The 132,084-nt window shown below is 44.1% G+C and overlaps 1 protein-coding gene and 1 pseudogene across 5 annotated transcripts; one reads left to right on the top strand and one right to left on the bottom strand.

Annotated features, from left to right (window-relative positions):
* Positions 1-43,798: 43,798 nt before the first annotated feature.
* Positions 43,799-130,301, top strand: CNOT6 (CCR4-NOT transcription complex subunit 6). Of its 4 annotated transcripts, none has more exons than XM_017850245.1 (12): positions 43,799-43,898; positions 78,275-78,388; positions 101,011-101,197; positions 104,759-104,844; positions 115,987-116,076; positions 116,173-116,241; positions 117,313-117,470; positions 118,584-118,738; positions 119,338-119,492; positions 120,562-120,792; positions 122,920-123,122; positions 125,946-126,461. In XM_017850245.1, the coding sequence occupies exons 2-12, from the start codon at positions 78,277-78,279 to the stop codon at positions 126,156-126,158; spliced, it is 1,659 nt and encodes a 552-aa protein (XP_017705734.1). In that variant the 5' UTR covers positions 43,799-43,898; positions 78,275-78,276; the 3' UTR covers positions 126,159-126,461. The 4 variants fall into 4 exon arrangements, with proteins under 4 accessions (XP_017705734.1, XP_017705732.1, XP_017705731.1 ...); XM_017850243.1 differs by having other exon boundaries at positions 115,987-116,091; XM_017850242.1 differs by lacking the exon at positions 43,799-43,898 and adding an exon at positions 69,807-69,843 and having other exon boundaries at positions 115,987-116,091; positions 125,946-130,301.
* Positions 53,636-56,514, bottom strand: LOC108514172 (unconventional myosin-Ib pseudogene; annotated as a pseudogene). The gene has a single exon (XR_001881149.1). The product of XR_001881149.1 is annotated as an unconventional myosin-Ib pseudogene (transcript).
* Positions 130,302-132,084: the final 1,783 nt, after the last annotated feature.

The following is a 132,084-nucleotide window of genomic DNA, read 5'->3' as shown; positions in this document are numbered from 1 at the left end:
TTCACCGTGTTAGCCAGGATGGTCTTGATCTCCTGATCTCGTGATCCGCCCGTCTCGGCCTCCCAAAGTGCTGGGATTACAGGCTTGAGCCACCGCGCCCGGCCGTGATTTGCAATTTCTTTCTCCCATTTTGTGGGTTGTCTTTTCACTTTCTCTCTCTCTCTCTTTTTTTTTTTTTGATGGAGTCTCGCTCTGTCACCCAGGCTGGAGTGCAGTGGCGCGATCTGGGCTCACTGCAACCTCTGCCTCCCAGGTTCAAACGTTTCTCCTCCCTCAGCCTCCCGAGTAGCTGGGATTACAGGCACACGCTGCCATGCCCGGCTAATTTTTGTATTTTTAGTAGAGACGGGGTTTCAATGTGTTGGCCAGGCTGGTCTTGAACTTCTAGCCTCAGGTGATCCACCTGCCTCAGCCTCCCAAAGTGCTGGGATTACAGGCTTGAGCCACCGCGCCCGGCCAGTATATTGTAATCTTAAAAATGCTAACATAATGGACGTATTCTCACCACAGAAAATCACTGTGAGATTATGCATATGTTAATTATCTAGGTTCAGTCACTCCACAATGTATATATACTTTAGAACATATCTGGTGGAATCTCCAGAAAAGCTACAGAAACTAGTAAATGAATTTAGCAAGACTGCAGGATACAACAAGATCAAGGTACTAAAGTCAATTTTATTCCTATATATTAACAATGAATTGCAAATTAACATATTAATTCTCCCCAAATTGATCCATAGATTTAATGCAGTTCCAATTAAAATCCAGTAGGTTTTCTTAAATATAGAAGTTGAAAAGTTGTTTCTAAAATTCACAACATGGCACATGTATACATATGTAACAAACCTGCACATTGTGCACATGTACCCTAGAGCTTAAAGTATAATAAAAATAAATAAATACAAATTAAAAATTAAAAAATTTTAAAAGAAAATTAAAAGCACCTATGAGAGATTAGAGGCTTCTCAGGAAAAATGAAAGAAAGAAAAAAAATGAAAATTAAAAGCAACTAGAAGAGCCAAAGCCATTCTGAAAAACACGAACAAAGTTAGAAGGGTAACACTACCTAAATTCAATACTTATCACAAAGCGATATAATCAGACTTGTGTGGGATTGGCATAATAGAGAATTGATTAATGGAAAACGGAGTGCAGAAATAGACCCACATATACTTGGAGAGCTAATTTTTGACAAATATTTGAAGGCAACTCATTAAACAACGGACAATCTGGCATTGTTTCTCTTCATACTGAAAAATTATTTAATATTTCTTGTAATGTAGATCTTCTGTTAGTAAATTATTTCAGCTTTTGTTCATTTAAAATATCTTTATTTCACCTTCATTTCTGATGGCATTTTCAATAGATGTGTAATTCTGATTAATAGATTTTTTTTTTTTCTTTCAGAACTTCAAAGGAGCTGTTTCATTTTCTATGAGCTCTCTTATTTCTGGTGAGAATAACACGGTCATTCCTATTGTTGTTTTCCTATATGTACTGCATCCTTTTCTTCTGACTTCTTCCAAGATATTCTATTTATTTTTTTTACTCAGTAATTCTACTTTAATGTGGCTGGGGTGTCTGTTCATACTGCTTGAAGTTTATTGAGCTTCTCAGATATATGGATTCCAATTTTCATCAAAATTAGAAAAAATCTGGAACCATTTTTTCAAATATTTTTCTGCCCTGATACAACATATCTCCTTCTAAGGCTCTGATTACATTTGTCTTAGAGTGCTTGATATGTCCCTGCAGACCACCAAGGCTCTATTTTTTTTGTATTTCTCTGTGTGCTTTAAATTGGATAGGTTTTATTGACCTGCCTTCAGATTTGCTAATCCTTTCTTTGCACTATTCATTTTCCTAAGTCCATCCTGTGAAGTTTTAATTTCCGATATTGTATCTGTTAGTTCTAAAATTTCTAATTTTTCTTTTTCACACTTTCATTTCTGTGCTGAGTCCCCATCTGTTTACTATTTCTATGCTTTTCTTTAAATCCTTGAATTTCTTGTGACAGCTGGTCAAAAAACCTTAGCTGCCAATTCTATAATCTTTGTCATCTTTGGATTTATTTCTATTAACCCTTTCTTTTTTTCCTTTTTTTTTTTTTTTTTTGCGATGGAGTCTCGCTCTGTCACCCAGGCTGGAGTACAGTGGCGCAATCTCGGCTCACTGCAAGCTCTGCCTCCCAGGTTCAAGCGATTCTCCTGCCTCAGCCTCCTGAGTAGCTGGGATTACAGGTGCATGCCACCACTCCTGGCTAAATTTTGGTTTACTGTTTGGAAAGTTCTCCCAGGCAAAAAGCTGGGATTAATATGGAACTTAGCACATGTGTTTCTCTTCTTTCAAAGTCACGTTTCTGTAGTTTTACTCCATATATTTTCTACGATATTATTGCTGTCTAAAACACAAAGCTGAATCCAATTCTTGTTTCTCTGTCATGGCTAGAGCTGCAAATCCTCCATCCTATTTTTCCCCATTGTTGAATGTGAATGGATTGTTAAAGATTACCACATATTTGAGGAAAGTTTCTTATATCAAGTCTAGAGAACAAAACTAACAGGCAAACAAACAAACAAGAGCTTGAATGAGGCAGAAACCACACATGGAAAGAAAGGCTTTAAAAATAAGCCTCTTACGGCCGGGCGCGGTGGCTCACGCCTGTAATCCCAGCACTTTGGGAGGCAACGCAGGCAGATCATGAGGTCAGGAGATCGAGACCATCCTGGTTAACACAGTGAAATCCCATCTCTACTAAAAATACAAAAATTAGCCGGGCGTAGTGGCAGGTGCCTGTAGTCCCAGCTACTCGGGAGGCTGAGGCAGGAGAATGGCATGAACCCGGGAGGCAGAGCTTGCAGTGAGCGGAGATGGCACCACTGCACTCCAGCCTGGGCGACAGAGCGAGACTCCGTTAAAAAAAAAAAATCCTCTTATTTATGTACCCAGGGAGGTAGTGCATCCATGATTCAAGAACAGAATTTTATATTTTAATAAAAGAGTGAGACCATGTGCGGTGGCTCACACCTGTAATCCCAGCACTTTGGCAGGCAACGCAGGCAGATCACAAGGTCCGAAGTTTGAGACTAGTCTGGCCAACATGGTGAAATCCCATCTCTACTAAAAATACAAAAATTAGCCGGGCGTGGTGGTCCATGCCTGTAATCCCAGCTGCTCAGGAGACTGAGGCACGAGAATCATTTGAAGCTGAGGTGGAGGATGCAGTGAGCTGAGACTGCACCACTGTACTCCAGTGTGACAGAGTAAGACTCGGTCTCTAAATAAGTAAATAAGTAAATAAAAATAAAAGAGTGAGAAACTACAGAGAAAAAAAAAACTGTTTTTAGAAAATAAATACGTGGGCCAGGTGTGGTGACTCACACCTGTAACCCCAGCACTTTGGGAAGCCAAGTTGGGTGATCATCTGAGGTCAGGAGTGCGAGACCAGCCTGGCCAACATGATGAAACCCCCTCTCTACTAAAAATACAAAAATTAGCTGGGCGTGGTGGCGCACGCCTGTAATCCCAGCTGCTCAGGAGGCTGAAGCAAGAGAATCACTTGAACCTGGGAGGTGGAGTTGCAGTGAGCCGAGATCACACCACTGCACTCCAACTCCATCTCAAAAATAAATAAATAAATAAATAAATACAAAATCAGCCAGGTGTGGTGGCACACATCTGTAGTCTCAGCTACTAGGGAGGCTGAGACAGGAGAACTGCTTGAACCTGGTAAGAGGTGAAGCCAGCTGGACTTCCTGGGTGGAGTGGGGACTTCAAGAACTTTTCTATCTTACAAGAGTATTGTAAAATGCACCAATCAGCATTCTGTAGCTAGGACTGTAAAACACACCAATCAGCACTCTGTAGCTAGCAAGAGGACTGTAAAATGCACCAATCAGCACTCTGTAAAAACGTACCAATCAGCACTCTGTAGCCAGCAAGAGGATTGTAAGCAAGAGGACTGTAAAATGCACCAATCAGTGCTCTGTAAAACGCACCAATCAGCAGGATCCTAAAAGTAGCCAATTGCGGCTGGGCCCGGTGGCTCACGCCTGTATTCCCAGCACTTTGGGTGGCTGAGGAGGGCAGATCAGGGGGTCAGGAGATTGAGACCATCCTGGCTAACACGGTGAAACACTGTCTCTACTGAAAATACAAAAAATTAGCCAGGCATGGTGGTGAGCGCCTGTAGTCCCAACTACTCAGGAGGCTGAGGCAGGAGAATGGCGTGAACCTGGGAGGCGGAGCTTGCAGTGAGCTGAGATCGTGCCACTGCACTCCAGCCTGGGCTACAGAGTGACACTTCGTGTCAAAAAAAAAGAAAAGAAAAGAAAAGAAAAAAGTAGCCAATTGCAGGGAGGACTGAAAAAAGGGCACTCTGATAGGACAAAAATGGAACATGGGAGGGGACAAATAACGGAATAAAAGCTGGCCATCCCCCAGCCAGCCCTGGCAACCCTTCAGGTCTCCTTCCACCTCTGGAAGCTTTGTTCTTTCACTCTTCACAGTAAACCTTGCTACCACTCACTCTTTGGGTCCATGCCATCTTTAAGAGTTGTAACAGGCCGGGCGCAGTGGCTCAAGCCTGTAATCCCAGCACTTTGGGAGGCCGAGACGGGCGGATCACGAGATCAGGAGATCGAGACCATCCTGGCTAACACGGTGAAACCCCGTCTCTACTAAAAAATACAAAAAACGAGCCGGGCGAGGTGGTGGGCGCCTGTAGTCCCAGCTACTCGGGAGCCTGAGGCAGGAGAATGGCGTGAACCAGGGAGGCGGAGCTTGCAGTGAGCTGAGATCCGGCCACTGCACTCCAGCCTGGGTGACAGAGCAAGACTCCGTCTCAAAAAAAAAAAAAAAAAAAAAAAAAAAAAAAGAGCTGTAACACTCACTGCGAAGGTCCACCACTTCATTCTTGAACTCAGCCACACCAGGAACCCACCGGAAGGAACCAACGCCGGACACACCAGGTGGCAGAGGCTGTAATGAGCTGAGACTGTGCCACTGCACTCCAGCCTAGGTGAAACAGAGCGAGACTCCATCTCAAAAAAAGAAAAGAAAAACATCACAAAAATATAAAGTTCAACAGACAGATGGAAAATATGAGGGGCAGAAAAGATTCTAAAATTGCTAATCCAGCCCAAGAAGTCTAATATCTGAATAACAGGAGTTTCAGAGAAAACAGAGGAGACAGAGATACCAAATAGTCAAGAAACTACCAGAAGCATACGTCTCCAGAATGAAAAAAAGCGCTGCCCAGAACAAGTGCTCTGCACAACTGATGAAAATACACCAACATTAAAGTATATCACTATGAAATGTTAGCACATTGAATGAAAAGCACATATTTTATATGCTCCCAGATAGAAAGGGGGGGAAAAACAGTTTCCATAAAAGAAAGATCAATCAGAATGCTTCAGATGTCTTCACAGCAGCTCTGGAAGGAAGCAGGCATCTTCAGAATTATGGGGAAAAATAACACTTGCAACTTAGATATGTATATCCTAGAAAGCCACCAATCATGTATAAGGGTAGATTAAAGACATTTGCAGACATACAGGTTCTCAGAATAATTATCTCCTATGCTTCTGGTTTCTAGAAGCTACTATGGAATGTGTTAATAATACAGGGGGAAAAAAAACAGAAAAGAGGAGTCACAGAGTCCAAGAAAGAGACTCGAGCTCAGGAGTGAGGCAAAGGAGAGGCCCTGAGGGAGGGTGACAGGGGGTGCCTAGGTGAAAGCTAGTACCGGGCACGAAGGTCACCTATCCAGACACAAGCAGAGCAGGAGGCCTCACCAGAGAGTTCTTCAAGAACTTAAATCTGCAAAGGCAGCTAATGTATTTTTATGCGACTGAAAGTAGATTTATCTAACCAGGGAAACGTTCGGGGATAAAATTAGTGATAAGTGGCCTGGTGCGGTGGCTCACACCTGCAATCCCAGCACTTTGTGATGCTGAGGCAGGTGGATCTCCTGAGGTCAGGAGTTTGAGACCAGCCTGGCCAATGGGGTGAAACCCTGTCTCTATTAAAAATACAAAAATTAGCCAGGCGTCGTGGCGAGTACCGGTAATCCCAGCTTCTCAGAAGGCTGAGGCAGGAGAATCAATTGAACCTGGGAGGTGGAGGCTGCAGTGAGCCCAGATGGCACCACTGCATTCCAGCCTGGGCAAGAGAGTGAGACTCCATCTCAAAAAAAAAAAAAAAAAAAAAATTAGTGATAAGTACACAGAGAAATAGATGACAGTCATTGCCTCTAGTACAAACAAAAGCTGTTCTAGGACATGGAAAATAATTACAGTACCACATGGTTCAGCTGTGAATAGCATTTACATATTCACAATGCCATTACAATCTAGCCAAAATGCCATTAAAACTGCATATTCTTGGGAAGATGAGGGATTAAAAGTGGGTGTGGGGGTTAGGGACAGAGAGGGAAGGAAAGAGCCTAATTTTCGTCTTGGATTGTGGAAACACAATAAATGCAGCTTAAAATGAAACAATCAAGAACGAGAATAGAAGCTGCTATTTAGAGATATGGAAGTTAATGCCTAAACAATCAAACAGAAGAACAGGAAATGAAGAGACTGCTGTTCTTGGTATAATTCTTCAACATTTTAATTTTTAAGGACTACTTCCAAAAGGTAGGTTCTAAAAAGTGGAAGTATTGGACCAGTTATGTACCCTTTTTGTTGTTGCTGTTGTTGTTGTTTTATGAGACGAAGTCTCGCTCTGTCGCCCAGGCTGGAGTGCAGTGGCGCAATCTCGGCTCACTACAAGCTCTGCCTCCCAGGTTCACGTCATTCTCCTGCCTCAGCCTCCCGAGTAGCTGGGACTACAGGCGCCCGCCACTATGCCCAGCTAATTTTTTGTATTTTTAGTAGAGATGGGGCTTCACCGTGTTAGCCAGGATGGTCTCGATCTTCTGACCTCGTGATCCGCCCGCCTCTGCCTCCCAAAGTACTGGGATTACAGGCGTGAGACCCCGCTCTCGGCATTTTTGTTTGTTTTTAGAGACAGGGTATCACTCTGTCACCTAGATCGGAGTCCAGTGGTGGAATCACAGCTCACTGCACTCTCAAACTCCTGGGCTCAAGCAATCCTCCTGCCTCAGCCTCCCAAATAGCTGGGGCTACAGGCGTGCATCACCATACCTGGCTAACTTTTTGTATTTTTTTGTAGAGACAGGGTCTCACTGAAGCAGGGAACCTAAGGCCAATTTGTGTTGACTTCCTAGAATTGAATCAAAATGAAAACCCCAACTTTCCACACCCAAGTAACAACAGGATCAGAGGCTACTCCCTTTGCAACTGCCTCCACCTTTCTGTGAGGCAGATGAAAAATGGAAAGTACCTCTGATTGATCCCTTTCTGCGACCAATCAGACTGGTCATGGGCCCAGTCTTCAATTACATAGGGTAAAACTGTAACTTAACTTCAGCCTCTGATTGGTCCCCTCCTGCAACCAATCAGACGTTTGCACAGGGAGTAACTCTGTAACTTTACTTCAGCCTGGGTTGCCTTCTGCAACCAGTCAGACTGGTCAGGGGCCACTCCTTCATTTACATAAGGTATAACCAAGTAACCAATGGGAAACCTCTAGAGGGTATTTAAACCCCAGAAAATTCTGTCACCAGGACTCTTGAGCCGCTTACTGAAACCCACTCCTACTCTGTGGAGTGTACTTTCGTTTCAATAAATCTGTGCTTTCATTCAATAAATCTGTGCTTAATTCTTCCATTGCTTTGTGCATTTTGTCCAATTTCACGCTGAAAACACCAAGAACCTGGACAACTCGTAGTCAAGACCTTCCACCGGTAACATCACTATATTGCCTAGGCTGGTCTTCAGCTCCTGGCCTGAAGCAATCCTCCAGCATTGGCCTCCCAAAGTGTTGGGCTTACAGATGTGAGTCACTGCACCCGGCTGGTGTACTGTTTAAATGTTTTTGCCACATTTCAACCTATCCTCCTTTACAGAGTTGTATCAGGTCTGTTCCATGGGTAATCTGCTCTAATTTGGACTTCATCCTACTTCCTGACTGTTAAATTAGGCTCTAGCCAGGCACTGAACATCTCTGATACAAAGGCCTGATATTTGACTGTGGGTTGCAGGACCCCAGGGAAGAGGGGGGGCCCTTTCAGAGGCTACCAGGGTAGGTTTCTGGGGAAGGTGACATTAAAGCTAGAGCTTAAAGAAGGAAGAGTTTTACATGTGCGGAGGGAAGGGAAGGGCTTTCTGGCAGGAAATGAGAGAAAACTGTTCTGTGGTTTTGTTTGTTTTTGTTTTGAAATACAAAGTCTCACCTGTTGCCCAGGCCAGAGTGCAGTGGCATTGATAGGTGACAAAGTGCTAGCAGCCCTCACTCTCAGTGCCTCCTCAGCCTCAGCGTCCACTCTGGCGGCACTTGAGGGGCCCTTCAGCCCGCCACGGCACCATAGGAGCCCCTCTCTGGGATGGCTGGGACCGGAGCCTCCTCCCTCTGCTTGTGGGGAGGTGTGGAGGGAGAGGCGCGGGTGGGAACCGGGGCTGCACTTGCTGGCCACTGTGAGTTTTGGCGGACCCTGCACACGCAGCAGCCAGTTGGCACCACCAGCCCAGGGCAGTGAGGGGCTTGGCACCTGGGCCAGCAGCTGCGGCGGTTGTGCCGGGTCCCCCAGCAGTGCTGCCCTGCTGGGGCTGCACTCAAATTCTCGCGCAGTTTGGCTGCCTCCAGGCGGTGCAGGGGTCAGAACCTGCAGCCCGCCATGTCTGAGCTCCTACCCCTGCAGTGAGCTCCCGCGTGGCCTGAGCCTCCCTGATGGGCGCCGGCCCCTGCTCCGTGCCCCTGTCCCATCCCAGCCCAAGGGCTGAGGAGTGCAGGTCAGCTCGGGATGCGAGGGATAGCTCCACCTGCAGCCCTGGTGCAGGTCACTGGTGAAGCCAGCTTGGTGCTCACTGAACTGGGAATGGGGACTTGCGAGAACTTTTATATCTAGACTTGGAGAACTTTTATATCTAGCCAGAGGATCTTATGTGCACCAGTCAGCACTCTGTATCTAGCTAACCTAGTGGAGACTTGGACTAGCACTCTGTGACTCTGTGTCTAGCTCAAGGATTGTAAATGGTCCAATCAGCACTCTGTGTCTAGCTCAGGGTTTGTAAATGCACCAATCAGCACTCTGTGTCTAGTTCAAGGTTTGTAAATGCACCAATTGGTACTCTGTATCTAGCTAACTCTGTGTCTAGCTAACTAGCACTCTGTGACTCTGTGTCTAGCTCAAGGATTGTAAACGTACCAATCAGCACTCTGCCAAATCAAACCAATCAGCTCTCTGTAAAGTGGATCAATCAGCTCTCTGTAAAATGGACCAATCAGCAGGATGTGGGTGGGGCCAGATAAGGGAATAAAAGCAGGCTGCCCTAGCAAGGAGTGGCAACCTGCTGGGGTCTGCTTATTGCATGTGGTCTTTGCTGTTTGCAATAAATCTTCCTGCTGTTCACTCTGGGTCCGTGTCATATTTATGAGCTGTAACACTCACCGTGAAGGTCTGCAGCTTCACTCCTGAAGTTAGTGAGACCATGAAGCCACCAGAAGGAAGAAACTCCAGACACATCTGAGCATCAGAAGAAACAAACTCCGGACACACCATCTTTAAGAACTGTAACACCGCGAGGGTGCGCGGCTTCATTATTGAAGCCAGCAAGACCACGAACCCACCAATTCTGGACACAATGGGACTTCAAGTCCCAACCCCCCACTGGGACGCTCTTTCCCCTTTCTCCACCATTCCCAGGAGAGAAGTTAGTGGGGCCCTGGGGAAGACATGTGGTCAGTAAACAGAAGCATGGTGGCTTTGCCTATGGGAGGCGATGGACGGCCACCAAGCTGGCCCCCAGCAGGAGTCCGTGGTGAAGCACAAGGACTTTCAGCCCCATGCTGTGTCTCAGGTCTGCCTCTCTCATAGGCAGGGAACCGCTGCTTGTGACCTGACTGGGTAAGAGATCATAGCAGGAAGACATTCCCTTAGGACTTGGAGTGGCCAAGATGGAGAATCCTGAGGTGAGGCGGGCGAGCCCTGAGCACCTGGGGGAGCAGAGGCCACCTGGGTCTGCAGAGCGTGGGTGGCACCCACAGCAGATCAATGACATTGTTCTCTGTTCTCTGCCCCTCTTGCTCCTGGAAGTGAGCTGGGCTTTCACCTCTGCTCTTCTGATGAGGGTGCGGAGGGGATCAGTCATCCCCGATCCATCCTCAGGTGCTCAGCTCCTTGGTGACGTGGTTTTTGTCCCTTATTCACAGTGGTGTCCCGCACACGCACTGCTGCCCACTCAGGCTGGAGAGAGGCTGTGGGCCTCACCCGTCTGTTCCCCGGACTCACAGGGCCTCAGGGCCAGACCTTCAGAGGAAGGAATTGCTCCGCATGTAAACAGCTCCCAGGAGAGTCATTCTCAGAGGGACCCTAAGCTTGCCAGCAGAGAATGGCCCCCCCAGTGGTGCCCAGGCCTCAATAGCACCCAAGTGCCAAGGGACCTTCTGGAAGTCCCAGGTTCCTGGGCCTGGGAATGTGCATCCCCAGCCATCCCCTCCTGCTTTGGGAGAGTGGGATCATGATTTTCCAGGCCCAGCATCATGGGGAGCCACAGACACTCTCTGGGAGCCACACAGCCCCTGCTGCCCCAGCGGTGGTTCACCAAGCACCTGGGCTCCGCAGGCCACGTGTAGGGTGGGGGCCTGCTCAGCCCTGGAGGCTGCATATTCTGAGAGCAGTCTTTTCCCAGGAGCCCAACCATGAGTGTCGAAATAAAGGACGCTCCAGGTGAGGCTGGGTCCCCCCAGGGAGGGAGAGTGGTCAGCTGAACAACGGTCCCACAGACATCCAGTTCGAATCCCTGCAGCGTGCAAACCTTGCCTTACATGGCATAAAGGAGCTCTGCAGGTGTGATTAAGGTAAGGATTTTTTTTTTTTTTTTGAGACGGAGTCTCGCTCTGTCGCCCAGGTTGGAGTGCAGTGGTGCGATCTCGGCTCACTGCAAGCTCTGCCTCCCGGGTTCAAGCGATTGTCCTGCCTCAGCCTCCCAAGTAGTTGGGATTACAGGCACCCGCCACCACGCCCTGCTAAATTTTTTTTGTATTTTTAGTAGAGATGGGGTTTCACTGTGTTAGCCAGGATGGTCACGATCTCCTGACCTCATGTTCCGCCTGCCTCAGCCTCCCAAAGTGCTGGGATTATAGGCCCCGGCCAGGATTTTTTCTGAGATGGAGTCTTACTCCCTTGCCCAGGTTGGAGTGCAGTAGCACGATCTCAGCTCACTGCAAACTCCACCTCCTGGATTCAAGGGATTCTCCAGCTTCACCTCCCCGAGAAGCTGGGATTACAGGCACCACCACGACTGGCTAATTTTTGTATTTTTAGTAGAGATGAGATTTCACCATGTTGGCCAGTCTGATCTCAAACTCCTGGCCTCAGTGATCCACCCACCTCGGCCTCCCAAAGTGCTGGGATTACAGGTGTGAGCCACCGCACCTGGCCAAGGGATGGAAAAGTTGTCCTGGGTTAGCCAGGTGGGCCCTAAATGTAATCACAAGTGTCCTTATGAGAGGGAGGAAGAGAGACTACACACAGAAGAGAAGGTGGAAGAGAGATTACGCAGAAGAGAACTCGATGTGACCAGGGAGGCAGAGACTGGAGGATGTGGCCATAAGCCAAGGAATGCCAGCAGCCCTCAGGAGCTGGCAGAGGCCAGGAGCAGATTCTCCTCTGGAGCCTCCAGAGGGAACCAGCCCTGCTGACACCTTGACTTTACCCCGTACAACTGACTTTAGACTTGTGGCCTCCAGAACTGTAGAGAATAACCTTGTGTTAGCCACCAAGTTGTGGTAACTTGTCGCATCAGCCATGGGGCATCTCCTCCTCGTGGAAGCTACAGCCTGGTGGAGAGGCCCAGCAGGGTCTGTTGGAGTCATCTGCAGTTTGAGCGCAAAGTCAGTAGCCTTGGAAGCTGCTCTTCTCTCTCTACATGGGTTGCAGCCATGTCTGCTCAGTGTGGTTTCAGTTCTCTGACAAGCCAGGGCTTCCCAGCCTGCCCCAGAGCAGGCCTTGCCTGCTGATGCAGCAGGGGGCCCGTCTGCAGCCCAGTCCAGCCCAGTCTGAGGGATTACTGAGAAGTCCGGGTGAGCTGGAGATGTGAGGTGGGACTCACAGCTGGTGCCCAGCTTCCTCCAGCTGCTCCCACCCAGGCCCATCCTGCTGCTGCACCTTTCAGGGTCTCCACATCTGTCCCTAGACAGACTCTGTCCTTTCTGCAGCAGAGGGTGGAAACAGACCCTCATTGCGGGGTGCTCAGTCCCAGCACAGCCTGGGCAGAGCAGGCTTCGAAGCCTTTGGCAGGATGCTGGGCGCCTGGTGTGAGGACCAGGCCTGCCTCCCCTTATCCTCGTGGGGTCTGGAGGGCAAGATCAGACCTGGGTCTAACCCAGGTCCCACGCCCCCCACCTCACAGGGGTGGGCACGGGTCTGAGGTTTGTTGAAGGAACGACTCGTGCAGCCCCCGACAAAGCTGGCTTCCTCAGAAAAGTATCAGAGCCATCTTCCCAGCCCCCTCCTGTCTCCAGCCCCCTCCCAGCTGCAAATCTCAGCATCAGGTGTGAGGTGGAGGCTCTGGGATCTTGACTCTGGAAGACTCCCTGGCCTTTCCCAGCACCTGTCTTCTGTGCCTCAGGTCCCATCAACAACGTGGTCTTGGCTCAGGCCACCGACTCTCCCTGCCCCTGCCCCACACACCTCCGAGGCCACCCTCTGCCCACCCTGCCTCCACCTGGAGCCCCCCCCATGGCCTCCTGCTGCTGCACTCCATCAGGACATCATGCTCCGGCCTCAGACTGCTGGGCTCTGAGCCTTGCTGGACTCTTCTTGGTGGGGATGGAAACCCAGTGAAAATGGGATCTGAGACAAAGGACCCCATGTGTAGACGCTGGGCATCCCTGGCCAGGGCCCCATCCCCGACTCCAGGCCTGTGCCTCCCCCGCTCTGCCACCTCCCCCAGCTCAGCTGCAGTTCATGTTGGCTTCACCCTCACAGGCCCCAGCACTGCTGACTTCCATGCACCCAGCTCAATAAACCCGAAGAAAACAGTCCCTCCAAAAGTCCCTGAATGGTGTCTGTCATCCTGGGTTGAACTCGTGCTCACCTCAGCAGTAGGAATTTTGTCAGGGAATGGAATGCTATGGGTCAGCCTTCAGGCCTCGGCCCCAGGCCTGGTGTGGGGCATAGAAAAGGCCATCTCGCTGGAACCCCATCTACTGAGAGTGGGACAGGAGAGAGCCCTAAGGGAGCCACCATAAGAGGGAGTGGCTACTCACCAAAGATGCCCACATCTGCTGTGTCTCCTGCAGGTGCCCCTAGTGAGAGGTGAAGCCAGCCGGACTTCCTGGGTCGAGTGGGGACTTGGAGAACTTTTCGGTCTTACAAGAGGATTATAAAATGCACCAATCAGCACTCTGTAGCTAGGACTGTAAAACACACCAATCAGTGCTCTCTGGCTAGCTAGAGGTTTATAAAATGTGCCCATCAGTGCTCTGTAAAAATGCACCAATCAGCGCTTTGTGGCTGGCTAGAGGTTTGTAAAATGGACCAATCAGTGCTCTGTGAAATGGACCAATCAGCAGGACTTGGGCAGGGACAAATAAGGGAATAAAAATGCTGGCCACCCACCCCACCCCTGGCCAGTAGCAGCAATTCCCTAGGAGCCCGTTCCACGCTGTGGAAGTTTTGTTTCACTCTTCACAATAAATCTTGCTGTTGCTCAGTCTTTGGGTCTGTGCCACCTTTGAGAGCTGTAACACTTACTGTGAAGGGCCGCGGCTTCATTCTTGAAGTCAATGAGACTAGGAACCGACCGGAAGGAAAAAAACTCCGGACACACCACCTTTAAGAGCTTCAACCCTCAATGCGAATGTCCACAGCTTCATTCTTGAAGTCAGCGAGACTACGAAGCCACCGGAAGGGACAAACTCCGGACACACTATGTGCACCCACCTCCCTGCTGCGGACAGGCTGCTCACCCTGGCGCTGGTGCTTCTGGCCACTGAGCGTGCTGCGTGGTCCTCTCTGCCCTACGTAGCCTGCTGGCCGGCATCTGCCTCAGCCCCAGCATCATGGCCTCGGCCCTTTGTAGGGACCAGACTGATTCCTGCCAGGAAACCCCCCTCACCTTCCCCACCTAGAAATGACAGGGACAGGCAGCAAGGAAGTGAAGACACGTCTGCCACGTAACACCCTGGAGAATCATGTGTCACCCTCTGTAACCTTGGTTTCCTCATCTGCAAACTGACCTGCCTGGGCTAGGGGGAGGCTAAAAGGCCCTGTCCAAACGTGAGCTGGCCCACAGTCCTTCAGGCAGTTGCTGTACGCGGCTCAGTTAAGAGAAGGTGCCTTGGACTGGAGTGTGTCCCTGGTTCAGTAGCTCCAGGCTGGACCTGTCCATGCTAACCAGATGGCCACCTGGTAACTTGCAGCGAGGTTCACTCCTCCAGGAAAGCTATCAGTACAGGACACTCTGGGGACTGTGGCTTGGGGCTCCGGGGCGGGGGAGACCTGTCCAAAAGTGGCTCAGGCTAGGAGCTGCAGGTCTGGCAGGCACAGCACCTCCCCCCACAGCTACTGGCTCCCTCTCCCCAGACAACACCCGTCCAGAGCCCTGTGGCTGCGGACAGGCCTGCACAAAGACACCATTATGCAGAGTCCTCTCTGCCTTGCCTCGTTCCCCAGGCAGAGTAGCAGTGCAGCATTTTCCATGGCTGCCCAGTACTCAGCTCAAGCTTCTGTATTCTGAGCTTCAGGCCTAATGCACTTCCACGGTTCCCAAACCTGTCCCTCAGCCACGCCACAGGCCCGGTGTGGTTGTTCCCAGGTATGCCTGCCTGACCCTGTCCAGAAACTGAGCAGTCTAGCGCTCAGCCAGGCTTCCATTCTGTGTACAGGGAGCAGAGGAGGGGCCCATGGCAGTCCCCAAGCACTGGGCACTTGGCCAGAAACAAAGGGGAGACCCTACACTCAGCAAAGCATGAATCTATAAAAGAAGTTTGAGGCTGGGTGCGGTGGCTCATGTCTGTAATCTCAACACTTTGGGAGGCCAGGAGTCCAAGACCAGCCTGGCCAATATGGCAAACCCCGTCTCTACTAAAAATACAAAAATTAGCTGGGTATAGTGGCGTGCATCTGTAATCCCAGCTACTTGGGAGGCTGAGGTGGGAGGATAGTTTGAGCCTGTGAGGCAGAGGTTGCAGTGAGCTGAGATTGTGCCACTGCACTCCAGCCTGGGTGACAAGAGCAAGATTCTGTCTCAAAAATAAAATTTTACAAGTTCTGCAATTCTGCATAAAGATCAATGCTACTCATTCCTGGGGGTTGGGGTCACCAGGGAAGCTTCCTGGAGGAGGAAGCAGGGCTGAGGAATGGATGGCAGCAAAGAGTATTTGTGGGTGAGGCTATGGTGCTGTTGGGGAGGCAGGGTGTGGCAGCCTGGGCTGGGGCCAACGATGAGCTTGGAATTCCCCAGGGTTTTCCAGAAGCCAGAAGGCTGGGGCGGAGTGGGTTGTTCCTCTTGTCTTGTCCTCCTACCCTGGCCACAGCCGGGAAGCCCTGGGCAGGTGCCCGTGGACAGCTGGCACGCTCAGCCTTTGGTGAACTGAGGTGAGCTGGGAGGACTAACGGGAGGGAGGAGAGGTGTCCTGGGGCCCCAGGGCGAGGCCCTGTTTTGCACTCAAGATAAGAAGCCAGGGCTCTAAGGGGAGGTGGTGAGGAAGGGAGCCGCCCGTCCCGCTGTATTCAAGGAGAGACACATCTGGGGTCAAATTAGAGAGCTGGTGGGGACTGTTTTGGTCCTGAGTCAGCCCCGGGAGGTCCCCTCTTCCCCCCGGTCCAGAAGGTCTGAAGCAGGAAGGTGGAAAAACATTTCACATGCTCAAGGAGGAAATGTCTTCACCCCAGTTTACAGATGAGGAAACGGGCTCAGAGCGTGGCTGAAGCATCCCAAAGGCCAGGCAGGCAGGTCGGGGTGCCCAGAGTTGCTGGCCGCTGACTCTGGCCTGGGTGGAGGAGGGGCTGACGGCTTGTGATGGGACAGGGATAGTTGTGATTATTGGCCTGGAGAATGGGGGGCTCGGAAGTCAAGAAGGCCGCAGGAGTCGGGACAGAAAAGCCATGGCTTAAAAGTGTCCCCTAAAGTTCCTGTACTGGCAGCTTCATCCCCAGTGCAATAGCACTGAGAGGCGGGACTATTAAGAGGTGATGAGTTGACAGGGCTGGGTCCTCCCGGGTCCATCAATGCCATCATCATGGGAGTAGGTTTGTTATCAAAGTGAGTTCAGTCCCTTCTTGCTGTCTGTCTCTGGAGCACACACACCCTGTCCTTCCACTTACTGCCATAGGATGACACGTCAGCAGGGCCCTCACCAGATGCTGGCCCCTTGATCTCAGACTTCCCGGCCTCCTGCACTGTTAGCCTAATACATTTCCTTGTAAATTACTCAGTCTGTGATATTCTGTGATAGCAACAGAAAACCGACGAAGATGCAAGCCAAGGTGAGCTCAGATGGGAATGGGGCCGTGTGAGTCAGGATATGGGCTGGCCCAGGGCGCAGAGGTCAGGAGCAGGACATCAGGGCCAGAGCTCAGGGTTACCTGGACTCTCTCAGAGGCCTCTGGGGTCTGCTGGATCTAGCCTCGCCACGCTGGTGTCCAAGGCCCTCTGCACTCCCATCCTGACCCCTGCTGTCATCCCACAGCCCCCTGCAGCCAGGTTGGTCTCTTTCATCTCCTGAGAACATGCTTCAGTCTCATCTCTCACCCTTGACTCTGCCCAAAATGGTCTGTACTTACAAAGAGCCTGCCCCTCTTTCCAGCTTTATCTCAGGAAGGACCTTCAGGAAGCTTTTCCCAACCACTTCAGCCCCAGGGACCTGAGATTTCTCTGGATTCTGGAATGCGCTGGCCGGCCACTCAACACCAGAGTGAACACGCGTGTCTGGTCCCGCTGTCCTCACTGCAGGAAGCTGATAGTTGTGGGGAAAGACGGACAGTAACCAGGGCGAAGAGCAGATGCATCGCTGCAGCGCAGGTCCCTTGTGGGGGAATGGTGCTGAGAATGGAAATGATGCCCAAGGCCTCCCTGAGGTGGGGAGGAAGGGAAGGAGCCCACTACGGAGATCTGGGGGCACACAGGAAGTCCCAGGGCTGAAAAGAGCCGGTCTGGCTGGAGGCAGGTCACGGGGGAGGCTGGTGCCAGAGCCACAGGGAGAGACCCAGGCAGAGCTGGAGAGGTTGTGGCAGCAACACTGTCCTGGTGACAAGTTTGGGCTTTGTTCTGAGAGCAATGGGAAGCCATCAGAGATGCCCACACGGAAGCATGTGGGAATGGATTAGCATTTTGGGACAGTCCCTCTGACTGCGGTGGTTAGAGGAGATTGTAGAGGTCAGTGCTGGATCCTGGGACAGCCCTTTGTGTCATCTGATTCAAGATGATGTACTTGGACCAGGGTGGTGGCAGTGGAATGAAGAGAAGTGGATGGATTTGGGGCACAGAATCAATGAGGCTTGGGGAGAAGGGGGACCGCCCAGGATTCTGGCAGAAGCGAGTAGGTGTGGTGTGCAGTTCCCTGGCGGGGACACCTCAGACAGCAGTGATGTAGGCTGCGGGAAGAAGGCCATGAGTGCCGCTGGGGACTGCAAGCCAGTGAAGCACTGCGTGGAGGTGTCCGGTGGACAAGTTGTCACAAAGGCCAGGCAACTCTGAGGAGGGCCCTGGGCAGACCACACACACCATGGAGTCAAGCAGCTGAGCTCAGATCCACTCCATCCATATCACTGGCCATCGGGGCACTGTCACTGCTACCCCACTTCCCAGAGATTTCATCTGCACTCAGGACTCCAGCCGTCACAGGTGTGCCCCCAGCTCCCACTCCTGCACCTCCTGCAAGACCCTGCCCTCCCCTAGCTTCAGGCACATGCCCAGCTCCTCCCAAACACTGCACCTGGTCACCTCAGGCTCCCTCCAACTCTGGAGACTCCAGTGGAACTCAGATACCTCCCCTCCCCACCACCCCTGGCCTTCTCCTGCTGCTCCTCCTCCTCCATCCTCTGCCATGGGGGATGTCACTGTTGCCCACTCGTAACAGCCAGCATCTTAGTTGGTGCTCTAGACCAGGGCTTTGCACGCTCTAGACCAGGGCTTTTGCACACTGCAAGCCACGTGCAAATCACTTGGAGGTCTTATTAAAATGCAGGTACTCATTCAGCAAACCTGGGAGGCCCAAGATTCTGGATTTCTTTCTCCTGTCTTCTCTATTTTTTTCCCCTTCTTTCCTTCCTTTCTTCTTTCTTCCTTCCCTCACTTCCTTCCTTCCCTCCTCCCTCCCTTCTTCCTTCCTTTTTCCTTCTTCCTCCCTCCCTCCCTCTTTCTTTTTCTTTCTCCTCCCTCTTTCCCTCCCTTCCTTTCTTTTCTTTTCGAGACAGGGTCTCACTATGTTACCCAGGCTGAACACAAACTCCTGGGATCAAGTGATCCTCCTGCTTCAGCCTCCTATGTAGTTGGGGCTACAGACTGGATTTTGCATTTGTAAGAAGCCCAGCTGCTGCTGCTGCTGGCCCTTAACCACAGTTGGGGGGGTGAGGCTTTTCCAGACCCATCCCTCTCTTCCCTGCCCCACACATCCTGAAAGTTTCTTGAGTCTTCCTCTCCTCCCTTCCTTTAGGTCCCTTCATCTCTGACCTGGACTATGGCACCTCCTGGCACGCCTTCCTTTGCTTTCTGCTGCTGAGGGGTATTCCGCAGTAGGAGTCACTTATCCAGTGGCGTTTACCCGCAGGCTGCAGGGTCCAAGCCTCTCCTCACTGCAGATGCTGTGCATGGATGGGGCTGGAGGATGTGCACAGAAGCGTCATGGACAGCCAAGATTAAAGCCAGGACGTGGGCTCCATCAGGGGCCATCCTATCAATCCCAGGGGCTCATTCACTCATGGAGGTCCTGTGCCAAAGCCAGGGAGAGCCAAGGGCAAGAACCCATGACTCCAGAGAGCACCCTTGCCTGGCGCTCTAGATCAGCCTGTCTCGAGAGGCCGGGCACGGTGGTTCATGCTGGTAATCCCAGCACTTGGGAGGCCAAGGTGGGAGGATCATTTGAGGCCAGGCGTTCAAGACCAGCCTCAGCAACATAGCAAGACCCCCATCTCTATAAAAAACAGTGGATCATAGATTTTCATAGTGTGGACTAAAACCACTTGCTAAAATACACGTTTTAGTCCCAACCCCGGAAATTCTGATTCTGTGTTCCTGGGGGAGCCATCATTTTAAAAGAAAAAACAAAACAAGCAAAAGCTAAGTAGGAGATGCAGACGCTCACCCAAGTCTGAGCCTGGGTGCGCTTCCTCACCGATGCCGATGGCACCACCTGGTGGCCATCATGTATGTGACACCACCTTCCTGGAGGGGCGCTCTTGCACTTGGGATAGGGTCGCTGCACACAGCATCTCTTCTAATCTTCCCAACTCTGCAAGAGAGATCCTCATCCCCATTTCACTGATGGAGAAGCTGAGACTCAAAGAGTAGAGGTGACGTCTCTAAAATCCCACTTGTGGGAAGTGGAAGCGTCTGAACCCTAGCCCTGCTGTCTGTCCTATGGCTTGCAAATCTGGCTGGTAGTCAAAATCATCCAGGGAGCCTTTTTAAACCGGAGGTGAAGCCTTCAGGATCACCCATATGCATGCGGGTGCTTGCCTTCCCACGTGAGGAAGAGCTCGAAATCGCCAAAGGCAGGAAGACACTCGCCACCCAGGACAAAGTGTAGGCAGCTAGGGTCTCAGGGAAAAGGCTGGGGCTATGGGGCACCTGAAGCTCAGGGAAGCTTCTGTTTACTAGCCAGATATTTCAGCATTTTAACAACCAGTATGTGTGTGTGTGTATGATTGTGTGTATACACATACACACACACACAAAATCTTACAAGTGTGGGAATAGAATAGGGAATAACAGCAACACAACCTTGGAAAATCTTGGAAGCTGAAAAGCAGATACCTTTTTTTTTTTCGAGACGGAGTATTTTTGCTCTTGTTGCCCAGGCTGGAGTGCAATGGTGCGATTTCGGCTCACTGCAACCTCCATCTCCCAGGTTCAAGTGATTCTCCTGCCTCAGCCTTCCCAACTAGCTGGGATTACAGGCATGCGCCACCAAGCCTGGCTAATTTTGTATTTTTAGTAGAGATGGGGTTTCTCTGTGTGGGCCAGGCTGGTCTCGAACTTCTGACCTCAGGCGATCCACCCACCTCGGCCTCCCCAAGTGCTGGGATGGCAGGCGTGAGCCGCCGCGCCCGGCCGAAAAGCAGAAACTTGAGCGGCAACTGACTTAGCAGTGTGCCTTGGGTGAGCGCCTATGGTTTTCTCAAAATACTGTTCAAATGAGAGCAAAGGAACACAGGCCCTATGGGCCCCTAACACAAAGGAGGGGACACTGATGGTTCACTGATAAAGGTTTCTGCAAAGAAGCAGAAAGTGGGTGAATCGCAGCTGGCAGCACCCCCTGGGGTCCTTAAGGCCACCCAGCCAGGGGCAGTTCAGGCGCCCTCCCAGCTGCCTGGCGGGGCCCAGCAGTGCCAGGCTGGCTAAGGCCAGGAGAAGTGTGTCTGCCCAGTACACTCCTGGTCTTGAGGGACAGAGTCAGCACTGTGGTGATGGCTGTCAGTCAACAAGTCCTGCCCCCAATATCCCAGGAGCTTCTTTCACATAAACGTGACCGGAAGCAAGAGAACCACTCGACACTCGAGGAAATGGTTTCCTGAAAGGAAAAGACCAAGAAAAAGAGACCCAAACCATGGCTCCCGCAAATGCAAGGAAAATTCTGGGAATGGAAAGGAAATTGCAAAGGGAAACTGAAATTAGAATTACCAGATATTTCAGGTGAGATTGCATATTTTCTCCTCATCTGGAAGATAGCTACAACTTGCTTTTTTCTCTCTCAATGTTGCTTCTGAGATTTCTTCATTAAACGTAAATCAAATCAACCAGGGAATGTGCCCTACATTCCTTTGTATGTATGTACTGCAATTCATCGAATGGCATGTAAGGTGATTCTGGGGTCTGAGTTTTCTGGTTTTGTCTGCAATTACAAATGTGCTTAATAGCACTGTGACCTTGGAAAATTACTTTTTTTTTTTTTTTTTTGAGACAGAGTCTCGCTCTGTCGCCCAGGCTGGAGTGCAGTGGCCGGATCTCAGCTCGCTGCAAGCTCCGCCTCCCGGGTTCACACCATTCTCCTGCCTCAGCCTCCCAAGTAGCTGGGACTACAGGCGCCCGCTACCGCGCCCGGCTAATTTTTTGTATTTTTAGTAGAGACGGGGTTTCACCGTGTTAGCCAGGATAGTCTTGATCTCCTGACCTCATGATCTGCCCGCCTCGGCCTCCCAAAGTGCTGGGATTACAGGCATGAGCCACCACAACCGGCCCGGAAAATTACTTTTAACTTCACCCGGCTTCTGTTTACAGATGATTATTTGGAAAATGAGGATAACAGTAGGAGAACCTACCACACAGGTTTGTGATGATTAAATGGATTCATAAATGTAAGCCTTTAGAATAGTGCAGTGGTAATCAGTTGGGCCTGATTTTACACCCAGAGGACAGCTGGCAATGTCTGGAGACATTGTTGTTGAAATGACTGGTGGAGATGCTACCGGTGTCCAGTGGGGTAGAAGCCAGGGACGCTGCTAAGCCTCCTGCAATGCACAGGACATCCCCCCAGAGAACTGCCCAGCCCAAATATCAATAGGCCATGGTTGAGAAACCCCAGAACAGAGCATGGCACAAAATAGGAACTCAACCCATATTCGTTCTTTTTTAAGAGCTGCAATGAAAACTATTTTCCTTATCTTTGACGTACAAGTGTGAGAGTCTCTCACAGAAACTATCACTCCCTTCAAATACTCATGGAACATTTATCAAAATTGTTTTATTCAGCCATAAAGAACATGAGTAAATTCTAAAATATAGAAATCATACAGAATATTTTCTCACCATGAAGCAAAAACTGAGAAATTAACTACCAAGGGGAGCTTCTTCCTGCTCCACCCCACCTCCCTTCACCTGTGCAGAATTCCAAAGCCATCTGGAAGGTTGACAATTTCATAAGTAACTGTTTGTTAGAGAAGAAACACAAAGTGAAGTATTAATTTATAAAGTAATATAAATAAGAATGTTATATGTTAAGAGCTACTGAGTACAAGCGAAAACTCAGGAAATTAGTCCTATGAAATTTTATAAAATAAAGAAAATTGGAAACAAATCAGCTAAGCACTTACTTCTAGAAAGTAAATGAATCATAAAATAAATACCAAGAGAGTGGGAGGAAATTCATAAAAATAAAAAAGAAATGAATGAAATAGAAAAGTAGGCTGGGCGGGTGGCTCACGCCTGTAATCCTAGCACTTTGGGAGGCCGAAGCAGGCAGATCACCTGAAGTCAGAGGTTCAAGACCAGCCTGGCCAACATGGCGAAACCCTGTCTCTACTAAAAACACAAAAATTAGCCAGGCATGGTAGGGGGTGCCTGTAGTCCAGCTACTTGGGAAGCTGAGGCAGAGAACTGCTTGGACCCGGGAGGCAGAGTTTGCAGTGAGTCGAGATTGTGCCACTGCATTCCAGCTTGGGTGACAGAGTGAGACTCTGTCTCAAAATAATAAATAAATAAAATTAAAACTTAGCTGGGTGTGGTGGTGCACACCTATAGTCCCAGTGATTCAGGAGGCTGAGGTGGGAGGGCCACTTGAGCCTGGGAGGTCAAGGTTACAGTGAGCCATGACTGTAGCCACTGTACTCCAGCCTGGGTGCCATGACTGCAGCCACTGTACTCCAGCCTGGGTGTGAGACCCTGAAAAAAAAAAGGAAAGAAAGAAAGAAATACAAAAGTAGCACCCATAAATGAGTGCTTTCTAAAATGCCAATCAAATACACCAGCAAAATACTTATGTTAAAGAAAGCTCTGGCTGGGCACGGTGGCGCACACCTGTAATCCTGGCACTTTGGGAGGCTGAGGAGGGAGGATTACTTGAGGCCAGGAGTTCAGGACCAACCTAGCCAACATAGCGAGACCTCGTCTCCATTAAAAAAAAAAATTTAAGAGGTAAGAATTTTTTAAAGCTAATTAAAAGGATATAGTAACAGACAAAACTCTGCCAAGTCTAACTTTAAGAGGGAAAAATAAGCAACAGATATGGGCAATGTTAGGAATGAAGAAAGAGATATAACCACAGATATACAAGAAATTAAAAACTGTAAGAAAGAACTGTTTAATATGACACATTATCTACAGCCTCTCATCCCCAAAACTCCACGAAAACTATAGTAAAGGAGTGGGGATGCGCAAAGAAACCCACAAAACAAACTAGGGAGAACAGAGAGGGGGAATGACAATAGTTTCGGAAGACGAAAAGTGGGTATTTGAGTCATAACTGACTTAGAGTTCAGACAACGTAAACTAATTCAGAAGAGAGGAAAGCTGAGAAACAGGATGAAAATCTCAAAACGGCTCCAGCCCCTGCACCACAACGTGGGCCCTACGATCCACTGGGATCAGCAAAGCAGCAGTCCTGGCCACCCAGCCCTCACTCCACACACAGGCCCTGGCCACCCCAGCCCTCATTCCACACACGGTCCTGGCCACCCAGCCCTCACTCTACACACAGGCCCTGGCCACCCAGCTCTCACTCCACACACAGGCCCTGGCCACCCAGCTCTCACACCACACACCCTGGCACGGTGCCACCTGCCCTCAGCGGCAGCAAAGCCTGGGAGTGTCCCACACCCTGCTTTACCACCAAAGCTCTGGTGGGCTCTGCAGTGGCAGCATCTGCAAAGCCTCATGTCTCCCTGCCCCCTACCCAGTGGCGTCTGCCCCTTTTTCCCACGCAAGTCATCTAGCAACACCAGGCCAACCAGGGACGTGCTCCTGCCCCCACCAGCAGGGACCGAAAGGGTACCCCAGTGGCACCAGAACAAAGCATAGGAGACTAACATTGCGAGGGCTCAGAAAACTAAACTGCCGTCAGAACTGAAGCCCACAAGTAGACAGAACCTACATGCTAACCTGGGCAACTGCCTGCTGAAACAGAGGACTGAAATAGGATTGAGGATCCCAGATCCGGCACAGGGGCTCAGGCCTATAGTCCCAGCGCTTTAGAAGGCCAAGGTGGGCAGATCATGTGAGCCCAGGAATTTGAGACCAGCTTGGGTCACATAGCAAAAACCCCATCTCTACAAAAAAATACAAAAACGAGCTGGGCATTGTGGCGTGTGCCTGTAGTCCCAGCTACTTGGGAGGCTGAGGTGGGAGAATCCCTTGAGCCTGGGAGGCAAAGGTTGCAGTGAGCCAAGATCGTGCTACTGCACTCCAGTCTGGGCAACAGAGCCAGACCCTGTCTCAAAACAAAACAAAACAAACAAACAAGAAAACGAACAAACAAAAAAACCGGCCATGCACGGTGGCTCACTCCTGTAATCCCAGCACTTTGGGAGGCCAAGGCGGGTGGATTACAAAGTCAGAAATTTGAGACCAGCCTGGCCAACATGGTGAAACCCTGTCTCCGCTCAAGATACAAAAATTAGCTGGGCATGGTGGGGTGCACCTGTAATTCCAGCTACTCAGGAGTCTGAGGCAGGAGAATCGCTTGAACCCAGAGGTGGAGGCTGCAGTGAACCAAGATCGCACCACTGCACTCCAACCTGGCGACAGAGCGAGACTCCGTCTCAAAAAAAGAAAAAAAAAAAGTATTCAAAGAAATCGTGGCTGAAAATTTTTCATACCTGGCAAAAGACATAAACCTACAGATTCCAGAATTGGGGAGACCACAAAGATATTATTATTATTACTATATTATTATAGTTTTCAGAAGTTTAATTATGATGTGTCTTGGTGTGGATTTCTTTGGAGAAAGGATCCCAGAGTGCCGGGATTACAGATGTGAGCCACCATGCCCAGCTGGTTTTTTTTGTTGTTGTCTGTTTTTGAGATGGATTCTCACCTTGTTGCCCAGGCTGGAGTGCAGTGGTGCGATTCAGCTCACTGCAATCTCCACCTCCTGCGATTCTCCTTCCTCAGCCTCCTGAGTAACTGAGATTACAGGCGTGTGCCACTATGCCTGGCTAATTTTTTGTATCTTTAGTAGAGACAGGGTTTCAACATGTTGGCCAGGCTGGTCTCGAACTCCTGACCTCGCGATCCACCTGCTTTGGCCTCCCAGAGTGCTGGGATTACAGGCGTGAGCCACCGCCCCGGCCGCTTGTGTCTTTTTGAGAGTAGCTCAGCATGAAGTTCTTGCAGTTCATCCCCGTTGCTGTGCATCTTGACAGCTCCTTTTTCTTTACTTGCTGAGTGTGCTTCACGGTTTGGATGCATCACAGTCTGTTTAAGCATTTGTCTGTTGAAAGACATCTGAATAGTTTCTAGTTTAGGGATATTATGAATGAAACTGCTACAAACATTCATGTACAATTTTCTCCACAAAAATAAGTTTTCATTTCTCTGTGACAAAGGCCAAAGAATATAATTACTGAGTTTTATGGTAACTCCATTTTTAAGTTTTGAAAGCAATTGCCAACCTGTTTTCCAGATTGGCTGTATCATTTTACATTCTCACTGGCAATGTACGAGTTAAACTGTTTCTTTGCATCCTTGCCAGCATTTGGTGTCATCACTATTGTTTGTTTTGGTCATTCTAATAGGTGTATAGTGATACCTCATTGTGGTTTTAATTGGTATTTTTCTACTGACTAATGATGCTGAACTTTTTTTTTTTTTTTGAGACGGAGTCTCACTCTGTCGCCCAGGCTGGAGTGCAGTGGCACAATCTCGGCTCACTGTAAGCTCCACCTCCCGGGTTCACGCCATTCTTCTGCCTCAGCCTCCCAAGTAGCTGGGACTACAGGTGCCTGCCACCACGCCCGGCTAATTTTTTGTATTTTTAGTAGAGACGGGGTTTCACCATGTTAGCCAGGATGGGTCTCGATCTCCTGACCTTGTGATCCGCCTGCCTCGGGCTCCCAGAGTGCTGGGATTACAGACGTGAATCACTGTGCCCGGCTGATGCTGAACTTTTTTATTCTTGTTTTTTTTTTGAGAGTCACCAACCTCTGCCTCCCAGGTTCAAGCGATTCTCCTGCCTCAGCCTCCCAAGTAGCTGGGACTACAGGCGTGTGTCAAAAAAAAAAATTTTTTGTGTGTGTGTGTGTTTTTAGTAGAGATGGGGTTTCACCATGTTGGCCAGGATGGTCTCCATCTCTTGACCTCATGATCCGCCTGCCTCGGCCTCCCAAAGTGCTGGGATTACAGGCGTGAGCCACTGTGCCCAGCCAACATCGAACTTTTTTTAGGTGTTTATTTGGCATCTGTATACCCTCTTTGATGAAATTCCTGTACATCTTTTGCATATTTTCTGATTAGATTGTTGTTTTTAATGCTGAGGTCTGAGAGTTCTTTATTTTATTTATTTATTTGAAATGGAGTCTTGCTCTGTTGCCCAGGCTGGAATGCAGTTGCACGATCTTGGTTCTCTGCAACCTCCGCCTCCCAGGTTCAAGCAATTCTCCCTCCTCAGCCTCCTGAGTAGCTGGGATGATAGGCACGCACCACTATACCTGGCTAATTTTTGTATTTTTAGTAGAGATGGGGTTTCGCCATGTTGGCCAGGCTGGTGTTAAACTCCTGACCTCAGGTGATCTGCCCGCCACAGCTTCACAAAGTGTTGGGATTACAGAGTCCTTTATATATTTTAGATACAATTCCTTTGTCAGATATGTGACTTGCAAACATCAACTCCCAGTCTATAATTTGTCTTTTCAGACTCCTAACAGTCTTTCATTGAGCAAAAGTTAATTTTGATGAAGTCCAATTAATTGACGTTTCCTTTTATGGATAGTGCTTCTGGTGTCAAGTCTAAGAACTCTGCCTAGAGTGGGTCCTCAAGATTTTCTCCTATTATTTTTTTTTTTCTAGATGTCCTGTAATTTTACATTTAAGTCCAAGGTCCATTTTAAGTTAAAAACTGTAGAGGATAGGAAGATTAGTTCAGGATTTTTTTTTGTGGGATTTTTGCAAGATGAATGTATAATTGCTCCAGCACCATTTATCGAAAAGGTGACCCCTTTCTCCATTGAATTACTTTCTCATCAAAAATTAATTGAGTAGGCCGGGTGAGGTGGGTTATGCCTGTAATCCAAGCACTTTGGGAGGTTGAGGCAAGACAATTGCTTGAGGCCAGGAGTTTGAGACCAGCCTGGCCCACATGGCAAAACTCCATCCCTACTAAAAATACAAATTAGCTGGGCATGGTGGCACGCACTGGTAGTCCCAGCTACTGCGGCTGGGGAAGGGAGGCTGAGGTGGGAGGATCGCTTGAGCTTCCCCGGAAGGTGGAGGTTGTAGTAAGCCAAGACTGCGCTCCAACCTGGGCGACAGAGCGAGATCCTGTCTCAACAACAACAAAAAATGAATTGGGTATATTTGTATAAATCTGTTTCTGGGTTCTCTGTCTCACTGATCAACGTGACTCGTCTCTCCTCCAGTACCACAGTTTTAATTACTGCCGCTAATAGTAAAGACTTGGCATCTGCAAGAGTGATTACTCCCACTTTATTCTGTTTAAATATTGTTTGGCTATTCTAGAGCCTTTCCTTTCCCATAGAAATTTTGGAACAAGTTTTTATTTATTTAGAAAATCTTGCTGAGATTTTAATAGAAATTTTGGTACACCTATAGATCAATTTTGGGGAGAATTTACGTCTTTACTACGCTAAGTGTTTAGTCTTTCAAATTTTGTTGCTGTTGTTGTTGAGACGAGGTCTCCCTATGTTGCTCAGGCTGGCCTCGAACTCCTGGGCTCAGGCAATCATCCTGCCTTAGCCTCCTGAGTAGCAGGGTTACAGGTGCGCGCCACCTTGTCCCAAATCTTTGCTTAAGCCCAATAGTTTGGGAGCAGCCTGGGCAACATAGCAAGACTTCATCTCTACAAAAAAATAAAAATTGGCTGGGTGCAGTGGCTCATGCCTATAATCCCAGCACTTTGGGAAGCTGAGGCAGATGGATCACGAGGTCAGGAGTTCGAGACCAGCCTGACCAATATGGTGAAACCCTGTCTTTACTAAAATACAAATATTAGCTGGGAGTGGTGGCATGTGCCTGTAGACCCAGCTACTCGGGAAGCTGAGGTGGGAGAATCGCTTGAACCCGGGAGGCAGAGGTTGCAGTGAGCCAAGATCGCACCACTGCACTCCAGACTGGGCGACAGAGGGAGACTCTGTCTAAAAATAAATAAATAAAAATATAAAAATAAATTAGGTGGATATGGTGGTGCACACCTTTAGTCCCAGCTACTTAGGAGGCTGAGGTGGGAAGATCGCTTGAGCCTGGAAGGTGGAGGCTGCAGTAAGCCGTAATTGCACCACTGCATTCCAGCCAAGGCAACAGAGCGAGACCCTGTCTCAAACACACAAACAAAAAAAAACTGTTGTTATGTTAAATAAAGTTTAATGAAAAAAATAAATGAAAGACGTTTAAAGAGCAATTGACCAGAGCCAGAGATGGGCGGGGGAGGGGGGGGTGTGGCTATAAACCTTGGGGTGACGGCACAGGTATCTTTTCTTTCTTTTGGAGGCAGTGTCTCGCTCTGTCACCCAGGCTGGAGTGCAGTGGTGTGATCACTGCAGCCTCAACTTCAAGGGCTCAAGTGATTCTCCCACCTCAGCCTCCCAAGTAACTGGGACTATAGGTGCCACCACGCTCAGCTAGTATTTTTTATAGTGATAGGGTCTCACTGTGATGCACAGGTTGGTCTTCAACTCCTAGGCTCAAGTGATCCTCCTGTCTCAGCCTCCAAAGTGTTGGAATTACAGGTGTGAGTCACTGTGTCCGGCCCAGGGAAGTATCTTTTTTTTTTTTTTGAAATGGAGTCTCGCTCTGTCACCCAGGCTGGAGTGCAGTGGCACGATCTCGACTCACTGCAAGCTCCGCCTCCTGAGTTCACGGCATTCCCCTGCCTCAGCCTCCTGAGTAGCTGGGATTACAGGCACCTGCCACCACGCCCGGCTAATATTTTTTTGTATTTTTACAAATACAAACAATTTGGCCTCCGCCAAATTTGTATTTTTAGTAGAGACGGGGTTTCACCACGTTAGCCAGGATGGTCTCGATCTCCTAACCTTGTGATCCACCCGCCTCGGCCTCCCAAAATGCGGGGATTACAGGCGTGAGCCACCGCGCCCACCCCAGGGAAGTATCTTGATTGTGGTGGTGGACACCTAAAGCTACATGTAACAAAGTTGCACAGAGAACCCCTCTCCCCCACACACATGAATGAGTGCATGTGTAACTGGTAAAATCTGAATAAACTCTATGACTTGAACCAATGTCAACTTTCTGGGTTCGAGATTGTATTATAGTGGCTAAGTGCAGTAGTTCATGCCTATAATCCCAGCACCTTTGGGGGCTGAGGCTGGTGGATCACTTGAGCTCGGGAGTTCAAGACTAGCCTGGGCAACACAGTGAAACCCCACCTATACAAAAAAAAGAAAAACGAAAAGAGGCCGGGCGTGGTGGCTCACACCTGTAATCCCAACACTTTGAGAGGCCAAGGCCAGTGGATCACCTAAGGTCAGGAGTTTGAGACCACTTTGGCCAACATGGTGAAACTCCGTCTCTACTAAAAATACAAAAATTAGCTGGGTGTAGTGGTGTGCGCCTGTAGACCCAGCAACTCGGGAGGTTGAGGCAGGAGAATAGCTTGAACCTGGGAGGCAAAAGTTGCAGTGAGCCCAGATCGCGCTACTACACTCCAGTCCGGGTGGCAGAGCAAGACTTTGTCTCAAAAAGAAAAAAAAAAAGAGAGAGAGATTGTATTATAGTTATATATGATGTTAATTTTGAGTGAGGCACACCCTTTTTTCATATATTATCCCATTCTCACACTTTCTCCAAGGGGGTGACCCGAAGGCCTACATCCCAGTATGGCTTCTGTGGTCTAGAGCCTACGAACTAAAAGACTATGATTCGTGTGAGGAATAGAACAGTTGCAGCAAACAAATAAGCAGCGTAACTCAGAAGGCGGGAGGATGGCGGAGTCACAGCGGGCCTGCTCCCTGCCCATCTGCTTTTCCTCTCCTCGGCAGTCCCTCTGCTCTGGAGGTACAGTGAGCTACTGCTCAGCCCATCTGGGAACCCTCTGCCCACTGACTGAAAAGGATCTTGTCCCTGCTTTCTAGGTTTATTTTCTTTCATGGTCACACTGGACTTGGGAATTTCAGCACCTGCTTCCTGCTGGTGTAGGCTTGGGGGGCTGGGCGTTGCCTTTGAGGTTAATTATGTAATTGCAGGCCATATTTGTGGTTTCTTTGGCAATACCTTTCCCTCCCAAACCTAGTAGGCATCTGGTCTGTTCTCAACCTATTAGTTCCATGTGAAAGTACTCATTGCTGGCTGGGCGCGGTGGCTCACGCCTGTAATCCCAGCACTTTGGGAGGCTGAGGTGGGTGAATCACCTGAGGTCGGGAGTTCGAGACCAGCCTAACCAACATGGAGAAACTCTGTCTCTACTAAAAATACAAAATTAGCCGGGTGTGGTGCCACGCGCCTGTAAAACCAGCTACTCCGAAGGCTGAGACAGGACAATCGCTTGAACCCGGAAGGTGGAGGTTGTGGTGAGCCAAGATCGCACCATTGCACTCCAGCCTGGGTAACAAGAGCAAAACTCCTATGTAACAAAAAAAAAAACAAGCACTCACTGCCAAAGATCTTGTCTGGACACAGCTTTTAAACGTTAAGACTCAAGTCCTTTACCTATTTGCTTTTGTGTTCTGCTTGTTATCCAGTTTCACAATTTCACGAATCCGAGGCCATTTTTGAAATCATCCACTTGGTTTAGAAGCCAACACCCTCAGTCCACTTTTGGCCAGCAAGCTCTGTCTCTGCACGGCAGAGCATCAACCTTGTCTTCCGTCACACATCCACCACTGGATTCTGGTGGCATCAGCCTACAGCTACTGTGCCGTCCCTGCTTCACAGGACGCTCGGGACCCCACCAGCCTTCCTGCAGCTCCCGTTCTTACTCTGACCTCGTGGCCCTCATTCTCATGGTCCCAGATGCCGGCTCCCCGCTCCAGACAGGCTCAGGAGGAGGCGGCAATAGGCGCGGCCTCCCTTGGGTATGGGAAGAGTAGGTTCCACTCATCGGAAGAGGTGTGAACGTGGATATCTGGCGATCAGGTATTTGGACCGTGTCAGAAATGTTTGTTCAACAAAATTCTTGCCCTGTCTTCTACTGTACAGATTTATTGCCGGAAGCAGGTGCTCAGACAGAATTGAGCACGTGATTTCCAGGCTTGTGGAGATCTTCCCAAATCTTCTTTGCTTTTGGTGGGGAGGTATGACTGGTTCTTGTGAATGGGCCAGGAGACGAAGTGATGTGGGTGGCTTTGGGCTGAGCTGGTTAGGAAGCACTTCGGCTTTCTCTTTTTTTTTTTTGAGATGGAGTCTCCCTGTCACCCAGGCTGGAGTGCAGTGGCGGGATCTTGGCTTACTCCCAGCGCTGCCTCCTGGGTTTATGCCACTCTCCCGCCTCAGCCTCTCCAGTAGCTGGGACTACAGGTGCCCGCCACCACGTCTGGCTAATTTTTTTGTATATTTAGTAGAGATGGGGTTTCACTGTGTTAGCGAGGATGGTCTCGATCTCCTGACCTTGTGATCCACCTGCCTCGGCCTCCCAAAGTGCTGGGATATCAGGCATGAGCCACTGCACCTGGCCCATATTTCAGGATACCCCAACATTTTTTTTTTTTGATACGGAGTCTCGCTCTGTTGCCCAGACTGGAGTGCAGTGGCGCAATCTCGGCTCACTGCAAGCTCGGCCTCCCGGGTTCATGTCATTCTCCTGCCTCAGCCTCCCAAGTAGCTGGGGCTACAGGCGCCCGCCACCACGCCCGGCTAATGTTTTACGTTTTTAGTAGAGACGGGGTTTCACCATGTTAACCAGGATGGTCTCGATCTGACCTCGTGATCCACCCGCTTCCCAAAGTGCTGGGATTACAGGCGTGAGCCACTGCGCCCGGCCCCCAACATTTTTTTAGGGTGATGAAAATGTTTTAGAGCGAGAGAGAGGTGGTGGTTGCATGCCATTGTGAGTGCACTAAATAGTACTGAATAGTATACAATGGTTCATTTTATATCATGTGAATTTCATCTCAAAAAAAGGAACTGGGGGTGGGGAGATCTTCCCACAACTGTGATAGAGTACGGAAGTATCTGGCTGGGGCTTCCACTGGTGATAGACAAGGGGACTGCTCATCCCACTGGGATCTGTTACCTATACTCAAAATGACAGTGCTAAATTTCTTCTCAATTGAGTTCACAAGTCCCTTTGCCTGAATTCTATCCAGATTCCTTGGTGGTACACGGACCCCAGAGTAAGAATCCCTGCCTTAGGGGATGACAGGACCATAAGAGGAAGGGATCTAGGTCCCTGAATCACACAGGGGAAGTCACCTGCGGAATCGGAACGCCTCAATGGATAGCTAGCCCAGAAATAAACTGAAAGTGTAGCAACCCACAGATTTTGTTTTTATTTATTAGAGCAGCTAGCATTACCCTGAGACAATAAATTCTCATTTCTGCTTAAATGACTTTAAATCAGTTTCTACGGTAGAAACTGAATGAGTCCTAATAAATTCAGACAGCGGCCTATGAATCAAGTTCTGCATGAAGAAAGCTGGGACTCCTGTCCCGGGGCTCCTAGATAAAACCCTGTGGCCCCCTCCATCTCTGGGAGGACCCACATCCTTTGCATCTCTTCAGATTTTTGCCTTCGGCTCCGCTGATGTTCCTCTTGGAGACCCCGCACAGGGGTTCTAGACTAACCCACTGCCTGCAGAGGCAGGGGAGCAGATATGGGGCCACCGTTCAGTGCACAATACCCCTTTGGGTATCCTTGAGACAAAGGCCATTCCTCAGCTGGCATGTTGTGGCGTCCTGGGGACAGTCAGGTCAGTTTTTGGAAACTTTGTGTTAACTTTTGGAAGCCTCCTGTTAACCTGCCAGGAACAAAAGTCACCATGCTCTCAACTTTCCAAGGGCAATATCCATAATAAATGCCTGTCCAGGCCAGGTGTGGTGGTGCACATCTGTAATAACAGCACTTTGGGAGGCCAAGGCGGGCAAATCATCCGAGGTCCGGAGTTCAAGAGCAGCCTGGCCAACATGGCGAAACCAAAAAACACAAAAAATTTATCTGGTTATGGTAGCGCGTGCCTGTAATCCCAGCTACTTGGGAGGCTGAGGCGGGAGAATCGCTTGAACCCAGGCAGCAGAGGTTGCAGTGAGCTGAGATTGCACCACTGCACTCCAGCCTGGGGGACAGAGCAAAACTCCATCTAAAATAAATAAATAATAAAAAACAAACAAAAAAGGCCAGGCATGGTGGCTCACGCCTGTAATCCCAGCACTTTGGGAGGCTGAGGCTGGTGGATCACGAGGTCAGGAGATCGAGACCATCCTGGCTAACATGGTGAAACGGTCTCTACTAAAAATACAAAAAATTAGCCGGGCGTGGTGGCAGGTGCTTGTAGTCCCAGCTACTCGGTAGGCTGAGGCAGGTGCATGGCGTCAATCTGGGAGGTGGAGCTTGCAGTGAGCCAAGATCGTGCCACTGCACTCCAGCCTGGGTGACAGAGCGAGACTCTGTCTCAAAAAAAAAAAAAAAAAAAAAAAAAAAAAAAGCCTGTCCTACGTCAGCCTCCTGCTCTCAGGCCAATACGTCATATCCCATAATAAGTAGCAGGGCAACTCAAAATGTTTTTCTCCCAGGGGAGTATCAGTGATTAATCTGCCGGCAGGCGTTGGCATCTTGGGACATCTCCCTGGAACTCCACCCTGGCCAGGCGCTGCAGCCAAACAGACCCACCCTCCAGCCCCTCAGGCCCAAGCCCGGTGGTGCCCCAACGCTCCCTGCCTCTCACACCACACACCCGACCATCAGAAACTCCTATGGGGAGTACAATCAATACAATACAGACTGTCTAAACAGCCTAGAGTTCTGTTTGGTTCTTTTTTTTCCCCCGATTGACAATCAAACCCACTGGTTTAAATTTAGAGGTTAATTCATCTGGAACAGTATCCAACAGTTGAAGAAAAACATACAGAGCATATTATTTGAAATGTGCTCAACATGCTGTTTAAAAACAAATTTGTCCTGTTGCTAGGCCTTTTAGACACCCGTATTAAGCCTCAAGTCAAACAGCCCTAAAGGCTGCCTGTATCTGGAGTTCTCGTCACAGGAGTCAGTAAGTGCAATGGGTTTGTTTTTCAAGAGGCCAGCGCATGGTAATCAATTCAAAGGCTTGTCTCTGGGGAGTGTGGCTGGACTAGGGATAGGGATGAGATATCCACTTCCTTTTTCATGCCTTTCTGCTTTTTAAGTTATACTATTTTTTATTTTATTTTTTGAGACAGAGTCTCACTCTGTCGCCCAGGCTAGGGTGCAGTGGCCACACGTGGTGGGTCACGCTTGTAATCCCAGCACTTTGGGAGGCCGAGGCAAGCGGATTCCACTGCATTCCAGCCTGGGTGGCAGAGTAAGACCCCATCTCTTCAAAACACAAAAAGCATCAGTATAGTTATGATGCTGTGTTAAAGAATAAGGAAAAAGAAGTTAAGAGAGAGAAAACAAAAAGCAAAACCAGAAACAAAACCAGATGGGCCGCCTCTTCCCCCTCCCATCAGTTCTCTAAGGTAAGTTTGGGGAGCGCATCTGAGCTCTGCATGGGAAGCCCATCTCCCACATTCTGAGGCCCCAAGGCATCTTCTCAGCTCCACATACTGAGTGTGAGGCCAGGAAGAGACAGGTGCCCAAGGAAGCAGCTGGCAGGAGGCCTGTGCCATGAAGGTGGATGCTTGGCAGAACGTGGACCGCAGGCCTCCCCTCTCTCTTCCTTGCTGCTTCTGTTCCTCTTTCTTCCAGCAACAGCATCCCTGATTTTCCTGACGACCCCACATCAATCTTTTTTTTTGAGAGAGAGTTTTGCTCTTGTCGCCCAGGCTGGAGTGCAACGGCGTGATCTTGGCTCACTGCAACCTCTGCCTCCCAGGTTCAACAATTCTCCTGCTTCAGCCTCCCAAGTAGCTGAGATTACAAGCATGCGCTACCACGCCTGGTGGATTTTTTGTATTTTTAGTAGAGACAGGGTTTTACCACGTGGGCCAGGGTGATCTCGAACTCCTGGCATCAAGTGATCTGCTGCCACAGCCTCCCAAAGTGCTGGGATTACAGGCATGAGCCACTGCACCCGGCCCCCATCAACTCTTTCCACATATGCTTGAGTGCAGCTGAAGATGATCTGCCTCCACTTCGATCTGCCTGTGACTTCTTCCTGACTGGTGTATGACACACCTCAGAACCTGGTGCTTGATTCAGACATGGAAATGAGTCAGGCCTAGGACCTCTGTTCGACCATTCTGGGGACGTTCTCTTTCCTGCCAGGCTTGAACCTTGAAGGAGCTGGTATCCCCTTTTCTTGAATATGGCACCTGATGATAAAGTCACCATGGAGGTGAACAGAACTGAGTGGCGTTAGCTCCGAGATCAAGCCACACCTGCAGCCAGTGGACTCTTCCTGGTCTTTTAATGCGGTCTGAGGCAACTAATTCCTTTGTCCCCCTCTTAAAGCTGTTTGAGTTAGGTTTTCAACCAATTGCGGGCTAATACAATGGGCTCAGGGACAAAGGATAATATGGGTAAGATATGATTGGGCCCTGAAACTTCATCTACGATACCAGGTCCTATCTAAGGAGAACTGTGGCCTGCAAGCCTCAAGTCCACAGAAGGGGAGACAGGTGTCCAGGGTGTGTCCATGTCTCTGGCACTGCATGGCAGTGGGAAATTTTTGTCACCAGTGCTGATCTTTGGCCACCAAGCCTGCAACCCTAGAGAGGAGGTGTCAGACTGTTAAGAGCTGAATGGCTCCACAGGTCTGTATTTCAGACTCACCAAACAACCTCTGAATGGCTTTGCTTCCCTCTAGAATGTGCTTTCCTACTAGAAGAGGGTTTGTCACACGGCTGTTCAAGTTTTTGTTGCAAATAAACCTGCTTCATTCATCAGTCTCCTGTGAATTTTGGTTCTTGTGGTCAGTCTGTAATCAACACTGTGTATCTCTGGGGGCCCTGGAAAATCCAATTGCTGGACTCATATAGTTATGGTGCACACTTGTCTTCATTTGTTTTCTTTTGCCTATAACAGAATATCTTAAATTGGGTAATTTACATAGAAAAGGAATTTATGTCTTACAGTTCTGGAGGCTGAGAAGTCCAAGGTCAAGGGGCCACATCTGGTGGGGACTTCCTGCTGGTGGGGACTTCCTGCTGGTGGGGACTCCCTACAGTCCCAAAGCAGCACAGGGCATCACACGGCAAGAGGGCTGGGTGTGCGAAGGCACTAGCTCAGGTCTGTCTCCTCTTCCTACAAAGCCACCAGTTCCTCTCCCATGATAACCCATTAATTAATCCATGAATGAATTCATTCATTCATGTGGGTTGAACTTAACTTCAGTTAAAGAAAATAGGGTAACCTACCATTGAGAACATCGTCAAAGAAGCTTTGAGGAATTTAGCTTCACATATACCTACCGTGAAATTCAAATACTTATTTCCCTTAGACTCTTATTCATGTGTGTAAGAGACAGAGAGAAACAAAGTCAGAGACAGAGTTTTAGTTGACTTGAAAAACAGACCTTTATACACTGTTCGTGAATATATAAACTGGTACAGCCTTTTCAATGAGCCATTTGGCAATATCTGCCAAAACCTGGCCCACTTTTTTGTATTTTTTGTAGAGATGGGGTTTTGCTATGTTGCTCAGGCTGGCCTCAACCTCTTGAGCTCAAGCGATCTGCCAGCCTGGGAGAGTCCTCACGGCCCAATTACCTCTTAAAGACCCCACCTCCCAATACTGGGCCATCCCCTGAAATCGTTCTGCCCTCCAGGCCCTCTAGGCCTCAGAGCCTGTGACAGCAAGGGCGGCCTCAAAGACCTCCAAAATGCCCTAGAGGTCTTTCTTCCGTTTTCTTTTTTTTTGAGACGAAGTTTCACTCTTGTTGCCCAGGCTGGAGTACAATGGCACGATCTTGGCTCACTGCAACCTCTGCCTTCCGGGTTCAAGCAATTCGCCTGCCTCAGCCTCCCAAGCAGCTGGGATTACAGGTGACTGCCAGCATGCCCGGCTACTTTTTTGTATTTTTAGTAGAGACGGTGTTTCACCGTGTTGGCCAGGCTGGTTGTGAACTCCTGACCTCAGGGGATCCACCCACCTCGGCTTCCCAAAATGTTGGGATTACAGGCGTGAGCCACCACACCCGGCTCCATTCTCTTTGATGATCCTTTTTCTCTGTACTCATCTTAGTGAAAGACCACTGGGCCACTCTTGGTTTCTGCTTTTGAACACGCTTTTTCACTCTACATGGCCAGGCTGAGTTTTCCAAATTTGTCTGCTTTGCTTCTCTTTTGATTGTTAATTCTGTCTTCATGAGTGCTGGAGGAGACAAATATTCAAACTATAGAACGTTCTCCATCAGTCCCAGGTTGGAATTCCAATGCCCCAGTCATGTCTGAGTGACAGACACCACAGCAACATCAACCACCATGGCCATCACCTAGGTGTCCGTTTTCATTATTCAACCACCCACCTGAGGCCCCCCTCTCAGAGTTAACAGGAATCCTGGACAGAAATATAGTTATAATTAAGCATTAATCAGGTGGCACTTAGACCCACTTCCTTGTAACAGAAAGTCATGTAGCTCCCAGACACTGACCATTGTGCACCCCCGCCGTTACTACAGACGGGATTTCTGACATTAGAGTCCTAAGACTTTTGTTTAAAAATTACTTAAGCAGCTTGGCACAGTGGCGCACGCCTGTAATCCGAGCACTTTGGGAAGCCGAGGCGGATAGATTGTTTGAGGGAAGGAGCTGGAGACCAGCCTGGGCAACATGGTGAAATCCCATCTCAACAACAACAATTAACTGGGTGTGGTGTGTGCCTGCAGTCCCAGCCACTCCAGAGGCTGAGGTGGGAGGATCACCTGAGCCCAAGAAGGTTGAGACTGCAGTGAGCTGTGATCATGCCACTGCACTGCAGCCTGGCTGACAGAGTGAGCCCCTGTTGCAAAAATACAGTAAAATAAATAAATACAGGCTGGGTGCAGTGGCTCACACCTGTAATCCCAGCACTTTGGGAAGCCGAGGCGGGTGAATCACAAAGTCCAGAGTTTGAGGCCAGCCTGGCCAACATAGTGAAACTCCGTCTCTACTAAAAATACAAAAATTAGCCGGGTGTGGTGGTGTGCCTCTGTAATCCCAGCTACTCGGGAAACTGAGGCAGGAGAATTGCTTGAACCTGGGAGGCGGAGCTTGCAGCAAGCAGAGATTGTGCCACTGCGCTCCAGCCTGGGCGACAGAGCAAGACTCTGTCTCAGAGACAAAAATAAAAGAAAATATAAGTAAATAAATATAAAAGAAGTGCTCAAGCAGATCCTGAATTGCAGTCGAACAGCTGATGCCAACCAGTCTGAAGACCCCCCTAACCCTCACCCAAAGGAACCAAATCAGCATGAGAACACAGCTTCATCCTGCTCTCCTTGACAAACCGACAAGCTCCACTCTGTAGCCCACTCCAAAACCCTGGAAAATCCTGCCCCAAACTCATCAGGGAGGCAGATTTGGTTTCTTCCTGTCTCCACATCCCGTGGCCCTAGGATTAAAACTGTTCCTCTGATGTAGCCTGGTGTCTTGGCGCACTGACTTGCTGTGTACATCGGATGAGGACCCTATTCTGGTGATGCATCCATCTGTGCAACGCATTTACTGGTCAAATCAGAGTTATTTTGGTTGTAAGCTACAGAAGCCAAACTCAAACTAACTTAAGCAAAAAAAAAAAAAAGTATTGTATACCTGAAATAGGTTCTGGTATAGGTCACAGGCTAAAGGAAAAAACTACTGAAATCAAACTTGTCAGGCCCCTGCTCTGAGACTCCACATCTTCATCATCACTGTCTTATCTCTCCACGTGGTGGGAAGATGGTGCTGGTTGCCACCAATTCATGCTGTCCTAGCTTAGTACGTATCAATCCCAGATTGGTCCTGCTTTGGTACTGCTTGGCTGCAGCAGAAACAAGGCCCAGGCCAGGCCAGTGAGAGCCTGCCCTGGGTCTTTGGCCATTAGGAAAGAAGCACCTTCTCTAAGCGGAGAAGCTGGTAGAATCTAAGCCTGCAGGTGTTGGTGGCATCTTTCCCACCTGTGTGAGGCCAGCAGAGGGGAGAGTAGGGTGGAAGGTGGGAGGTGAGACTGATTCTTGATGCCACCTTACAATGTTTGAATGGGTCCGCATTCCCTCTTGCAATTCAATTCCCTCTTTCTTGCAAAGAAATATTGAGTTGCGAGTTTTATAACTTACAACGGGAGGTCTGGCCTAATGTGAGCAGCACTTTGATCTGGATCTGAAAGGTGAGTAGGTGTTTTGCGGGGTTCTCTTCAGATATGCAGAAAGAACAGGGCACGCAAAGCAGAGCCACTATTGTACCCTCCCAGTGGTAGCAAGTCTCCCCAGAGGGCTCCAGTAAGTCCACCCCGCCCTGTATGTGTGCGCAGCTCCACTACAGCTTATGTCCTCTCCTCTTGAATCTGGCTTGGGCTTGTGCCTGCTTTAATTAATAGAATATTGAGGAAGTGGCCTTCTTCAGAAGGCCGGGCAGCTTTGCTTTCCTCTTAGAGCCCCTGGTTGTCATATAAGAAGTGCAGGATCACCTCCTGCTGGAGAGAGGGGCCACACACAAAGGCTGAAGGATGAGACACTGCAGAAGGAGGCTTCGTTAGGGGGCACCGAGGTGCCAGATATTCAACACCCAGTTGCCACCTTTGGCAGAGGCATGAGGCCCCAAGGGCGAGCATCAGAATCATGAGATACAGTAAAACTGTTGCTTTATGCTACCAACTTTTGTACAACAAGACCTCCCCACCTCCACACAATCCTGCCAGTCACAAGGGGATTGCTCCCTCTGGTTTTTTTTTTTGTTGTTTGTTTTTTGAGACAGTCTCACTCTGTGGCCCAGGCTGGAGTGCCATGGCGCAACCTTAGCTCACTGCAACCTCTGCCTCCTGGATTCAAGCGATTCTCACGCCTCAGCCTCCCAAGTAGCTGGGATTATAGGCGCCTGCCACCATACCCAGCTGATTTTTTTGGGGTATTTTTAGTAGAGACGGGGTTTTGCCATGTTGGCCAGGCTGGTCTCGAACTCCTGGCCTCAAGTGATCTGCCCGCCTCGGCCTCCCAAAGTGCTGGGATTACAGGCGTGAGTCCTTGCACCAGGCTGAGAGTAGCTGCCTCTGGTCATACAAATTACAAAAAGGCACCCAGGCTGGAGCACAGATGGTCAGGGCACTCACACAGGGAGGAGAAGCCCTGCAGGGTGTCTGTCCCATTGGCCTCTCAGCCCGGGATGCTCTGTACAACACAGGGCTGCACGGTTCCCTGCCTGGGGCGGGAGGAGGTTGTGGAGGGATGGCCACAGGCAGCTTGCTGGTATGCATGTGTTCTTCCTGACTCCTGGGCTTTGGCACTGCCATCGTTGCCCAGTGTCCTATGGCCCTAGAGGCCTGGGCTGTCACTACTGATGTCATGGCAGTGCTAAGCAATGAGCATCCCAAGGCCATGCTGGGGAGAGGGAGACCATCTTGATCTCTGAACAGCTTTTCCCTCATCCTTTCCTCGCCCTTCCAGCCACGTCTCCTCCACCCCAGGCAACAGCAACCCATTTCCCACATCCCCAGCTCTCAACAGCCTTCAGTGACGCAGAAGCCTTGGTTTGTTGCTACTGTTAGTTCCTGGAACCTGTCTCACTCCCATTTCTTCAGGGTTGATTTTCCAGGAAGCAGTTAGCAGCCTATCCTACTTTGCCACATAGGTGGGCAGGCAGCTATCCCTTTTCCTTCACGCCATACCCTTCAGCATATACCTCGAATTTTTTTTTTTTTTTTTGAGACAGAGTGTCGCTCTTGTTGCCCAGGCCTGAGTGCCATGGTGCGATCTTGGCTCACCACAACCTCAGCCTCCCAGGTTCAAGTGATTCTCCTGCCTCAGCCTCCCAAGTAGCTGGGATTACAGGCGCCCGCCACCACACCTGGCTAATCTTTTGTATTTTCAGTAGGGACGGGGTTTCACCATGTTGGTCATGCTGTTTTCAAACTCCCGACCTCAGGTGATCTGCCCGCCTCGGCCTCCCAAAGTGCTGGGATTACAGGCGTGAACCACCGCGCCAGACCAATATACCTCCAATATTAAGTCTGTTGAGTGTTATTCTTGCCCCTAGACTGTGAGCTTACTCATGGCTGGGTGGGGTCTGATTCATCCCTGTGCCCTGACCATCAGTCAACTAATATTTCCTGACGTAAGCATCATGAATCAGCCCAATCATTTCTCTGCTCACCTTCAACCACCAGAGTTTGCCCAGAACACCTTTCGATCTTTGAGCACAGCAGCTGTTGTCCGTTACTCAGGCTAGGACCCCAGCACCATACCGTCCATTAATGTACTGGAATGAATTACCATTAGTGGACTGAAACGGTATGTTAACTTACTCTTTTTCTGCGTCATTGAGGAAGGAATAACATTCGCGTGTTCACAACTGACTGTTTTGTCTTTAGGCAGATCCAGATACTGGCTCCAGGCAAATACCTGTGTTTGGACGTGAATGACAGGCGAAGGCTTAAGGAAAAGGAAAAGGAGAGAAAAAGGGGAGGAGGATCAAGGAAAAGAGGGAAAAGAGGAGATAAAAGCGGACAACCCGGCCGGGCGCGGTGGCTCACGCCTGTAATCCCAGCATCCGGGAGGCCGAGGCGGGCGGATCACGAGGTCAGGAGATCGAGACCATCTTGACTAACATGGGGAAACCCCGCCTCTACTAAAAATACAAAAAAAAATTAGCCGGGCGTGGTGGCGGGCACCTGTAGTCCCAGCTACTCGGGAGGCTGAAGCAGGAGAATGGCAGGAACCCGGGAGGCGGAGCTTGCAGTGAGCCAGGATCGCGTCACTGCACTCCAGCCTGGGCGATAGAGCGAGACTCCGTCTCAAAAAAAAAAAAAAAAAAAAAGTGGACCACCCGAGGCGGAAAAAGAAGTAGATGAGAAACGGAGGAGCGCTAAAGAGAGGTGAAAACAGAAGTGCCAAGGCAGGAAAAGAGCGAGGAGAGCGGAAACAGAAGGAGACGAAGGATGGACGGAAAGAGGATGAGGACAGACCGGGAGGAGAGCCCGCAGCGCGCCGGACCGCGCCACCGTTCCTCAGCGCGGGGGTGAGGGGCGGGGCCTAGAGCCGCGGCCAGCCGGAGCGACCCCCGCGCCGAAGGCCGGATGGTTGCGCCCAGCGACGACGGCCAATGAGCGGCCGGGATGTTGGCGTGCCGGCGGCGGTCCGGGCGCTCGCTGGCTGAGGGAAGGCGGCCGCCGCCATGATGCTTGTTTGCTTTCAATGAAAACGAGGGGGGCGCGGTCCGGCGTCCGGTGCCGGCGGCGCCGGCGGCGCGGGAGGCACGAAGGCAGCGGCGGGCGCAGCGGGGGGCGAGGCGGGGCCGAGCGGGGGAGGGGCGTAGTGGCGCCGCCGGGGCGGGTTGAAGGCGGGCGGCTGAAAGCAGTGGCCTCTCGGAGGGGGAACAAAGAGCACGACTAAGGCGGCCAGCGGAGCTGGCGGCGGTGGCGGCGCTCGCCAAGCAGCGGGCGGGACTGGTATGGTGGTTCCACAGGTCAGACCCCGCTGCACTCCACAGGAGGAGGAAGGCGGCTAGCCGGCGGAGGAAGCGGCGCACCCCGAAGGTGAGCGAGGCCCCCCCAGGGCCCCGAGGCCCGGCGGGGCGCGTTCTTCTGCGTGCCGGGCCGCGCACGGACCGCCCCGTCGGCCGGCCTCGGTCGCGGGCAACTTTAGTTTCATGGGCAGCGGGCTCGCCGCTCCCCAGGCTGGCGGCTGTTGGGGCCCCCTGGACGCGCGGCGATCCCGCCCCGGGCCGCGCCCCGAGCCGAGTCCCTGCCGGGGTTGTTGATTGACGGCGGCGGCGGCGGGCAGAGGGGAGGGGGCCGGCGCTGGGCTCTCGGGTCCCGGCTGCTGTCGCCGGAGGAGGCGAGTCCTTGTCCCGGGACTCGGGGCCAAGACGGGTGGCAACTTTGGAGAAGCGGCTGTCTGGGTGGCTCGCCGTGTGGGGTGTGGAACTTCGCACTCTGTGGCCGCAGTTACTGTCAAGCGGAAAACCCACTGCTTACCCCTTCCCTTAAAATGTTCTTAAAATTCAGTTTAACGCAGATTTTGGGGGGAGAGGACGGGGTGGGTTACAGGTTAAAGAAGCACTTAGCATGCAATGAAGAGATTTATTTTATAGTATTGCTAAGGACTCGGAGATCGTACTGGTTTCTAGAAGCAGTTTTCTCTGGTAACCCAAATTGCACCCCTCCTTTTTGTTTTTCAACACTGATCTTTATATTCTTTGGAAACTTTCTTTGACTCTTTACCTCCTTCACCTTCCGCGAAGAGCCTGCTAACCAACACCTGTAGCCTTCTGTTTTTAACTGTTATTGCCACTGACAACATTGTGAATGGTCATCTCGCTTGACCTTCTTGGATTTGTTGTTACTGTGTTAAGCTGATGTGTTTTAGATAATCTGCTTGAATTTGAGTTCCCATACTTACCTGTTTTCCAGGTGGATTGTCTCATTGTTAGTGCTGAATCTTCTTGCCTACTTGTATCTGGGAATTTAACTTTGAAGAGGAAGAGAGTGAATATGAATAACTGAAAAATAAAATGGTGTGTAGTAGCACTTTGTATTTTTTACAATGTACTAGAATTTACCACTCCAGAACAGATTTGTAGGCTGTAGGAGTAGACGTGGGCCATTGATCAAAAGGGTGGCTTTTTTGGAGAATTGCTGTTAAGACATTTATCACAGTCTTTATTTAATTTATTTATTGTTTTCGAGACAGGATCTCACTCTGTCACCCAGGCTAGAGTGCAGTGGCACAGTTCTTGGCTCACTGCAGCCTTTGCCTCCTGGGTTCAAGCGATCCTTCTGCCTCACCCTCCTGACTAGCTGGGACTACCAGCAGACACCACCACGGGTGATTTCTAAATTTTTTGTAGAGTCTTGCTTTGTTGCCCAGGCAGGTCTCCAACTCCAGAACTCAAGCGATCTTCCTTCCTTGGCCTCCCAAAGTGCTGCAGTTACAGGCATGAGCCAACATGCCTGGCCATCACAGTCTTTAGAATGTCATGACTTTTAGAGTAAAATTTAGAATAAAAATTGCTTTATATCTTTAGATCTGTGATCTACTCCAGGTGTTTTGTTTTAAACAAAATATTTGAACAGCTGCTAATGAGAAAACAGACCTAGAAAGGTGGAGGTGACTTGCCCATGATACTGTAATTACTAGGGGAAGGACTGGGTTTGTGTGCATGTGAGAGCACGTGAGTGTATGACCTCATTGCTAGAGATTTATTCTTTTGGGTGGGTAGAGGGTATTTTAATGGTTAGAAGTTATTTCAGGTCACTTCTCAGTAGGTAAACGAGATGCTTAATGAAATGGTCAAAAAAGATTATGTAATTGCCAAGCATGATGGCTCACCATGTAATCCCAGCACTTTGGGAGGCTGAGGAAGGAGGATGGCTTGAGCCCAGGTGTTTGAGACCAGCAAGACCCTGTCTCAGAAAAATATGAAATATTTAAAGCCTGTGATAACTGTCACAACGTAGTGAGACCCTGTCTTGATCAGTTTTTAAAAATGGTGACAAAAGACATAGATATTCTTGTGAGACTGAAGATTTTCTCTGAAAGCCAATCATTAGGTAATTTACATAGTGTCTTGATAGTGGTGATGCAGCCCAGGCAGCTCCTTTTGAATATGCCTGTTCAATTTGTAGGTATTGCCGGGCGCGGTGGCTCATGCCTTTAATCCCAGCACTTTGGGGAGGCCAAGACAGGCGGATCACCTGAGGTTAGGAGTTTGAGACTAGCCTGACCAACATGGAGAAACCCTATCTCTACTAAAAATACAAAATTGGCTGGGCGTGGTGGCACATGCCTGTGATCCCAGCTACTTGGGAGGCTGAGGCAGAAGAATTGCTTGAACATGAGAGGTGGAGCCGAGAGCACACCATTGTACTCCAACCTGGGCAAAAAGAGTGAAATTCCGTCTCAAAAAAAAAAAAAAAAAAATGCAGAATAAACTGTAAACATATACTGTATGCATAGCTGGGGTGCATTAGAGTATAATGGAATGTACTGTATTTTGGTACTTGAATAAGTAGCGAGGTTGGGGGTTATTTGATCCAAGATGGGGACTCATTTAGGCCGTCTTCACTTTACCCTTCTCTGGTCTTTACCTCTTCTTCTTCCATTTATATTTTCTTGGAAACTTAAGTTACATGTTAAGGTATGTACTGGTCACAGTGTTTTAACGCTGAGAATTCAAGGACAAATAATACTCTGATTTTGCCCTCTCATAGCGTATAGGCTTACTAGGTGCACAGAGTGCTGTGGGAGAACACAACAGAGAATAATTAAACTTGCCGAGGGTGTGGGGGCAGTTAACGGAAAATAACACTGAATAGGAATTTGCCAAACTGGGGAGAGGGAGTCATGTTAAACAGAAGGAACTGTGGGTACATTGAGGTGTCAAGTGTTAGGGTAAGACTAGTGATAAGGTGTTATTGGAACAGTGGGCATGACTCGAGATGAGCCTGCAAAGGTGTGTCTGGTCTAGGTTTTGAAGGACCATGCTTGCTAAGCTAAAAGTGAAGTTTATACCTGTATCTTACAGCAGAAGAGAGAGCCAAAATATTTTTAGCAGGGGAGCAAGGTAATTTAGAGACCACTTGGGCATCCCTGTGGAGAATGGAGTGGAGGCCGTACAAGTGTATATTTGAGATAGTATGGAGTTAGTGACTTTGGATCTATTTTTTTTCTTTTTGTTTGTTTTTTTTTTTTTTTGAGATGAAGGCTCTCTCTGTCACCCAGGCTGGAGTGCAGTGGCATGATCTCGGCTCACTGCAACCTCCACCTCTTGGGTTCAAGCCATTCTCCTGCCTCAGCCTCCCGAGTAGCTGGGATTACAGGCTCCTGCCACCACGCTGACTAATTTTTTTGTATTTTTAGTAAAGACAGGGTTTCACCATGTTGGCCAGGCTGGTTTCAAACTCCTGACCTCAAGTGATCTGCCCACCTTGGCCTCCCAAAGTGCTAGGATTACAGGCGTGAGCCACCGTGCCCGGCTTGGATCTATTTTTAACTTGGATATGGTGTCTCCTGGGTCTGTGGTCCCTTAAGGGACTTTAGGGCTATGCCCAGTTGCTCTGTAATACAGGGTCATTTAAAATCAAAATGTCAGTATGTTTTGGAAGAAGTTAAAAACAGTCAAAACAATGAAAATCATAAAATGGTACTCATGAAAGTTCAGGTGTCGAGAACACTTGTCTTCTGAGTTAGGCTTAGGCAGGCTATAAACCTTAAGCTGGAAGATTCAACCCTATGCCCAATTGAAATCAAAGCCACCAAGCTTAAAAAATTATCAGTATCCTGATGGTTTGCTAGGATATGCGTTGTAAACATTTTGTGAAATTTTGGGATGGCAGTTTCCTCTCTAGTAAATTATTGGAATTGGAATAGTGAGACTAACTTAAAGTCTAAGAAGTTCTCATACAACTGTTATTTATACAGTCAGTTTGCTGTAAAGCAACATATAGGTTCCTAAAAAATCACTCCTTTGCAGAATTGTGCAGTAGAAAGACTGACAAATGGGGTTGTCAGTGACACATTTAAAAAAGGAAGCTCTTTATCAGTGACACGTTTAAAAAAGAACCTGGTAAAAATGATAGAACAGTTTTACACGTGTTGAATGGTTAAGAAATATATAGATGCTGTAATAAATGTGGCATTTTGCCTTGAAAAGGCCTGGTTTGCTTGTGGAAAGGGATGTCAGAAAGGTTGCTGCTTGTGAGTTACTGTGAAGTGGTAGAAGAATTACCTATAATCAGATGGAAGGTTGTGACACCAGAAGCGAATAGGTGTGGCCCTTAACACATAGTGAACTGACTTAGCTGGTAGGTGTTTGAAGTGTGTTTCATGTATTTTATACACTGTTCAGTTCGACTGGGTGCAGACTTTCTCCCTTCATCTAGTGTTTACGTGACAAAATAGCGCATAAATAAACAGAAGGTATGGATTGTGCTCAAATTGTTCTCTAATTTGTGTATCAGTTACACTGGAACAAGTTCACCTTTTCCTTTCTATTTTTTCCTTTTTCTTTCTTTTCCTTTTCCTTTTCTTTATTGACAGGGTCTTACTCTGTCACCCAAGCTGGAGTGATGATGACTTGCTGCAGCCTTGACCTCCCAGGTTCATGCGAGCCTCCTGAGTACCTGGTATCACAGGTGTGTGCCACCATACCTGGCTGATTTTTCTTATTTTTAGTAGAGATGAGGTCTCTCTACGTTGCCCAGTTTGGTCTCACACTCCTGGGCTCAAGCAGTCCTCCCGCCTTGGCCTCCCAAAGTGCTAGGATTATAGGTGTAAGCCCCTGTACCTGGCCAAATTCACGTTTTGTTTTTCTCTTTTCTTTTTTTTTTTTTTGAGACGGAGTCTCGCACTGTGGCCCAGGCTGGAGTGCAGTGGCACCATCTAGGCTCACTGCAAGCCCTGCCTCCTGGGTTGACACCATTCTCCTGCCTCGGTCTCCCGAGTAACTGGGACTACAGAGACCCGCCATCACGCCCAGCTAATTCAAGTTCACATTTTCAAAGCAAGTTTTATAGTTGATTATACTTGTTTAATACCATTTTTAAGTAGTACTAAAACTCAGTTTCAAAAATCCTTGTTGAACAACCTATGTCTCAGGTCCCATGCTACCTTTGTGGGGCTTACAGTCTTTTGTCCCAAGGAAGTTTATAGTGTTGTGGAGAAAGACAAACAAACCAATAGAATACTCATCAGATTATACAGTAATTAAGAAAGCACAAAACATTTTGGGCATGCTAAGGAAAGAGAAACTCATTCTGCTTGGAAAACCCAGGGAGTCATCAGAGGTCTTTAAGCTGGGTTTTAAAGGATGAATAGGGATTTGTTAGGTTGAGTAGGACAGGGAGAAGGAACAGCATGTTGGGAACAACTTGGGTGGTGGAGCATAGGACACAGGGATGAGAGGGGCAAGAAGAGTGGTCAGAAACAGCTCGTGAATAGTTGTAGGCTTTTTCATAAAGTGTTGGGATTTCCTGTGTAGATAGAAATCCAGTGAGAGTTTAGGTGGATATGGGTGAGCAAATGGTTCATGTAACATACTTTTTCAGGAGGCACATAATGAAAATGTAGAAGCTGGATTAAAGGAGTTAGAGTTCATTTACATCCTGTGAGAGCTCAAGTACATTGGCATAGGGGATAGAAAAGCACAGGATACCAGAATTAGGGACAGAGAAGCCATAAGCTATAAAAAAATAGGGAAGAGTTGAGTATGATTCAGAACTTGTTTAGCTTGGAGAACTGTTGGTATGATTTAACTTGGGAAATAGAAGAACAGATGTGGGGCCGGGTGCAGTGGCTCAAGCCTGTAATTCCAGCACTTTGGGAGGCTGAGACGGGCGGATCACGAGGTCAGGAGATCAAGACCATCCTGGCTAACACAGTGAAACCCTGTCTCTACTAAAAAATACAAAAAACTAGCCGGGCGAGGTGGCGGTGTCTGTAGTCCCAGCTACTCGGGAGGCTGAGGCAGGAGAACGGCGTAAACCCGGGAGGCAGAGCTTGCAGTGAGCTGAGATCCGGCCACTGCACTCCAGCTTGGGCGACAGAGCAAGACTCCGTCTCAAAAAAAAAAAAAAAGGAAGAACAGATTTGGACAAGGAAAGTAGAATAGTTTGATTTTTGATGCTGTTAAGTTTGACATACCTTCTGGATACTTAGGGGATATGTCTAACAGGTATCTGGACCAGACAGCGGTTGGGGGTTTGATAGATTTGGTCATTGTATAGTTGGTGTTGGAAGTTAGGGGATTACTCAGAAGAGTGTGTGAACAAATGTTTTTCACCTTTTTGGCAGAGGTAAGATCCCCATTTGAGAATCAGTTAATTATGGACTTTGCTGAAGAGAATGAAAGTATGCACATATGCAAGTGTGAAACTTAACTCTTGGACCACAAGAGGAGAGGACTAAGGGAACCCTAAGGAACAGCTGATATTTTGTTTTGGACAGGATTGAAGTAGTTCAAGAGATCAGGGCAGACCAGGAGAGAGTCACGTTGCAGATGCCAAGAGAGGTCATAGTGCCAAGAAAGAGGGAGTTTTCAGTAGTGATCATTGTGCCTAGGTTTAGGGTGGGATGAGGAGATCTGGAAATGGGTTGATAGGATTTGGCAGGTGGGAGAATGAACGCAGGAAAAATTTTTGGGGGACCAGGGAATATATAAGTCAGATAGTAGATTGGGCGGAGGAGCAAATGGCAGGTTCAGATGAAGAAGGTTATAGGCTACTATTTGGAAAAATTTAAACTAGAGGAGAAGGAAAGAAGGGTAATAGTTTAAAGAGGAGACAGGGTCGAGAGAAGGTAGGCACCTGTGTTCGTCACCAGCTTTGTTTCCTTAAGTCCAAAACTTAGGAATTAACTTTATAATACATATTGCATGTATGTTTTTCAAACGTTCCCCTGATTTTTTGGTTGAAATGATTGCATTTTTATTTGGTCACACAAAATTGTTTTGCCTGTGGAATTTTGTGTGATTTCAAAAACAATAAATTTTTTTCCTCATTAGAGGTAGAGATTATCTGATGTAAAATCATAATACTACAACTTTCAGCCTTCAGTTACTAGAAGAATAAGATTTGCTTTCCTATGCCCTGTGCTAGGTTTGCACTTATGTTGTACTCCATTGCCTAAACTTGGGTTAAATATTTGATGCAGTTTTAAGCGTAAAATAGTAGCAAAGAGGAAATCATTAGACATGGTCATTTTCTTTCCAAGTTATTGCTACAAACACATAGAGACTTAATAAAACAAGTTAGCCAGTGGCTCTGTATGTCCAAATACAGAGCATTACTGGTGATTCTCTAGGTGCATTGAGTGATTGTATATAGTTTTATTAGGCAGATTTTGATTATAGGGAGAAAGATGTATTAGTAATCTCTCCTAATTAAAGACCAAACAGATGAAAATATGACTTGACTACTTTAAATCAAAAATTGTATTGCACTCAGCCTTTTGGGAGGCAAATATTTTTCTTCTGTAAGATTATGTATTGTTGCTAAGTAAACACTTCAGCATCATAAAACAATGTTTGATGAAGCTAACTGCCATGTTTTAGACCAGTAGTTTCCTTTGTTAATCTAAAATTATGACAATGATAACTATCGTTTATTTGAGACTAAAAAATTGTCATTTGGTTTTTAGTTTTGTGGAAACTATAGAAACTCAAAAGATTCAGGGATTCATAACCACTGAAGAAAAAAGTAGTGTTGAATGCCAGTGGTGCAGTGAGCTCTGCTGCTTTACATGTATCTCATTTAATCCTCACACCAAAATTGTGACATAGATATCACCAGTTTATAAGTGAGGAAATTTAGGCAATAAGATGATTGTAAGCCCATCATTTCAAACCAGTACTTGATACAGGTCTGACTCCAGTTTGGTTTTTTTTTTTTTGTTTTTTTTCTTTTGAGATGGAGTTTTCACTCTTGTCACCCAGGCTGGAATGCAGTGGAACAATCTCGGCTCACTGCAACCTCTGCCTCCTGGGTTCAAGTGATTCTCCAGCCTCAGGTTCCCGAGTAGCTGGGATTAGAGGTGCGTGCCACCACGCCTGGCTAATTTTTTTTAGTTTTAGTAGAGATGGGGGTTTGCCATATTGGCCAGGCTGGTCTCGAACTCCTGACCTGAAGTGATCTGCCCAACTTGGCACCCCAAAGTGCTGGGATTACAGGTGTGAACTACTGCGCCCAGTCCCAGTTTGTATTCTTACTGATACTGTGCCCTCCTTCCTTTTCTTTTTTTTTTTTTTTTTTTTTGAGACAGAGTCTCACTCTGTCACCCAGGCTGGAGTACAGTGGTGTGATCTTGGCTCACTGTAACCTCTGCATCCTGGGTTCAAGCGATTCCCCTGCGTCTGCCTCCTGAGTAGCTGGGACTACAGGTGTGCGCCACCACACCCGGCTAATTTTTTGTGTTTTAGTAGAGACAGAGTTTCACCATGTTGGTCAGGATGGTTTTGATCTCTTGGACCTTGTGGTCTGCCTGCCTCAGCCTCCCAAAGTGCTGGGATTACAGGCATGAGCCACCGCGCCTGGCCCCTTTTTCCTCTTAACACACTCTCATGGTTTTATGACTGGATTGGTCCTTTGAGGTTAATTTGATAATATAGGAAGACCCAATTGTTGACCCAAATTTATAACCCTTTACACTTGTGGTTGATCATGTTGCCATAATAGAGCTAAGTGGCAGAATCTGTGTTAATATTTATGCTTCTCTTGGTTATGGATCAAAAACCTCCCGAGAGTCCACGTAAGAGTACTTTTCATGCTAGTCAAAAATTCAGTTATAAAACATTTCATTATTTTGGAAAAGGCAGTCTGTAGTCAAAAAGCAGTGTGTAGCTTTCACGTTTTCTGAAACATTATCAGTGGCCTTAGAGTAAGATTCTAGTGTTAAAGGCTTCTTGATGCTTTGTAAGGTCAACATTTTATGAATAATTTTCTTTCTTAGTTTTAAGGGGAAAAAACTAGTGGATCAAAACTGATTGCTTATACACTACAACCTCCCAAGTCATTGTGTATCTGAATTAGCAGCTAGAATAAATATTGAATGGCTCAAAAGACCAAAATTCCCACTAGATAGTAGTACTTAGAATATTATGGTTCATTGTAAGAGCGGGGGCAGTAAGTAGATTTTGGAAAGTCTGGCAAAAGGTAAGAAAAATGCAAAGATTCACGTTGGCATAAATATTACGGTGCTGAAGCAATAAACTAAATGGTGGTTGCTTGTCTCATGGTAAGAGAACAGATTTAGGATTGGTGACTTCCCCACTGCTTACCTTTTTAATCTTGGTGAGATTTTACTACACAAATCATGGTTTTGACTTCATACCTTACATTAGTGGGCAGACTTTAAAGGGATTTGCAAAACTGTGAGACAGTGTCAGTGTCACTCTTCTCACTAAATTTTACTTTGTTTTTTAAAATAGTTTTTATTAAAATGTCATTAACATGTGATAGGTTTAATACTGTTATAGAGTTCGTAAATATTTTAAAGTTCTCAGTTTTAATTTGATTTTTACTGATTATTGATAACTGTAACCCACATCAACGCAAGTTCTGAGGTACTAGTTAATTTTTAAGAGTGCACAAGGGCCCTGAGAAGGGTCCTGAGATCTGCTCAAAACACTTTGAGTGTCTTAGTGTGTTGTGGAGGGTTTGGGACTATAAAGTATAGATGAGGAGGTAAAGATGATGCATCTGAGACATAAACGAGGGGCTCATGGTCCCAGCAGCATAATATTTGGATAATGAATAGAAGATTTTGGTCTTGCAAATGATAAAATTCTTGAGAATGAGGCTGTGGTAGAATAGAAAGACTAGCTTTGGAGTTAGATTGTCCCTGGTTCAAATCCCAGCTCTACAACTCAGTTACTTTGAGTGTGCAATCTGGGACAAATTACATAAACTCTGGGTCTCAGTTTCCCCTCCTATAAGATGAAGGTAGAATCTACCTTGTGGGGTGCTGTGAGAATTAAATTGAGGTCATATAGGTAAATTATTGCGTAGTAGTTGAAAGCACAAACTTGAATCAGACTTGGGTTAAAATAACAGTTGTGCCATTTAGTATCCTCGTGACCTCAGGAAAGTTATTTATTCTCCGGACCCTCTCTCTTTATATAAAGATTATAATAGTGTCTGCTTATAAGAATACTGACGGTTAAATGAGACAATGCATGTAAAGTGCTGGATAGACCTGGCAGGTAATGAGTGCTCACAGAATAGTGGCTACTCTATGCCTAGTGCAGTACATGGCAGACAGGTACCCAACACCCTTTTGCCATTACACCTATCTGTTTGATGTTTGCTCTTACTGTGCCATTGTGTCCCTAAGATAGATTTTATGTAGTTTAACCTTTAAGTTTGCCCCCTTGCTTCTTACCTCAGGCTATCCCAGAACCAGTATTCTTAGTTCCCTTGGATATTGAAGTCCTTTCTGTTTTCTCTAGATTTTGCGTTTCAGATAATAGTTTTTCTTATTCCTAGTAAGTTAGGCACTGCTTTTAAGGCTTCTTTTGCACTCTTGACAAAATGTTTGCTTTTATACTATCATGGTTTCTCCCTTTGAATTCATATAAGCATTACCTGAATATTTGACAAGTTCTGGAGTTATAAAAATATTTAAGATTAAGTGGAAGGAGCCTGTGTTACAGAATGTGAGATAAAAAAATACTAAGGCAGGGTTTTTTTTTTTTTTTCTGAGAATTTCTTTATGTGAGCAATTTTAAAATACAAAAGTTGAGAGAAAATCCCCAGAAAATATTTTCAATTAATGTTTCTGGTTTATAAAAGATAAGTGAAATTCAGTTACACAGAGAACATATAATGTTTGGATTGTAAAGCCTTTCTGAGAAATGATACATTGCCACACAACATATGAAAATAGCTTGAGATACAAAAATACAGTTGTGATTCAGCAAATGGCACCAAATTAGAACAATTTTATTATTTAACATAATACCAATGTATATACATTATCCTCCCAAATAAGAAACAATTTGATTCCAAAGTTTAAAATGTAGTTTCCAAAATGAACCCTTATAAATTTGAAGGAATAGAAAGAAAGCCCTGCAAATTACATAAATTTAATTTTGATCCATGACTAAAATAGGGACCCTGTACCAATCACCTTTCTCATACAAAAATGTGTATTATAAATAAAACTTTCAAAAAAGATCTTGGATGTTTTATTGCACATCATACAGAATGTTTACTGCTATCCGAATGGCTTTTAGCCCTTTACTTTGTTAGGTGTTTAAAATATCTACTCAAATTTGGGTGAAAACAATATTCTGGAGATATTATCATTTCGAGGATCATATATGACATTTACCAGAAACAGAAACATATAATCTTACTGGACTGCTTCTGTCACTTTTTCTAAAATAAGAAAGATTTCTATTTTCTACTGTTACAAGTAATTACCAGAGGTTTAAACAAATTAAAAGTCTGTTCAAATGTCAGTTTTCTTTTTTTCAAACAGAAACCACATGTAGAGGGATTTAACCCTGTTGTTCATCTCTGCCCCCTCTTAGGACCAGCCCTTCTTGAAGCCTATATTGTTAAATATCATACTACAGGGTTCCTAATAATACTGTCCATCATTAACGGTTATTGTTTTGGTCTCAACATTTCTAAACCTTCTTAGATGTCGTTAAACCAGCACAAATCAGCCAGAATGCAATGGTCTCAAAAACAAAAAGGTTCCTAATAAGTTTTCATACCATCTAGCACAGGGCCTAGCATAGAGTAGGCATGGAATAAATATTTGATGAATGAATGCAGTATCTTTTAAGACCATTTCCTATACTTATATGAATTAATGATTTATGAGTAATATGCTGATTTAGGGTACACAGATTTAGCATGATGACTAAACGAAGAACACATCAGACATGAAAATAGACACTGTTAGTTTCTACAATCCTGCTCCAGGACAGAACATGTATTTGAAAGGTTAAAACTATTCCGATAATAAAAATTGATTAGTCAAATATTTTTATTTTGCCAAAGAACTCTAAAAGCCTTTGGTGATTCCCAAACATACAATGAACCCCAAATAAAACAAAACCAAATTGCACTATTACAAAGAAACAAGTCCATGAAAGTAGAGAGGAGGCGCCAGTTAAGGGACAGCAACTTCAAGGAGACGGTTGTTTTTTCGTTTACATGTTGGGACACTCCCATTTTCTGGTTTCCCTGAATAAACTTCACACATACTTTGTCTTGTCTGAACTGTACCAGGAACTCATCAGAAATCTCAATATTGAGCTTCTGTTTGGTTTGGCTGAGAGTTGTGCGATAGAGCTTGGTGGCTATTTCAATCAGGTGATCACTGCTGAAGAGAAAATCTCCTTTACTAGCTGCTTCTGAGCCCTCTTTGAGGTGGACGGCGAAGAAGCCATCATTTTGTGAGCTCATTGATACCTTGGTCACATCCACCAAGGGAACCTCTGACTTGATTTGTCCAGACTTTTGGTCAGCAAGGAGATTATTATTTGTTAAGAGGAAAATCCGAGATGTACTCTTCCCATTAGCACGGTTAATTTTGTTCACGACTTCAGCAATGATAATCTTTTCTTCAATGGCATCTTTGAGTTTCTTATACTTGGGGTTCTTGTTGATTTCCAGGTAAGCCCCTTGGAATGGTTGCCCAACACTAGATGGGTATAAACTTTCTTGTCTTTGAAGAGTTCACTGGCTTCTAGTTTCTCTTCATAAATAAGTTTCTGCTGGTCTGTGAATTGGTCCCTGTATTTTTTACACCTCCACAAGTGGAAAATCCTTTTTAGCTCCTTGTGAGTAGAATCCAAGAATAAGTAAGGTCTTGAGGGCCAATTCTTGTCTATTGGAGATAAGGAAGGCATCTTATTTTCATTTCCAAGAAGTATTTTGCACAATTCTCTGAAGCGTGAACTCATAGATTTTCTTTCCGGCATTGGCTCTGAAGAATTTCCTGTATTCTCTACGTACCTGGGTCCCATGCCAATATGCAGCAATGGTCGTGACTGCTTCCTTACAGCGCTTTTGATGCTTCAGTTCCCGCAGAATTTTTCGAGCCTTCCAGCCCCGGATATAAGACTGAATTACTAAGGCGGAACTCTTTGTCTGCTGGTACCTCTTTTGTTGCGCATATCTCCTATACCAGGCAGCAATCACAATTTGGCTTTTTTTCATTAGCAGGAAGTGTGTGCGGCATTTCCACCCCCGGTATATCTTCTGAATGAGAGTGGCCAAGTCCTCCAGGCGTTGCTTCCTCAGGTCTTCTAATTTGAATAATGTTCTTGGGTTTCAGATGAAAATCTTTGATCTACCAAAGGAGTATTCTTCCATGGGAATCTCTAATTCATTAAATAGGACCTCCACACCAGACCTGGCTGGTCCTTTCCAATGAGGCCATGTCTGTTTACAAAGCATTTTGTATCTTTCTAGGCAAGGTTCATAGGCCTGTCTGAACGCGTAGCCTGCCCTCCGCACTCGGACGTTCTCCAAAAGCCCCAGGTACCTGATCTGATGACACACTAGAGCCTTGGTGAAGATGTGTGCTGCTTTTTTATCATTCGGTTTGATACACCTAATATAGTTTGGGTTCTTGGTCTGTAGGTTCTTCATCAGAGTGGCCACGGATGCCTTGAACTGTGAGCCAAGGCAGGGTTAATGAATATAACAGTAGACATGTTTTCAAGGTTTAGCATAGCTCAGAGCTGGAAACAGTAAACTTCTGTGTTTGGGAGGGATATGGAAGAAGGTTGTAATGGACCTTTTGAAGTTGAATGTCTGAGTTGGCATTTGAAGGATGACTAGGGGCCTTTTGGTGTCTGGGGCATTTCAGACCGAAGACATAGCATTGCTAAGGCATGAAAGTTTGTGAAGGGTAAGTGGGAGTTAGGGAGATCCCGGATGATGCTAAGGAGGTTTACAGAGATCAAGTCAAACTCAACTTACTTGTTTTGTAAATGCGCCTGGGTTTCCTGTTTCCAAGGGTGTTGAGATGAACAAGATATAGTTTTAGGGGCCCAGTGTGGTGGCTCACGCCTGTAATCCCAACATGTTGGGAGGCTCAGGCGGACAGATCACCTAAGGTCAGAAGTTTGAGACCAGCCTGCCCAACATGATGAAACCCCGTCTCTACTAAAAATACAAAACAATTAGCCAGGTGTGGTGGTGGGTGCCTGTAATCACAGCTACTCTGGAGGCTGAGGCAGGAGAATCACTTGAACTCAGGAGGTGGAGGTTGCAGTGAATTGAGGTCACACCACTGCACTCCCACCTGGGCAACAAGAGCGAGACTCTGTTTTCAAAACAAAACAAAACAAAAGATAACAGTTTTAGGAATATGATGTACTTGTGTTTCTAGGACTGTCACTTTGGACAGTGTGTTTAGTACATTCTTGCACTGCTGTAAAGAAATGCTTGAGATTAGGTAATTTTTGAAGAAAAGGTTTAATTGGCTTATGGTTCCACAGGCTGTGCAGGAAACGTAGCTGGGGAGGCCTCAGGAAACTTAAAACCATGGAGGAAGGTGAAGGGGAAGCAGGTAGTCTTCACATGGCCAGAGCTGGAGGAAGTTGGGGTGGAGATGCTACACAGTTTTAAACAACCAGATCTTGCGATAACTCACTTTCTGAGACAGCACCAAAGTTGAAAAGCTACCCCTGTAATCCAGTCACCTCCCACTAGGCCCCACCTCCAACGGTGGGAATACAATTTGACATGAAATTTGGGTAGGAACACAGACCCAGACCATATCAGACAGTATCTAGGATGGATGAGAGACGGGGAGAGTGGTGGAAGAAAGAACATGGGTCTGAGACTGAATAGCCCAGGTAAGAGGTGAGGGGATTAAGGTAGAGTGGATGGGAGATTTAGGAAGTAAAATGGGTTAGAGTTGGAGACTGAATATGAAGCCTGTGATTAGGTGAGGAAGGGTCAAGGATATACTCATATTTTTGGCTTGGAAAACTGGGTAGTAAGCATAGGAGAAAGGGCAGGGTTGAAGACCAAGATGATAATTTGTTTTTTTAGTTTGAGACGGAGTCTTGCTCTGTCACCCAGGCAGGAGTGCAGTGGCATGACCTTGGCTCACTGCAACCTCTGCTACCCAGACTCAAGCGATTCACCTGCCTCAGCCTCCTGAGTGGCTGGGACTACAGGCGCACACCACCATGCCCAGCTAATTTTTGTATTTTTGGTAGAGACGGGGTTTCACTATGTTGGCCAAGATGGTTTTGATCTCCTGACCTTGTGATCCACCTGCCTCAGCCTCCCAAAGTGCTGAGATTACAAGCGTGAGCCACCATGCCCAGCCTAGTAAATTTTTTTATTTTATGTTTTTATTTTTTCAGGGCAAGGTCTCTCGGTCACCCAGGCTAGAGTGCACAGGTGCCATCATGGCTCACTGCAGCCTCAATCTCCAGAGCTCAAGCAATCCTTCCACCTCATTCTCCCAAATAGCTGAGACTACGTATGTGCCAACATGCCAAGCTAATGTATCTTATTTTAGTTAATTAATTAATTAATTTTATTATTTATTTATTTATTTATTTGAGAGGAAGTCTCGATCTATCGCCCAGGCTGGACAGTGGCGCGATCTTGGCTCGCTGCAACCCCCGCCTCCCATGTTCAAGCGATTCTCCTGCCTCAGCCTCCCGAGTAGCTGAGACTGCAGGCACGTACCACCATGCTCGGCTAAGTTTTGTAGTTTTAGTGGAGACGGGGTTTCACCATATTGATCAGGCTGGTCTCAAACTCCTGACCTCGTGATCCACCTTCATCGGCCTCCCAAAGTGCTGTGATTACAGGCTTGAGCCACCATGCCCGGACTATTTTATTTTATTTTTATTTTTTTGAGACATGGTCTGGTTCTGTCACCCAGGCTGGAATGCAGTGGTGCGATCTCGGCTCACTGCAACCTCTGCCTCCTGGGCTCAAGCCATCCTCCTACCTCAGGCTCCCAAGTAGCTGGAACTGTAGGGGTGCGCCACCATACCTGGCTGATTTTGTTATTTTTTCTACAGAGCAGGTTTTGCCATGTCACTGGTCTTGAACTCCTGGGCTCAAGTGATCCTCTGGCCTTTGCTTCCCAAAATGCAGGGATCACAACTTGTGAGCCACTGTGCCTGATTTTTTTTGTTTTTGCTTTTGTTTTTTTGAGATGGAGTTTCGCTCTTGTTTCCCCACCTGCAGTGTGATGGCAGATTCTCGTCTCACTGCAACCTCTGCCTCCGGGTTCAGGTGATTCTCCTGCCTCAGCCTCCCAAGTAGTTGAGATTACAGGCATGTGTTACCACGGCCAGCTAATTTTTTTTTTGTATGTAGTAGAGACGGGGTTTTATCATGTTGGTCTAACTCCTGACCTCAGGTGATCCACTCGCCTCGGCCCTCCAAGGTGCTGGGATTACAGGCGTGAGCTGCCACACCCAGCCTGATTTTTTATTTTTATGTAGAGACAGGATCTCCCTACACTACCCAGTCTTGAACTCCTGGGCTCAAGTGATCCTCCTGTCATGGCTTAGTAAGACCTTTTTAATATCTTGGTTTTTTTGTTTTTTTTTTTTTCACTAGCTTCTCTTTGTTAAATTCCTCCTATGCAACTCATATAGTTGGCTTTGGGAGATTATCACAGGGTTCTAATACCAAGATACCTGCCATAGTATCATCATCAGTTTATAGAAGTAGTCTCAAAATGTGTAGTTATGATTTAAGTTTTGCCTGTTGGACAAGAGTAGTTATCTTTTGCAGAAGCTTTTTGTTGTTGCTGGTTTTTTTTGTTTGTTTGTTTTCCCACAAGGAGAGACTGATGATAGACATTTGCCACTAAGGATAGCTTCTAAATGAGGTTTATCATCTGTAAACTTTTTTTTTTTTAAGAGCTGTCGTTTTACTGTGTTGCCCAGGCTGGAGTGCAGTGGCTATTCACAGGTGCAGTCATAGCATGCTATAGCCTCAAACTCCTGGACTCGCCCTATCTGCCTACCTCAGCCTTCCGAGTAGCCAGGACTTCTATCCATAAAGTTTAACTGGCCAATATGTGAAGGAAACCTGACTAGAAAGAGAAGGAAACAAATGTGATGACATTGGGAGGCAGCAGATTTTGGGTTTGAAGTGAGAGTAGAAGTGCCTTAACTGAATTAAGGCTGTGAGAAAGGCTTATGACTGTAGTCTAATGGAGCCAGGTGGGTTTATTTATACTAGAGGCACATAATTTTAATTTGTAGAATTCAAATAATATACTCGTCAAAAACAGCAGGTGAATATATTAAAGAATGTGGTAGGCCTGCCATCTCAGTCATAATTGTAATTTGAAATTCCATAGTATGGGTATTAAAAAATAGTATTTATTAAATTATTGTCTTTATATGACATTTTAAATGTTCATTATCTAAAAGTTTTTAATGTACCTATAAATGAATTGTCATTTAGATTGTATTCAAAGAGGGATTAATTTTTGGGTGAGTGTCTTTTGAGTAGTGACTTGGGGCTTTTTGTTNACACACACACACACACACACACACACACACACACAGAGCAGGTGCTCTGGGCCTATCTGTGGAATTGCATGGGGCAGCTGAGCCTCAGTTTTCTTTTTCTTTTTTGAGACAGAGTCTCATTCTTGTCACCCAGACTGGAGTGCAGTGGTGCCATCTCAGCTTACTGCAACCTCCACCTCCTGAGTTCAAGCTGTTCTCCTGCCTCACGCCTCCTGAGTAACTGGGACTACATGCACCTGCCACCATGCCCGGCTAATTTTTATGCTTTTAGTAGAGATGGGGTTTCACCGTGTTGGCCAGACTGGTCTCGAACTCCTGACGTCAGGTGATCTGCCTGCCTTGGCCTTCCAAAGTGTTGGGAGTACAGGAGTGAGCCACTGCGTCCAGACAGGAAGGTTATTTTTTTTGGCGTATGTTTGTAATTTGATTTCCTTTCTTTGGATAATTCCTAATTCCTTTTCCATTTTTAAATATAATTAAATTTTGGGGGTCCAGGCACAGTGACTCATGTCTGTAATCCCACCACTTTGGGAGGCCGAGGCGGGGAAATCGCTTGAATCCAGGAGTTCAAGAACAGCCTGGGCAACATGGCAAAACCTTGTCTCTACAAAATACCAAAAAAAAAAGGCCGGGCGTGGTGGCTCACGCTTGCAATCCCAGCACTTTGGGAGGCCAAGGCGGGTGGATCACGAGATCAGGAGATCGAGACCGTCCTGGCAAACACGGTGAAACCCCATTTCTTCTGAAAATACAAAAAATTAGCCGGGTATGGTGGCGGGCACCTGTAGTCCTAGCTGCTGGGGAGGCTGAGGCAGGAGAATCGCTTGAACGTGGGAGGCGGAGGTTGCAGTGAGCCAAGATCACACTACTGCACTCCAGTCTGAGTGACAGAGCAAGACTGTGTCTCAAAAAAAAAAAAAAAAAATTAGCTGGGTCTGCACCTGTAGTTCAGCTACTTGGGAGGCTGAGATGGGAGGATCGCTTGAGCCTGAGGAGGTTGAGGCCGCAGTGAGGCATGATTGTGCTACTGTGCTCCAGCCTGGGCAACAGAGTGAGACCCTGTATCTGAAAAAAGAATAAACAATTTTAAAATTAAAAATTTTTTTTTTTTTTGCTCAACAACGTGTCTCTCTGTTGCCCAGGCTGGCCTTGAACTCCTGGGCTCGAGGAGTCTTCCCACCTCAGCCTGCTGAGTAACTTGGATTACAGGCATGTGCCACTACTGGCTCCGTGTTTAACATACCACTCTTCCTTCTTCCCTTTCCACCAAAAGCATGGCTTGGAACTCATTGCTCTTCATCTGTTTAGAAATTTGTAGAGTTTCATTCAGCTCTCTTCTCACTGTAATGTGTGAAAATAATGGACTGTAATAAAGACAGGATCTTTGGAAAGATGAGTTGAATTTTAGTCTTCTGAAAGTTGTGGATTTCAGAATGGTCTTTGAAGAATACTTAACAAAATTTCGTTTTTGTTTTGTCTAATCTTGCTTTGTATAAGGCATTCATGGTTCTGGTTTTGTGAGAAAACAGCTTGTGATCAGACCCACTGTGGAGGCTAGGTGGGAAGGATGGGGTAACATTTAACTTAACCTTGAATTACGGGTAGAATTTCAGTGTGAAAATGGTATCACTAAATGCTTGGAGATAGGGAAGAGTGGAGCATATCTGAAGGATGGCAGTTTGTCTGCCAGTTGCAGCAAAAGATATAGAAGGAAGTATTGGGACAGAAATCTGGAAAGGTAGAATATTTTGAATTCTTGATTAATTTTTCTCAGCAGTAGAGATCTTAAAGGGGAAGAGAAGGGATGATATAGAATCATCATTTTAAGTGGGTATAGGACCAGAAATCATTCCAGCTAAACATTCAAATTTTATTATTATTTTTATTTATTTATTTTTGAGACAGTGTCTCAATCTGTTGTCAGGCTGGAGCGCAGTGGCACAGTCTCGGCTCACTGCAACCTCTGCCTCCCGGGTTCAAGCGATTCTCCTGCCTCAGCCTCCCAAGTAACTGGGATTACAGGCATGCACCACCATGCCCGGCTAATCTTTGTATTTTTTAGTAGAGACGGGGTTTCTCCATATTCGTCAGGCTGGTCTCAAACTCCTGACCTCAGGTGATCCGTCCGCCTCAGCCTCCCTAAGTGCTGGGATTACAGGCGTAAGCCACTGCGCCCAGCCATTTATTTATTTATTTATTTCAGACGGAGTCTTGCTCTGTCGCCCAGGCTGGAGCGCAGTGGCACAGTCTCGGCTCACTGCAAGCTCTGCCTCCTGGGTTCACGCCATTCTCCTGCCTCAGCCTCCCGAGTAGCTGGGACTACAGGCCCTCGCCACCAATGCCCGGCTAATTTTTTTGTATTTTTAGTAGAGATGGCATGTCACCGTGTTAGCTAGGATGGTCTCAATCTCCTGTCCTCGTGCGCCACCCACCTTGGCCTCCCAAAGTGCTGGGATTACAGGATTGAGCCACCGCACCCAACCATTTATTTATTTTTTGAGACAGGGTCTCTGTCACTCAAGCTGGAGTGCAGTGGCACAATCAAGGCTCACTGCAGCCTCCTCCCCAGGCTCCAGTGATTTTCCCGCTTCAGCCTCCTAAGTAGCTGGGACCATAGGCGTGTCCCACCACACCTGGCTTGTTTTTTTAATTTTAATTTTTTATTTTTTATTATTATTTTGAGACAGAGTCTTGCTCTGTCGCCCAGGCTGTAGTCAGTGGCACAATCTCGGCTCACTGCAAGCTCCACCTCCCAAGTTCAAGCGATTCTCCTGCCTCAGCCTCCCTACTCTCAGAGTAGCTGGGATACAGGTACGTGCCACCACGCCCAGCTGATTTTTGTACTTTTAGTAGAGATAGGGGTTCACCATATTGGCCAGGCTGGTCTTGAACTCCTGACCTCATGATCCACCCGCCTCCGCCTCCCAAAGTGCTGGGATTACAGTTATGAGCCACCCCGCCTGGCCCTTTTTTTAATTTTTAGTTTTTGTAGAGACAGGGGTTTCCCTATGTTGCCCAGGCTGGTTTCCTCCCGCCTTGGCCTCCAAATGTACTGGACTTAACAGGTTTGAGCCACACCATATGTCTGAAACTTCTCGATTTTATAGTCGGAAGTCAGCTTCACTGTAATGACAGCACTTTGGGAGGCCAAGGTGGGTGGATCATGAGGTCAGGAGTTCGAGACCAGCCTGGCCAACATGGTGAAACCCCATCTCTACTAAAAATACAAAAATTAGCCGCGCATGTTGGCGGGCGCCTGTAATCCCAGCTGCTCGGGAGGCTGAGGCAGGAGAATCGCTTGAACCTAGAAGGCAGAGCTTGCAGTGAGCCGAGATAGCGCCACTGCACTCCAGCCTGGGTGAAAGAGCGAAACTCCATCTCAAAGAAAAAAAAAGTCTGCTTCACAAAGAGCTTGTTTTACTGAATTTTGCAGTGTAATTAGCACTTGGCTTTAGGTAGAATAATCTAAGTGGTATTTAGGTTAGTTGTAATCCTAAAAACATAAGTACCAATTAGAAGAGGCCATTGTAATGGTTGAGGAAACAAGAATTAAAGTCCTAAATTCGAGTGGTGGTAACAAAAATAAGAGAATTGTAGTGTGAGTGCATGATTGTGAGGTTTTTGTTGCTTTCTAGTTGCTTAAGCTGTAAGATCATGCATTTCTTATTAATTCTTTATTCATAGTATCTGGCAGAGTGCTTGTCACATTGAAGGTGCTCAGTGAATATTTGTTGAATAAATGATTCTGTAAAGAAAACTTTCTTAAGAAAGCATGGTTCCACTATATTGAATGACTTCTGGATTTTTTTTCTCTGGAAACCTGATTTTGGTCATGAAGGAAAAAAATAGAACAGTTCATTAGTGTAATTTGCTAGGTATTACACAAGACATTGGGAGATACAAACTGTTTGGAGGTGACATATGCTGTGGTAAATGTATGGTGTGCATGCAGAGTGGGGAGTACTGAACTTGTTCCCGTGTTGAGGAGGGCTTACAGAGGCTGTAACATGTCGTCTGAGTTCCTGTGAAGAGAAAGTAGGAGTTTAGGAGGAAGGTTGTCTTTAGTAAAGAGATTAGCATGTGTTGAAAGACTTATATTTTAGGCTGGGTGTAGTGGCTCACATCTATAAACCCAGCACTTTGGGAGGCTGAGGCAGGAGGATCCCTTGAGGCCTGGAGTTCAAGACCAGCCTGGGCAATGTAGTGATGCCCCCCCCATCTCTACAAAAAACCAGAAAATACTAGCTGGGTGTGGTGGTGCCTGAGCCCAGGAGCCTGTGATTGCACCACTGCACTCTGGCCTAGGTGACAGCGAGACCTTGTGTCAAAAAAAGTCTTAGAACTAGGTTTCCTCTAATTAGGACATTATAGGGTAGCATGTGTCAAAGAGCTGGAGATAAGTGAGAAAATAGCTAAGTTGAGGTAGTAGAGGACTTTGAGGTTTGAACTTTATGTAGGCAGGCAGGCAGGGCCATTTAAAGTTTTAATAGGAGAGTGGCGTGAGCAGGTGCATATGAGGAAGGTAATCATTGGCAGTGTAGGGAGAATGTGTAATATTTGAAGTTGAGAAATGAGGAAGGTCTGTATTAACTTCAGTGGAAGTAGATTGGCATGAAGGTTAGTGTCACTGCCTTTTCAGATGTGCCCTAACTTATAGTAGCTCTAAGGAGCCTGATTACTCAAGAAAAGGGTCTTTCTGCACATGAGTTTATTTCTTCCTGCTTACCTCCCTTCCTTTCCTCTGTTGCCCTTTGTTTTCTCCTTTATGGTTGGGAAAAGAAGTAAAGCACAAAGAATGGAGAAGAAGAAAATGTGAAAAACATAGTAAAAGAAAAGAGAGATGTCAAATTCAAGATTAAAAAAAATTTTTTTTTTGAGATCAGGGTCTGACTGTGTTACCCAGGCTGGTGGAGTGCAGTGGCTTGATCTCATCTCTCTGCAACCTCCACTTCTGGGCGCAAGCCATTCTCCCACTTCAGCCTCTCAAGTAGCTGGGACTGCAGGCACACACCGGCATTCCTGGCTAATTTTTGTATAGACGGGATCTTCCATGTTGCCCAGGTTGGTCTTGAACTCCTGGGCTCAAGTGATTGGCCTGCCCAGACCTCCCAAAGAGCTGGGAAAATTCAGGATTTTTTTTTTTTTTAATTTTTTGAGACAGAGTCATGCTCTGTCGCCAGGCTGGAGTGCAGTGGCACCATCTTGGCTCACTGAAACCTCCGACTCCCTGGTTCAAGCAATTCTCCTGCCTCAGCCTCCCGAGTAGCTGGGACTACAAGCACGTGCCACCACGCCCAGCTAATTTTTGTATTTTTAGTAGAGGCAAGGTTTCACCCTTTTGGCGAGGATGGTCTCGATCTCCTGACCTTGTGATCCGCCTGCCTTGACCTCCCAAAGTGCTGGGATTACAGATGTGAGCTACCACACCCGGCCCCAAAGTGCTGGGAAAATTCAGAATTTTATCTTGTCAATTAAGATTGCCTGTAACTCAGTCTCATTTCCCTTGAAGAAAGTCTGGCCCACTAAAATAAATGGTTTAACATCTGAGAGCCTTTTAACAAAAAACCACATTTTTATACCTGGTCAGAGTAACATCACGCAAATCATTAATGTAAACATGAACTAGGTATTACATGTCTTCTCTCACTGTCCATAAAATTTTTTTTAGTGCTGGTTTGTGGGTCCAATGTAGGGACTGTTCATTGCATCTGAATGTATTCCTTAAGTCTCTTCAAATCTAGAATAGTGCTGACACCAGTTTGTTGAAGGCAACAGGCCAGTTTACCTGCAGAAAGTCCCACATTCTCATTTTGTCTCATTTCTCCTTTGATATCATTTGGCCAGTTCCTCTAGTTTTCAAATCAAGGTGTAAACATTACTGACGTGTATTTCATACTGCGCCACAGCAAGAGACCCCAATACCTCGTTCTTCCTCCATAGTGTTGGTAAGACTGGTGAAGGGAGTAACAATTTATTCCTCCATTAAACATTTTCTACCTTATGATCAGAAAGTAGTCTATGTAGAATCTGTGTACTGGTGGCTTTTAGCATTTCATTAGTGCCAATACTCATCTAATGCTTTTAACCCAGTATAATGCTTTTTTTTTTTTCCCTAAGGGTTTCACTCCTTTTGCCCAGGCTGGAGTACAGTGGCATGATCACTGCCCGCTGTTGCCCCATTCCTGGCTCAGGTGATTCTCCCATCTCAGCCTCCCGAGTAGCTGTGATGTACCACCATGCCCAGCTAATTTTTGTGTTTTTAGTAGAGACAGGGTTTTGCTGTGTTTCCCAGGCTAATCTTGAACTCGTGGGCTCAAGCTGTCTGCTCACCTTAGCCTCCTACAGTGCTGGGATCACAGGCATGAGCCACTGCACCCGGCTGTTTTTATAATCCTTGATTAATGTCAAACAGGAATTATAAAATGATGTTGTCTTAAAAGATTATTTCATAATTTATTAGCTGTCATTGTTTTGTAAAGTGGGGTTTTCTTTTTTTTGGAGACAGGGTCTCTCTCTCGCCAGGCTGGAGTGCAGTGGCGCAATCTCGACTCAGTGCAACCTCTGCCTCCCGAGTTCAAGTGATTCTTCTGCCTCAGCCTCCCGAGTAGCTGGGACTACAGGCACGTAGTCCTGTAGAGGCATACAGGCACCACGCCCAGCTAGTTTTTGTATTTTTAGTGGAGATGGGATTTCACTGTGCTGACCAGGCTGGCCTCGATCTCTTGAACTCGTGATCTGCCCACCTCGGCCTCCGAAAGTGCTGGGATTACAGGCGCGAGCCACTGCGCCTGGCCAGGTAGGGCTTTTCTTAAACTGGGGCTGTTTGATTACTCTGAATCCAGTTCCTGCTGAGGCGTAACCACTTACATCTTTCTCTTTAGTTACCTATCTCCATATTGTAACAGCTGCCTCACTCTGTCTCACTCTGTCACCCAGGCTGGAGTGCAGTGGTGTGATCCTAGCTCTCTGTAGACTTGACCTTCCAGGCTCAGGCAGTCCTCCTGCCTCTACAGGCATGTGCCACCACACCTGGGTGATTTCTTTTCAGTTTTTGTAGAGATGAGGGATCTCCCTTTGTTGCCCAGTCTGGTCTCGAACTTCTGGGCTCAAGCAGGCCTCCCGCCTTGGCCTCCCAAAGTGCTGGGGTTACTGGCATGAGCCTGGCCAGTGTTTCCATTTAATTTCCTTGATTTATAAATGCACCCTTTCTCTGAAAATCTTGGTTGCTTTTAATTTAACTTAATTTAGCTGTTTAAAAAAATTTTTTGTAGAGACGTCTCATCATGTTGCCCAGGTTTGAACTCCTGGGCTCAAGTGATCTGCCTACCTTGGCCTACTAAAGTTCTGGGATTATAGGCATGAGCCACCTTGTCCAGGTTATCTTGGGTTCCTAAGATGAAGCTAAAATGAGCTACTGAGAGACCAACTTTCCAGAGTTTATTCGGGAATAGCAGGGGATTATAATCAGGGACATGTGCTTTAAGGAATCTTAGGTGCATCCAAAGAGGTTGGGGTAAGAGGAAACTTTTAAAGACAAATAGAAAGTCCAAGTAAGTTGTTTTGAAACAAAGACTGTTGGTTACAAGGGCTTATTGCAGGAGTTGGTGTTGGTTCATTGGTTCATCGGTAGAGACAGCTGTGTCAGGCAATTGTACAAGCAGGTTATCTGGGACACTGCCATTTTGAGGAATTCCTTGCATAGTAAGGTCTCCATTTGGTTAGAGCTTGACATTAGTCACTCCATTTTGATACTGATAACTTTCACACTAATGTCATTAACAGTGTCGTAAAGAGTACTTACTTAGCAAAAGTTTGTGGGTTGTTTGTGTCCTTAGTAATTTCTCATCTGGAAAAAGTCTTTTCACCTGGCAAAGTGTTAGAATATAGAATATTTTTTAGTTCAGGTAAAATTTACATAAAATGCAATGTACATGTAGACCTTAACTGTATAATTTGAGTCTTGATAAATATATATATCCATATAAACCATGCACCAATTAATATATTGAGTATTTCCATCACTGTAGAGGCAAAATGTTCTGATTTTATCGCCACGAATTCATAAAATGGAATCTGTTGGGTCTCTTATTTAATGTTTGAGATTGATTCGTATTTGTGATTGTATCAGTTCATCGATTCATTGTTTTTTATTGTTCAGTAGTATTTAGTGGTGTCAGTATGTTAAAATTTGGTTATCCATTTGCTTTTTTTTTTTTTTTTTTCCTGAAAAGGAATCTCGCTGTATTGCCTAGTCGGAGTACAGTGGCTCGATCTCGGCTCACCACAACCTCCGCCTCCTGGGTTCAAGGGATTCTCCTGCCTCAGCCCGCCGAGTAGCTGGAATTATAGGCATGTGCCACCACACCCAGCTAATTTTTGTGTTTTTGGTAGAGATAGGGTTTCACCCTGTTGGCCAGGCTGGTCTTGAACTCCTGATCTCCAGTAATCTGCCCGCCTTGGCCTCCCAAAGTGCTGGAATTACAGGCGTGAGCCACCACGTCCAGCCTATCCATTTACTATTATTGAACATTTGGGGTTTCAGTTTTTGGCAATTATGAATAAAGTTGTGATGAACAACTGTATTGTCAACCTGAAATAATTGAAATGAACAGAATCCAGTTTCAAAGAGTTTTTGAATAAGAGTTTTAAGTGAAAATCTGGGAATGACTATCTGGGGAATATGGACTTCAGAGCACAGGGATCTGGGCTTCAAAGTTAAACGTTAAGGGCCTGGGCCAGGCGCACTGGCTCACACCTGTAATCCCAGCACTTTGGGAGGCCATGGCGGACGGGTCACGAGGTCAGGAGATCGAGACCATCGTGGCCAACGTGGTAAAATCCCCGTCTCTACTAAAAATACAAAAACTAGCTGGGCGTGGTGGCGCCTGCCTGTAGTCCCAGTTACTCGGGAGGCTGGGGCAAGAGATTCACTTGAACCAGGGAGTCAGAGGTTGCAGTGAGCCAAGATTGCGCCACTGTACTCCACCCTGGCAACAGAGTGAGACTCCATCTCAAAATACATAAAAAAGTTAAGGTGCTGCTTATATGGGCAGGAAACAAAGACATTTAACAGGATTACAATATTTTCTCTGCAAGGTTCATTTATGAGTTACAACAGTTTAGTTATAGATTGTTTTCTTTTCCATATAACTTGTTTTTAAATTTTTTTTCTTTCCAAGAGTGTGTTTAACATTCCATCTTTTGTTTTTTTTTTTTTTTTTTTTTTGAGATGGAGTCTCACTCTGTTCCCTAGGCTGGAGCGCAGTGGCGTAATATCAACACTGCAACTTCTGCCTCTTGAGTTCAAGCAGTTCTCCTGCCTCAGCCTCCCGAGTAATTGGAACCACAGGCGCATACCACCACGCCCAGCTAATTTTTGTGTTTTTAGTACAGACGGAGTTTCATCATGTTGCTGGTCACGAACTCCTGAACTCAGACAGTCTGCACGCCTTGGCCTCCCGAAGTGTTCGGATTACAGGTGTGAGATACTGCGCCCTTCCACATTCCATCTTGAACCATGTGGTAGTCATGAAGTGTGTGTGTGAGAGAGGAAAGAGGGAAATTAATCTGTAATGAATATCAGCAGCTAATAGGAAGAGGCAAGACATCTTCCCTGGCACTCACTGGTTAGTCATTTACAACAGTTTACAGAACAATGTAGGTAAGAAATAAGGCTAATGTATAATCAGAGAAACAAAAGCTACAGCTTCCTAGGTTACAGTTGCCTGTTTAAGTGACTCAGGTTTCATAATCACATTCTTTTAAGGCTCAAAATATTTAACAAGTTCCAACAGCCTAGATTTTGAATTAGTTATTTTGCAATATACATATCTTTTGGGGTATGTATATTTTCATTTCTTTTGGGTAAATACTCAGAGGTGTATGTGCTGAGTTACAGATTGAGTAATAATTTTTTTTTAATAATTTCAGATTTTATTTTAGATCCAAGGGGTACATGTGCAGGTTTGTTACATGGGTATATTGTGTGACGTTGAGGTTTGGGACATAAATGATCCCATCACAGGTAGTCAGTCGATTTTTAGCCCTTACAGTCCTTCCCTCTCCTCCCTCTAATAGTCCCAGTTTTATTGTTCCCATGTTTATGTCCGTATGTACCCAGTGTTTAGCTCCCACTTATACAGTATTTGATTTTCTCTTCCTACATTAATTCACTTAGGATAATGGCCTCCAGCTATATCCATGTTGCTGCAAAGGATATGATTTCTTTCTTTTTTTGTGGCTATGTAGTATTCCATGATGTATATGTACCACATTTTCTTTATCCAGCCCACTGTTGATGGCAGCTAGGTTGATTCCATGTTTTTACTATTGTGAATAGTGCTGCAGTGAATATACCAGTGCATGTACCATTTTTGTAGAAAGATTTATTTTCCTTTGGGTATAGAACCAGTAATGGAATTGCTGGGTCAAACGGGTGGTTCTGTTTGTTTGTTTGTTTGTTTGTTTATATCTATTGCTGGGTCAAACAGATAGTTGTTTGTTATTTCTCTCTCTCTCTCTCTCTCTCTCTCTCTCTCTCTCTCTCTCTCTCTCAAGACAGAGTTTGACTCTTATCACCCAGGCTGGAGTGCAGTAGTGTGATCTCAGCTCCCTGCAAACTCCATGTCCTAGGCTCAGACGATCCTCCCACCTTAGCCTCCCAAGTAGCTGGGACCATAGGTACATGCTACCATGCTGGCTAATTTTTGTATGCTTTTTTTGTAGAGATGGGGTTTTGTGGTCTCGATTTCTAATTTTTGTATTTTTTTTGTAGAGATGGGGTTTTGCGTTGTTGCCCAGGCTGGTCTCCAATTCTTGGCTCAGATGATCCGCCCTCCTCAGCCCCCCAAAATGCTGGGATTATAGGTATGAGCCACTGGGCCTGGTTTAGTTCTATTTTTAGTTCTTTAAGAAATCTCCAAACTGCTTTTCACGATGGCTGAACTAATTACATTCCCACCAACACTGTATAAGTATTCCCTTTTTTGGGCAGCCTCGCCAGCATCTGTTGGTTTTTGTCTTTTTAGTAATAGCCATTCTGAGTGGTGTGAGATGGTATCTCATTGTGGTTTTGATTTGCATTTTTCTGTTTCGTTATGTTGAGTGTTTTTTCGTGTTTGTTGGCAGCTTGTATGTCTTGTTTTTTGAGACAGAGTCTCGCTCTTGCCCAGGCTGGAGTGCAGTGATACTATCTCTGCTCACTGTGGCCTCGACCTCCTGGCGCTCAGGTGATCCTTCCGCCTCAGGTCCCAAAGTAGGCTGAGATGGGAGAGGGCATGGAAGCTCTGCCCCCCTACGCTGTTCCTCACCCTGTATACAACTTCATCTGTCCATTCATCTGTATACTTTACCATATCCTTATAAGGAACCAGTGAATGTGTTTGCCCGTGTTCTATGAGTCATTCTAGCAAATTAATCCAACTCCAGGAGGGAGTGTTGGGAACCCAGCCTTATAGTCGGTCATCAGAAGTGTGGGGGATGACCTTACGTGTGTCTGAAGAAGAGAGGACAGTATTGTGGGACTGAGCCCATAATCTCAGTGGGATCTAACTCCGGGTAGATACTGTCAGGATTGAATTGACCTATAGAACACTCAGTTGGTATATGCTGGAGAATTGCTTGGTGTGTGGGGAAAAACCTTCACACATCTGGTCATAGAAGCGTTCGTGTTAAGTGTGAGTGTAGAGGAAAAACGGTTTGCCTTTTCTTTCACAGTAGAGTCAGGCACCCCTATTATTTTCCCCTTAGATATTCATTTTGAAGGTTAAGTATAGATGGCTTTTTTTTTTTTTGCTTACTGGGGTTGGGGAGAGGAGGAGTTGTGGCATATCTGCTCGCTAGGGACTGTTAGGATGGGTGGATTTCGGCTCTGGTTTTTATTATTTTGTAACTACCAATCCTTTTCCCAGGGGGAACACTCAAATGTTTGATTGTCCCTAATTTTCACTGGACATGTTTGATTCCTGACTGAAAAATAGACCAGAGGCTCTCCCCCTTTCTTAGGTTTCTCTTTTCAGTAGCTATTTCTTTTCACCTCCCTCTTAACCAGAGGAGGTTCAGATATATTTAAGTGCTTTAAATGTGACTTTTTCTACTTTGCCTTTGTGGGTATCTTCATTCCAGTTGGTTTTCTTAACTTTTCTTTCTTTTCACTCTACTTCATATTCTGCTAAGTCTCGTGTAACCCCTCACTGTGATTCCTATCCCCAGCTCCCCCTAGGCCCCAGCATTTCTGAAAGTGTGAAGTAGACTGGATTCCTGAAGGTTTTTTTTCTCCCTCTAGATTCTGGCAGACATTCAAAGTTTATGGTATACATGTAGGCCGCTCTGTAAATGTTTCTGGATAGTCTTTTCATGGTTTGTAATTCTTCTTTGCACCACTAACTTTCCCAGAATGGCCGTAGATTTTGTATGTTTAAGCTGTTTCATGAACAAATATGAAAGCATATCTTTCTAATAAATACAAGTAATGTTTTGTGTTTGAGTGAAGTAATTATTCTAAGATCATAAAAAAGTGCTCTGAGATCTGAAACAGGTAGAGATTTTTGTTTGTGCCAGAATCAGTAGCGATGTCTGGCATTTAATTGGTAAGATGTTAACTACTTAGGTGCTATATGCCTGCTGACTCTGACTCTGGCTTAGCTGTTTAAAAAAAAAATTCTTTTGTAATTCTCCTTGAAAGTTTTCAGGTGTTTTTTGGAATACTTTTGTTATTTTAGGTAGTAATCTTTGGTGACATACTGTACTTTTTAGAGAGCAAGAACTGCTTGTTGATTTCAGAGCCTTGGGAAATATCCTAAACTGCCTGTATTCCTGTATCCTTTCCTTTACCTGGTCTTCAGTGCTGTCCTTTGTCAGACTCCCAGAAAATGGATTGGGTTTTTCAGTGCCTTGGTACTTAGAGTGATGAGTACCTTAAATTTTAAGACCGCCAATCTCACAATATGAAAAACCAAGAAACGGAATGGTTGGCTGCCCAGGCAGAAATCAAGACTGTTTGGCCACAGGTACAGGGCATGGTTTTCAGATTCCTTAGTCCAGTAACACTTCCTGAAGTGTGATCAAACTGAACATTGATTCACACTAAGCTTACCTGAGATTGATAAATCAGACTTCTGAACTTTCATCAATAATTCAAATGATTAATAGGACTAAAATACTAATCTCAGCTGGTCAAAGCAATTTCTTACCATTATAAAATTCTATTTGGGAAAGCTGATGAAGATCAGATAGTTACTTTGTAAGTGAAATCTGGTCAGAATTGTGCCATTTAGGTGTTCTTAAGGGATGCTGTCATCAAGCTCTGGTAGCACAGAACAGAGCATTTTATATTTTCTAGGTTATTACTGATACATGTATGTCATTCAGAAAGAGCACTTTCCTTACCTCTAGACAGAATGAACACTTCTTCATGTTTGTTCTTTTGTATTGGGTATTTTGTATCAGTCTAAAAACAGTAGTTATTATATTTCTATATTGAATAAACTAAGGTATAAGACCAGTTTGTTTTATCTCACCATTTATATTCTAAAGCAGCTTTTTAGGATTGCTTACCTCCTTCTGTGCTTTGAGTAAACAGTCAAAACCCATTTCTGTGTTTGAAAAGTAGGCCGGGTGCAGTGGCTTATGCCTCTAATCTCAGCCCTTTGGGAGGCTGAGGCAGGTGGATCCCATGAGCCCAGGAGTTCGAGACCAGCTTTGACAACATGGCGAAAACCTATCCCTACAAAAAAACACAAAGATTGGCCTGGCGTGGTGGCACATGCCTGTAGTCCCAACTACATGGGAGGCTGAGGGGAGGATGGCTTTGGAGCCTGGGAGGTGAAGGCTGCAGTGAGCAGAGATCGCACCATCGCACTCCAGCCTGGGTGACAAAATAAGACCCTATCTCAAAAAAAAAAAAAAAGTAGGTCTGCTTCCTGTCAGCAGGGAGGCAGCATAGCATAAAGTAGCTTTAACTTTTAATCAGACTCATTCAAACCTGACTCTGCTATTTCCCAGCCTTGTAACACTGGGCAAATTGCTTATACTATTTTGAGTTTCTGTTTTCTGGTAAAATGGAGATAATTGCAACTCTGCAGGAAGAACTAGTAAAAAACTAAATCTAGAGAGATAGAAGGAAAACCAAGAAAACAGATACTCTGGAAGGCAAGCAATGTGTTTCTAGGAGGGGGTGATTATCTGTATCAAATGCTGATCATAAGCAAAAAGAGGTCAGAGAAATGACCATTGGAAATAAGAATATAAGATCACTGGGTTTCTTCTTTTAAAAAAAACAAGATTAAAAAGAGTATTTTTAGAGACAGGGTTGTGCTTTGTTACCCCGACTGTAGTGCAGTGGCATGATTGTGGTTCACTGCAGCTTTGAACTCCTGGGCTCAAGTGATCCTCAATCTGCAGCATCTCAAAGCCGTTGGGGTTATAGGCGTGAGCCATTGTGCCTGGCTACTGGGTTTCTTCTTGATAGTTTTTGGTGGAAGGTTGAAAACACTTACTAACTTGAATGGGTTTAACTGGGAAGAGGAGAATAGAAGACAGAACATACACAGTTCCTGAGGATTGTTTTTGCTATAGAGAGAATGAGAGAAGGCAGGGAAGTAGCTGGAGCGAGAAATGAAGTTAAGCCTTATTTTAATAGAGGAAGGAATAGCATGTATATGTGTGCTGAAGGTAAAGATCCAGGAGGGAGGCAGAATGTGATGAGAGGAAGGAAGGGATTGCCAGAGTCCTGTCCTTGAATAGGCAGAATGGGGGGGTGGATCAAATTGCACAAATGGCTTACATGCTAAGGGCAGGGATAGATGGGCATAGGTGGGAGATCTTAGAAAGGGCCCTTCCGGCATTCTGTTTCATTGTGAAAATAGAAGTAAGGTCATCAGGCCGGGCGCAGTGGCTCACGCCTGTAATCCCAGCACTTTGGGAGGCCGAGGTGGGCAGATCACAAAGTCCGGAGATCGAGACCATCCTGGCTAACACGGTAAAACCCCGTCTCTACTATAAATGCAAAAAAATTAGCCGGGCATGGCGGCGGGCCCCTGTAGTCCCAGCTACTTGAGAGGCTGAGGCAGGAGAATGGCGTGAACCCGGGAGGTGGAACTTGCAGTAAGCCAACGTCGACTGAGCGAAACTCCGTCTCAAAAAAAAAAAAAAAGTAAGGTCATCAGCTGAGAGAGAGGATGGAGGAGCAGGTGTTAGAGGTTTGAAGATGGAAGACAACTAGGAGAAGGGGATAGACTAGGAATTTACGTATTATTTCTGGGCAGTGTACAGAGTCTGAGGAATGATTGCTGACTGACTCTTTAAACTTACATGGTCATAGGTTTTTCTCCAGCTATGTTTAGCTGCATGGGTGTACAGAGTAGGTGAACATTTGGTTAAACCAGGATTATGATTTATCCGAAAGAATAAAAGCGAGACAAGAACAAGGGCTTTGAGGGAATATACGTGGGAGTGATGTTTTATTTCACCTAAATAGTTTAGAATGTATCTGTAATGGACAAGAATTTTTAAAAATCACATACAACCATAATACTTTTTTTTTTTTTGAGACAGGGTTCACTGTCGCCCAGGCTGGAGTGCAGGGGCACAGTCACATCTTACTGCAGCCTCAACCTCCTGGGTTCAAGTGATCCTCCCATCTCAGCCTCCTGAGTTGCTGGGACTATAGGTGTATACCACCATGCTTGGCTAATTTTTAATTTTTTTGATAAGCGATGGGGCCCAGGCTGGTGCTGGTGTGGAACTCCTGGGCCCAAGCCTCACAAAAGTGCTGGGATTACAGGCATGAGCCACTGTGCCTGAATCACAATACTTCTTTCATATTAACTAATATTTAGTCTATCTTCAGGTTTCTTTGATTTTCAAAATCAGAAAAACCAGATTTGTTCAAGTTGGGACTAAACAAAGTCTGTACATTGCAGTTGATTGCTGTGCCTCTTAAGTCATTTATTCCATATGTTTCTGCTTACTCCACTTTTTCAGACCATTGATATGTTCAAGAAATTTGGTCTTTTGTCATCTAGAACTTTTATATTCTGCATCTGACTGGGTGGCTGTATTCTTGTATTATTTTACTTTAAAATTTTAATTTTGGTAAAATTCGCAACATGATAGTTACTATCATAACCAATGTACCGTTCTGTAGTATTAAATATGTTCACATGGTTGTGTCCTGTGGTGTTATTTTAAACATGTTCCTCTAGATCCCTTACTTTGTGTAAACTAATATCAGATCTAGAGAGGCTTGATTTGATTCAGGTTCAGTTTTTAACTTTGTTGGTGAGGGGTCAAGGACATAGGTGGTTTGTGTGTACTTCTCATAGTGTCTTATTGGGAAGCAAGTAATGTCTGGTTGTCCTAACAATGATACTGATCATTGGGTTTAGGTTTTGTAGCCCAGGGGTCCTCAACCCTGGTGCTTGTCCATGTCCTGTTAGGAACCAGGCCACACAGCAGGAGGTGAGTGGCAGGTGAGCAAGGATTACTGCCCAAGCTCCACCCAGTCAGATCAGCAGCAGCGTTAGATTCTCACAGGAGCACCGGCCCTTTTGTGAACTGCGCATGCGAGGGATCTAGGCTGTGCGCTCCCTATGGTGCGATCTAACTAATGCATGATGATCTGAGGTGGTAGTTTCATCCGGAAACCACCAGCCTCCCCAAATCCATGGAAAAGTGTCTTCCATGAAACTGGTCCATGGTGCCAAAAAGGTTGGGAATCACTGTTGTAGCCTGATCCATCCATTTAAAAATTTTCCACTGATATTTTTTTCCACTTAATGGTTTTATTAACTATTGATGATCATTGCCTAGATCCATTGTTTTCTTAGAGATGGTAAACTGATTATTTTCTAATTACGTAACTCTTTTTGGATTTATTAGCTAGAATTCTGTTAAAAACAGTCACCTAGTTTCTGCCAGAAATGCAGGATAAATGTTTGTATCTTTTATTATTTATTTATTTATTTTTCAAGACGAAGTCTTGCTCTGTTGCCCAGGCTGGAGTGCAGTAGCGTGGTCTTGGCTCACCACAAGCTCCGCCTCCTGGGTTCACATCATTCTCCTGCTTCAGCCTCCCAAGTAGCTGGGATTACAGGCACCCGCCACCACGCCTGGCTAATTTTTTTGTATTTTTGAGTAGAGACAGGGTTTCACTGTGTTAGCCAGGATGGTCTCGATTGCCTGACCTTGAGATCCACCTGCCTTGGCCTAGGGCTGGGATCACAGGCATGAGCCACCATGCCCTGCCGATTTTTTTTATTTTCTAATTTCTGGTGACTGACTTTTTTGATTTTTAGATAAAAGTATGAACTCATGAAGTTCATAATGACTCAGTTGCAGTCATTCTTCTGATGTTCAGATTGTCTCATATTTGGTCAGTGGAAGCTTCTTCAAGCTGGCTTCTGTGTCCCCCACAGCTGCTGCACCCTTGTTAGCCTCACAGCTTGTTTGTATCTGTCTTGTCCTGCACTTGAAATAATCATTTTCTGCAAGAAGCTCCTAGTTTCTTCCAGTGGGAAATGGTAGAGATTGTAATATGGGTGTCTACTTTTAAAAGGTGTGTGTCGGGCGTGCTGGCTCACTCCTGTAATCCCAGCACTTTGGGAGGCCGAGGCAGGCGGATCATGAGGTCAGGAGTTAGAGATCAGCCTGGCCTATATGGTGAAACCCCATCTCTATTAAAAATACAAAAATGAGCCTGGCATGGTGGTGCGTGCACCTATAGTCCCAGCTACTTGGGAGGCTGAGGCAGAAGAATTTCTTGAAGCGGTTGGAGTGAGCCAAGATTGTGCCACAACACTCCAGCCTGGGTGACTAGAGTCAGACTTCATCTCAAAAAAAAAAAAAAAAAAGAGGTGTTGTGGCTTTTATTTGATTTTTTTAGAATACTGATTGGTTTCTTTTTTTAACAGGCATGCCCAAAGAACAATACGAGCCCCCTGACCCTCGGAGGATGTATACAATTATGTCTTCTGAGGAAGCAGCAAATGGAAAGAAATCCCACTGGGCAGAGCTTGAAATAAGTGGTAAGACATGGAAGCATGAATTTATGGTATGGAAATTAAGATATGGTAGTAAACTGAGTTTTCTAATGCCAGTACAGGAAAGAAACGATTATATTTTACAAATGTAATATGTTTATAAATGATTGTATTTTAGTAGCTTATCTTAGAAGTAGGAAGGTTCAATGAAAAGAATATGGTTGAGTCAAAGTTCAAAACCCATTCATTGTATATTTTCTCAGTATCAGTGTCCTCTTACAAAATACATAAATGTAAAATAATAACAAGGATGAAATGAAAATATCACATGTTAAATACTAGTGCCCAGTCAAGTATTTGTTCTGGTATTTGATTCTCTGATAAAGTAGGATTGAGCTTTTGCATTAGCAATGATGGATTTCTAGTGGGGTAGGAATGGCTGATCTGTATAGGTTTTGGGGTAGATTTGTTTCTCCTTATTTTCTTCGTTGGCTTCTGAGTCTGAGTCACTGAGGACAGCCTTATTCAGAAACACAAAATCTTAGGAGTTTGAAGTGGACCTCAAATTTTCCTTCCCCTTTTAATGCAATCTGGACATACTCAAAGAAATATATGACCCCTCAGATGTGAGGGATATCCTTTCCCCAGCATCTCTGCCAGTGGGCACAAAGCTTCTTTTTAAATATTTTGAAGATGGTGAAGGGACAGTACTTCTCAGGGCAACCAGTGCTAATGAAGTTTGGTGTTACTGTTGGCCTAATATGCTTCCCCTTTCCTTTCAGTTTGTTCTGATTTTTGCCTTCTGAAATAGTACAAAACACATTTTGTCTTGTTTCATGTGACTGCCCTTGATTTTTTAAAATTTAATGCAGCAGACATACTGAGCATATGCTGTGTGTAAAACATTTTACCTGGCGCTGGCCCACGTGCATGGAAGATATATAAAGTCCCTGTTTAATGGAGCTTATGACATTAGGGAGTGAGAGGAAGGGACTGCACAAGTATAAATAACTAATAGACAAAACATAACAAATCTAGGTATAAAAGTGCTATATAACAGTAAGCAAAAAGGAAATAAGGATAATATCATTCCTCCTTTGTCAGCTCAAAATTTCTCGTTAACGTATTGAGTAAACTGAAATGCCTGCCTTTGCAGACATAGTAGAGGTCGGTACACACATGGGTCTCTCCTGTTTTCCTTCTTCTGATTTCTAGCGTGCTGCACTTTACGAAACCAAGTTCAGCTCAGTAAGTAGGTGTGGTCATGGAGAGTGAAATTTGTCTTCCTCTCTCCTGTCAGATTTGGCTTTCTGTGCTAGGGGAGCCCAAAGGGAAATATGCACTCTCATTTTGTAGTTATTCTCAAAGCACAGGCTGTCACCACTCCTAGTTTTCTCTTTTAATTTTTTCAGGATTGGCATTTAACTATATTTACCTCTCCTTTTTTCAGCCCTTATTAGCGGTTTTTGAATTACAATTCCTTTGCTTGTAAGGAAGTTTCCCCTATCTTACAGCATTAGGATATGCTAGAAAATACTCAGGTCATTGAGATACATCTCTGAGGCTAAGGAGAGGAGAATCTCCTCCACCTTCTCCTCCTTCCACCACATACTGTGAACTCCTTGGTGATTCTGAGTCACTGTTGTCTGCTTACCCTGAACTTTGGGAAGAAGTTCTGGATACACTTATAGGGAAAAACTCTCAAACCATGTTTTTTCTTTGCTCTCACACCACCACAATCATCAACACAAAGGAAGATTTCTGTGACCAAAGGTGTGGGTTTCTTTTCCCCACACACCAAGCAGCAGACACCAGTTATGTGCCCTCCAATTCAATTCCAACGCTATCTACCTAGAGGGAGCGTCACATCCCACAGTTTATGGACTCAGTCCCCAAGACTGCCGTCTCCCCCTTCTATCACCAGTCCCGTGTTTGGGCCTCTAGAACTTTGACCAGCTTCAAGTTTGGGTTCCCACGACCCCCTCTTTGAGTTCAATTAATTTGCTTCAGTGGTTCACAGAAGAACTCAGAGAAACATCTGCTTACATTTACCAGTTTATTATAACGGATATTACAAAGGATACAGATGAAAAGATGCACAGGGCAAGGTGTAGGGGAAAAAGTGCAGTGTCCATGCCCTCCCTGGGCACACCACCCTTCAGGAGGAATCTCCTGCATTCAGCTATCTAGAAGCTCTCTAAACCGTATTCTTTTGGGTTTTTATGGAGGCTTCATTACATAGGCATGGTTGAAAGCTGTAGAAATGTGGTTATTGGACAAACAAGGCACATCTGCTCAGACTTTTCTTGGGCTTTTCTGTGTACCATTCCTTCCTCTAAGGTATGGGGCAGGACCCTCTCCGGAATGAGGGTCTTCTGACCCCGTAGTGAGATTAGAGTTCTGCCTTGGGCAAGGGAAAGAAGGATAGGAGAAGGTCATAGAGAGATCCTGTTTCCCGAGACCTTAAGCACTCCAACATTATAACAAAGACTATGGGAGTTAGGAACCAGGAACCGTGTATGAAAACATGAATATATAATACCGTAATACAACATAGGAAGGAAGAGGGGATACTCCTCTAAAGTAACCTTTTTTCATTTATTATTATTATTTAGAGATGAGGTCTTGTAATTCATGTTAGTGAATTATTAGAAGGCCAAAAGCCTTGTAATCACCACCCAGGTCAAAAATTAGAACTTTTCACTTTCCCCCGAACCCTGTCCATATGCTCCAGCCAGTCACAGCCCCCACCCTGCTCCCAAAATTAACCATTATCCTTCTATAGTTGTTACTTTCTTGTCTTTCCTTGTAGCTTTAACACCAAATTATGTATACAGGGAAGATATTTGGGGATGACAAAACAACTACATATTTTAATTGTGGTGGTTATGTAACTATGCATTTGTAAAGGAATCATAAGACAGTAAGAGTGAATTTTACCGTATGTAGATTATACTTTGACATTTTTTTAAAAGAAATTTTTTTAAAAGAAATTTTTTTTAAAGATTCAAGGGAGAGTGACAAATAAGCAACATACAGAGAAATAGTCCTCTGAAGCAAATCAATGCACGTGATCAGAATGAATACTAAAAATGATAATTCAAGGAAACTTTCCTGAATTAAAAAAAAAATTCAAACTACCGACTGAAAGAACACACAGTATACCTGAGAATATCAATGTAGAAAAACCAACACCAGGATATATTCTGATAAAATTACTGAGTTTATGGAAAAAGCATATGTTTTGGGCATCTAGGCAAAAAGAGCAAGTACAAGTGACTAGTAAGAAAAGCAGAGTGTCATTAGACCTGCAGCAAGGCTTTATGCCATACCAAAAAAATTTTTTGGAGTAACATATTTAAGATACTTTAAGATTGTGTGAGCCGAGGATCTAGAATTCAGCAAAACTGGCTTTGAAATATAAAGGGCACAAACTGTTACCAAAATACAGGAAACATAGGACATACTGTTGCTATGAACACTTTTTAAAGAATCATCTAGAGAACAAGCTTCTAGACAAAGTGATTGGCGTATGAACTAGTAGGGGGCATTTAATATACAGTGACTTGAAAAACTAAGTCTGAAAATAGGAGTGTATGCAGGTTAAATGGGAAAGCTGATAGTATGTAGTGGGTACATACTGTGACAATGTAGACGGACCACAGTTATGTAAAGGGGGGCAGGGCGGGTAAAGGATATGCACACACAGTTTTATCTGCTCTCAGTAGTCATATTGGTGGGATGAAGCAAATAAATAAATATTCTATCATCCCATGTCCCTGAGAACCAAGACTGTCAGTATTAAAGAAGATGCGGATATAATTATAAAAGAGGGGAACTAAAAGCCCTGTTATCCTGAATTTGAATTAAAAGTTCAGTATGTTTTCATAAGATTTTAGCTTGTATATTTGATATTTTGTCATACATCATGTAAAACTTAAATATATTCATACCTTGTATTTATAAATGCATATGGCTACATATATATGTCCTAGATCTGTCCATTGAAACCTTAGAAACAGTGACTGACTCTAGCTAGAAATATCCCTAGCACTGGCTAATTTTTATTTTTCATAGAGATGAGGTCTCATTATGTTGCTCAGGCTGGTCTTGAACTCCTGGCCTCGAGCAGTCCTCCCATGTTGGCCTCCCAAAGTGCTGGGCTTGCAGACATAAGCCAACTTACTCAGCCCAGACTGGCTTCTTTATTTGTTTCATTTTCACAGATTTAGGAGGTATAAGTACAGTTCTCTTTTTTATATTTTAACAGTCTGTTTATTATTTATTTATCCCTCCATAGAACCACCACCCACACCAAGGAGATTATTTGGAGTGGATCACCACCTAGAGCCTGGACTCTTGACATCTAAGGCTTCCTACTCCCTCATTTTATGGCTTAGGTGAGGGACGTGGTTCAGGCAAAACTGATGTCTCCTTTTGGATACTGCAGAAGCAGGACCTAAGCATACCCATAAAGGTGGCCACACCCATCAAGAGTTGATTGGCAGGCTGGAAGACAGTATTCTCCCAATGAAGGCACTTTTACCTCTATAGTGGGGTGGGAATTGGTTCGCTGGGAGTGTTGTTTTTGGGACAGGGAAGAGTTATTTCCATGGAAAACTTACTTGCAGGTTACAGAGAGAAATGAGGGGAGTTTGCCTACACTGGCCATCTGTGGGGCCAGTGGGGGCTGCAGTATATCTTTGCTACTGAAAGGGGAAGGTTGACGTAGGCATTAAAGCCAAAGAGGCCCTTAGCAATTAGGCCCAGTACCCCTGCGATGATTTTGGAGTGGTTTTCTCTCTCAGCAAGGTCGATAATGGAGGTGATTAGGTAGAGGATCACTGCTAAGAGGGTTTGGAAGAAATTACTCCAGGGCCAATTGATGAATGGTATTTTGGTGTCCAGATCACACATGTAGCTGACAAAACAGCAGCAAGGATCATTTCAGCCACCAACAGGGAGGAATACTCTGGTGTGGAGGCACTTGAAGCAGATAAGGATCACCAGGCACAATGTAATCTTAGCAAACCTGGAGGATTCCCTTTTGGGTGCACAAGAAGTTGACTTCAGCAGCAGGGGAGCCGAGAGGCACTCCGAATCCACCATGGCATGGGCTGACGCAGAAGATGTGCTCACTTGTTCATGGGGTCAAGGACACTGCACACCCAGCCATCTGGCTAGGAAGGGAGCCCCTGGTGTGGAGGGAGTCACAAGTACAGTTTTCTTACCTGGATATGTTGTGTAGTGGTGAAGTCTGTCCTTCTAGTGTACTCATTGCTCTAATAATGAACATTGTACCCAAAAGGTAACTTTTTCTTTCACCTTTTTCGCCCTCCCATGTTTTGGAGTCTTCAGTGTCTTATTTTTCCACTCTGTATGTGCACGTATACCCATTGTTTAGCTCCCACTTGTAAGTAAGAACGTCAGTATTTGACTGTTTCTGAGTTGTTTTGCTTAGGATAACAGCCTCCAGTTCTCTTCAGGTTGCTGCCCAAGATGTGCTTTCATTCTTTTTTATAGCTGAGTAGTATTCCTTGGTGTATAGATACACTACATTTTCTTTATCCAGTCATCCATTGTTGGACACTTACGTTGATGCTGTATCTTTGCTATTGTGAATAGTGCTACAATACACGAGTGCAGGTTATCTTTCTGACGTGATGATTTCTTTCCCTTTGGGTATACCCAGTAGTGGGATTGCTGGATAGAATGGCAGTTCTATTTTTTGTTCTGTGAGAAATCTCCATACGGTTTTCCATACAGGTTGTACTAATTTACAATGCCACCAACAGTGTTTAAGCATTCCTTTTTCTTCATATCCTTGCCAGCATCTGTTGGTTTTGACTTTTTAATAGTAGCCTTTCTGAGTGGTGTAAGATGATATTTCATTGTGGTTTTAATTTGCATTTCTCTGATGATTATTGATGTTGATCATTTTTTTCGTATTTGTTGGCAATTTGTATGTCTTTTGAAAAATATCATTTCATATTCTTTGCCCACTTATTATTAGGGTTGTTTTTTTCATGTTGAGTTGAGTTTCTTGTAGATTCTGTATATTAACCCCTTGTCAGATGTGTAGTTTGCCAATATTTTCTCTCATTCTCTAGACTGTTAATTATCATTATTTTTGCGGCGCAGAAATTTCCTAATGTAATTAAGTCCCATTTATCTATTTGTTTTGAGATACGATATCTTTGTTCTGTGGCCCAGGCTGGATGGAGTAGTGTAATCTCAAACTTCTGAGCTCTAGTGATCCTCCTGCCTCAGCCTCCCAAGTAGCTAGGACTACAGGTGCACGCAACCATGCCTGGCTTTTTTTTTTTTGGAAATAGGATCTCACTTTGTCACCCAGGCTGGAGTGCAGTGATGCCATCTCGGCTTCACTGCAGCCTCGATCTCCTGGGTTCAAGCGGTCTTCCTGCCTCAGCCCCTCAAGTAGCTGTGATGATTTGGAAGGCGCACGTCATGGTGAGTTCTTCCGTGCTGCTGTGTGGCCTTCTGGCATGCATTGTTTCTGAGGAAAGGTCATTCTTATCCTTGTTTCTTTTATGTGTGTCTGTTTTCTGTGGCTGCTTTAAGAGTCTCTCCTCATTACTCATTTTATGCAGTGTGATAATGATGTCTTGTTGTAGTTTTGGTTTGTTCTTTCATTTTTCTTGTGCTGCTTAGGTTTTCTTGAACTCGTTGGCTCTAGGTTTCTGGTTTAGGCTACCATTTTTTCAAGTAATTTTTTCTGCCTCCCTACCTTCCCTCCTTGGGGAGTACAGTTGCCTGTATTTTAGGCTACTTGAAGTTGTCTTACAGCTAACTAATGCTATGTTTAATTTATTCTTGCCTTTATTTTCTTTTTTTAAAATATTTTAGGCAGTTTTTATTGCCGTTTCTTCAGTTTTACTAATATTTTTATTTGCAGTATCTAATCTGCCATTAATTCCATCTAGTAATAGTATAGTTTTCATCACAAATTGAGCCATGGATGTTTTTTATATCATTCATGCTGTTACTGAACATTTTCCCTACTTTTTTGCGTATATTTAATACAAGTACCTTTTAATGCCCTTACCTACTGATTCATCTTTTTCATTTCTGGGTTGATTTTAATTTATTTCTGTCTTCTACTTCGTGTACCTGGTAATTTTTTTTTTTTTTTTTTTTTTTTTTGTGGAGACAGAATCTCGCTCTGTCGCCCAGGCTGGAGTGCAGTGGCCAGATCTCAGCTCACTGCAAGCTCCGCCTCCCGGGTTTACGCCATTCTCCTGCCTCAGCCTCCCGAGTAGCTGGGACTACAGCCACCCGCCACCTCGCCCGGCTAGTTTTTGTGTATTTTTTCGTAGAGACGGGGTTTCACGGTGTTAGCCAGGATGGTCTCTATCTCCTGACCTCATGATCCACCCGTCTCGGCCTCCCAAAGTGCTGGGATTACAGGCTTGAGCCACCGCACCCGGCCGTACCTGGTAATTTTTTATCAGACACAGTGTACTGTGCATTTTACCTTCTTTGGTGGCCAGATATTGTATCCCTAGAAGTACTCTTGAGCTTTCTTCTGAGATACAGTTAAACTATTTGGAAACAGTTTGATTCACTTAAAGCTTACTTTAAAGTAATACTTTCCCGAATACTCTGTTAATAGGTTTCCTATGCCGACTGGTGGAATACAAATTGTTCCTGACCCATGTGATCCCCAAGGATTGTTCCCTCAGCTTGCTTTTTTTTTTGAGACGGAGTTTTGCTCTTGTCACCCAGGCTGGAGTGCACTGGTGCAGTCTCGGCTCACTGCAACCTCCGCCTCCCGGTTCAAGTGATTCTCCTGCCTCAGCCTCCTGAGTAGCTGGGAGTACAGGCACCCGCCACCATGCCCAGCTCATATTTTGTATTTTTAGCAGTAACGGGGTTTTACTATGGTAGCCAGGCTTTTCTTGAACTCCTCTCCTCCGGTGATCCGACTGCCTCGGCCTCTCCAAGTGCTGGGATTACAGGCATGAGCTACCGCACCCGGCCCGCTCTGCTGTTTTCAATTTTTCTCCACCCCATCCTTGGTCCCTGGCCTCAGGTTATTTCTCACATGTATTTGCTGATCATTGTGCAGTCGAAGACTCAGGGGGCAGGCCCCATCCTTTTCAGATCTCCAGAGCTTTGTATCTGTGTAGCTCGTTCCTCTTTGGCAGTCTGTCCTGTGGACTCGAGCCACCTTGGCCTCTCCAGACTCCTAGCTTCATTTCCTCAACTTGTGTATTACATAGACTACCTGGGTTCTGTCCCTTTGCAGTACTATCAGGAAAGTTCCAGTAAGCTGGAACTGTGATCACTGCTCACTTTGTGGTTTCCTATCTGTTACTCGTCACTGTCCTGTGCTGTGTGGTATCTAGTGTCTAAAAAATGATTTTCTAATATATTTTGTCTGGTTTCTTAGTTGTTGTAGGTAGGAGGATAAATTCAGTTCCTGTTACTCTATCTTATCCAAAAGTTTAGTAAGCCTATCATATATATTTTTTAAAAGACCGTGTCTGATAACTTCAGTATCTGAATCTTCTGGGGGTTCCTTTGGTCTGTTAATTTGTTGAATGCTGGAAATAGTAGAATGTCTTGATGGTATTTTCTTCCTTAGGAGTGAATTTACTTTTGTGTTTCCCCGGCAGTTGTAGAGGGGTAAATGGCCTTAATCTTACTAGGGTTTTAGCAGGACACAATGGCCGGTAATTCCAGCACTTTAGAAGGTCTTGGCGGGCAGATCACCTGAGATCAGGAGTTTGAGACCAGCCTGGCCATCACAGTGAAACCCTGTCCCTACTAAAAATACAAAAAATTAGCTGGGCGTGGTGGCAGGCACCTCCCAGCTACTTGGGTGGCTGAGGCAAGAGAATCGCTTGAACCTGGGAGGCAGCGGTTACAGTGAGCCAAGATCATGCCATTGCACTCCAGCCTGGGTGACAGAGCAAGACTCTGTCTCAAAAAAATAGAAAAGAAAAAGAAAAAAGTAATAATAATTACAGTTTCATTGAATTTGAATCAGATGTTCAGTGCTTGTGAGGGTTGGCCTATTGCTGGGTCACCTTATTCCATTTGTAGCTGCCAGCTGAAATTCAGTGGGTTTTTTTGTTTGTTTGTTTGTTTGAATCAGAGTCTCTGTCACCCAGACTCCAGTGCAGTGGCGCAATCTTGGCTCACTGCAACCTCTGCCTCCCAGGTTCAAGCAATTCTTCTGACTGAGCCTCCTGAGTAGCTGGGGCTACAGACGCCTGTCACCACGCCTGGCAAATTTTTATATTTTTGGTAGAGACAGGGTTTCTCTATATTGGCCAGGCTGGTCTCGAACTTCTGACCTTGTGATCCACCCGACTCAGCCTCCCAAGTGTAATCCCAAAGTACTGGGATTACTGGTGTGAGCCACCGCACCCAGCCAACTTGGTGGTTTAAGAGAGTCTTCTTCCCAGCTGTGTAAGATGGCTAGTTCTGCTGAGTGCCTCATTCTCTCATTTCCAGCTTTTGGCTCATTGACTTGCCTCTTAGCTGCTGCTTGTGATTCTTTTCCTCTAGAGAGGTAAAGTGGTGGGACATGTCCTCCTATTACCTGTCAGTACTTCCCTTCTCTCCAGGTTCTTTGTCACACCTTTCCTGCCATTGTAGTTCTCCTGTGCTTTTGAAGTTGTGCTTTTGTGCGGTTTTTAAAAATCTCGTATTTCTTTCCCTCATTGGAATGGTTGGTCAACACAAACTACTCTTGTTACAGGAAGCTGAAATCAGACATGAACAAACTTTAAAATACTGCCTGAAGATCTGAAAATATCAAACAACTCTTACGTTTGTTTTGTTTCTATTACATGGGTACAGCACTGTGGTTGCCTGCTCTTGAGGGACACCTGTAGCCCACAACAGCTGTACTTGTCCTAGGCCCTTGAGATGGCAGTGCAGGGCAGAGAAATGTACTAATCAGAGCCACACTCAGGAAGCTTCCAGAAAATCCACTTGGGTCTGAACTCTTCATAGTCACTAAATGATATTTGAGTCAGATGCCTATAGTCCCCACCTTCGCCTTGGTTTACTTTATGGCATTCTCCAACATTTTGAAGCCTTGAAACAGCGAGAATGTTGGCTCTATTCATACTTATTTTTCCATGAAGGAATGATAGACCATATCTCTCAAATTCTAGATTATGCTCTTCCGAGGTTGTAGTTTGTTGTTGTTGTTTTTTTTTTTTTTTTTTGAGACGGAGTCTCACTCTGTTGCCCAAACTGGAGTGCAGTGGTGCAATCTCTGCTCACTGCAAGCTCCGCCTCCCCTGTTCACACCATTCTCCTGCCTCAGCCTCCTGAGTAGCTGGGACTATAGGTGCCCGCCACCACGCCCGGCTACTTTCTTTTATATTTTTAATAAAGACAGGGTTTCACTGTGTTAGCCAGGACGGTCTCAATCTCCTGACCTCATGATCCGCCCACCTCGGCCTCCCAAAGGGCTGTGATTATAGGCGTGAGCCACCATGCCTGGCCCTGAGGTTGTTTTAAAAAGAGAATATTACATGTAGCTCTATTTTTTTTTTTTTTAAGATGGAGTCTTCCTGTGTTCCCCAGGCTGGAGTTCAGTGGCACAATCTCGACTCACTGCAGCCTCCACCTCCTGGGTTCATGCAATTCTCCTGCCTCAGCCTCCCCAGTAGCTGGAACTACAGGCCCGCGCCACCACACCCGGCTAATTTTTTGTATTTTTAGTAGAGACGGGATTTCACCATGTTGACCAGGCTGGTCTCAAACTCCTGACCTCCAGTGATCCACCCGCCTTGGCCTCCCGAAGTGCTGGGATTACAGGCATGAGCCATTGCACCCAGCTGCTTGTTAGTTTTTTTCTATATCTGCAAATGCATAGTTATTTTGATTTCCTGGTAGGTATACTAATTACACCTAGTTCTTTTAGTGTTTGCTAATCACCCGCCTGATTTCAGAACACACAAATTGATTTCTCTTGTCTCTTGGCATTTAGCAATAAAGGGTGCTGGGTATTTTAGAATGAAATCACTTATCAAAACAGGGCTCTTAACGTAGGTCAGGATAATCCCAGTTTAATTCCTCCAGTCACTTAACTGCTTAAAAGTAAATGCAAGTTTTGGGGTACTTAGGAGTATGTATAATTTTGTGGCGAAGAAGTAGATAAGTATCATGAGATTATCAAACGGTGACTTCCTTTTTGTTCATTGACCTCTTCCAGAAAATTAGGATCCTTAATTTCTTGTATTGCATAGTTCCGTGGTAGAGATTTATCTTTCTCCAGTACATTATGTTCTTTTACTTCTGTTACTAATCTTTTAAACTCTGAATTTTTTTTTTTTGAGACGGAGTCTTGCTCTGTCGCCCAGGCTGGAGTGCAGTGGCGCGATCTCCCCTCACTACAAGCTCCGCCTCCCGGGTTCACGCCATTCTCCTGCCTCAGCCTCCGAAGTAGCTGGGACTACAGGCGCCCGCTACCACGCCCGGCTAATTTTTTTGTAGTTTTAGTAGAGACGGAGTTTCACCGTGTTAGCCAGGATGGTCTTCTCTATCTCCTGACCTCGTGATCTGCCCATCTCGGCCTCCCAAAGTGCTGGGATTACAGGCGTGAGCCACCGCACCCGGTGTAAACTCTGATTTTTTAAACGAAAATGAAGTACCACGTTTTGAAATTTGTTTTTTTTTTTGCTTCATTTGTTGTGAACCTGTTTCCACATCAGTGTACATAACGATTTCATTCTAAAAGAGAATGGCTAAGGAATATTATATGAATGAAACATAATTAAGTATGCTCTATTAATGATCATTTATATTTCTCATTTTCCCCAACTACCAACAATATATTATCTTAGCATACCTGAACAAGTGTTTTCATAAGGTAAATCACAAATTGTGGAATTGATGGGTCAAAGAATACTCAGGTGTAACATTTTAGTAGATATTACCAGATTGGCTTCCAAATAGTTGCATCTTTCCCATAATGAAAGAATGTGTCTGTTTCCCCTTTTGCCTTGTCAATATTGGATATTAGTCTTTTTTATTTTGCTATCGTAAACATTTTTTATTACTGAGTATGAAGATTTGTTTTTAATATGCTTTGTTTTTTAAGTGACCTGTTCTCACCCATTGTTCATTTTCCTGTTGATTTCTTCGTCTGTTTGTTTTCTTTTCTCTCATTATACAACTCACAGGAAATCATGAGGGCAGGGACATGGTATTATTTACCATTCTGTCCCCATACCAGCATGGTGGATACTGAAAATTGATGAATGGTTAGCTTCCGTACACGTTGGTGTCTTCCCCATATAGAAAGAAGTTTTATGTTTTAATGAATTCAAACCTGACAACTGTTTTCATGTTTGGATTCTAGGATTTGAGTTATGCTGAGAACTATTCTGTTTCATTTCTTTCCTGGTTTTTTGGTACTTAGAAATTTATTCCAAAATTATATGTGTGTATGGTAGAGATCTGAGTTCTCCTTGTCTTCCTGCCTTTACCTCATATATGATTTATGCTTTTACTTGGCTTTTTTCCTTTCCCTTATTCACAGACTTTGTGGTTTTCTTTCTGGCTACCTTCTGCCTTCTTGAAATGTCAGCTTATTTTTCTGGCAGATAGAATTATGATCACCCTCTATGGGAAAACGAGGTATACAAGTTGGCAGACTTTTAAAATGAACCTCCATAAATCCATAGAAGTTGTATGTCTCCATTCAGGAGCTCTGTTTGCTTCTTTAGGCATACCCTTCCCCTCTCTTGAGTGAAGCGGGCAAAGACACAGAAAACATGGTAGGGAACCAGGCACAGGGGCTCACGCCTGTAGTTCCAACTACTTGGGAAGCTGAGGCAGGAGGATCATATGAGCCCAGGAGTTAAAGGCTGCAGTGAGCTGTGAGCAAGCACAACACTGTGACAGAATGAGACCCTGTCTCAAAAAAACAACAAATTGTTTTATATTAAATGCCTTATTCATACTGACTGTCAGCTGTGTGTTTTCAGTTTGTGGTATGGTGTCTGTTCTGTTTACAGCAAAGTAAGGGAAATACCTTCTTGGATTAAGATAGACTTTATTATACAGTTTTACTGAAGTATAGTTGACATTCAAAAATTGGCATGCATGAAGTGAATAATGTGTATATTTTGACTGTGTACACCTGTGAAACCATCACCACAATCAAGAATGATCATATTCGTCTGTCCTGAAAGTTTGTGATCCTTCCTTCCCCACCTCTCCTGTTTCTCCATTCCTTCCCCCATTTCTAAGCAACCGCTGTTCTGCTTTCTATGACTATAGGTTAGTTTGCATTTTGTGGAATTTTTGTATAAATGATGTTTTTTAGTATGTACACTTTTTTCTTTTTTTCATGCAAGTGGACACCTTGCATTTTTTTGTTGTTGTTTTTGGTGATTTTGTTCTGCTCTTACCCTCTGTACTTACTCAGTAGTTCATCCATAGTGTTTTGCTGGTCGTTAGTAGTGCATTCTTTTATTACTGAGTAGTAGTTCATTGTATGGCTATGCCAGCATTTGTTTATTTGTTCTCCTATTGAACACACTTGGGTTGTTTCCAATATTTGACTATTACAAATAAAGCTGCCGTGAACATTCCCCTTTGTGTGGGCCTAACTTTTATTTCCTAAAAATAGAATTGATCATACGGTAAGCGTACGTTTAACTTTCTAAAGAACTGAAACTGAGGCCGGGCACGGTGGCTCAAGCCTGTAATCCCAGCACTTTGGGAGGCCAAGTCGGGCGGATCACAAGGTCAGGAGATCGAGACCATCCTGGCTAACACGGTGAAACTCCATCTCTACTAAAAAAATACAAAAAACTAGCCGGGCGAGGTGGTGGGCACTTGTAGTCCCAGCTACTCGGGAGGCTGAGGCAGGAGAATGGCGTAAACCCGAGAGGCGGAGCTTGCAGTGAGCCGAGATCCGGCCACTGCACTCCAGCCTGGGCGACAGAGCGAGACTCCGTCTCAAAAAAAAAGAACTGAAACTGGTTTGCAAAGACATCTTGTTTTATATTCCTACTAGATGTCTTTGATCCATGCCCTCACCAGCACAAGTCTTAAATTTAGCCATTCTTCTGGGTATGTAGTACTATCTCAGAGTGGTTTAAATTTGCATTTCTCTAATGACTCCCAATTTTGAGCATCTTTTCATGTGATTATTTGCCATCTGTTTATATCTTCTTTGGTGAAGTATCTGTTAGATATTTCACTCGGTTTGAAAATTATGTTTTATTTCTTTCTCTCCTTTTTTTTAGACAGTCTCGCTCAGCTAATTTTTGTATTTTTATTAGAGATGGGAGTTTCACCATATTGGCCAGGCTGGTCTTGAATCACCCTGACCTTCAGTGGTCTGCCTGTCTTGGCCACCCAAAGTGCCAGGCATGAGCCACCGCACCTGGCCCCTCTTTTTCTGTCTCTGTCACTCTTTCTCTTTCTCTCCCTTTTTCTTTCTTTGTCTCTTTTTCTTTTATTTTTTTCTTTTGACATGGGGTCTTGCTCTGTCACCCAGGGTGGAGTACAGTGGCACAGCCTTAGCTCACTGTAACCTTGAACTCCTGGGCTCAAGTGATCCTCACTCCTCAGCCTCCCGAGTAGCTTGGGACTATGGGTGTGTGCCACCATGTCTGGCTAATTTTAATCTTTTTTTAGAGACTGAAATCAGCCTAGGCAACATAGTGAGACCAAAACTCCTGGCCTCCCGCGATCCTCCCGCCTCCGCATTCCAAAGTGCTGGGATTAAAGGTGTGAGCCACCATGCCCTGCTTTGTTTTCTTAATATTGAATTTTGAGAGTTTTATATGATAAGCCCTGAAATTAGGTAATGTTAGCCCTATAGCTGTGTTCTTTTTCAACATTGTTTAGATGTTTTCTTTTTTTTTTTTTTTGAAACAGAGTCTCATTCTGTCGCCCAGGCTGGAGTGCAGTGGCTCAGTCTTGGCTCACTGCAAGGTCCTCCTCCCTGGTTCGCCATTCTCCTGCCTCGGCCTCCCAAGTAGCTGGGACTACAGGCGCCCACCACCATGCCCAGCTAATTTTTTGTATTTTAAGTAGAGACAGGGTTTCACTGTGTTAGCCAGGATGGTCTGGATGGTCTCAAATCTCCTGACCTCATGATCCACCCACCTCGGCTTCCCAAAGTGCTAGGGTTACAGGCGTGAGCCACCACACCCGGCCTCAACATTGTTTAGATGTTTTCTAAGTCCTTTGAATTTCCATATGAATTTTAGGATCGGTTTACAAATTTCAAACTTGGCATTTTTGGGGGAATTGTGTGTTAACTCTGTAGACCAGTTTGGGGAGAGCTAACCTCTTGATACTGAGTTTTCTCACCTGTGAACTCCATGTATCTCTTCATTTATTTTGGACTTCCTTACTTCCTGTTAGCATTGTTTTGTAGTTTTGACTATACATTTTTTTGGTCAGATAGTTTTGATGCTGTTGTAAATTGTGTCATTTTAGATTTCAGTTTCTGATTGTTCATTATACAGAAATATACACTTTTTTGGTATATTGACCTTGCTAAATTTTCTTGTTAGTGACATTTTTGTAGATACCATAGGATTAGTTATATAAATACATGGGATTAGTTACATACATGTGCTGTTTGTAAAGACAGTTTTACTTCTGCCTTCCAAATCCTTTGTTTTTCTTGCTTTATCGTATTGGCTGGAACCTCCAGTATAATGCTTACTGGGCATAGTGAGAGTGGACATTCTTGCTTTGTTTCTCATGTTAGGAGGAAACCATTAATTCCTTTACCACTAAGCTTCTTGTAGAAGTCTTTTAACAGGGTTAAGAAGTTCTATATGTATTTATTTATTTATTATTATTTTTTTGAGATGGAGTTTCACTCTTGTTGCCCAGGCTAGAGTGCAGTGGCATGATTTCGGCTCACTGCAACCTCCATCTCCCAGGTTCAAGGCATTCCGCTCCTGAGTAATTGGAACTATAGGTGTGACCCACCATGCCTGGCTAAGTTTTTGTATTTTTAGTAGAGACGGGGTTTCGCTGTGTTGGCCAGGCTGGTCTTGAACTCCTGACCTCAGGTGATTCCCCACACCTCGGCCTCCCACAGTGCTGGGATTACAGGCGTGAGCCACTGTGCCCAGCCAAGAAGTTCTGTTCTTAATTTACTGCATTCTTTTTTTTAAAATCAGGAATGGATATTGTATTTTCATCAGTCTTTTTTTTGTTTTTTAAAGTGCATCTATTTAGATGATTTTTAGTCTGCTAAGATAATAAATTTACAGTGATTTTGGAATGTTAAACCTTTAATTTCTGAAATAATCTTGGTTGTTATCTTTTCAGTATACTGCTGGATTTGATTTGCTAAGATTTTGTTAAGAATTTTTGCATTTATATTCATAAGGTTTTTTTGTGCTTTTCTTGTACTGTTTTTGCCTGGGTGGTATCAGGGTGATACTTCAGAATAATGTGGAGAGTGCCCTTTCATCTTTAGCTTTCTGCATGGATTTGAGTATAATTGGCATTATGTTGTCTTTAAATGTTTGGTGGTGTTTACCAGTGAACCAGTGTGGTGGTAGAATTTTGTGTAGGCAGGTTTTTCAGTATAAATTCAATTTTTGTAATGTATTATTGGTCTATTTAGGTTCCTGTTTCTTTTTTTTGAGTGTAGTTTGGTACCCTCTGTGTATGAAATTGTCCATTTCATGTGGTTTGTTGTTATTTATTGGAATAATATTCAAAATATTTTTATAATCTTTTAATAATTAAGGTATAGTTACCTATAGGCAACTTCACCCTTTTTAGTGTATAGTTATAGAAGTTTTGGCAAACCTACAGTTGTGTAACTAGCACTAAAATCAAGATAGAAGTCAGGCCCAGTGGCTCACACCTGTAATCCTACCACTTTGGGAGGCTGAGGCAGGTGGATTGCCTGAGCTCAGGAGTTCGAGACCACTCTGGGCAACACAGTAAAACCCTGTCTCTACTAAAATACAAAAGAATTATCCAGGCATAGCAGCGTGCTCCTGTAGTCACAGCTACTCGGGAGGCTGAGGCAGGAGAATTGCTTGAACCCCGGAAGCGGAGGTTACAGTGAGCTGGGATCACATCACTGCATTCCAGCCTGGGCGACAGAGGAAGACTCTGTCTCCAAAAAAAAAAAAAAAAAAAGAGAGAATAGTTCTGTTGTCCCTAGTCCCAACCACTAGGGAGGCTGAGGTGGGAGTGTCACTTAAGCCTATGAGTTCAAGTGCAGCCTGGTCAACATTGTGAGACCTTGTCTGTATTAAAAAAAAAAGATCTATTGTTCCCCCAAATCTCCAGTGACTGTAGTCAGCCTCCTTCCTTCACCCAGAGCCTCTGATCTTTTTTCTGTTCTTACAGTTTTTTTCTTTGTAAGAATGCCATATATATGGCATAATAGAGTATGTAGCCTTTTACATTTCATAGAAGTTGTATGAGTGAGTAGTTCATTACTCAGTAGCATTTCATTGTCTTCATGTATCATTATGTGTTCCTTTCCCAGTTGAAGAATTGTTTTTGAGTTGTTTGCTATTTCTGGAAATCATGAATAAAGCCACTGTAAACATTTGAACAGATTTTATGATCTATATCTTTTAATACTTAAAATATATAGTGGTTTTGATCTTTCATTCCAGGTCATAGTAATTTGTATCTTTTCCCTTTTTCTCCTGATCAGCGTGGCCAGAGGTTTATCAGTTTCACTCTACCTCTCAAAGAACCAGCTTTTGGGTTATTGGATTAGTTGGTTTTCCCTTATATATTTCATTGATCTCTGCTCTTAGACTTACCTCCTTTCTTCTGCTTAGTTTGCATTTAAATTTTTTCCCCCTAGTTTGTTAAGACAGAAGCCAAGGTCATTGATTTGAGACTTTACTTCTTTTCTACTGCTTTAGCTACATCCCACACAATTTGGTGTCTTTTTATGTTTTCATTTTCTTTCAGTGCAAAATACTTCTGATTTCTCTTTTGATTGCTTCTGACCAGGGAGTTATTTAATTTCCAATATTTGGGTATTCTCCAGATATCTTTGTTGATTTCTAATTTAATTCCAACATATTTTTGTCAGAAAATGTACTGTTTGATATTTTAATCTTTTAATTTTTCAACTTGTTTAATGACCCAGCATGTGATTTGTCTTGGTAAATATTCTTTGTGTACTTGAAAAGAATGTGTATTCTGGCCTGGCGCAGCCACTCACACCTGTAATCCTGGCACTTTGGGAGGCCGAGGTGGGTGTACCACAAGGTCAGGAGTTCGAGACCAGCCTGGCCAATAATGGTGAAACCCAGTGTCTAGTAAAAATATAAAAATTAGCGGGGCGTAGTTGTGGGCGCCTGTAATGCCAGCTACTCTGGAGGCTGAGGCAGGAGAATCGCTTGAACTTAGGAGGTGGAGGATGTCGTGAGCCGAGATCACACCACTGCACAGAGTGAGCCTTTGTCTCAAAAAAAAAAAAAAAGTGTATCCTACTGTTATTGGGTAAAGTATTATAGAAATATTAATGAGGTCAAGTTTATTGATAGTTCTGTTGAGGTCTTCTATATCCCTTCTGATTTTCTTTCTTGTTAATTGAGAGAAAGTTTCTGAAATCTCTCTGGATTTGTCTATTTCTTCCTGAAGTTCTGTCATGTTTTGCTCCTACTTTGTTACTAGTTGCATAAACATTTAGGATTATATGTCATTTTGATGAGCTGACTGATTTATCATTATGACTCATCATTATGAAGTGACCTTCTTTCTCCCTGGGAATATTCTTTGCTCTAAAATCTGCTTTGCTATTAGTATAGCTGTTTCTTTTTCTTTTTTCTTTTTTAACCAGTATTAGCATTATTTACATTTATTCATACTCAGATTCTATTTGTCTTTGTATTTGAAGTGTGTTTCTTGCAGGCATTGCAGAATTTGGTCTTTTTTTAAAATGCTGATTGACAGTCCATTTTATGTGGGTTCTTTCAACCATTTTTTTTTTTTTTTTTTTTTTAAGATGGAGTCTTGCTCTGTCGCCCAGGCTGGAGTGCAGTGGCACGATCTCAGCTCACTGCAAGCTCTGCCTCCCGGGTTCACGCCATTCTCCTGCCTCAGCCTTTCAAGTAGCTGGGACTACAGGCGTCTGTCACCACGCCCGGCTAATTTTTTGTATTTTTAGTAGAGACGGGGTTTCACCGTGTTAGCCAGGATGGTCTCGATCTCCTGATCTCGTGATCCACCAGCCTTAGCCTCCCAAAGTGCTGGGATTACAGGCGTGAGCCACCGCACCCGGTCCAACCATTTGATTTTAATATGATTATTCCTATCGTTAGATTTAAAATTCCCCATCTTGCTATTTGTTTTTTATTCATATCATTTATTCTTTGTTCTATTTTTTCTTCACTGTCTTGTTTTGAAATAATAAAGCTTCTTTATTTTTTCTTCACATCTTGCTTTGAAATAATAGAGCTTTTTAAAAATCATTCCATTTTACCTCCTTTGTTTGGCTTTTTTGGCTGTAACACTTTATTAGTTAAGGCTCATGGTGTCTCCTGTCAGGTAGATGAGCTGGCAGTGAATCATTTCACCTTTTCTTTACAGGTTGGGTATCTCTTAACTAGAATATCCCTTGGGATCAAAAGTGATTTAGATTTCAGATTTTTTTTAAAATTTTTGAATATTTACATATATGTATGTAATGAGATATCTTGGGGATGGAACCCAAGTCTAAAACTTGAAATTCATTTATGGTTCATATATACTTTATACAAATAGCCTGAAGGTAATTTTATCCAATATTTTAAATTTTGTACATGAAACCAAGCTTATCTACATTGAACCATGAGAAAGCAAGGAAGTCTCTATTTCATGTCATTGTTCCAAAAGTTGCAGGTTTTGGAGCATTTTGGATTTTGGATTAGGGATGCTCAGGCTTTGTCAGAAGTTAATTTGCCTTCATTTTGGAAGCTCTTTTGGTAATTTGCTAGGTTGACAGAATTTTTTTTTTTTTCTTAGAGTACATTTAAAGTTTTTACTCCTGGCCGGGCGCCGTGGCTCACACCTGTAATCCCAGCTCTTTGGGAAGCCAAAGTGGGCAAATCACCTGAGATCAGGTGCCCGAGACCAGCCTGGCCAACATGGTGAAATCCCATCTCTCCTAAAAATACAAAACTTAGCTGGGCGTGGTGCTGTGCGCCTGTAATCCCAGCTACCCAGGAGGCTGAGGCAGGAGAACCGCTGGAACCTGGGAGGCAGAGGCTGCAGTAAGCTGAGATCCTGCCATTGCACTCCAGCCTGGGCGACAGAGTGAGACTCCGTCAAAAACAAAAAAGAGATTTTGCTCCTCTGTCAGTCTCTCTTATTGTTTACAGCTGGGAGTCTGCTGCATTTTATCTTTGCTCCTCCTATAGGGAATGTTTTCCCCCTCCTCTGGTGGCTTTTTAGATTTTCTCTTTTAAGCCATTTGATTAAGATGTACATGTAATTTTCTTTTCTTCCTTTTTATGAAATTTTCATATGTTTGGGTTTATGGAGTTGTCTGTTTTGAGCCGGAGTCTCACTGTGTCACCCAGACTGGAGTGCAGTGGCGCCAGCTCAGCCCACTGCAACCTCCACCTCCCAGTTTCAAGTGATTCTCCTGCGTCAGTCTCCCTAGAAGCTGGGATTACAGGCACCCACCAGCATACCTGGCTAATTTTTGTAGTTTTACCATGTTGGCCAGGCTGGTCTTGAACTCCTGACTTCAGGTGATGTACCTGTCTCAGCTTCCCAAAGTGATGGGATTACAGGCATGAGCCACTGCATCCTGCCCTCATTGAGTTTTTTGTATCTGTGAGTTTAGAGTTTTCGTCAAACATAGACATTTTCTGCTGTTTTTTCTCTTGTGTAACAACTTGAGATACAATTCACGCACTGTACAGTTCACCCATTTAAAGTGCAAATTTAGTGGGTTTTATATATTCACAGAGTTGTGCCACATTTGCCACAATCTGAACATTTTCATCATCCCAAAAAGGAACCCTGCACCCGTTAGCAGTCCTTCCTCTGACATTTAGGAACAAAATCTAGCCTCAGTTCTGTGTGAACTTGGGGGTTGCTGCCTCCACAATCCTTTCAGGTGTTTTTTTCCCTCTGGCTCAGGCAGTTTCTTACATGCATGTGCCGATCAATACTCTGTTGACAACAAGCCAGGGAGTTGGGGGCCCCTTCAGATCTCTGGACTTCTCTCTGTTCTCTTCTCTTCTCTCTAATGTTCTGCCTCTTGATTTCTAATTACCTTGGCTTCCCTGGACTCTCTGTCTCTGGAACTCAGGGAGGATCACTATCCTCTACCTGGGATTCCCCTCCTTGGGCTGCCTCCTGTAAGTGCTGTCCAAGGAGTAAGCTGAGACAGTTATAGGGTCTACCTTGTTTGCTTCCCACCCTTCAGGAATGACTCTCCTGCACTGGTTGGTGTCTCATCTTAGAAATTTGCTGATTCATGTATATTATCTGATATGATAGTTGTCACAGGTGGCATGGTAAATTTAATTATTGTTACTCTATCTTGGTAAGAAGTCTCAAGGTTGCGTTTTCTTCAGCCAATACAAAATTAGTCAGTTCTGAAAGACTGGTATGTTTTCGTTACATTTGTTTCATTCTCTCTCAGATTAGATCCTGAACCAGTAAGGAGATTATGGGGAACATTCTTAGATTGTAGAAACCATTGACAATTTATCAAGAAGTACACAAAGTACAAATTTACTATTGCATTGAAAGATTTTATCATTCTATTCTTAGTCACTGAATCTTATGCCTACTACTATTTGATTAGAAAGGTCTGACTTAATATTTGAAGTGTTTCTGGGCAAGTGTTTTTACTTGCTAACACATAATACAGATGCTGCTTAGCTCTGTGGTTCTTCATGCAGTTATCACTTGGGTACTCTGGTCCTAAAACTCAACTAAGAATACCTTGTGTTCTTTTTTGTTTTGTTTTGTTTTGTTTTGTTTTTGAGACGGAATCTCGCTTTATCGCCCAGGCTGGAGTGCAGTGGCCGGATCTCAGCTCACTGCAAGCTCCACCTCCCGGGTTCCCGCCTTTCTCCTGCCTCAGCCTCCTGAGTAGCTGGGACTACAGGCGCCCGCCACCTCGCCCAGCTAGTTTTTGTATTTTTTTAATAGAGACGGGGTTTCACCGTGTTAGCCAGGATGGTCTCAATCTCCTGACCTCGTGATCCGCCCGTCTCGGCCTCCCAAAGTGCTGGGATTACAGGCTTGAGCCACCGCGCCCGGCTCCTTTTTGTTTTTAGGCAAGATTCTTGTTTTCTGGAGATCATGAACAGCCTCTGAGATAGTAGAATTTGTGTTATTTTGCATAAGTCCAAACCAGTCATGATGTTCAGATATTGGATTTATCATTACTATAAATTAATCATGTTTCCCTCTCATATCTGAGATATTTTAAAGGATAAGTTCTTTTTGTGCTCCTAAAAATAAAGATGCAATCTAAGTAGTGTTGGCACATTAACTTTTTATTTTAACCTGCTAAGTGAGGAGCTTATAACTTAATCATAGCAATGAATTGTTGTAGAATAGGTAAGATTTCCTGTTAACCCCTTCCCACAAGTTTTTTGGATACATTTAAGTTACTCATAACAACATCTAAATCTTACTGAATCTACAGAACAAATTGTAGAGAAAACTATATAATCCGTTCCTGTATTTTTTTTCTCTTACAGGAAAAGTAAGAAGCTTAAGTGCATCTTTGTGGTCACTGACTCACCTGACAGCTTTGCATTTGAGTGACAATTCCCTGTCCCGAATTCCTTCAGACATTGCCAAGCTTCACAATCTGGTATATTTGGACCTGTCATCTAATAAAATTCGTAGCTTACCCGCAGAACTCGGAAACATGGTATCACTCAGGTATGCAGATACAACTTAATACATACTAACTATATGACCCCTAAAACAAAATATAGGCTGGACATGGTTTCTCACACCTGTAATCCCAGCATTTTGGGAGGCTGTGGTGGGAGGATCACGAGGTCAGGAGATCGAGACCATTCTGGCCAACATGGTGAAACCCCATCTCTACTAAAAATACGACAGTTTAGCCAGGCGTGGTGGTGGGCACCTGTAGTCCCAGCTACTCAGGAGGCTGAGGCAGGAGAATGGTGTGAACCCGGGAGGCGGAGCGTGCAGTGAGCTGAGATCGCGCCACTGCACTCCAGCCTGGGTGACAGCGCAAGACTCTATCTCAAAAAAAAAAAAAAAAAACAGCGTTGTGTTAGGAACCAAAACTATTCATTTAATGGTATTTGAATAAAAGGAAACATAACTATATCCTTTATAACTTTATAGTTTTGTTTTTGGGAAAACTGAATGTCAGCTAATAATATGTAGATGATTGGCTGAATTTTTTAATTACTGTATTTTGTGTAATATACTTTATTTTGAATGAAAAGTTTGGACAGAGAGGGGCTGGACTGCAAGGCACTTATGGTATCCCACATACTTCCCCATGACAAACAGGGCACCATACCATCCTTAACACAGGGTCCAGGAAACCATTGCCAATTGGTGAAACCTTTTTTGCCATCCCAGGGCTTATATGTTTGATAGTAGTAAAGCCTGGACTTGAAAGAGCTAGAATTAATTATTAAATTTGGGGGCGTATAGCATGAAATATGTGGCATTTGGAGTCACGTGTAAGTTCAGGTTGGAATCTTGACTTTTCCATTTATGAGTTGTATGATCTTGGACAACCTTCTTGACCAAGGATAAGGGATATTTGAGATAATGGGTAAAAAAAAATTAGTACCTTGCCTGGCATAGACTGTATTTCAAGAAATGGTAATTGCAGGCTGCATGCGCAGGTGGTTCACATCTGTAATCCCAGTACTTTGCGGGGCTGAGGCAGGCTGATTGTTTGAGCCCAGGTATTTCAGACTAGTCTTGTCAACATAGTGAGAACCTGGTCTCTAAAAAAAGAAAATCCCCAGATAATTAGCTGGGCGTGCACCTGTAGTCCCTGCTACCCGGGAGGCTGAGGCGCAGGAATGACTTGAGCCCAGGAGGTCAAGGTTGCAGTGAGCAGAGATCATGCCACTGCACTCCTTCCTGGGTGACAGAGCAAGACAGACCCTGTCTCCACCCTCCTGCCCTCTAGAAAAAAAGAAAGAGAAGAAATGCTCATTGCTGTTTTTATTTTGATAGAGATGAGGGTCTCACTATGTTGCCCAGGCAGGTCTTAAACTCCTAACCTCAAAAGATCCTCCCATCTTGGCCTCCCAGAAAACTGAGATTTCAGGCATGAGCCACTGTGGCTGGCCCATTATTATTATTACTATTTTACTTCTGTTTTATAAAGTAGATAAGATCTAACCAAGTTAAATATAAGGCTAAATTCCAGGTATTGCGTTAACCCCAATGGAATAGTTTGTACTATTTCATATTAACTGACTTCTTGACATGGTTCCACTGGCTTTTTTGCTGTCTTCTGCCATTAGCCATGTAGTAAAAAGGAATAAGGACCTTTTGAAAGGTCTTTGCCTCTGTTGCTCCTACTCCAGCCTTTTGACCTTTTTTTTTTTAATTTTTATTTTTATACATGGAATCTCGCTCTGTCACCCAGGCTGGAGTGCAGTGGCTCTATCTCGGCTCACTGCAAACTCCATCTCCTGGGTTCCTGCCATTCTCCTGCCTCAGCCTCCCGAGTAGCTGGGACTATAGGCGCCCGCCACCTCGCCCAGCTAGTTTTTTGTATTTTTTTAGTAGAGACGGGGTTTCACCGTGTTCGCCAGGATGGTCTCGATCTCCTGACCTCGTGATTCGCCCGCCTCGGCCTCCCAAAGTGAGCCACCGTGCCCAGCTACTTTTTTTTAGGCTTAATTATTGAGTTTATTCTATGACTGTTTTTAGTCCTCTGAAACAAATTTACTTGAAGGACCTCCTTTTTTTTTTTATTGGAAACAGAGGAAGGACCTCCTTTTTTTTGGAGATGGAGTTTCACTCTTGTCACCCAGGCTAGAGTGCAGTAGTGTGACCTCAGCTCACTGCAACCTCTGACTCTGGGTTCAAGCATTTCTCCTGCCTCAGCCTTTTGAGTAGCTGGGATTTCAGTTGTGTGCCACCATGCCCGGCTAATTTTGTATTTTAGTAGAGACGGGGTTTCACCATGTTGACCAGGCTGGTCTCGAACTCCTGACCTCAAGTGATCTGCCTGCCTCAGCCTCCCAAAGTGCTGGGATCACACTGCGGCCAGCCAAGGGACCTCCTTTTTTCTGTGTGTTGTGTTTGGAAATAAACAGGAGCCAGATATCAGAACTAGCTCTTCTTGTTCAGTTTACAGCCACACAGACCTTCTGGCTTGCTCGGTAACCAAGATTCATTTAAATGTCAAAAACCAAAGATTTTAGAAATATATATCCTGCACACTTAAAAATTGACAAATAGGGCTGGGCGCAGTGGCTCACGCCTGTAATCCCAGCACTTTGGGAGGCCGAGGCGGGCGGATCACGAGGTCAGGAGATGGAGACCATCCTGGCTAACACGGTGAAATCCCATCTCCACTAAAAATACAAAAAATTATTCGGGCATGGTGACGGGCACCTGTAGTCCCAGCTACTTGGGAGGCTGAGGCAGGAAAATGGCATGAACCCGGGAGGCGGAGCTTGCAGTGAGGGGAGATCGTGCCACTACACTCCAGCCTGGGCGACAGAGCGAGACTCTGTCTCAAAAAAAAAAAAAAAAAAGACAGATAAAACTGAATGTGTTAACATTGCCACTGTGTCAGTATTGGGTCTCTGGTTGTTCTTTCCCCGAATGTTACCCCCGCTCTGCCGCAACCCTTGAAGATTCCTTTGATATTTATATTATGGCTATCTCTGCAAAACAAATTATTAAGAATAATAATGAATAGTTAATACAGCTACTGTTATTTTTTAAATGCAACTTTAGTTAATAGCAATCATAAGCTTAATTGTGCAGCTGTTATAAGCTCTTTTGAGTCATAAATGATTATTTTAGTTCTCTTTTAAGAATTCACCTGGTAGGCTAGTTTATCATTTCCACTTTCTTAAATGTGTAGTAGACCCCACATGTGCTAGACCAGTGATACTCAGTGTGGTCTGTGACCTGGGGCCAATTTGCAAACTGTCTTGCCAGTCTGCAGTGAGATTAATATAGCAATTGAGTAATTTTATATGTCTGTTAAATCTAATACTTTTTAAAAATTGGGACTTGTATTTTGTCCTTTTCCCCATTATTTCATTTTCTAGTAATTTGTTTCTTGTATTCTCTGGCAGTTTTTTTTTTTTTTTTTTTTTAACCACATGTAGTTTAAGAAATGCTGTACTAGACATTGAAATATAATGTAACATTTTTTCATTGTTAGGTGCTTATATTCCTAGAAACTGTGTTGTTGATTTTAACTGTTAAAGGCTAACATAGTTTTCTGACTTCCTGGAATTTTTACATCAACAGGGAGCTCCATTTAAATAACAACCTGTTACGAGTTCTACCTTTTGAGCTGGGAAAACTGTTTCAGTTGCAGACTTTAGGCCTGAAAGGTATGACTTCCGTATTTGTACTTCTTATGGTTTGTATATATGTCTTTGAATCTAAAGAAGGCAAGAATCTTTCTGCTAGGGGATTCTTTAAAGACTCATTTTCCCCCAGACTTCATCAGTTTCTTAGCTATATGGCAATGGTTTTATTCTTCTCTGCTCAGCTATAGACTCTCTACTAGTCTTTGTTTTCTTTTTTTTGCTCCGGGCCCAGCCCTTCTTTTCTAGACTGTGTTTTAATGAACCCTGTGTTCTGGGGATACTTCCCTGAGGCTATACTTTCTTTATTTCATAATGTTATAAACAGCTGTTTTTCTTAGATTCAAATCTCAAAAAAATGGAGCCGCTCATATATACAGAAAACAGTAGTAGAAAATTTTGACCGTTTGAACCTGCTGATGATCAAGATTTAAGCATATTTTTCTTGATTTATGAGGACTTGATTATAGGGCTATAACTGATCCAGCAAGAACTATTAGAAAATAAATATTTTTTAAGCCAACAATATTAAAAGTTATATTTTGACAATGCATCAATGCCTATAAATTTTTTATCATGTTAAGCGGCTCTTCACCAGCCCTGGGTAGGTGTGTCTAGCCTACTGTACAATTGCTTCTTCAAAAAAGTCACTGGATGAAGGCTCCAAGATTTGCACCCGTAGGCCGGCCTCAGTCGCTCACACCTGTAATCACAACACTTTGGGAGGCTCAGGTGGGCGGGTATCTTGAGGCCAGGAGTTCAAGACCAGCATGAGCCACATGGCAAAACCCCATCTCTACCAAAACTACGAAAGTCAGCTGGGCATGGTGGTTCCCACCTATAGTACCACCTACTTGGGAGGCTGAGGCATGAGAGTTGCTTGAACCTGGGAAGCAGAGGTTGAAGTGAGCTGACATTGTGGCACTGCACTCCAGCCTGTGTGACAGAGCGAAACTCTGTCTTTAAAAAAAAGGAATTCCACTCTTAGTTTATTAAAAATAGTTATATAAAAGGTTTTAGTCCTATAAATATTTTATATATCATAAAATAAGTTTTAAAAAAAAATAAAAAATACAAATATATCTTTTAAAATGTATGGAAAGTCATATTCAACGAACATCAGCATTGTAAATGGTTTGGAATGTTTTTTCTGTGTGGGCTGAACTAGCTAAGGCTTCTAAAAATAAAGGCCAGTGAAATGCAAGATGAAGATGCCCTTTTCTGTTATATTTCCCAGTCTAGCTGTTTCTAAATTTGAAGAACAGAAAAGTCCTGTGTGGCAAAGTGTCCATATACTAACTGCCAGAATTAACAGTGAATACTTTATCATTTTTATGTATAATTTTTTTAATGCAAAAGAAATGGAACATTACAGAATGTTGAGACCCTCTTTGTTTTTCCAGTCTTCCTCATGGCAGAGGTATATTTTTCCAATTCAGGGTTTTCATAATCTTACAGTATATGTTTTACAAACTGTAATTCGTACTCACTAAGGCTTTTCACAAACTTTATTTGAAGTTAGGGTCACCAGTCACAAATTTGCTTTTCTTTTTTTTTTTTTTTTTTTTTTTTTTTTTTTTGAGATGGAGTCTCTGTCACCCAGGCTGGAGTGCAGTGGCACAATCTCGGCTCACTGCAACCTCCTCCTCCCAGGTTCAAGCGATTCTTCTGCTTCAGCCTCCCGAGTCGCTGAGATTACAGGCACCCACCACCATGCCCAGCTAAGTTTTTGTGTTTTTAGCAGAGACGAGGTTTCACCATGTTGGCTAGGCTGGTCTCAAACTCCTGACCTCAAGTGGTTCACCCTCCTTGGCCTCCCAAATTGCTGGGATTACAAGTGTGAGCCACTGCACCCGGTCGTAAATTTGCATACTGATTTAATGTATATGAAAGCCTCTAAGTGTAAATGCCTGCAGCTGCAGCGGTAGGGGCAGTTCTTTATGGCTCCTTCATTTTTGATGATCCCTTGCTTTTCCATTTCAGATGCTTTACTTTATCACCTCTAGACATCTGTGTTTCTTTCTTGGAAGTGTAGTTTCAAAGAGACATTTGTTTATCTCACATATCCTGTTGGACAGCATTACACATTCGTAATAGCAGTCTTCTTTTATTGGTTTATACCTCCTTTGGACAAATCCTTTTATTTTTCTGAGCTTTTGCAGTTTACGCTTTAATTCTAATGTTGTGTCGGAACATTGGGTGGAATGATCCATTTTGGGGTAGATCTGCTGCTTTACTTCTTAAAGCAATTGTGTCATCTCTGCCTTCTGAAAACTATCATTGATTTCTCCTGGCATCCGCTTGGAAGAGAGAAAATATATATCACTTAGTTCAGAGTCATGTTTGTTTGCTATTATATGTCATACATTCTTGCAGAACCAAAGTATTTCTGCCTCATGAATCAGTTCATACCATTTTCTTTGAAGTTGTTGCAGGATGGCTGGCAGCCTTCACCTTTTCCTCTACATTTTTAAATGCTCTTCAAAATTGTGCTACAGTGAAAGGCAGGACTGTGACCTTAGGTGCCCATTCACTTTTTTTTTTTTCTTAAACTGTTTATTTTGAGATACTTGTAGATTCACATGCACTTACAAGAAATAATGCAGAACAATCCTATCCCGTTTACCCAACTCCCTCCAGTAGTAGCATCTTTCAAAACTATAGTTTCACATTATCGTACACAGAATAGTCAAGATACAGAATATTTTGTGAAATAAGCCAGACACAGACAAAAACAACATGATGTCATTTATGTGTGAAGTCTTTAAAAGTCAAACTCATAGAAGTAGAGTGTAGAATGGTTGTTCCCAGAGGCTTGGGGACAGGGGACAGAGTGGAAAGGAGAGATGTTGGTCAGAGAGTGCGCAGTTTCATATATACAGGAGTAATAGGTCTGGTGATCTGTTGCATAGCATAGTGACTGTAGTTAATAATAATTTGTATTTTTAAACAGCTAAAAGAATGGATATTAAATGTTTTCACCACAGAGAAATAAGTATTTGAGGTGATGGATATGTTGATTAGTCTGATTTGATCATTCCACAGTGAATAACTGTGTGGAAATACCACACCGTTCCCCATAAACATATACAATTATATGTCCATTTAGAAAAGGATTGTAGAACATTTCTATCACCAGAAGATCCTTTTGTTGCACTCTTATAGCCATACCTACTTTGTTCCTGCCCCAGCTCACTCCTTCTAAGTTTTGCTCTTTTAAGAATGCTATGGGGCTGGACACAGTGGCGCACATTTATAATCCCAGCACTTTGGGAGGCTGAGGCAGGCAGCTCATGAGGTCAGGAGATCGAGACCGTCCTGGCTAACATGGTGAAACCCCATCTCTACTAAAAATACAAAAACAAAATTAGCCGGGCGTGGTGGCAGGCTCCTGTAGTCCTAGCTACTTGGGAGGCTGAGGGGGGAGAATGGCATGAACCTGGAGGCAGAGGTTGCAGTGAGCCGAGATCGCGCCACTGCACTCCAGCCTGGGCGACAGAGCGAGACTGTCTCAAAAAAAAGAATGCCACTGAATGGAGTCATACTGTATGCAGTCTTTTGAGATGGGCTTTTCCTCTCAGGTTAATTATTTGGATATTTGTCCTGGTTGCATGTATTGATAATTTGTTCCTTTAAATGGACGAGAGGAGTATTCTATGATAGAAATGTCTCGTGGTTAGTTTAACCATTTACCTGCTGAAGGAAATCTGGATGACTTCCAATTTGGAGCTGTTACAAATAAGAGCTGCTGTGAACATTCAGTGTGCAGGTTATTGTGTGAGTTACTCAGTTCTCTAGGGTAAATGTCCCGGAGGGCAGTGGCTGGGTCATTTGAGGGTTGTGTATTTAATTTTTTAAGAAATTGCTAAATGGTTTTCTGTAGTGTCAGTACTGTTTTACATTCTAACCAGCAGTGCACGGGTGATTCACTTTCTCTGCATCCTCACCGGCATTTGGTGTTGTCACTATTTTTGTGTTAGCCTTTTGGTGTGTAGTCATCTCATGGTTTTGATTTACATTTCCCCAATGACTAAAGATATTCAGCATCTTTGCAGGTGCTTATTTGTCATCTGTAATGTTTTTCTTCAGTGACATTTCTTCTTGTCATTGTCCGTGTTCTAATTAGATTGTTTGCTTTTTTACTGGGAGTCCTTTATATATTCTAGCTACTAGTCGTTGGTGGAATATGTGGTTTACACGTATTTCTCAGTATGTAGCTTTTTACAAGGCCATTGCACAGCAAAAGTTTTTAATTTTAATGAAGCCCAGTTTATCAGTTTTTTCTTCTATGGATCCTGATTTTGTTTCGAGTCTAAGAACTCTTTGAATAGCTCTAAGTCCCAAAGATTTTTCCCTTAGGTTTTCTTTTAAAAGTTTTGTGGTCTTATGTTTTTCATTTAAGTCTATGATCCATTTTGACTTAAGGTTGAGTTAAAAGATGTGAGGAGTAGCTCAAGGTTCTTTTTGTGTGCGTATGTGGCCTGTGGATGTCCAGTTGCTCCAGCAGCGTTACTGAAAGATGATCTTACCTCCATTGAATTGCTTTGCACCTTTGGCAAAAATCAGTTGAGCATATCTGTGTGAATCTGTTTCTGGATTTTTTATTATGTTTCATTGATCTAAGTGTCCATCCTTCCGCCAACATCTGCAGAACCAGTTCTGAAGCCCCAGGAAGGAACTGGCTTTTGGACTGAGCCTCAGAACGGTGCAGCCGTGTGTGGCCACAGGGAACACACTCCAGGCTACTGGGGTCTAGTGACCTGGCACTTTCATCAGGACGTGGTCCACAGAGAGGAGAAAAGAAGTGTTCTTTAGTCTCAGAGGCCAAGAGAGACGCATGGGAGGAGAGGGAGATGGCAAGGACCTGGATAACTGGAGGCGTGATGAGTGGAGAGCCTGGTGCAGGATCCATGCCATGGGAGGAGGGCCCTGTGGAGAGTGAGACCTTGGGCGGTTGGGGCTGGCCCGGCTGGGCCCCCTGCTCCTCACAGTGTGGCCTAAAGCCGGCCTGGTAGCCGGTGCTTCCAGCGTAGCCCAGGAAGGTGCGCCCTCCTTCAGCAGAAGCAACTTAAAAAAAAAAAAAAACTGCTATTGCTTTTAGATAAAACAATATGGAGACTTTTATTTCATTGAGTTCTGCTCTTTAGTATTTCCTTCCTTCTTGCATTTGCTTTTTTTTTTTTTCTAGCTTCTTGAGGCGATAGCTTAGATTATTGAATTGAGGCTTCTGTCTTTATTTAGACTTTTGTCTTTATGCATTTTCCTCCCAACCCTGCTTTAGAAGCTATGTCCAGCAACAAATTTTGATATTTGTATTTTCATTTTCACTAGCTCAGTATATTTTATTTGTTTATTATTTTGGGATGAGGTCTGGCTGTGTTACCCAGGTTGGCTTCCGACTCTTGAGGCCCAGGCAATCCCCCCCACCTCAGCCTCTGAAGTAGGTGGGACTACAAGCACTTTACTCCCAGCTCGGTTATTGATTTTTGATATGATTTCATTGTGGTCAGAAAATGAACATTCTGTATGATTTCAATTCTTTTTAACTTGTTGAAGTTTGTTTGATGGCCTAGGATATGGTCCATCCTGGCATATGTTTCTTGAGTACTGGAAAAGAATGTGTTTTCTGTTTTTGGATGGAATGTTCTATAAATATCTATTAGCTCCTATATATTAACTGAATGTCTTTTAGGTCGATGGTAGTGGGGTTTTTGTCATGTTCTGTCAGTTGTGGGGAGAGAGGTGTTAAAGTCTCCAGCTGTAATTGTAGACTCTATTTTCCTTTCAGTTCTGTCAGTTTTTGCATAAAATAGTTTGCACTTCTCTTGTTTGGAAGCACACTTAGAATTGCTGCGTCATCTTAAGGGATTGACCCTTTGTTATTACATAATGTTATCTTCTATCTCTGGCAATTTTATTTCCTCTGAAGTCCACTTTGTCTGATACTAATATAACCACTCCTGCTTTTCTTTGATCAACTTTTGCATTATATTATTATCTCTTACCATTCCTTTCCTGCCTCTATTATTACATTTGAAGTGAGTTTCTGTGGACAGTATATAGTTGGGTCATATTTTTAAATCCATTCTACCAATCTTTTAATTGGTATATTTAGACCATTTACATTTAAAGTTAATTAAGTTAGGATGTAAGTCTGCCATTTTATTTTTTTGCTTTCTGTTTCTTCATCTTTTGTCTTTTTCTCTTTGCTTCTGCCTGCCTATGGGTTAAACAGTTTTTAGATTCCATTTTGATTCTTCTGTAGTGTTTTTGAGTGTGTCTATTTGTATAGATGTGTTTCATGGTTCCTCTAGGTGTCACACTATCTGTATAACTTACCACAGTCTAAGTGGGTGTTATTTTACTAGTTCAAGGGAAATATCAAACCTTAACTCTCTTTACATCCTTTTATTCACTTTCATTCACTGCCATTGATAACAGTTCAGAATATTTTCTTTACATAAATTTAGAATCACATTAGTTTTATGATTTTTTTTTTCTTTTTTTTGAGATGGAGTCTCGCTCTGTCGCCCATGCTGGAGTGCAGTGGCGCAATCTCAGCTCACTGCAACCTCTGCCTCCCGGGTTCAGACTATTCTTCTGCCTCAGCCTCCCAAGTAGCTGGAATTACAGGCACGCGCCACCATGCCTAGCTGATTTTTGAATTTTAATAGAGACAAGGTTTCACCATGTTGGTCAGGCTGGTCTCGAACTCCTGACCTTATGATCCACCCACCTCGGCCTCCCAAAGTGCTGGGATTACAGGTGTGAGCCACCATGTTGGGCCAGAATTTTTTAAACTGTCAAACATGACTTAGAAAACTTAAGGAAATCTCGTATTTGCCCATATTTTTTTGTTTACCTATATTGTTTTCTTTCCTAATGTTCCAAAGTCCTTCTTTTATCATTTCCTTTGTATTTAGAGAACTTTTTTTAGTGGTTCCCTTTGGGTAGATCTGCTGGCAACAGATTCTTAGTTTTTTTGTGATCTGAGATTGTCTTTATTTCCCCTTCATTCCCGAAGGATGTTTTCACTGGATATAAGATTCTGGGTTTGACAATTCTTTCAACACTTGAAAAATATTTTGCTACTTCCTTCTGTCCTCCATGACTTATGATAAGAAATCTGTTGTCATTCAGATTTGTTTTTCTCCTGCAGGTAAGGTGTTATTTTCTCCGGCTGCTTTCAAGATGTTTTTTCTTTGTCTTTAGTTTTCAGAAGTTTAATTGTGATGTGTCTTGCTGTGGATTCCTTTGGGTTTTTCCTGTTTAGGGGTTCACTGTGCTTCTTGAATCTGTTGGTTTATATTTATTGCCATATTGTGAGAATCTTCAGCCATTATTTCTTTGAGTACTTTTTCAGCCCTGTCCTTCGTGTCCTCAGCATCCAAGGCTCTGATGACATGAATGTTAGATCCTTTGTTATAGTCCCGCAAGTCCCAGAGACTTTGTTCTTTTTATTGTTGTTGGTCTGTGTTCTGATCAGCCAATCAGTCAATCAGGAGCTTGGGTCTTGGGCTGGAGTGCAGTGGCACTGTCTTTGGCTCACTGCAGCCTTGACCTCCCAGGCTCAAGCAGCCCTCCCACCTCAGCCTCCCAAGTAGCTGGGGCCACAGGCACGCGCTGCCATGCGTGGCTAGTTTGGTTTGTTTGTTTGTAGAGACGAGCTTTTGCCGTGTTAACAAGGCTGGTCTCGAAATCCTGGCCTCACGTGATCCTCCTGCCTCAGCCTCCAAAGTGCTGGGATTACAGGCATGAGCCACCATGCCTAGCCTTCATTTATTTTATTTTCAATTCTAACATTTCCATTTGGTTTTAAATGTTTTATTTGCCTGAACCTTCTTTTTCTTTGCTCAGTCTTCCTGGTTTTTTTTATTATTTGAAGCATGTTTGTAATTTCTCATTGAAGCATTTTTGTCATGATTCCTTTGTCTTGGTTGGGTAATTCTGTTTCTGTCATCTCAGGGTGGAAGCTATTTATTGTTTGCATTTGGTATCTTCGTGTTTTGGTGTGATTAGCTATTTTCATTTGAAACTGGACTCACTCATATTATGAGACTCTAGATCTCATTAAACTCTTTAGTTTGGTTTTCTTTCCCTAGCACTGCCGTGGCAAGGGAACCAGGGCATTGTCTCCTTACTGCCAGTGAAGGTAGAAGTTCAGGTCCCACTTAGCTTTCCTTGACACCTGGGAGTAGGGACTCCTTGTTACTGCTGGTGGAGGTGGTAGTTTTGGCTCCTCACGTGGTTCCACAGACGGGGTGTCCTCTTTATTGTAGAGAGATGGTGAAAGTCTTGACTCTACTTGGCCTCCTCTGACACCACCTCAGAGGGAGGAGGGGGAGCTCCATATCACCTCCTTTCTTTCTCTTGCAGCAGAAGGTCTGCCAGGCTCTCTACTTGCTCATGCTGGTGTGGGTAGAGATGGGACCACGTTTTTTTCCTTAGTGTTAAGCTTAAGTAGAGTGGTTCTTATCTAAAACTTTTGTCTTTTTAGGCAGCCCTTTCCTGGTCCTTTGGCTTTTGTTGGGATTTTTTTGGGTCCGTACCCATTGGTGTTTCCATGTTAGTGGCTCCTTAGCTGCATGTCTCGAATATCTGAGGCGAAAAGTAAACATGGGAACTCACCCCTGTGCCATTCGTCAGTCCTGCATTCTCTGGCTATTCTGCCTTCTCTCCTTATTTCAGAGTTTTATGTTTGTTTTACACATAATATACAGTGCTTTTAGTTGTACCTATCGGGAAGAACAGAGAAAAGTGTTTTTACTCCATCTACTCTAACTTCTCATTTACTTTTGTTCCTTTCTCAGGACTCAGTATAATGTTTTAATTCCAGAATTTTATTGTTATTGACTTTATTCATGTATATTGTTTTCTTTTTCCAGGTAGTGAAGAGCAGATTAATTTTCAATTTAAAAGAAATCCCGGCCGGGCGCAGTGGTTCACGCCTGTAATCCCAGCACTTTGGGAGGCCGAGGCGGGCGGTTCACGAGATCAGGAGATTGAGACCATCCTGGCTAACACGGTGAAACCCCGTCTCTACTAAAAATACAAAAAATTAGCCGGGTGTGGTGGTGGGCGCCTGTACTCCCAGCTACTCGGGAGGCTGAGGCAGGAGAATGGCGCGAACCTGGGAGGTGGAGCTTGCAGTGAGCCGAGACCACGCCACTGCCCTCCATCCTGGGTGGTAGAGCGAGACTCTGTCTCAAAAAAAAAAAAAAAAAAAAAAATTCCCGAAAGCAAGCGGATGTAGGTGACGTCCACCACACCATTGGGCTTCAAGTGCATTTATTAGAGTCATAAGTAGGTCTTTGTATTTGGGGATGCTTTTTAGTTTATAAAGCAAGATCTTACAAGGGGGGATCACATAGGTAGAAGCAGTCATCTGTCAATATTCTTTGCACTAGAAAGTAGTGTAAAGACAGCATCGGCCAGGCGCGGTGGCTCATGCCTGTAATCCCAGCACTTTGGTAGGCCAAGATGGGCAGATAACAGGGTCAGGAGGTCGACACTGTCCTGGCTAACACGGTGAAACCCTGTCTCTACTAAAAATACAAAAAAAAAAAAAATTAGCTAGACATGGTGGGGGGCGCCTGTAGTCCCAGCTACTTAGGAGGCTGAGGCAGGAGAATGGCGTGAACCCAGGAGGCGGAGCTTGCAGTGAGCCGAGATCGCACCACTGCACTCCAACCTGGGCGACAGAGCGAGATTCCGTGACAAAAAAAAGAACAAAAAAAAAACAGCATCGCTGTAGGTCTGGTTAGAATGAGTTGTTTACCTGATACTGAGAAGTTTTTGGTTGACTTCGTTTTCTCAAGATGTGTTTCACAAAGGGTCCTGATAAGCTTCAGGTTGTAACTGCCTATCTCACAGGATTGTGACTCAGTGAAAACATGAAAAGACTGGTGGGTATAAAGAACCACACATGTGAGAGATTGGTGCTCTTGTAATTGTCTTCCTGCAAATACCTACTTTGCACTTAGAGCAGCACATTTTTACTTTTTATAATTCTTAGAATCCTAGAATCTTAAAACTGAAAGAGATCTTAAAGGTAAATGAACTTTGCCATTTTTCCCATCCATGCAACTCAGCTTCTTTGAAGGATACTCCACTGCCCCACAGCACAGGGCATTTCAAATAGCTAACAGTGTTTGCCAACCTCTTCTATTCTGCCTTGGCCTTTCCTGTTAGATCTTATCTCTCAGTCTTCCTTCTGCTCTTTGAGTCCAGTCTTTTATGAGAGAATAGGAAAAAACACTTCCTTTAGGTTGTGATCATTCTTATCTACTATATCCTTTAGTTTTTCTTCATTTGGTATGGTTAAGATCTTTGACCATTTTATCTGCCTTCTTCAAACTGCAGAATTTGTCTGGTTTTCTTAAAATGGCGCTGTGGCATCCAGAATAATACACAACGCTTGTGTAGAATGGATAGGAACTTTGGTCCATGAAACCCTGCACTGTACTGTTGTTATTTGTACTTTTATTTCTCATGTACATAAGAAATCCTTCTGAGAGATTTTGAGGCTCTTGTGGGTGTATGTAAATCATTGTATTTGCTCTCATTTTGGTACAAAGCAGTTACTGAATTTACAGACGGCTCATGGCCCTGGGATTTTTTCCCGCTCCTTAGTAAGTTAATTCTTAAGCCAAGTCAGCCCCATGTTGTTGCTTTATTCAGTATGACTTTAAAAGATCTAAGTGCAAGTGTCTATTTGTCATTAGGATGTTTTGTTGTTAGCTGTGGGACATTGTAGAGTTTTGATTCTCTGATGCATTACGCTGGCTTTCATCCTTCCTTTCACTGTTTCCTCTGCCCACTCACTCCCCCAGTCACCTGGCTGCCGTGTTCTTGTTTTACTGGCTCTCGTTTGTTATAACCATCTGTGTTATTGAAAATATTGCCAAGGCAGGTCAGATACAGAGCACTGCTAGAGCCTTTCTGATTGACATCGGCCCATTCATGTTATGTTTTGAATGTGTATATAGAACATGGTGTGAATCATTTTTACTCTTACATCAAAAACTGAAAAAACATTTTCTGTAGTTTGACATCTTGCTAGTAACTATAACATTGTTATAGATGATCTGATAATTTTGGTATGTGATAAAATTTTGAAACATTTTAGTGCTTAGTTTCATTTTACTTTTTAAAAATTATTTCCAGGAAATCCCCTTACCCAGGATATATTGAACCTTTATCAGGAACCAGATGGAACAAGACGGCTGCTGAACTATTTGCTTGATAATTTGTCAGGTACTGCAAAAAGAAGTAAGTGGTTATTTGTTTATACTTTTTTATTAGGAAGATGTGTAAGAATATTGCTTAATTCTGTATTTTCTACTCCACTAGTTACAACAGAACAACCACCTCCAAGGTCTTGGATTATGTTACAAGAACCAGATAGAACAAGGCCAACTGGTTGGTAGTCTTTTATTTTTTAACTGTTATTTTTGCTCAGTCTCTATTATAAGCCTAACAGTATTGTCGGCATGCTTAGATTACAGGTAGCATTAAGATAGAATGTTTAAGGTTGATTTGGTTTGGGAGGTAATGAAAAAGAATTCTTGCTCACATGACCTCTATGTGTATTACATTGTGCTATATAGAAAGTGTACTATAAAGCAGTGCTTTTCAAATGGGCCGTTTATCCCCCAGAGGGCATTTGGCAATGTCTGGAGACAACTTTGATGGTTATAACCGGGGAGAAGTGCTGCTGGCATCCAGTGGATGGAGGCTGGGGATGCTGCTCAGCATTCTGTAGTACATGGCACAGGCCCCCGCAACAGACTTCACCTAAATGTCAGTAGTGCCATTCTTGTTGAGAAACCCTTCTGTAATGTACTGATGAAATTCACTTAAAATGAATACACCCAAATCTTTCTCTGTGAGAAGTTTTCAAATCCTAGCATGTTCCAAATGGATTTGACACTACCGAGTTACAAGAGAGCTAAACCCTTACTTAAGAGGAAAGTGGAACTAATGACTGCTCATCTCCTTTTAACCTAAATTCTATGAAAATAATTTGGGAGCTTTCATGGCGCGTGTAACAAAATTTGGTCTATGATACTGTTTTCATTTTGCATGAGATAATAATAGTTGTGCTGTAGAAGAAAATGAGGCATGCCTATTAAGGACTACCTATCCAGTTTCCACATCTTACATGAACAGTTGGTAGCATGGTAGGAGTATAGAAATGAGGAATGTTAGACAGAGACCGAAGGGCTCACAAGCTTAGACTTTTTACTTCCAAACCTCTGTGCCTGCCTCTGTAGCAGGTAGTACGTCGTATTCTAACTTGTTCACTTATCTATCCTGCTTGTGTTACCGTCTTTTATTTATCCCCCATGTGTGGCATATGGTAGCTTTTCAGTGACTATAGATTGAATGAATACAGTCAAACTTAACATTTAAGTGAAAACCATTACTGAAATTAATTATATATTTTTTTTCTGCCACGTGTGTGAATAAGTAAAGTTATCTTTCCTACAGCCTTGTTTTCTGTCATGTGCTATAATGTTCTTTGTGATAAATATGCGACCCGGCAGTTATACGGCTACTGTCCATCATGGGCACTAAACTGGGACTACAGGAAAAAGGCCATTATTCAAGAAATCTTGAGCTGCAATGCTGATATCGTAAGTCTTCAGGTAAGTCAGACAGAAGAGAGTCGAACTAGCATTGATAAAGCAAGGAGCAAACTAGGACTACATTACACTGACACATTTGAAGTTTCAGCTTCGGTAGTTCTTAAAGTACTGCTTTTTGCTGTTATTAGTGAATCCTGGGAGTACTGCCTGCTTTGCTTTGCAGTGCTGTGTTGCAAAATAAGCAAATGAGTTACGCTGGTTTTTTTGCATTTGCCATGACCACTAAATACTCACCTTCCTCCTTCCTCCAGTGCCCCTGCACTGTTTTTGAATTGGGTGGCAAAGTTACTGAAGTTCTGGCATGGTCAAGCTATAACTTTGCATTGCTGACCATGTTACTAGAACAATTAAGGCACCGTGTAAAAAGGACTGACCTGGTACACGATCATTTTGGGTTCTCAATCCAGCTCTTATAGTCACTTGCATAATCTTAGACATGTTACTTTCTCCCCAAGGCTCTGAAGTTATGATTTGTAAAGTTCTTCGATCTCTGTGATTCTTGTTCCACATCAGTTCTAAGACATAAGGAAATATACATACATAGAAGTATGTGTCTTTCATTCATTGTTCCTAAACAACAATGAATTGTCCTTGGCACCTGGTACCTGTAAAATGACAAGTAGGTGTTCCAGTTGGTTTCAGATAAAGAGCATTGAAAAGATGTTACCTTTTTTTTTTTCTTTTTTTTTGTTTTTTGGGTGGGGAGACAGGTTCTTGCTCTGTCCCCCAGGCTGGAGTGGAGTGGCATGATCTCAGTTCACTGCAACCTCCGCCTCCTGGGTTCAAGTAATTCTCAGCCTCCCTAGTAGCTGGGATTACAGGCATGCACCACCACGCCTGGCCAATTTTTGTATTTTTAGCAAAGAAGAGGTTTCGCCATGTTGGCCAGGCTTGTTCTGGAACTCCTGGCCTCAAGTGATCCGCCCGCCTCAGCCTCCTAAAGTGCTGGGATTACAGACATGAGCCACCAAGCCTGGTGTGAAAAGATGTTACATTCTTTAATCTGCAGACGAGTCCTTGGAAATCATTTCAAGCTCTCAAACTATACATGAAAGTTAATATGCAGACTAATTTTTTTCTTATGAAATGACTGTGCTGTTTACAATTTTTCAGGAGGTTGAAACGGAACAGTATTACAGTTTTTTTCTGGTAGAACTGAAAGAACGTGGCTATAATGGATTCTTCAGTCCTAAGTCTAGAGCTAGGACAATGTCAGAACAAGAAAGGAAACATGTTGATGGCTGTGCAATATTCTTCAAGACAGAAAAGTAAGTCATCTTATTTTTGAAAAATAACATTTTCTCAGTATTTGCAGGGTGGGGGCCAAGGGTGTGGAAATGAATTGGCAAATGAGAGAATGAGGCACTATATTATTACTCAAGAAAATGATACTGTTTGACCTAGGGGATTGTTTGTTTTTAATCATCAGAAATAACCTTGTTTTGGAGACATGCTTAAAGTACTGCTGTTTCTTCAGGTGTTTACTAGGGTTTAACTCCAATTGTTAATTGAAATACCATGTATTTAAAATTCCCTCTAGGACGATACAGGGATTCTTAAACCCATACTTTAGAAAAGAATTGTTTAAAAATTACAAGGTAGAATATTCCAACATAAAACCTAAACAGAAGATTACTACATTTTCTTCAGTTGTAAAAGTATTTCAAGTTGTTATTTGTATCAATAACAGACTGAGAGCAACTTTAAATGGATGTGCGAACCTTGGTGCTAACCGTGGAGGATTTTCCATAATGTGATTTAAGTGCCATCGTATCTGTGAAGGAAGTTTGGGAAAACTACATTTCCCACAAAGCTAACCTCTTGGTATTCCCAACTCTGTGTGTGTTGTGTGTTGTTTTTGTTTTAGATTTACTTTGGTTCAGAAACACACTGTTGAATTTAATCAGCTAGCCATGGCAAATTCTGAGGGGTCTGAAGCTATGCTGAACAGAGTCATGACAAAAGATAACATTGGGGTTGCAGTACTGCTAGAACTTCGGAAGGAATCGATTGAAATGCCGTGTGAGTGCCCTTCACTTCCTGTAAAATTGACTAGCTCTGACTAGAAATCTTCAAAAGAATAGAAAACAGAAATTTCATTGTGTATTCACGGTCTTGTCTAACACCTGAAGAAACTCAGTGAGAAGTTGTCTTTCCTGAAATGTATCTCTTTTTCTCTACCACAAAACAACATGAGAAAGCATTGCCTGTTAAAGTATTAGAAGCCTTGAAAAGCATTAAGAAACTTTTTTTTTTGCGCTTAAGAATTTTTCATATAAAAAAGAAATGTTGAAGTAAATATTAGTTAAAATAACTGCTCAGGGGTAAGAACTCCATACACGTTTATAATTTTTTGGAAGCAAGGATATCCTGTAAGCTGACTTCTTTTCCTGATCTATTTAAAGTAATCATTTTATTAGCTGACTGTGGTGGTAGGCACCTGTAATCCCAGCTACTTGGGAGGCTGAGGGAGAGAATTGCTTGAACCTGGGAGGCAGAGGTTGCAGTGAGCTGAGATTGCCCCACTGCATCCAGCCTGGGTGACAGAGTGAGACTGCTTCTCAAAAAAATAAAGAAAAATATAAAATAAAATAATTATTTTAAAGGTCTTGAGTTTGGGATAAATGGACCACTTCAAATTGAAAGTATATTTCAAGTGACCGTTATGCTGGGAGCTGAAATTTGTGTCCCTTGAGGAACAGTTGGAACTAGAGATAGTTAATGTGAAGTATAGAAAAAATGGAAATAGGACTTACATCTAAGAAAGCGGGTTTAGATGTAATTTTGTGAGGCTTGATATAGGACATCCAAACTAAGACCAAAAGTTTCAAGGAGACAGAATTTTAAAAATCAAGCTGTCCCAAATAGGGCTGTTTTGCACAAGTAGTGAATGCCCTGTGCTGGAAGCACCAACCCAGATTTAGATGTGTATTTCTCGGATTTGTCGTAGGGCACATTCAGGCATCCGGTGGAAATTTTAGGTGTCTTTTCTATTCTGGGACTCAGATTATTTGCTTTCACACGCCGTAAGAATATATGGGCTGATGGGCGGGTTTTGTCTCTTTCTTTGTTTCGTTTTTATCTAATGTAGCTGGAAAGCCACATCTTGAAACAGAAAAACAGCTCATTCTCGTGGCCAATGCGCACATGCATTGGGACCCTGAGTACTCCGATGTGAAGTTGGTGCAGACTATGATGTTCCTCTCAGAAGTGAAGAACATTATTGATAAAGCCTCTCGCAACCTCAAATCCAGTGTTTTGGGAGAATTTGGAACTATTCCACTTGTGTTATGTGCAGATCTTAATTCCTTGCCAGACTCTGGTAAGAAAATAATGTGATTTTATGTAGAATATTTTTTGACGTAAAATGATTTAGTAATGTTTTGTTTCTGATCATTCCAAATTAAGTGCAAATAAAAATTCAGTTTGTAATGGCAGCTGTGAGCAGGTTTTAAACATCACGTTGGGGTGGAGGGGCCATTTTGAAGATGAAACGATATTATGGAAACTTGAGGAGAAGGATGTTAATCATCTTGAATAAACACATAACCAATAACGTGAAATAACTCTTTAAAGAACGTATGTAGTTCCGTTTTATTACCCCCAAGTCAGAGATAATTATGGTTATTGAGACAACCCCTTTAGGATTCCAGCATCTGGTAATATAATCATAGTTTAAATTTGAGTTAAAATTATGGAATCTCAATTTTGCACGTATTTGTAACTTGATGAGAAAAATACACCTCAAGTAGAAATTGAGCTCCTTTATTTACACACATATCAGTCAAGCGATTTTAACAAAGATCTTGATTATTAAAATGTAGAATACAGAAAGCCTGATCTGGAATGCTCTTTCCATAGATAGTATGCAATAAACAATAGCCCTTGTAATAAACTATTTCTTCCTTTTCGTGTTTCTACTCATTTATACACACAGGAATACTTCTCCTTGGACTTGAATGTATGCATGAACACACACACATGTGCATTGGGAAGCACATTATTGACATCACAATAGATAGAGCCATTAGGAAGAAAGAAAACCCCAGCACGTTGGGGAGCCGAGGCGGGCGGATCACTTGAGGCCAGCAGTTCGAGACCAGCCTGGCCAACATGGTGAAACCCCGTCTCTACTGAAAATACAAAAATTAGCCAGGCGTGGTGGTACAGGCTGTAATCCCAGCTACCCGAAGGTTGAGGCACAAGAATGACTGGAACCCCGGAGGCAGAAGTTGCAGTGAGCCAAGATTGTCCCACTGCACTCCAGCCTGGGTGACAGTGAGACTATCTCCGAAGAAAAGAAAGAAAGAAACTGAGTTAAAATTCGATTTCAGGCCGGGCGCAGTGGCTCACGCCTGTAATCCCAGCACTTTGGGAGGCCGAGACAGGTGGATCACGAGATCAGAAGATCAAGACCATCCTGGCTAACACGGTGAAACCCCGTCTCTACTAAAAATACCAAAATTTAGCTGGGCGTGGTGGCGGGCGCCTGTAGTCCCAGCTACTTGGGAGGCTGAGGCAGGAAAATGGCATGAACCTGGGAGGCGGAGCTTACAGTGAGCCGAGATCACGCCACTGCACTCCAGCCTGAGAGAGAGAGCGAGACTCTGTTTCAAAAAAAAAAAAATTTGATTTCAGGGAAAATCAAAGCTATCTAAAATCTGTAATTATTTCATCTCATCAGGTTGTCTGGGGATTACTGCTGCTGAAGCAGTTGAGTAGTAGTCTCTGACAATTTCTTTACATGCTTTCTACTTTCTGTGTAGCTACAAAGTATCTGAGGGGTAAAGAGAAAATCTAGTCACACATTAATATCCAAGACCCATTTCAGCATTGAGAAATACAATATTATAATAGCAGGCAGGTCAGAAAATGTCCAGCCTTGCTAATTTGTGAATAAAATGCAAATGGAAGTTTATTTTCAGAGCCCATCTGTGCTTAGTCAATTGGGAAAGTACTTGACTAGGGATGTGGACGCTTGCTCTGTAACTAGCTGGTGGTATTCTGTTCCATAGCTGGCAGTATCATAAAATGGCACATTCAGTCCTAATCCTGGGATTTTATACCAAGTAAATAATTGAGCATAAGCAGGAAGTCTGCATAGTAAGATGTTGATTGTGGTGTTATCTTTAATTCTTTGTAAAAAGTGGAAACTACCTGCATTTTACAAAATAAGTAACCATAAATATTATCCACCAGCCCAGTTGCATTGTGCATTAAAGAATGATAGTTGGGAAGACACATGTTCATAAAGCAAAGTATAAACTATTCAGTATTCTGTGATTACAGCTGTGTAAAAATAGATTTGGACAAGTCCTGGCAAATGTAAAAGGAAACATTTTGGAACGTGGGATTATGTATAGTTAAAACTTTTACTATTGCATGATCTTTTAAAATTACTTTTTGTTTATATTGTATTTGACAATAAAAAAATTTGTCTTCATTGTAGGTGTTGTAGAATATTTGAGCACGGGTGGAGTAGAAACAAATCACAAAGACTTTAAGGAGTTGAGGTATAATGAAAGTCTTACCAACTTCAGCTGCCACGGGAAGAATGGAACCACCAATGGAAGGATCACTCATGGTTTCAAGTTAAAGAGTGCCTATGAGAGTGGCCTGATGCCTTACACAAATTACACATTTGATTTCAAGGTGTGTCTTGAGACTGATAAGTTTTTCAAACCTCTATTTTACTAGCAAGTCTTCTGATGCATCACTATGTCTTTAAAAATGTGGATATGTGTTCAGACTGGAATGAAGCAATCTTGAATTGATTGACAGCAATATTCTTTGTTTTTTGTTTGAGACAAGGTCTCACTCTGTTACCCAGGCTGGGGTACAGTGGCACAATGATGGCTCACTGCAGCTTCAACCATGTGGGCTCAAATGATCCTCTCACCTCGGCATCATTAGTAGCTGGGACTACAGGCACCTACTACCATGCCTGGCTAATTCTTGTATTTTTTGTAGAGATGGGGGGGGGGGGGCCCCCCATGCCCAGGCTGGTCTTGAACTCCTGGCCTGAAATGATTCTTGCACGTCAGCTTCCCAGCATGCTGGGATTACAGGCTTGAACCACTGTGCTCAGCCAGTAATATTCTTTTATTGCCTTGTTTAGAAGTCCTTTGTAGATACTTATTCTAATATTTTTCAGGATAAGAAGTCAGATGAAATAATCTGTAAAATTCCTAAGTTGACTTTTTCACCTTTTAGGGACAATTATGTTTTGTTTTTTTGTTTTGTTTTGTTTTTTTTTGAGACGGAGTCTCACTCTGTCGCCCAGGCTGGAGTGCAGTGGCGGGATCTCAGCTCACTGCAAGCTCCGCCTCCCGGGTTCACGCCATTCTCCTGCCTCAGCCTCCCGAGTAGCTGGGGCTACAGGCGCCTGCCACCTCGCCCGGCTAGTTTTTTGTATTTTCAGTAGAAACGGGGTTTCACCGTGTTAGCCAGGATGGTCTTGATCTCCTGATCTCGTGATCCACCCGTCTTGGCCTCCCAAAGTGCTGGGATTACAGGCGTGAGCCACACGCCTGGCCACAATTATGTTTCTTATATTCTGCTTACTAATAGCTAGATATACAGCATCATAGTAACTAATTTGGGTGACATTTGGGGTAAGATGTTCCGTCTCTTAACATTTTAATTGAAACTAAACTCTTTTGCATGCCAAAATGTGGTTTATATTAGCCATTTTTAAGTGTTTCTAAGACACATCTTTTTTTTACCCCCCAGAGAATCTTACTCTGTTGCCCAGGCTGGAGTGCAGTGGCACGATCTCAGCTCAGTGCAACCTCCACCCAGGTTCAAGTGATTATTATACCTCAGCCTCCCAAGTAGCTGAGATTACAGGCGCCTGCCACCACACCTGGCTAATTTTTGTATTTTTAGTAGAGACGGAGTTTCACCATGTTGGCCAGGCTGGTCTCAAACTCCTGGCCTCATGTGATCCACCCATCTTAGCCTCCCGAAGTGCTGGGATTATAGGCGCCCCTGGTCAGACTATCATCATTTTTAACGTTAGCGATTGTTTAGGGCTGTCACTTTCTTGTGTTCAGCTGTCCTTTTTCTAAAAAGAGATGTCTTACTCTGTTGCCTAGGCTGAAGTACAGTAATGTGGTGATAACACACCAGCCTCTAACTCCTGGACTCAGGCAACCCTCCTGCCTCAGCTTCCCCACTAACTAGGACTACAGGTTTGCGCCACCATACCCAAATCATTTTTTTTGGGTAATTTTTTGTAAAGACAGAGTCTTGCTATATTGCCCAGCCTGATCTTGAACCCCTGGCCTCGAGCATTCCTCCTGCCTTAGCCTCCCAAAGTGCTGGGATTATAGACGGGAGCTACCGCATCTGACTCAGCTGCCTTTTAAACTACTTGTTGCATTTCTGCGTTCTCAACTCCCAGCTTTCTGTTTCTAAGCTGCTGGAAAAGTAATCATTTAGATGAGATTGTCAGAGTGTAAATAAGAGTTTAGACAGTATCTCAGGAGCTCTTGCACCTTAGAGCATAGAAAGTAAACCCCTGTTGATCCTCAAGTGCCCCTTCCTTTCAGATTCTTCAGGAGACATTGAAGAGAAGGCATGGATAGTAACCAAAGGGTGGGAAAGCTTAGGGTTTTCTTTCTGTTGCTGATACAGAGGCAGGAAGAAGATACTTGACTGTCCTTCAGTACATTTGGCCAAGAGCATGTCGAGGAGAGGAGCAGAACCATCAGATGGGAACAGTTTATTAGATGCCATGGCGGGGTGCTGCTGAGAGAAAAGGGGGTCAGGTAGAGACAGTCCTGCCCTCGTGGAGCTGAGGTGTGATGAGAGATGAGTCTCAACCACACAAATGAATAGATAAATACACCTTGAGATGGCCATTAGCAAGGGAAGTGAATCAGTGGTGGGAGGTAGGGTAGCTAAGTAGGTAGGAGCAGGATTCAGGAAGGTCTTTGGAAAGCAGTTGAACCTGACATTGAAAGATTAAAAAGGAATTGACCTCATAACAAGTAGAAGAAAGTGTTCCAGGCAGAATGGCGGCGGGGGAGAGAGAGAGAGTGTGTGTGTCTGTCCTGGGGCAGGAAAATGCTGGGTGGAGTGTGGGGTGTGTGTGTGTGTCCTGGGGCAGGAAAGAACTTGGTACCTACAGGTTCCCCTCCCATCCTCACCCCTTTCTAACTCCAAAGGCTAGTTTGGCAGCAGGGAAAGTGGCACAAATTAGTCTAGGAAAGAGAAGCAGAGGCTGCATCCTAAAGGGTCTTTTAGGTCTTATTAAAGATCCAGATAAGAAGAATGCTTCGTTCTGCTAGATTTGACATTTTGCAAGGGGACCATTTGGTGTATGTAGTACAGACCTCATCCTACAAGCTAGTACGTTTCACTTGTTTTGTTCTGTTCACCAAACATGACAGGAAAGACTTGTCTTGAAAGCACTCAGGATTTTAGTGTTGTCTTATGTGGTGCTTATCTTTTTTTTCTGTTGTTTTTCAGGGTATAATCGACTACATTTTCTATTCTAAACCTCAGCTGAATACCTTAGGCATCCTGGGCCCTCTGGACCACCACTGGCTGGTTGAGAATAACATCAGTGGCTGCCCGCACCCCCTCATTCCCTCTGACCACTTCTCACTTTTTGCACAACTGGAGCTCTTACTGCCTTTCCTGCCCCAAGTCAACGGCATCCACCTTCCTGGCAGGAGGTAGTCAAGCACCTTCAGAGGACAGCCTTGATTCACTTGTAAACTTGTGAAAATCTGAACATAGGGGAGTGAGGTATGGCCACTGAGGATTTTTGTTTGCTTAAGAATGATTTGGATTTTCAATCTGATTATTTGATAAGGATATAGTATGAAAGCCAGGTGCTAGCAACAGACAAATTCTGAGCCCAATATGCTTTATACTGCTAGACAGGGATTGGTGTGTTTGCACCTATCTTTAATTTGTTATAAGAAATTTTCCTATTTCTTCTATCCAATATAATATTTTCATGCCTTGAAATAGGAAAATGTTTGAACAGCATATTCTCTTTGCACAGAAATCTGTAGCACTACTTTTTTGAGGCCAGTAGTAACATCCAGAGACCATTCTTCCATACTTTACTCCCTCCTTTTTCAGATTTGTTTGTAAAATACAGAATCTGAATTTAGCCTTTATGATTGTATATGATCCACAGAAGACCTGATTTATGAAATTTTGTACTAAAAAAAATCATTTGGAAATGATTGTATTGTAAACTAAGGCTAAATTTTTTTTAAAGAAAAAGAACCCGTTTCATGTGTTATAAAGGCCAGCTTGTAAAAGAAGCTGCAACAGACTTTCTCTGCTTGTGGTTTGCACTCTTAGGGTTTTGTTAGCCCTTTTGTACTACTTTATTTTTAAATTGAGAACATGGTTCTTTACATACAAATCTGCTTAAACCTGAGGATGTTTTCAGACCAGAGGCAACTTATTCATGAATTTTTATGAAAACTATCTACCAGGACAGATAAGCCAAACAGTGATGATCTGTAGACATTTATGGACTGAATGTAATGGTTGATATATGTACATTCTGATATTTTTAAATCTAACTTTTTTAAGTTAAAAAACTACAGCTGCTTAGGTACAGCTTCTTAACTCTTTTTTGAGACACTTCCTGTCCAATCTCCACTGTGCCTGCCTAAATTTGTTCTCACCAAGCACTGCCTGTGCATGCAGAGAAAATCTGTGCATCCTCTTTTATATTTTTAAAATACTGTTTAACATTTGTGAGAATTTTATGAAAATGCTTTTGTATGAGCTGTGGCTTTTTCCCATTGTGAAGCATTGAATATCACATTTTGGAACATGTTATAGGGTGAGTCCCTGGATCTTTGCTCACCAGATCCAAGCACTGCTTCTCGGTGTCGTTGCAGTGTGCTGCTTGTCACCCGGAATACTACTATCATGTGAATTCTTTTGTTGTCCGTGTATTCCTTAGTCTTTTGTTATTTTTTTTAATCCTTTTTTAAGAAGAAGTAATTTTCCATTTATGAAGCAGTATGAATTAGATGTATTTTCAAAACAGGTCCCTAAGACAATTCTTCAGATCATTTTTTAAATGACTAAGTCATTTTAGTGTGTCAACCAAGATAAAAGTTACATCACACCCTCTATTTTGCCTGTAGTGCCGTTAGTAGAATAGAGATGAAAACCAGCTTTAACTTTGCAAAGTGAATGTGTACATGGTCTGTTCTCATTTATTAATTCTTCTCTCAAAAGTCAAATGAATTCAGAGGGAGTTTGGTCAAACTGCTTTTGTTTCAACTGCAGGCAGGGGAGCAAAAGGACACCATGTGAGCATTAGGAAAAAAAATATTGACTGTTACTAACAATTTTTATATAGAGAATGAGTCATTTGGGAAATGATTTTTTTTTTTTTTTCCTTTTAAAAAATTCTCCAAAAGGTTTTGATGTTGAATCTTTGTCTTGGACCTGTTTCTTTCCTTTGAGGGTTTTTTGTTTTTTGTTTTTTCTAGGATTTCATTGTGATGTTTTGGTTTTGTTTTTTGCTTTTTGTTTAAGTTGTGCTGACACCAAACACATCCAGTTTATAATCAGAACATTGGAAAGCTCGTATTGATGTAGAACCAGTGCATAACTTTGTATGGGGTTTTGTTATTGGTTTTTTTGTAGAGTGTGAATAAAAGGTATGTTTACTCATTTTTCCTGAACACTGTGTTGGTAATATGCATCATGACAATTTCCAGTGAAGGTGAGCTGGAGCTGGTTAGACTAATGAGGCTGAGGAAGCAGCTTTTCCTACGATCTGCATTATGTAATCACAGGTCCAGAGAGCATTATGGAAGCGGGAGAGAAGGAGCACTTACTCATTTTGTGTTTGTTAATGGAGGATGTCATCTTTTCATAGATGCTGGAGCTAGAGTGCACTTGTTAGATGCTAAAGGTTTGAGCTTTACACAAAATGTATTCATCTGTATTTGTTATTGTCTACAATATATTTGAATTTGGGGCAGCATATTAAGATATAATGGCCTGTTATGTCTTGAAAATACTTGTTTTGCCTCTTCCAGGCATACTGCATTCTGTGGATCAGTTTGAACAGCTTCTCCACCTTATTTGGACAGTGATAAATTGAACCAAGAGTGTAGATTTACAACTGTAACCTTCAAAAGAGGAAGAAATATTTGGGGTCTGTAGGAAATAAACAGTCACACCAAAATAGACAATGATGCTTTTGTTAAGAAAGGTTTCATGTTTTAGGTATTTTCTGTGTCCTAAATAATTTTCAATAATCTATACTCCCTCAAATGCAATAAAAACTAGTATATTTTCATGGTGTAGATTTTTTTTCAAAAATTCTGTAACAAATATATTTAATGTGTTGCCATAATGTAATTTCAGTGTTTTTGCTGGATAAATCCATTTTAGAAATGTTTTACAAAAAATTTAGGGCATGTTTTCTGTTTTAAAGATCAGAAGTTTGAAGGCACTCAAGTCCTTGTTGCAAATCTCTTGAAGTACAGCTTCACCATATTAATGGTAATTATTTATACTTTGAGAATTTAAATTAATTTATGGCATAATTTAAGCTAAAGTTGTAGAAATGAATTGTTGAGTGCAACTTTAATAGTCCCAAAGATAGGCAGAGAACATCTCCAAAAATATGGGTTTTGTGTGTGTGTGTGTGTGTGTGTTTTTAATATGATTTAGTGACAACCAGGAAAACTTACTTGGGGTTATTAGCACTTTCAAACTTAGGGACATTATTAAATTGGATGGAATGCACTTCTAAATGTTTAAATTAAAATTTCAAAGCTCTTTTGAGATTCAGATTCTCAATAATAACATTCAAGTTTTAGAGTTTCACTTTGTACTATTTAAATTTATGGAAACTAGTTTCCATATTGACTTCTAAGGTTTTGGGGTCATATATAAGGACTGAAACCAAGCTAGGCAAAACAATTACAGCATTGTTTTTTTTAATAAAGCTATCAGAATATCCAGTACAAATGTTGCAGATAATTCCAAGAACTCCTTTAGCAGATGTTCTTCACCATTCATAAACAGTATTTTAAGATGTTCACTTTGCTCTTCTTTTTGGTTACATAAATTTTAGTAACTGGTATGTTGAAGTAGTGTCTAAAATAAAGTATCTAGTCTTTATTCACAGTACATTATCTTGTGTAATGCACTGGACTAACTCTTGTTTACCATTCATGTAACAAAACCCAGCACATTATCTGCACTATAAGCTCAAAGAATGTCCCATTCGCCCAGGCAGCTCTTTGATGAGGGTGGTGGGAAACTGAATATACCATATGGACTGGTGGTGACAAGGGCTTGTACTGTTCTTTTCAGTGGAACCTTCTTGGTCAAATTGTAACTAGCTAGTATTATATTTATATACAGGGTCTTTTTTCTTTACCGATGTATTTTCCTACTCATAGCCAACCAATAAATTCAATATCTGTTTCAAATATTTTAGAAGTGTAATTTGTATAGCTGTAGTACTGAGGTTTGAGGAAAAATAGATGTTAATCAGCAGACCGCGTATTTAAAATTCTGAATCATCTGGGACAGGGTTGTAACTCACCCTTCCAAAGGGAAGAATGCAGGGGGACAGGGCCATGATATGGGGAAATGGTGTAAACTAATGTATTTCTTTATTGGCTGTTATTCTGTATAACACTTATATCTTTGCCAAAGTTCCATTTTATATTTAGGCAACTGATGGTCCTTTTGCATTTAGGATTTTCGTTGTTGTTACCTTATACCTCATGATATAAGAAATGGGCTCATGTGTCTTCCGTCTTTTGGAAGGAGGTTGACATATTTTAAATAAATGCTTTTAAATACAGTAGCAAACGTTGTGTCGGGGTTATAATAATTCATTAAATGTTTTACTTGTTGCCTCTATTTTGTTGTATATGTAAACTTTAAAAACGTGTGACTTCGTAAGTCTTCAGATGTCAGCTTACAATTGAGAAAACATGAGTTCCTTTGCTTTTAGAAACTACTTCTACAGCAAACGTAAATTTTTATGTACATGTGGGAAAAATTCAAAATCTGGACAGTTTAGATAAAATGAATATTTGCTTTGATCTCCAATTTTTAAAGTAGGCATGTTCTACTTAATCCTTAATACAGTGATGCACATTAGGGGGATATATTCTGAGAAATGCATCCTTAGGCGATTTTGCCATTGTGTGAACATCAGATTGTATTTACACAAACCTAAATGGTGTAGCCTGTTACATATCTCAGCTTTGTGGCTTAGCCTGTTGCTCCTAGGCTGGAAACCTGTAGAGCATGGTACTGTAGTGAACATTGTAAGCAGTTGTAAGACAATGGTAAAGACAGAATAGGCCGGGAAACATGGAAAAGACATGAACATGGAAAAGATAGAGTAGGCCGGGCGCGGCGGCTCATGCCTGTAATCCCAGCACTTTGGGAGGCCAAGACCATCCTGGCTAACATCGTGAAACCCCGTCTCTACTAAAAAATAAGGCCGGGCACGGTGGCTCAAGCCTGTAATCCCAGCACTTTGGGAGGCCGAGACGGGTGGATCACGAGGTCAGGAGATCGAGACCATCTTGGCTAACACGGTGAAACCCCGTCTCTACTAAAATACAAAACTAGCCAGGCAACGTGGCGGGCTCCTGTAGTCCCAGTTACTCAGGAGGCAGAGGCAGGAGAATGGCCTAAATCCGGGAGGCGGAGCTTGCAGTGAGCTGAGATCCGATCACTGCACTCCAGCCCGGGCGACAGAGTGAGACTCCGCCTCAAAAAATAAATAAATAAATAAATAAATAAATAAATAAATAAATAAATATTAAAGAACAGGCGTGGTGGCGGGTGCCTGAGTAGTCCCAGCTACTCAGAAGACTGACAAAGGAGAATGTCGTGAACCCGGGAGGCAGAACTTGCAGTGAGCCGAGATCACACCACTGCACTGCATCCTGGGCGACAGAGTCAAAAAAATGGTATGTCTGAGGCTGGATACAGTGGATCATGCCTGTAATCTCATTTTGGGAGGCCGAGGTGGGCGGATCACTTGAGGCCAGGAGTTCAAGACCAGACTGGGCAACATGGTGAAACCCCATCTCTATAAAACAGAAAAATTAGCTGGGCGTGGTGGCACATGCCTGTGGTCACAGCTACTTAAGAGGCTGAGGTGGGAGAATTGCTTGAGCCCAGGAGGTGGAGGTTTCAGTGAGGAGATTGTGGCACTGTACTCCAGCCTCAGTGACAAAGTGAGACTCTGAGAAAAAAAAAAATCTGAATAGGTAGCTCTGTTATATCTTATGGACCATCCTCATATATGTGGTCAGTCTTTGACGAAAATGTCATTATGCACGGTGCATGACTATGCAATTTTACCACTCTAGTGAGTTTTTCTTCCTCCATATAATTGTCAAAAAATAAGTATAAAAAAGTTAATAGGTTGGGTGCAGTAGCTCATGCCTATAATCCCAGCACTTTCAGAGGCCGAGGTGGGCAGATCACTTGAGCCCAGAGGTTCAAGACCAGCCTGGGCAATATGGTAAAAGCCCACCTCTATAAAAAATATAAAAATTAGGCCGGGCGCGGTGGCTCAAGCCTGTAATCCCAGCACTTTGGGAGGCCGAGACGGGCGGATCACGAGGTC

Source organism: Rhinopithecus bieti, unplaced genomic scaffold (assembly GCF_001698545.2).
Source record: "Rhinopithecus bieti isolate Rb0 unplaced genomic scaffold, ASM169854v2 scaffold_33891, whole genome shotgun sequence".
Classification (NCBI taxonomy): Eukaryota; Metazoa; Chordata; class Mammalia; order Primates; family Cercopithecidae; genus Rhinopithecus; species Rhinopithecus bieti.
Note: the sequence above shows the minus strand (reverse complement) of the source record. Positions and strands in the feature narration are given on the sequence as shown.

Excerpts from the sequence above, each read along its gene's own strand:
- CNOT6 (XM_017850242.1), top strand. The coding sequence starts at position 78,277 with ATGCCCAAAGAACAATACGAGCCCCCTGACCCTCGGAGGATGTATACA. Across the intron at positions 101,198-104,758 it reads GGAAACATGGTATCACTCAG|GGAGCTCCATTTAAATAACA; the intron begins GTATGCAGATAC and ends TTACATCAACAG. Across the intron at positions 104,845-115,986 it reads GCAGACTTTAGGCCTGAAAG|GAAATCCCCTTACCCAGGAT; the intron begins GTATGACTTCCG and ends AATTATTTCCAG.